Source organism: Cervus elaphus, chromosome 20, assembly GCF_910594005.1.
Source record: "Cervus elaphus chromosome 20, mCerEla1.1, whole genome shotgun sequence".
NCBI lineage: Eukaryota > Metazoa > Chordata > Mammalia > Artiodactyla > Cervidae > Cervus > Cervus elaphus.
Window position 1 is genome coordinate 60,207,134 of NC_057834.1, and position 144,179 is coordinate 60,351,312.

A 144,179-nucleotide genomic window follows, 5' to 3' on the forward strand; every position below is an offset into this window, starting at 1 on the left:
TTTCTAAAATATAAGTTGTATCACATTACATCCTTGTTCACAGCCATCAATATCTTTCCTTTGCTCAGTGTAAGCTCCATGAAGATAGGAATTTATCCATTTTATGTATTAGTATATCCTCAGTTATTAGGTGACTGGCAAATAATGTTTTCAATAAAATTATTGAATGAATAATAAAGATTTCACCCTAAATGTAGCCTGAATTCAATATTTTCTACCATTTGACACCAATGTGCTTCTTTAAACCCATCTTTCTTTACTCTTTTCTGTGACTCCCAAATTTCAGGTTGGCTAATCTATTTCTTACTTCTGCCTTATAAATCTTGTTTTACTTCAAGTTCTAAAGCCTGACTTCCTTTGTTAATCCCATCTGAAAACTGCCGCTCATTTTGCATTCACTGAAGACGCTCACTATGCCTTGCACCTTGCTGTGTGCTTTCCGTAGGTCACCATTTACCTTTCCCGTATACCTTACCTTGCCCTGTGAGGGTGGTATCATTTTCTCCAATTTTATGACTAAGGACCCGGAAGCTTTGAGAAGTGAAGTCACATAGCAGTTAAATTGGAGCGTTGAGATTTGATGCTTGAGTGGTCCAGCTCCAGAGCCTAGACTCCCAAGTTCTCATGGCTTTCACAATCATTGCATTCTCCTCTGAATGCTTGACATGTGAGGTCTGTATTGTTAATTTAGTATTATTCATACTTCCTTGCAGTGTGTTTAATTTTTCATATATATTAACCTTATCTCTCAAGTGAAGAGACTTTATCTTTCACTCATCATTCACAGATACAAATAGAGATAAGAACAATGATATGAAGTAACACAATCACCTGGTGGGACTTCGTTTGGATCAAAACCCACACTTCGGGCCTAGTGAACAAAAAACTGAATAGGTATTGCCTGTTGAGTGCTTTATACTCACATGAGCATTAAATCCACTTAGTAAAATGTATTTTCAGAACTGCAGTAGGTATAAAGTAAGAACACCTCTTTATTTATGTAAATAATTAAAAATAAATGTCAGGCGTATCCCATTCCAACTCATTTAAGTCATTTTAATGATACATGAAATATAAAAGGAGATTTTGTTAAAGGTCTCTTAGGAGAAAAGGGCAACTCCACTAAATAAAGAGGCATGAGCAGGCTGGGGCAAACTTGAAAGGAGACGGCATTTATACAAAATGCAATTTACTTTGACAGTAATTTTCTGAATTTCCCTGGTTGTTATTGAAGATATATGTGTGTTTGAAAAAGAACGCTCCCTTTTTCCTCTCTAGCCAGCTGCTCTGTTTGATCCTGCAGTGAAGTCACCATCCTGTGTTAATGGCTTCACAGTTTGTTCCTGGAGAAAAAAAATTATTATGATGTCACAAATTTGTCATTTTGACTTCACCACAGGGTCAGGTTGGGGGAGAAAATGCATTGTAAAGGATAGCATCTTTCAGGCAGAAACTTCTTTTTTTCCTCCTTGTAACATGAAATAGGTAGTGTTAGGACCAGCACTTAAAATCAAGTAGGTGAAAGGGTCCACGTCTATAAAGGTTCACAGGTATCATGTTAGAAATAATCCATCTGAAATTCTCTTACATTTAATGATGCCAGAATAACTTTTACCTCTACACTTAGGCCAATCTTTTTCTTTATTTTTTCTATATACCGTAAAGATCCCAATTTCAAAATGGAGAGTTTCCTTTCCTGCAATTGCAATTTTTTGCAACCCATTAAACTCTTTGAGGAATCACAATAGTATATCCTCTCTTTGCACAACTATTAAAGAGCTGCATTGTCCCAGGATTTTAAAATTAATGCACATGAACTTCAGTTTAAGATAACAGGGTTGCTATTCTTTTCCTTTCTTAAATCCGTCAAAAACAATGACTAGAAATTTTAAAAAGAAAAAAACTGGTTAAAATGAAATAAAAAAGATGACTGTAATCTCCAACTACTAACTGTTTACACACCCAGCAAATGATGTGAAATCTGGTTCTAAACAGGGCAGCATCTGAGAGCCAATGTGTGCCTTCTTGAACATTGATGGATATCGATTTTTTCCAAAAGTAAAAGTTACACTCCAGAAGGGCATAGCTGATGATTGTTTGATTCAAGATGACAAGATCCAGGGGGTGTAGTGACTGCAGAAAAGCACAGAACCTCCCTGTAGAATTTGTTTAATAGCACAGAACGGCAAGAGGTGGCACCGAAGGAGAAACTAAACAGACGCTCCCTATTGCTATTGACCGCAGCCTAGAGCTCTTTGCAAGAGTGAGTGCCAGAGGTGATGTCGGGAGCGGAGGCAGCTGCTCGGGGAACACTCTCGACATTAAAGGATTTTCTGTGAGTCACGATCACTACTTGCACACGGAGGGGAGTCATGCCCTTAGGAAAAGGGAAATAACTGAATTGATATGAGAGTATCTGAAAGCACACATTTCCATTTAGACTCTGGACTTACCTATCCTATAGCGCCTTCTCCCCAACCCTCCTATACATGAGTGTTCAGCAGGCAGCTAGCCTCATTCAAATTTGAGTAAAACTTAGAAACCAACACATAAACTGTGAGGAAAAAAGGTGGAAATGGATATAAGCAAATGGTAGCAAAGTAAACATCCTTACCTAAAAATACACAGGACAAATTTAAATAAATAACTTCTCCTATTCTCAAAGAAGTGTCACATATATATCTATAACACTATACATAAGTGTTGGTGAAGAACCCGCCTGCCAGTGCAGGAGACATAAGAGACGTGGGTTCAATCCCTGGGTTGTGAAGATCCCCTGGAGGAGGGCATGGCAATCTATTCCAGTATTCTTGCCTGGGGAATCCCATGGTCAGAAGAACCTGGCAGGCTACAGTCCACAGGGTCACAGTGGCCAGCTGCTAGTCCTCAGAAAAGAAATGTAAGAAACAAATATAACACACTGGAAGCAAAGCCATATTGTGAAGCAATTTAAAATATAATAGAAGTAACTTAAAGCACAAAGATATAGTGGGTATAATGGGAAAAAACACACAAAATTAAATGTGAAATAACAAAGATACAAAAATAGTAATGAAGAAGATATAGAGAATGCAGAAGATATCTTACTGATGCATACTTTGTGTTCTTGAAGAAGAGATCAGAAAGGAAAAAAGCATTCTAATATAAGAAAGAGTCCTGAAAAAAGACTTTAATTTACAGCTAAAAAGGGTATTTTGTGTCTTTAGAAAAGATGATACACATTTGGTGAAATTGCTAAATATCAGTATCAAGGAAATAATCATATAAACAACATGGGAGGAAACAGATTAAATATCAGACTATCCTCAAGCTTATTTTAAAGAGAACCAAAGACCAGAAGACAATACATATGTTTTAAAACTTTTGAGAAAAAGATGGTGTGGTCCAAGATTTTATACTCAGTCTAGTTGACCTCTTAGTATGAAAGGCAATTAGCAGACCACTTTATACTCAGAAGAAGTTAGGGAATGCAACAAAGAAAACATTGTTTAAATAAATAAATAAATAAGGCCCCAAACTGCTGCCTGGATCTTGCTGGCCAGAAGATGAATCAAGATGAAACTGAAAAATAGAGAAACATGTCAAAAGAAAGAGAATTTAAGTTCTGAATTGGTTAAGATATAAAATTATGACTAGAGAGGAGCATATAGCTAAAGGGCAGAATTTAAATGCTATCAAGTAGGCAAGGGAGAAAAATAAGAATCATGGAACATATAAAAAAGGAGATAGGAAACTGTCTAACACTAATTTATTCATCTATCGTGAAGGAAAGTCAATAGATTTGTGTAAATTTGAAACTTGTAGTTAAAATACGAATATTACAAATTTTAAAACATTTTTCTATATTCAGATAAGCAAGCTCTTTTAGGAACTAATACCTCTCCATAGAAGAAACAATTAGGTAAATTCTAGCATTTTATTCCCACTTGTTTCTTTTTCTTAAATTCAAATGAAAATAATTTTATATTTGTATTAAAACAGTTCATATGATGTGATTCCATTCTTCCAAAATTATTACTTAAAGCAGTTATAACTATTTATACCTAGCTGGCTAAGAATCTAACCAGATAGGTCTCTTCAGATAACAAGTTCTCCAGCATCTAGCTCTAATTCCATATATCCTTATTTATTATCTTCCATCTATGTAAGAACATTGAGATGCCAGAAATTAATCTTACCTAAAGGTAATGATGATTCTTTTTGGTTGGGAGATTCAGAATAATATTTTATTTTCTATTTAGCCTCTCATCACTACTTGACTTTTTACTTTTATCATAATTTTTGTTTTGAAAAACCCACACTGGATAAAAAAAAGCAGGGGGGTGTGTCATCACAATTTAAAAACATTCAAATTTAAAAAAAAAATTGGCTTGAATAAATAGTTCTTAAGTGTTAGTAATTACAAATGGCGCAATTAAGAATTTCTACATATTTTGGAAGTCTTCGTTCTTTTAAAATCTTATCGCTCATTTGGTTTCAACCTTATTGTTCTGTCTCTTCCTTGGACTGTTTTTACATTTCTTCATTTCTAGGCTCCAGATTCACTTCTAGCTTCTTTTCCTAAATGGAGAATTTCGCTAAGACTGGCTCTGAGTTCTTAGTTTTTCTCTATGCTTTTCTCTTCTCACTAAAGCCTTCCTGGAGCCATGACTCGTCTTGAGATGATGACCTAATTCATTTTTCCAGCTCTGTCTTCTTTCTTGAACCTTGGTGCTCCTCTATAGATGTTTGAAACTTTATAAAGTTTCTGCCATCCTCCCAAATTCAAGTTGGTTAAAACTGACTTGTTATTTCCTTAAAAACTAACAACATACACATATACAGACACACACATTAAAGTAACAAGAACAAGGAAACCTTATTCTTCCTTTCAAAAAGTTGATTTTATTAAGTCTGTTAACTGCCAAATGTTTCAAACCTAGCTGTCTACTTTCTCACCTCCCACTCAGTTCGTATCCAACAATAATTGGCTTTTGTTCCTTCTCCTCCTCCTAAAACTACTTTCATCAAGGCCAACAATGCCCTTCATGTAATTAAATCCAATAGGAGGTTTTTTTCAGGCTTCAACTCCTTTGTCCACAAAGCAGTTTTCAAAGATGTTAACCACTTCCAGCAGGAAACAATCCCTCTCTTAATTCTCTCACACTATATCCTCCACATTCCCCCCACCCCCCAACCATCAGCTTCTTAGTCTCCTGGGCAAGTATATCCTCCTTTGCTTCCCTTCTGAACATTGCAGATTTCCAGGCTTGCTCTAAGTCCTGTAAGCCTCTTACTGTAAATTTTCTTCCTAGTGGTTTTTATCCATATCTATGACTCATCTCTTTGCTAGGGACTTTCACATTTAGATCTGCAGCCTAGACTGTTCCTCTGAGTGTCAGACCTGTACTTCTATGTAATGATTCAATATTCCCAATTGAATGTCTCAAAGGAGCATCAAACTCAACTTGTTCAGAAATGAACTAATAATTTCCCCTTCCCAAGCAGGACCCACACTATTCTTGTTCTTAGGAATACTCTTTTATCATTTGCCTAGTTAAAATCACTTCCTCAGAGAAACTTCCTCAAACCATCCCAACTCATACAGGTCTTCTTGTTGCATGCATGCATAGCTTCCTCCATTTCTTTTATAAGCCTTATCAGAGTTCAAAATTATATATTTATCATTTGACTATAATTAATATATCATTTATTTGATTAACATCAGTCTTCATCTCATAAGTGTGGGTATGCACTTAATGAGTATATGTATAATAAAATACATATTTTCCATCATCATAGACTGTAGCCTTACCATGGTGAAGGGGCTTGCATAATTCAGTGAAGCTATGAGCCATGCCCTGAAGGGCCAGCCAAGATAGATGGGTCATAGTGGGGAGTTTTGACAAAACATGGTCCACTAGAGGCAGAAATGGCAGCCCACTGAAGTGTTCTTTCTTGGAGGACACCATGGACAGTACGAAAAGGCAAAAAGACATGACACTGGGAGATGTGCTCCCCACCCCCCCATCCAGGTTGGAAGGTGTCTAATATGCTACTGGGGAAGATTGGAGGGCAATTACTAATAGCTCCAGAAAGAATGAAGCAGCTGGGCCAAAGCAGGAATGATGCTAGGTTGTGGGTGTGTCTAGTGGTGAAATTAAAGTCTGACACTCTAAAGAACAATACTTCATAGGAACCTGGAATGTTAGGTCCAAGAATCAAGGTAAATTGGGCAGAGTCAAGCAGATGGCAAGACTGAACTTCAACATCTGAGGAATCAGTAAACTACGATGGATGGGAATGGATGGATTTGATTTAGATGACCATGGTATCTACTTCTGTGGGCAAGAGTCCCTAAGAAGAAATGGGGACCCTCTCATAGTCAAAGAGTCTGAAATGCAGTATTTGGGTGCAGTCTCAAAAATGACAAAATGATCTTGGTTTGTTTCCAAGGCAAACCATTCAACATCACAATAATCCAAATCTATGCCCCAAACACTGATGCCAAAGAAGCTCAAATTGACCATTTCTATGAAGACTTACAACACCTTCTAGAACTAACACCAAAAAAAGAAACCCTTTCCATCATAGGGGATTGGAATACAAAACTAGTAAGTCAAGAGATACCCAGAATAACCAGCAAGTTTGACCTTGGAGTGAAAAATGAAATAAGGCAAAGGCTAACAGAGTTTTGTCAAGAGAATACACTAGTCATAGCAAACACCCTTTTCCAACAACCCAAGAGATGATTCTAAACATGGGTATCACCAGATGGTCAGTACCAAAATCAGATTGATTATGTTCTTTGCATTCAAAGATAGAGAAGCTCTATGCAATCGGTAAAAAGAAGACCTGGACCTGGCTGTGGCTCAGATCATGAGCTCCTTATCACAAAACTCAGGCTTAAATTTAAGAAAATAGGGAAAACCACTAGGCCATTCAGGTATGACCTAACTCAAATCCCTTACAATGGGGGTTACGAATAGATTCAAGGGACTAGATCTGGTAGGCAGAATGCCTGACAATCTATGGACAGAAGTTTGTAACATCATATAGGAGGCAGTAAACAAAACCATCTCAAAAAAAAAAAAAAAAAAAAAGGTAATGCAAGAAGGCAAAATGGTTGTCTGAAGAAGCTTTACAAATAGCTGAGCAAAGAAGAGAAGCAAACATTAAGGAAGGATGGGAAAGATATACCCAACTAAATGCAGACTTCCAGAGAATAGCAAGGAGAGATAAGGAGGTCTTCTTAAATGAACAATACAAAGAAATAGAGAGGAACAATAGAATGGGAAAAGCTAGAAATCTTTTAAAGAAAATTGGAGATATCAAGAGAATATTTCAGACAAGGATGGGCATGATAAAGGACAGAAACAGTAAGGACCTAACAGAAGCAGAAGAGATTAAGATGTGGAAAGAGTACACAAAGAACTATGCAAGAAAGTTCTCAATGACCCTGATAACCACGATGGTGTTGTCATTCGCTTAAGGCTAGACATCTTGGAGTGTGAAGTCATATTGGCCTTAGGAAGCATTATTGTGCTTGTGTTTAATCGCTCTGTTGTGTCCAACTCTTTGCGACCCCATGGACTGCAGCTCACTAGACTCTATCTATGGGGATTCTCCAGGCAAGAATACAGAGTGGGTTGCCATGCCCTCCTCCAGAGGATCTTCCCAACTCGGGGATTGAACCTACATCTCCCAAATTGCAGACAAATTCTTTACCTACTGAGCCACCGGGGAAGCATTACTACAAACAAAACTAGTTGGAAGTGATGGAATTCCAGCTGAGCTATTTAAAATTCTAAAAACTGATGCTCTTAGGCTGCTGCACTCAATAGGTCAGCAAATTTGGAAAACTCATAAGTGGCCACAGGACCTGAAAAATGTTAGTCTTCATTCCAATACCAAAGAAGGACAATGCCAAAGAATGTTGAAACTACCATATTACAGTTGCACTCATTTCACATGCTATCAAGGTTATTCTCAAAATCCTTCAAGCTAGGCTTTAGCAGTATGTGAACCGAGAGCTTCAAGGTGTACAGGCTGGGCTTAGAAAAGATAGAGGAACCAGAGGTCAAATTGCCAACATTCATTGGGTCATAGAGGAAGCAAGGGAATTCCATAAAAACATTGACTGCTGTTTCATTGACTACCTTAGAGCCTTTTACTGCGTGGATCATAGCGAACTGTGGAAAATTCTTGAAGAGATGGGAATAGCACACCACCTTACTTGTCTCCTGAGAAACCTGTATGTGGTTCAACAGGCGACAGTTAGAACCACACATAGAAAAACTGACTGATTCAAAATTGGGAAAGGAGTATGACAAGGCTGTATATTGTCACCCTGCTTATTTAACTTCTATCCTGAGTACATAATGCGAAATGCCAGGCTGGATGAATTACAACCTAAATCAAGATTGCTGGGGGAAATATCAACAACCTCAGATATGCAGATAATAATACTGTGATGGCAGAAAATGAAGAGGAACTAAAAAGCCCCTTGATGTGAGTGAAAGAGGAAAGTGGAAAAGCTGGCTTGAAACTTGACATTCGATAAACTAAGATCATAGCATTCTGTCCCATCACTTCTTGGCAAATAGAAAGGGAAAAAGTGGAAACAGTGACAGATTTTATTTTCTTGGACTCCAAAATCACTATGGATGGTGACTTCAGCCATGAAATTAAAAGATGCGTGCTCCTTGGAAGAAAAGCTATGACAAACCTAGACAGCAGAGAGACATTACTTTGCCAACAAAAGCCTGTATAGTCTAAGCTGTGGTTTTCCCAGTAGCTGTGTACAGACGTGAGAGTTGAACCATCATGACAGCTGAGCTGAGGAACTGATACTTTTGAACTGGTGCTGGGGAAGACTCTCGAGAGTCCCGTGAACTGCAGTGAGATCGAACCAGTCAGTCCTAAAGGAAATCAACCCTGAATATTCATTGCAAGGCCTATTGCTGAAACTCCAATACTCTGGCCACCTGATGGGATGAATCAACTCATTGAAAAAGACCCTGATGATGGGAAAGATTGAAAACAAAAACAGAAAGGGGTGACAGAGGAGAAGATGGTTAGATAGTATCACTGACTCAAGGAACATGAATCTGAGCAAACTCTGGGAAATAGTGAAGGAGGGTGTTGCCTCCGGTGCTGTAGTCCCTGGGGTCACAAAGAGTCAGACACAACTAGTGACTGAACAACAACAAAAACAAAAACATACATATTTAAATTACATGTATGTGTATTTTATGTATAGTATAATATACACATGTATTATGCGTATGTGGAGCTTCCTTGATGGCTCAGTGATAAAGATTCCACTGTCAGTGCAGGAGATGTGGATTCTATCTTTGGTCTGGGAAGATCTCCTGGAGAAGGAAATGGCAGCCCACTCCAGTATTCTTGCCTAGAGAATCCCATGGACAGAGGAGCATGGACGGCTATAGTTCTTGGGGTCTCAAAGAGTTGGACAAGACTTACTGACTGAAAAACAACAATATGCATATATGTCCATACATTTAGAATGTTTTTTTCTATAAATACCTATAATTAATAGATATGTGTTGGATATTTCATATCTATCTATTTATCTATCTTCCTCCGAAGCTTGCAAACCTCGTTGAACGACCATGGACTTGCACAGTGTGTGACAAATAGTATACCGTTAAAAATATTTGTTAAAAAATACACTTTTTAAGGTAAATTAAGAAGTGGTAGAGTATTCTCTCTGGTGTTAAGCCTTTCAGTCATGAGGTCTTTATTTATTCCTTCAACCTCCTCTACGGCTATTATAAGACTCTGATGATGGGAAAGGTTGAAGACAAAAGTAGATAGGGGCAGCAGAGGGTAAAATGGTTAGATAGCATCACTGACTCAAGGGACATGAGTGTCTTTGAAATAAAATGCCTATCTTAGACTTTTTCTTCCTGTTTATATTGCTACCATTCTGATCCAGCTCCTAATCATCTTGTATTTAATGTATTGCAAGTCAAAGTTTGGCCCCTGAATAGGAATATTTAATATATTCTTTATAATACTGTGGAAATTAAACATCAAAGAATTATACCTTGTACCTAATATTCTCTCACTCAAAAGTCTTTTAACATTTTAAATTAATTAATAACTAAAAATCCACATTTCCGTGCACCCTGGATCATCCAGGCTACATCCTCATTGTCCTCTTAAAGTGGATAGTACAGTCTAATACCTTTGGTTCCTTTTTCTGGAGGAAACTGCCCCCTCTCTCCCACCAAATCCAGAGTACACATGCACATGCTGCTCCATACTTAATGAAATTCTACCCAAACATCAAAGCCAGTCATACACTACCTCCTGTGAATTCGTCTCCAATTACTCAGCTAAAAATATTCTCTCCCTTATATAACACGTGGTGTCAGTCCCACACAATACAATATATTAACTATGATTTTTAAGCACACATATGTGACTTTTCACAAGCTTGAGTGTATATGTGTGTGTATATGTATTTGTATGTATTGTATTTTGCTAATGAGATTTTAAATCAGTTCAGGGTAAGGACAATGTTGCCTATTTTATTTCCCAGCGCCCACAATCGTAGTAGGCGCTTAGACACTTTTGATTGATTTACCAGTAGAATAACAGCAGTCAAGGAGTTTGGGCAACTGAAAGGCCAGGCTTATGATGGTGTATTTTTATTATCATTATTCCAAATGACTTTCTTATTAGTCATTTCATTAGAGCTCCATGAGAGACTAGCTCAGCATTAATGACAAGAGAACTGAAGAATTTTTCTCTTCCAATTTATGGAAATGAATTTAAAACCCGTGTCTTACGATGTGCTGTGTGCTGGGCTATGCTCAGTCACTTCAGTTGTGTTTGACCCTTTGCAATCCTATGGACCACAGCCTGCCAGGCTCCTGTCTCCATGGGCTTCTCCAGCAAAGAATAATGGAGTAGTTGCCATGCCCTCCTCCAGGGGATCTTCCTGACCCAGGGATCGAACCCAGGTCTCCTGCATTGCAGGCGGATTCTTTAATGCTGAGACACCAGGGAGGCCCATGTCTTATGATACCTGTTAGAAATAATAGTTATTTTGTTTAACATTGAAAGAGGTGAAATTTTTTTACCCACTTAGTAGGAACTTCTAAAATAACTTTCGGCAACAGATGAACATGTAGAGATGTACTCAAAGTTTACAGTGGTGTTCATGATTTTAAGATTCAAAACTCATCTTAAATCTTTAAATGCCCTTTAAATCTGAGTACTGTAGGTGAAAAGGACTGTAGGTAAATAAATAAATCAGAATCTATTTCAATATAAGGAGAATAGGAGAGTAAGAGAGAGAGAGAGAGAGACAGACAGACAGATGGATAGCCGAGAGAGAGAAAGGGAGAGAAGAAATATGGGAGATTTCCCCTGACTTTTAGCAAACTCTTTGGACCAATGTCATAAAATTAAATAGTTCTAATAAAAATGTTTTAAGACTACATGAAAACGAGTCCCTTTGCTCAAATTAAACCAGTTCAAGAAAATTTGGCTCCTTTAAAGTTGACCTCATTAATTTCATGATCTTTGGATGACATATAGCACCCCAACTGTGCAGATTAGTTTGTATCTTTGAAACCCACCAGCATTGGGTATCTCTGAAGATTTGAAAAAAAAAACACAGCATAGAACTCTGAACTTGTGAAATTAAAATGCAGACGTTTGTTCAAACAGCTCTTGTGTATGAACTATAAATAATCATTTGAAAAAAAATTAAAAATTAAAATAGGTGTGACATAGGGCTGTAATTAAGCATTTCTTTGTTAGAGATGGCTGCTCCTAAATGTTGGGGGAGGGGAATGTTCCCTGTTGCTGGTCATGAAAGTGTACACTCTTCTCTTGACATTGACACAAACACAGAATAACAACCATTTTGAATATCAAAATAAGTCAATATCAATCAATACCCCTATATTTCCTATAAGAAAAAATTGGCAGTTTCCACAGTTTGATGGAGAAGTGATAGATGGATATGTGCTGCCCCAACAGGATTAATGCTGCGTTCTGCATCTCCATTTATGAGAGTTCATTCTAGATCTATAGGAGAAATTTCCTGTATTTAAACTCTTATTTGTTTTCAAAGTTATACTGTAATAGACCTTTACATTACTAGAATAGTTACACAAGCAATAGTTTTAATTGAACTATTTTGCATGCAGTTTTAAAACGTGCTAGTCAGAAAGACTGATATAAGAGGCAGATTTATAATCTCTGGGACCAAACTACTTGGGCCCATCAAATTGTTAGACAGATTTTGCCTTTCATTTCTGGAATGGGTTTGGATATTTTTCCTCGCCCTATGTTGGATGTAAAACTAGAAACCAACAGGAAATGTAAACATCATTTATGATTAGAGGTTTAACAAGTTTGGGAAGCCCTCTGATTTATTTTACTGGAGAAGTAATTCCACTCTATTGAGCGCCACATCTCTTATAACCCTAGGAAGTATAATTTGCCTTCCTGAACTTATTCCCCTCTGATGGTTTCTGTGCTCCAAGAACAATTACATAAATGAGCAAATAGGTTTGGTAGGTATGGAATAATAATGTAAGGGTTCCACCTCCAAGCTGTGGCTTTAGATGCTGTGTATACCAGAGTCAGACAATTTTCTGCCAACACTATATTGTTAGAGTCCTGTACTCCCCTCTTAGAAATGCATCCTATGGTAATAATTTCCTGATTCATATGGAAGGTCTAATGTTGAGGCTACCAGATTTTCTTTGAGATAGAAAAACCATCATTTTTTTTGCAGGTGTGTATGATGATAATCTAGTATGATGATCCCATAAAGAATAAGTCCAACTTGTCTTACAGGTGTAGGGAACTATTTAATTTATTCCTTAATTCATAGGTAAATAGGTAACTGGAAACACTTCTCATTAATCAAAAGAAAGAAAGAACTCTAGGTACAAACTTGGCATCATGCTAAAATGTTCTTATATGCTGAGAGGTATTAAATACTTTTTCTCAAGCAAACTGAAAATTGCATTTTCCCTGATTCAGCAAAATGTCATAATTGCCCAATAGAAAGAAAACCATACATTATTTAATCGCAGAATGTTAATTAAGCACTGCATGGGCTCAGATGGCTATATTTTTACATAAAAAGCCACTTATTTGTGATAAAGGTATGATAGTGAAAAGATTGCAAATAGATGGTCATTAGGTTAAGTTAGACAAGTGGATCTTGTTTGTTGTGGCCTTGTGGTCTTAACCCACAGGATTTGCTATTATTGTTAAAAGCCCTTGGATGTCTTTCCTATATAAATCCGTACTTTCAGTTTCTCATGAAAAAAAATGGCAACACTGAACCTCCATTCCAGCATTGAAACAGTGGGTTGGAGCCCCTCCTGTTCTACCTCTCCAGGCCTCTCCAGACCTCATACCCTGTGAAGTCTAGGATTCTCCACTTGTTCCCTTTAAGACCCCTCTGGGCACATGTGTGTGACCTTTGTACTAAAGTTTGTCCTTTTTGTGACCCCCCCCTTATATTTATTATCTATAATAGTGCTTATAAAAGTGTTTATAAATCATGGCAGGCAATTTAGATATTTTTAAAAAATCATCAGTTGTGAATAAAGAATACCTTGCATAAAATACATTAAATGTCAAAGTCAAAGTGTTTTCAGGGTACAGTGGAGTGCCATGCTGTAGAGTGGCATCTTAAGTGGGCATAATGTTTAGAGTCAGCAGGTAAAGCAAAAGTTGAGTACAGGCAAACTTGCCCTTGAAAATATCTTAGGAAAATGCCAAGTTTGAAACTGATATACTGTGTCTCAATAAGTCCAGTACAGCCAATTTTTCTTTCTAGCTTGGGAACAGATAGATTTTTCTTTTTTGGTTGAGCACCAGATGAAGTAATTGCATTGAATTTAGGAAGCGTATTATATGCAATACACATCTTTAAAAACTAGAATACTCAGAGCTGCAGCAAGATGATCACTAAAAGAGATGCGTGGGAAGTGAACTCAGCAGAGGAAAAGACAGAATCCCATTTTCCATCTCATGCTCACTCTGGGGCATATGCTCAGTGAGTAGAATGACAAGTGAACTGTTCATGCTGTTTAATTCTCTATCTCTGTCTCTATTACTCTCTCATCCTTTTTATGAGTGCGTGTGCTTGAATTTGACTACATTTGAGTTTGTGCATTTGGTAGAAATGCACTGACTCAAACTATAGTATCACCTAGCACACTCTTTGATCACTTACTAAATTTTTAGAACATAGGACAAAGAAAGTGAAGAACAGAGATTTTATTTATGCTGATAACAATTCACAGATAGGAAAATGATTAAATCAGTTTGTCCATTTGGTAAGCCTCCTTAGTATATGAGATACTCTGATAAGACCTGTTTGGGATAAAAAGAGGTATAATGTCACTATCTTAAGGTCTCATACATTTTATAGCCTATATATATTTTTTTAATTGGAAATCTGACAAAGAGTGACCAATTGTTTTATTTTGGAGATTGAGTGTGTTTAAAAGAGTATACTAATCTTAGAGGGCGAATGGCCAAGATGGCACAGTTTGAAAACCCTGAGCTCACCTCCTCGCATGGAACACCAAAATTACAACCATTACAGAACAACTACTGATAAGAAAGACCAGAAGAATACAGAAAGACTTCTACAACTAAATGTATAAATAAGGAATCATGAAACAGAACACCTTGGGCCCCTGAACTGGCCACTCCAAGATTTAACCCCACATGTCTGCTGGTCAACATAAGCTTTAAAGCAGCATAAAGCATGCAGCCAGCCAGGTCAGGACCTGGCCTTGCCTGCCAGCAGGTTAGCACTAGGTTTGTGACCTCAGACCCCACACCCACCTACTCAGAACACAGCTCTATACACCAGTAGGGTAGCGCTAGTCCCACAAACCTCTGTGGCCCTGCAGCCAGCCTCCTTGTGGCCTGACCTTGCCTTCCTAAGGCCAGCAGCCTCTGCACAAGGCATTTCTCGGCAACCTCCCTGACTAGGGACCAGTCACACCTACCATACCACCCACAGTAGTCAGCCTGCCACAGAAGGACCCATGCAGCCCGTACTGGGGGCACCCCCAGGAGCATACTATCAGGTGAAAGGAGAGCAGTGCATTGCTGAGTTTCATAGCCGGTCTCCTACAAAAGGCCACTTCTCCAAGGTCAGAAAGCATAACTCATCTACCAAATATATATAAATAAAAACAGCAAATTAGGCAAAATGAGGGAACAGTGGAATATATTCCAAAGGAATAACATAAAACCCCAGAAGAACAACTAAATGAAGTGGAGATAAGGAATTTACCCTATAAAGAATTCAAGATAACGACTGTAAAGAGGTTCAAAGACCTCAGAAGATTGGATAAAGAGATCAAGAAGTTAGACGTTATAAACAAAGAATTAGAAAGTATAAAGAACTAAAAATAGGTGAGGAATACAATAACTGAAATAAGAAATACACTAGTAGGAATTAAAAGTAAATTAGATGATAAGGAGGAACAGATCAGTGAGCTGGAAGATAGAGGAGTGGAAATCGCTGAAAAGAAGAAAGAAAAATATAAATAAAAAATGCAGATAGTATGAGACCTCTGAGAAAACATCAAGTATACTAACATTCTAACATTCATATTAAAGAGGTTCCAGAAGGAGAAGAGAGGGAAGAGCAGAGAAAATATCTGAAGAATTAATTGCTAAAGCATCACTAACCTGAAAGGCAACAGATACCCAGGTCCAGGAAACTTAAAGTCTCAAGCAGTATCAACTCAAAGAGGGTCACATCAACACACATTACAATTAAAATCACAAAAATTAAAGATAAAAAAGAATTTTAAAAGCAGGAAGGGAAAAGTAAATTTACATACAAAGGAACTTTATAAGGTTACCAGCTGACAGTTTAGCTGAAAGTCTGCAGGGATGATATATTAAGAGTGATGGAAGGGAAAGACCTATAACCAAGGGAAAAACCTTTACTCAGCAAGGCTCTTATTCAAATTTGGTGGAGAAACCAAAAGTTTTACAGATAAAAGATAAAAGTACTCAATACTACTAAACCATCTTTACAAAAAATGTTAAAGCAACTTCCCTAAGCAAAAGAGAAAGGGCCTAGAAAGTGTTCTAGTTTCATTCTTTTACAAGTGGTTGACCAGTTTTCCCAGCACCACTTGTTAAAGAGGTTGTCTTTTTTCCATTGTATATCCTTGCCTCCTTTGTCAAAGATAAGGTGTCCATAGGTTCATGGATTTATCTCTGGGCTTTCTATTCTGTTCCATTGATCTATATTTCTGTCTTTGTGCCAGTACCATACTGTCTTGATGACTGTGGCTTTGTAGTAGAGTCTGAAGTCAGGCAGGTTGATTCCTCCAGTTCCATTCTTCTTTCTCAAGATTATTTTGGCTATTCGAGGTTTTTTGTATTTCCATACAAATTGTGAAATTCTTTGGTCTAGTTCTGTGAAAAATACCGTTGGTAGCTTGATAGGGATTGCATTGAATCTATAGACTGCTTTGGGTAGAATAGCCATTTTGACAATATTGATTCTTCCAATCCATGAACACAGTATGTTTCTCCATCTGTTTGTGTCCTCTTTGATTTCTTTCATCAGTGTTTTATAGTTTTCTATGTATAGGTCCTTTGTTTCTTTAGGTAGATATACTCCTAAGTATTTTATTCTTTTTGTTGCAATGGTGAATGGTATTGTTTCCTTAATTTCTCTTTCTGTTTTTTCATTGTTAGTATATAGGAATGCAAGGGATTTCTGTGTGTTAATTTTATATCCTGCAACTTTACTATATTCATTGATTAGCTCTAGTAATTTTCTGGTAGAGTCTTTAGGGTTTTCTATATAGAGGATCATGTCATCTGCAAACAGTGAGAGTTTTACTTCTTCTTTTCCTATCTGGATTCCTTTTACTTCTTTTTCTGCTCTGATTGCTGTGGCCAGAACTTCCAACACTATGTTGAATAGTAGTGGTGAGAGTGGGCACCCTTGTCTTGTTCCTGATTTCAGGGGAAATGCCTTCAATTTTTCACCATTGAGGGTGATGCTTGCTGTGGGTTTGTCATATATAGCTTTTATTATGTTGAGGTATGTTCCTTCTATTCCTGCTTTTTGGAGAGTTTTAATCATAAATGAGTGTTGAATTTTGTCAAAAGCTTTCTCTGCATCTATTGAGATAATCATATGGTTTTTATCTTTCAATTTGTTAATGTGGTGTATTACATTGATTGATTTGCGGATATTAAAGAATCCTTGCATTCCTGGGATAAAGCCCACTTGGTCATGGTGTATGATTTTTTTAATATGTTGTTGGATTCTGTTTGCTAGAATTTTGTTAAGGATTTTTGCATCTATGTTCATCAGTGATATTGGCCTGTAGTTTTCTTTTTTTGTGGCATCTTTGTCTGGTTTTGGAATTAGGGTGATGGTGGCCTCATAGAATGAGTTTGGAAGCTTACCTTCATCTGCAATTTTCTGGAAGAGTTTGAGTAAGATAGGTGTTAGCTCTTCTCTAAATTTTTGGTAGAATTCAGCTGTGAAGCCATCTGGTCCTGGGCTTTTGTTTGCTGGAAGATTTTTGATGACAGTTTCGATTTCCTTGCTTGTGATGGGTCTGTTAAGATCTTCTATTTCTTCCTGGTTCAGTTTTGGAAAGTTATACTTTTCTAAGAATTTGTCCATTTCATCCAAGTTGTCCATACACAAAAATAAACTCAAAATGGATTAAAGATCTAAATGTAAGACCAGAAACTATAAAACTCCTAGAGGAGAACATAGGCAAAACACTCTCCGACATAAATCACAGCAAGATCCTCTATGACCCACCTCCCAGAATATTGGAAATAAAAGCAAAACTAAACAAATGGGACCTAATGAAACTTAAAAGCTTTTGCACTACAAAGGAAACTATAAGCAAGGTGAAAAGACAGCCCTCAGATTGGGAGAAAATAATAGCAAATGAAGAAACAGACAAAGGATTAATCTCAAAAATATACAAGCAACTCCTGCAGCTCAATTCCAGAAAAATAAATGACCCAATCAAAAAATGGGCCAAAGAACTAAACAGACATTTCTCCAAAGAAGACATACAGATGGCTAACAAACACATGAAAAGATGCTCAACATCACTCATTATTAGAGAAATGCAAATCAAAACCACAATGAGGTACCATTACACGCCAGTCAGGATGGCTGCTATCCAAAAGTCTACAAGCAATAAATGCTGGAGAGGCTGCGGAGAAAAGGGAACCCTCTTACACTGTTGGTGGGAATGCAAACTAGTACAGCCGCTATGGAAAACAGTGTGGAGATTTCTTAAAAAACTGGAAATAGAACTGCCATATGACCCAGCAATCCCACTTCTGGGCATACACACTGAGGAAACCAGATCTGAAAGAGACACGTGCACCCCAATGTTCATCGCAGCACTGTTTATAATAGCCAGGACATGGAAGCAACCTAGATGCCCATCAGCAGATGAATGGATAAGGAAGCTGTGGTACATATACACCATGGAATATTACTCAGCCATTAAAAAGAATTCATTTGAACCAGTCCTAATGAGATGGATGAAGCTGGAGCCCATTATACAGAGTGAAGTAAGCCAGAAAGATAAAGAACATTACAGCATACTAACACATATATATGGAATTTAGAAAGGTGATAACGATAACCCTATATGCAAAACAGAAAAAGAGACACAGAAATACAGAACAGACTTTTGAACTTTGTGGGAGAATGTGAGGGTGGGATATTTCAAAAGAACAGCATGTATACTATCTATGGTGAAACAGATCACCAGCCCAGGTGGGATGCATGAGACAAGTGCTCCGGCCTGGTGCACTGGGAAGACCCAGAGGAATCGGGTGGAGAGGGAGGTGGGAGGGGGGATCGGGATTGGGAATACATGTAAATCCATGGCTGATTCATATCAATGTATGACAAAACCCACTGGAAAAAAAAATAATAATAATAAAAAAAAAAAGAGAGAGAAAGGGCCATAGCTAGAAATATAAAATTTTGAAAGGAAAGCTCTTATTGGTAAAAGCAAATGTAAAGGCACTAAATCAAAATGTATAAAGCTAGTAGGCAGGTAAGAAGACAAAAGCAGTAAAATCATCCGTATCTGTAAGTACTTAAGGGATACTTGGAAGGATATAAAATATGATGTCAAAAATAGTAACATGGATGGCAGGTAGTAAAAATGCAGGGTTACTAAAATGAATTTTAAATAAAGAGATCAGGAACTTAAATATATATATGTATATAAAATATATGGTTTGCTCATAATAATCACAAACTGAAGGTCTGTAATGTGATACACACACACACACAAAAGAAGGGAATTCAAACATAACAGTAAAATTAATCAGAACACCAGAAAGATACAAAAAGAAGAAAAAGGGAACTACAAAAACAACCCCAAACAATGAACAAAATGGCAGTCAGTACATGCATAGGATAACTGCTTTAAATGTAAATGGACTGATTGATCCAATAAAAAGAGTGGCTGAACAGATACAAAGCCAAGACCCAAATAGATAATGCATAAAAGAGACTCCAAATCTAAATATTCACACAGACAGAAAGTGAGGGAATGGAAAACGGTATCCCATGCTAATAGAAATGAAAATAAAGCCAGGGTAGCAATATTTCTGTCAGACAAAATAGGACAAAATAGACAAAACAAAGACTGTCACAAGAGGTGAAAAAGAGAATTGCATAATGATCAAGGGATCAATCCAAGAAGGAGAGTTAACATTTATAAATATGTATGTACCCAACATGAGTGCCTAAATGTATAAAATAATTATTAACAGCCATAAAGGGAGAAACCGACAGTGACACGATAATAGTAGAGGACTTGAATACCTCCTTAACATCAGTGGACAGATCATCCAGACAGAAAATCAACAAGGATACCTTGGCCTTAAATGGATAAGATGGACTTAATATGTATATTGTATACATACATGTATATACATATATACTTGGCATCATGTATTTATATATGTTGTTGTTGTTGTACACTTGCTCAGTTATATCCGACTCTTTGCGACCCCCATGGACTGCAGCATGCCAGGCTTCCCTGTCCTTCACCATCTCCCAGAGTTTGCTCAAATTCATGTCCATTGAATTGGTGATGCCATCCAACCATCTCATCTTCTCATCTTCTGTTGCTACCTTTCCCAGCATCAGGGTCGTTTCCAATGAGTCGGCTCTTGGTATCAGGTGGCCGGATGATTGGAGCTTCAGCTGCAGCATCAGTGCTTCCAGTGAATTCAGGGTTGATTTCCTTTAAGACTGACTGGTTTGGTCTCCTTGCAGTCCAAGGGATTCTCAAGAGTCTTCTCCAGCACATGAATCTGAGCAAACACTGGGAGATAATGAAAGACAGAGGAGCCTGGTGGGCTGCAGTTCATGGTGTCACAAACAGTCGGTCTGTGCTTAGTCTCTCAGTCCTGTCTGCCTCTGCGACACCATGGACTGTAGCCCACCAGGCTCCTCTGTCCATGGGGATTTTCCAGGCAAGAATACTGAAGTGGGTAGCCATGCCGTCCTCCAGGGGATCTTCCCAATACAAGGATTGAAGCCAGGTCTCCCACACTGCAGGTGGATTCTTTACTGTCTGAGCCACCAGGGAAGCCCAGAACTCTTCTTAGCAACTGAACAGCAACAACAAATCTACCACAAAGAAGACAAGAAAATATGTTGGGGAAAAGACCACCTCTTCAATAAATAGTGTTGGAAAAACTGGACATATATATGCAAAGGAATCAAGCTGTCTACTCTTTTACATCATGTATAAAATAAATTCAAAATGGATTGAAGACATTTAAATACAATACCCTAAATCATAAACCTTCTAGAAGAAACCTTTCTTTCTTCTAAAAGAAAATCTTCTGAAACATTACTCTTTTGCATCAATCTCAGTAATATTTTTTTAGCTATATCTCCATATCCCAAGCAAAGGAAACAAAAGTGAAAGTAAATAAATGGGACTATATCAAACTAAAATGTTTAAACTATCAACAGAATGAAAATGCTGCCTACCAAATAAGTTAAGATACTTGCAAACAATATATCTGATAAGGGGTTAATATCCAATAAATATAAGGAACTCGTATAACTCATCAATCAAAAATACTGTAAAAGTACTAGAAGATTTGAATAGATAAATCTTTAGAGGAGGAGAGATAAGTGAGGGAGATTAAGATGTATAAACTTCCATTATAAAATAAATGAGTCATGGGTACGACAGGTACAATATGGGGAATATAGTCAATAACTATGTAATACCTTTGTATGCAGACATACCAAAACTCTACTTATGTGGTGATCACTTTGAAATGTATAGAAATATGGAATCACTAGGTTGTATAGCAGGAACCAATATATTTTAGGTCAGCTAATACTTAAATGGCTCAGATGGCAAAGAATCCACCTGCAATGCAGGAGACCTAGATTTGATCCCTGGATCGAGAAGATCCTTTGGAGAATGGCATAGTTATGCCCTCCAGTATTCTTGTTTGGAGAATTCAAGGACAGAGGAACCTGGCAGGCTACAGTTTATGGAGTCACAAAGACTCAGACACAACTTGACGACTGAACAAAAATAACAGAGCACTTACTATACTGCCTGGAACACCTAAATACTTTCCTCACCCTCCAGCGCCTGATCACTCTCATTTTGGCTCATAAAAGCCTCATCTACACTGTTCAGTTGCCTCTCCGCTCTTTCATTTGTCTTGCTGAGCTGATTAACTTTTCAAAAACATGTACCATATCTTCAAATTTAAGTTTGTGGTTTTTTGATAACATTTCATAGTCAAAGATATAATAAGGCATGAGTGATTTTCATAAAGTTATTTATTCAGTTTAAAGGACTGTATTGTACTATGAGTGATACTCTATTGTTTTTCTTTGATGTTAAACTTTCTTTTATTTTTTTTCAGTTTTATTGAGATAAATAATTGCAACAAACATGAGGGTGCAGATATCTCTTCAAGATAGTGATTTCATTTCCTTCAAATATATACCCAGAAGTAGAATTGCTGGATCACAGAGTAGTTCTTTTTTTAATTTTTGGAGTAATCTCCTTAGTGTTTACCATAATAGCTAGACCAATTTGCATTTCTATCAAGAGTGCTCAAAGGTACCCTTTACTCCACCATCCTTGTCATCACTTGTAAACTCTTATCTTTGTGTAATGGCCATCTTAACTGGTGTGAAGAGATTTCTCATTGTAGTTTTGACTAACATTTTTGTGGTGATTAGTGATGTTGATAACTTCATGTATCTGCTGGACATTTGTATATATTCTTTGGAAACTATCTATTTAGGTCGTTTGTCCATTTTAAAATTGACTTGTTTGTTTTTTACCACTGAGTTGTAAGTCCTTATAGATCATAGATCTATAGATCTATGATCTAACTCCTTATCAGACACTTGATTTGCAAACATTTTTCTCATTCAGTAGATTATCTTTTTATTTTGTTGTTCATTTCTTTGGCTGTATTGCCTTTTTAGTTTGCTGTAGTAATACTCTATGGGATTGCAAAAGAGTTGGACATGACATAGCAACTAAAAACAACAACAAAAAAAATGACAAGACAACAAAAGTAATACTTGTTTATTTCTGCTTTTGTTGCTTGCATTCTTGGTGTCATATCTAAAAAGTTATTGTTGAAACCAAGGTCAAGGAACTTTTTGCCTATGTTCTTCTAGGAGTTTTATGATTTCAGGACTTACATTTAAGTCTTTCATACTTTTTTCCTTAATTTTTGCATATGATTTAGGAGAGACTCCAATTCCATTCTTTGAGATAGGATATTCAGTTTTCTCATCACCATTTACTGAAGAGACTGTTTCCTCCTCTGAGAGTCTTAGTGGCTCCCTAGTCAAATATTAGTTGACCATATGTGTGTGGGTTTATTTCTTGGCTCTTGATTACATTTCCATTAGTCTATGCACCTATTTTTATGCCAGTACTATACTACCTCGATTACTATATACTATAATTTTATAGTATAGTTTGAAATCAGGCAGTGTGATGCTTCCAGCTTTGTTCTTTTTTTTTATCAGGATTGCTTTGGCTATTTAGGGTCTTTTGTGGTTCCATACAAATTGTAGGATATTTTTTTCTGTTTCTGTGAAAAATACTATTGGAATTTTGATAGGGATTTTATTGACTATTATAGATAACTTTGGGTATTATAGACATTTTAATAACATTAATTATTTCAACTAATGAATCTGAGATTTCTTTCCATTTATTTGTGTTTTCTTTAATTTCTTGCATCAGTGTCTTATTATAGTTAGTATTTGGGTCTTTAAATGTGCAATTTCCTCAATCTGGAACATTGAATTTTTATTCTAAGATAATTTCTAATTACACTCAGATTCCAGTTTGCATGTTACACTGTTAGGACTGTCTTCTGTTAACTTCGTAGAATAATTATATCTTATTATGTATTGTCTTCATTTTCTGTAACTTTCTTTCATAGCACTTAGAATGTTGGTAATGAACTAATTATTTATGTATTTACATTTTCATCTCCTCCACCAAACTGTGTGCTCCTCAGGGCTACAAGTTTTATCTCCTTCCTTTCACGGGTGCTCTATCATTTTGGGTTGAGTCCTGCTTTTCTCTTATATGGCTTCTGGTCACCACCCTAATTCTTGTTTGTATCATACTGTGCTAGGATGTTTTCACTCACTTTCTCTGTTCTATATAGGACACAGATGCAGAACTTCTTGAGGGAAAGGATCAACTACATCTTTAACTCTATTACCACACCATCTAACTGAGTAATTGGAAAATAGTAAGGCTATTAATTAATAGTAAGGCTATTTATTATCAAGTATAATCAAGTATTAATAAATACTTGACTAATTAATGAATGAACAAATGACTGTTGTAGTGTGTGATTTTTTTATATTTTAGGGGAGAGATTCTGATTTCAGAAATTTCCAATATATAAAGTACTAAATTCAGTATTCTTCTAAATTAAAAAAAATAATAGTCCATTCTTTTTACTCAGATATCATTGAAATTCATTAATGTTATATCTATTTTAAACAAGATTGTCATGAACAATCTATAGACTAGAAGAAAACATAGGAGAAAACATTTGTGATCTTGGATTAAGCAGACATTTCTTAGATATAATATGTGAAGCACAATCCCTAGTAGGAAAAAAAAAAAAAGATTGATAAATTGAATTTCATTGGAATGAAGACTTTTGCCCTATGTGTGACACTGCTAAAAGAATTAAAAGACATAGACTATGAACTGGAAAAAATTTTTGAAATCACATGTGATGAAAGACTTGTATCCAGTTTGCATAAATACTCTCAGAAGGCAGTAATATGAAAACTATAAACCCAATCTTTAAAAAAATGAGCAAAAGATTTACAATGACACTTCATCAAAGAAAATATAGGAATGGCAAATAAGAACATGAAAAGATGCTTAACATTGTTATTAGGAAAATGCAAGTTAAAAACCACACTGTCATGCCACAGCAATTTTGTTAGAAGAGCTAAAACAAACATACAAAATAAAGATTCCAGCTGCTGACAAGGCTGTGGAGCAACTGAAATTCCTATACATTGTTTATAGCAAGTCAAAATGGAACAGCCACTTTTCAAAACAGTTGGCAGTTTTTTGTAAAGTTAAATATACTCTTATCATACAATTCAGTGACGCTGCTGTTAGGTATTTACCCAAGCCAAATGAACTTTTATGTCTACACAAAAATATATATGTTAACATTCATAGTAGGTTCATTAGTAATCACTGAAAACTGGAGTCAATCCAAACTGAGGTACATCCAATCAATGAAATACTACTCAGTGAAAAAGGAATGTACTCCTAGTAAAACAACAACATGGATAGATCTCAGTTGCATTTTTCTGTGTGAAAGATCACAGACTTAATAGACCATATACTACAAAATTCCACTGATGTAACACTCTGGAAAACATTAAACTATAGGGATGGAAAACAGATCAGTAGTTGCCAAGGACAGAGTGTGTGGAAGGGGTTGATTATAAAGGGGCAGGAAGAAATTTGAGATTATTGAACTGTTCCATTTTTCCTCCCTTTTTTTTTAAAAAAAATTATTTTTATTTTTAACACCAAAAACTTTTTTTTAATTGGTTAATAGCTGATTAACATCATTGTGATAGTTTCAGGTGAACAAATGGATACATGTATATGTATGGTTGAATTCCTTTCACTAAACTGTTCCATATTTTGATTATGATCACGGTTACATGACTGTATGTGTTTGTCAAAACTCACAGAGTGGTACACTAAAAGGATGAAGTTTACTTTATTATACTTTATTACAGGAATGGAAAAAAAATGTTAGTGGCAGATTTTTTTCTTTCTGAATTATTAATGCTTTCAAAGTCCATGTCTTATGACCATTTGCCTTCCCTGTTCTGAATATATGCAGTGTTAGCAATGTCAGCATGTATATTCCATGCCTGTTTAAGAAGAAATGTGGGACAAATTATAGATTTAAATAGCCCTAACTGTCGTCTAATAGTAGAAGTCATTAAAAGCTATTTGACTAATAGCAGCTAGAAAAAGAATTTAGATTCATACTAGAGCATTACATTGCTGAGTGGCTAGATTCCAGGTAAAGTGATTGATTGTATTATTGAGGAACACATGTTTTACTGGTCTACCTATAAATTACCCTCAGCTAAAGGGCTACAGTAATAGGTTTTCATTTCAGAGCATTTTCCTCCATTTAAAATTCCATGATCTTTTCAGTCTAATCCTTTGCCCACTTCTATATTATTCATTTGTGGAAATAATTTCCATTTTGTATTATGTGGTAGACAACTGCCATCCAGTGAAGTGAAGTCACTCAGTTGTGTCCAACTCTTTGTGACCCTATAGACTATACAGTCCATGGAACTCTCCAGGCCAGAATACTGGAATGGGTAGCCATTTCCTTCTCCAAGGGATCTTCCCAACCCAGAGACCATCCAGTAGAAGTGCCTAAAATGCTGGTAGTAATCATTTGAATGACTTGTTTCTGAGGGAACAAAAAAGAATGTGGAGGTCTTTCTTTAGCACATTCTCATTTCAGGGGGAAAGGTCAACAATTCAGATAAACCCTATTTCATGTCTCTATCGGGGTCACAAGGAGCCAGCCTTACTCAATTAGTGAAAAACTCTCTCTCCAATTTAGAGTAAGGGGCAAAAATTCTTCCAGAAATGTATGATCTTCAGTGTTTGAGATTAATTTGTTTAAATACATACACATGTTATTTATTAAACTAAAAGATATTTGCCTTCTAAGTGATGACATTTCTTTTTTCATTTCCATTTCCTCCAAGATTTCTACCAATGAGTAACCTTTATTGGGTTGAAGGAAGAAGAGGGTGTTTGAAATGACATTCAGAAACATGCATTCTACCCTGGATTAACAGAGGTGATTCAGTTACCTCCATCAGGCCATTGGCCACAGATGGTGGTTTTTCTGTAACAAACTCTGCTTCCTTCAGTAGTTTCCACAACCCAAGTCCTTGTCTTTTTCGTCATATTATGATAGTCTCCCCTTATCTCTGTACTCCAACACATCCTTATGCATAGATACTTACGTGAAGTCGCTCAGTCGTGTCCGACTCTTTGCGACCCCGTGGACTGTAGCCTACCAGGCTCCTCCATCCATGGGAATCTACAGGCAAGAGTACTGGAGTGGGTTGCCATTTCCTTCTCCAGGGGATCTTCCCGACCCAGGGATAGAATCCAGGTCTCCCGCACTGCGGGCAGACGCTTTAATCTCTGAGCCACCAGGGAAGCCCATAGATACTTAAGCAATTTCCTTTATGCAGATCTTGATTTCTTATCAGAAATCAATATTTTGAAGACTTTTTTTTTTTCTTCATGGATTCCTATCATTTCAAAATCAAAATATTTTGCAATTGTTGAAAGCTCACAGAAATATTCCATGCGTGAGCTGACAGGAAATTGTAATCATATTGTCAAGCAATTGCTCTGACTGTGGCAAAGTGAGAATGTTAGATTACATGTGTCAGCGTTTGAAGATAAGGGCTGCTCAGTGAACAGCGTGCTGAAGGCTTGATAGGAGACGGGGAGTTTATCGCTGTAAACTGCAGCCTATTGTCGACAATAGTGCCACCTCAGCATTCCTCCATTTGCATTAGGAACCCTTTATGATCAATAAAATGTCTCAGTTGAACTATTTGGAAAGCATTCTGAACATTCCCGGAAGAGCCCGCTCTGTCAATTAATTTGTGCTAATCTGCAAGCCAGGGTTAAACAACTAATGGTTTCAAATGGGTGATATCGGTCTATCTTTCTCAGACTGGATCTAATACCATTAATATTTTCATTTCACATGAGCGACTATACAGCAAGAGGATAAATGCTTTTCTGCTAAAATGGATGAAATCCTTTATTTGGTAGCCAGTTTTCTTGGGTATTGAAAGATTTATTGCCAATCTCTCTTGGTTTTTCCCCTGGTCACAGCAAGACCCTTAAGGTTCTTCATCACCTTCCTCTCCTCCCATGGCGACTTGCAGCCTCCACCAAGGATATCCATTATTCAGAGCCTCAATGTGCTGCGGCTACTTCCACGGCCTCATCACTCAGCATCCGCTGTGTCTTCTTCCCCAGAGGCAGGAGAAGGCTGTGGAGTCTGAGGTCAGTATGTGCTGGCTTCATTCTTTTATACAAGTTGGCAGTCAGATATTTTAAGGTGCTATATTTATTATTCAGTTGCAAAACCAGGGCGATTTCTGTGACTGATATTGTGGTATATATACTAGATGTTTACTAAATAAATACATATTTTATGATGTGCATTATTTATTAAGCTAAACATTATTCTACTCAAGTGTATCTTTTGGGCCATTCTTTTTCTTTCTTTCTCTTTACATTCTTTTAGTTTCACTTTGCTTTATGAATCTATTCCTGCTCATTGGGACCAATATTCTGAAGACAGTCTCTTGTAAGACTTGGGCACTTTGGGAGGGTACATTAACTCCTTCTGACATTTTGGCCATCACTATGTAATCGTTTGTTTCAATACCCTAAAGGGGAGCTTAGCTTCCTGAGTTGATGCACTTCCCTGGAGCATTAAACTTTCAGGAAGCCGGTAGGCTCGGGGAGGCAAGTTTTAAAACAAACCCTGCAGAGTTCCTCAGAGTAGTTTTGGGCACTCTATGTTGTTCACATGGACTGAGAGTAATCTCAGCTGCTGAAAGGGAAGCAGACCCAGGAAACACTTAGGGTTTTTGTCTTGTGTGTATTCCCTCCAGTCACCTCTGCTCCATACTTCCCCCACCTTGCTCTACTTAACACTCCTGGAGACTTAAGGCAATGCAGGTAGCTTTGGGGAGCAGATGGTCATCTCATGAAAACCTCTTTTCATGTTAAAAAAAGTGAGGGGCTTAATTTTCTTTTCAGGATAAGATCTAAAATAGGAAACAAACTGGCACATATTATGTGTCCAACACAGGTTTGTGGATTTTCAAATACTTACAGTTTGGAAGAAGGTTACTTCTCACCTTCAGTGATTTGTTATATAAAAAGATGCATTATTTAACAGTTGTTAGATAAGCAGTAGCCTGTGATGTTATTAGAGGACATCAAATGAACTGGAGAGTCAACTTGGTATTTCGTTTTTGTTTTCCTAGTCTCTTTGAAAACATCCAGTACAATAGAGTATCTTGGGATTCCTGCTTTAAAGATGGGCATGAGAAATCTTGCAACTGTTTTATGAGTCCTCAGGTGAATAATAGGCCCACCCTTAATATTTGTGGTTTTTACTTGGAGCCAGAGTATAAATGGAGGCTCTTGCCTGGCATGCTGGGCCCATGCAGAAGTCTATACCTGGGGCCCTGGTGTTGGCTAATCTATGGGGAGTACAGAAAGTCACCAGCAACACCAATTATCTGTTTCCTTGTATTATTCATCTTTATGTGTTTTGTAGTATTTTGTCTCTACCTATCCCATATGTCTGAGATTTTCAAGGCAACACTGGCACAGCTTTTACAATCTTAGTAGTGCTTGGCACAGGGCTGTGGACATAGCAAAAATAATGATACAATAATAATTTTACTGTTTTGTAACTGCATAAAGAGTTAGGTTATATGAAACTCCTTATATCCCAAATCTGTGAGATAAATATTAGATGCAGACGCAAGGAAACTATATTTAAAGAAGACTGATGTATGACTTAGAAAATGCACCCCTACAATTTAAATGCATTGTTTCCAAGAAGCCTTTTGAGCCCTTTTCTTTCTCAAGTAGGCACTTTCATTCCAATCCCAAAGAAAGGCAGTGCCAAAGAATCTTCAAACTACCGCACAATTGCACTCATATCATATGCCAGCAAAGTAATGGTCAAAATTCTGCAAGCCAGGCTTCAACAGTATGTGAACCATGAATTTCTAGATGTTCAAGCTGGATTTAGAAAGGCAGAGGAACCAGAAATCAAATGGCCAACATCTGCTGGATCATCATAAAAGCAACTGAGTTCCAGAAAAACATCTACTTTTGCTTTATTGACTACAACAAAGCCTTTGACTGTATGGACCACAACAAACTGTGGAAAATTCTTAAAAGTGACGGAAAAGCAAGATCACCTGACCTGCCTCCTGAGAAATCTGTATGCAGGTCAAGAAGCAACAGTTAAAACAGGACATAGAGAAACAGACTGGTTCCAAATAGGGAAAGGAGTACATAAAGGCTGTATATATTCACCCTGCTTATTTATTTTATATGCAGAGTACATCAGGCGAAATGTCAGGCTGGATGAAGCACAAGCTGGAATCAAGAGTGCTAGGAGAAATATCAATAACCTCAGATACACAGATGACACCACCCTTATGGCAGAGAGTGAAGAGGAACTAAAGAGCCTCTTGATGAAAGCGAAAGAAGAGAGTGAAAGAGTTGGCTTAAAACTCAGCATTCAGAAAACTAAGATCATGGCATTTGGTCCCATCACTCATGGCAAATAGATGGGGAAACAATGGAAACAGTGAGAGACTTTATTTTTGGGGGGCTCCAAAATCATTGCAGATGGTGACTGCAGCATGAAATTAAAAGAACTTGCTCCTTGGAAGAAAAGCTATGACCAACCTGGAGAGCATATTAAAAAGCAGAGACATTACTTTGCCAACAAAAGTCTGTCTAGTCAAAGCTGTGGTTTTTCCAGTAGTCATGTATGGATGTGAGAGTTGGACCATAAAGAAAGCTGAGCACTGAAGAATTTATGCTTTTGAACTATGGTGTTGGAGAAGACTCTTGAGAGTCCCTTGGACTGCAAGGAGATCCAACCGGTCCATCCTAAAGGAGATCAGTCCTGAATAGTCACTGCAAGTATGATGTTGAAGCTGAAACTCCAATATGTTGGCCACCTGATGTGAAGAACTGACTCATTGGAAAAGACCCTGATGATGGTAAAAATTGAAGGTGGAAGAGAAAGGGATGACAGAGGATGAGATGGTTGGATAGCATCACTGACACGATGGACATGAGTTTGAGTAGGCTCCAGGAATTAGTGATGGACAGGGAAGCCTGGTGTGCTGCAGTCTATGGGGTTGCAGAGAGTCGGACATGACTGAGCAACTGAACTGAACTTGGGTTTAGCAGCCATTAATCTCTGGTCCTTTTATGTTCCCTTGACAATTGTTCATATATCTCTTTTTAGCTGTTCCCACATTCTATTTATATTATTGTTCTTTAAGTGTATATCTTAGCTCGCCTTCTGGAATGTGAGATGTTAAAGCAGAAGGAGTCTCATTCACCTTTGTGGGATCCTATACACTCCAGAAAGACTTAATCCTTGCAGGTGCTCAGTAAATGTGTTTGAATTGAAATCTGGAAAATAGTTAATGCAGCATCTTTTCATTAAATGTACTTTAGTGGAAAGATAAACATCACACAAATAAATCATTGTTTATATTCTGTAGACCCTGAGAGCAGATCCTCAAAAATACAATATTGTGTAGTTGTGGGTTTTTTTTTGTTGTTTAGTTACTAAATCATGTCTGATTCTTTTGTGACCCTATGGACAATAGCCCGCCAGCCTCCTCTGTCCATGGGGTTTCCCAAGCAAGAATACTGGAGTGGGTTGTCATGTCCTCCTCCAGGGGATCTTCCTGACCCAGGGATGTAACCTGTGTCTCCAGTATTGGCAGGCGGATTCTTTACCACTGAGCCACCAGGGAAGTGTAGTTATGAGTGCGTGTGTGTGAAGTCGCTTCATAATACCTTTATTAAAAAGGAATTTTAGATTTGAAAACTGGTTTATTTCATTACACATCAGAAATCTACACCATCTTTGATCAAAACTCTATCCAGATTAACTTGATAAAACAACTGATTAATATAAAAACAATATTTAAAAATTACCAGTTGAAGAGTGATAAAAGTTTCTGTCTTCAAACCATGGTTTAATAAGTACTAGTATGGTGCTCACAATCAGCATAAAAGTATTTATCAGAGCATTTGTTCTTTAGGCAAAGTTACTTATGATTTAAAAAAAGACTGGGATAAGTGATATGCAAATCTTCAAACTGCATGAATTTGCTACTGCAATGAAAGTGAAAGTTGTTCAGTTGTGTCCAACTCTGCAACCCCATGAACTGTACAGTCCATGGAATTCTCTAGGCCAGAATACTGGAGTGGGTAGCTGTTCCCTTCTCCAGGGGATCTTCCCAACCCAGGTCTCCCTCATTCCAGGCGGATTCTTTGCCAGCTGAGCCACTAGAGAAGCCCAAGAATACTGGAGTGCATAGACTATCCCTTCTCCATAGATCTTCCTGACCCAGAATCAGGACCAGAATCTCCTGCATTGCAGGCTGATTCTTTACCAGCTGAACTACCAGGATAGTGTGTGAATAGCTTTCACCTTCAACAATGAATTAAAACATGTTTTGTCCTGTATGAAAGACTTTTTCACATTACGCTAGACAATACCCTTCTAACTTTCCACCCACTCATTATATTTTTAAAAATTTAACAGTGTCTCCTAGGTGATGACTGAATAGTGGTGATCTTTTTTGCCATGTCACCTGTACTGACTGATACATAATCATGTGACAGAGTCTTACAGTTACTGTAGAGGATTTTATGTTAGGAGTGAGGATGTAAATGATGTTTAAAAGAACTTTAATTACTGACATATCATTTGTGTTAAATGATCCCAAGGGGATTTTGAAGTTCTGAGAACAGCATCTCCTTGCATTCTCTTTCCTTTAAACATCACCTTACATTTCTCATGCACTCCTGTACTTTTCCTCTTCCTTTGATTAGATACGTTCACATCTCTACTGAGTGATGAGCTTTCTGAGCATTTATAGCTGATTTTTAACTTGGTCAGAGGATGAAAACATGTTGAAAAATAAAAAACTTGTTGAACTGTTAAACCACAACTTGTCTCTTTTGCTAGAAAGTAGCATCGAGTAGCCATTTCATTATTTTTGCTTTTAAATTGTGCTAATACAACGTAAGCCAGATAACATATAGCAAAAGCTACCTAATTATGAAAATATTTATTATGCTGCTTCTAGTTTTTGAAAAGTCTGGTCAAAGTTTGCTGCCAAATATGATGACTTTAAAGACTGATGAATTTGGGTATCTGTTTTCATTGTAATTCTTAAAGATCCTACCATTTTCTCCTATTCCTTCCAATCTCAAAGCCAGTGATCCATCCTCTGGTTTATCCTCTATGACCTCTTTGAAAGTATTACCTTAATTTGTATTTTTCTTAAAACCAAGATCCTTCTCACCTCAGGACCATTAAATCTACTCTTCCTTTTCAGTCTAGAGTGTTCTGCTTTTATACCTGTTTTCTCCTTTTCTTCCTTCTCCTTTATGCACTTTTTTGGGAGTTGGTATATTATTCTATTCTCAAATTCTTTTTTAAAAAATTTTATTTATTTATTTTTTCCATTTATTTTTATTCATTGGAGGCTAATTACTACAATATTGTAGTGGTTTTTGCCATACATTGACATGAATCAGCCATGGATTTACTGGGAAGACCCAGAGGGATGGGATGGAGAGGGAGGCGGGAGAGGGGATCAGGATGGGGAACACATGTAAATCTATTCTCAAATTCTAACTTAAATGTTATTTCTTGGAAGGCTTGAAGAGAGATATTAACAAATTAAGAGACCAGGGGAAGTTTAATAGTGATAACACAAAAAATTAGTGTTCACTAGGATTTGGGGTGAATGAAAAGCTGTTTGGACCTACGTCGCCCAGTCTCTACTTGGGAGTGCCTTGTGCGCTCATGATCACTTGCTCAATCATGTCCAGCTCTTTGTGATCCCATGGACTGTAGTCTGCTAGGCTCCTCTGTCTAAGGAATTTTACAGGCAAGAATACTGGAGTGGGTTGCCATTTCTTCCTCCAGGGGATCTTCCCAACCCAGGGATCAAACCCTTGTCTCCTGCATCTCCTGCATTGTCAGGTGGATTCTTTATCATTGTGCCACCTTGGAAATCCCTCTTCCCTCCAAAATACAAATGACACTACCTCTCTTCCTGACTTTACACTCCTTAGTGTTTCCAGCAACTGCTTTGATCATATTTATTTTCTCCCATTCCTCTGAGAGAAGCCCAGCCACTCTGGTGTGTACATTTTGATGGAACGGAATAGAGAATCTGTAGAATACATGTTTGCAATGAGGCTTAAATTATTTTTCTTGTTTTCTTTCTCTGAGACAGGCTTGCTTATTCCCCAAGGCCTGGTGGATGTCATCTAATCAATACAATCTCCTATACTTCTTAAAGCTAAATTGTTACAGCCACCTTCTTCCATATTAGTTATTCTAGAGTTCTGATATAAACTGAATGCCTGTGTTCCCACAAAATTCCTAAATTGAAACCCTAATCTCCAGTATGATGCTATTTGGAGGTGGAGCCTTTGGAAAGTAACTTGGTTTAAATAAAATCATGACCTGATGATGGGATTAATGCCTTAAACAAGAAAGAAGAGACATGCAATGACTCTCTGCTTGTACACACCAAGGGAAGGCTATGATACATAACCAGAAAGAGGGCCCTTATCAAGAACCTGAGCATGTATGGCACTCTGACGTCAGATTTCCAACCTTCAGAAAGTGATAAATAAATGTGTGTTGTTTAAGGCCCCTTGTCTGTGGTATTTCATGATAGCATCCAGAACAACCCACAGATTCCTAGAAACCATGTATCATGGGCACAGTAGGATCCAATCAGAGAGTTAAAGAGCTGGTAGTTTGTGCGGTAGAGTTGAAAATAACCCCTGAAGCAGTGATGTACTTTTGGGAAAGACTTGGCGGTGTGGTGCAAGGGTAGAGAAGCAGTGGGTGCTACAGGCTGGTGAGCATGGGCAGGGCTGGGTCCTGAGGCTAATAAGTTAAAGAGAAGATTCCAAAATGGTGCTTGCCAGCACCGGTGTTTTTATGGTAAAAGGAGCTCCCAAAATGCCTGCTGCTAGTGTCCAGATCTCCAGGATGAGCTCCTGTTACCTCCTGCTTCTCTAGGAGACTCTCCAAGATTAGCAGGTGGGTCTGACCTAGGCTCCTCTCCAATTACTGCTTCTTCACTAGTCCACAGTTTGTGAGATTTTCTGTGCTCCCTTTAAGAGTGGAGTCTCATTTCCAACAGCCCTCTGGAATTCCTGAAATAAGCTATTGGCCTTCAAAGTCAAATGTTGTGGGGGCTCGTCTTCCTGGTTAGGGCCCCTGGGCTATAGAACCAGAAGTGAGGCTCAGACCCCTTGCTCCTTGGGGAGAACCCTGTAGTTGTAATTATTCTCCTGTCTGTGGGCCGCCGCTCCAGTGGGTATGGATCTTGACTATACTATGACTCCACTCCTCCTACCTGTCTCGTGGTTCCTCCTTTAATCTTTAGCCATAGAAGATCTTTCCTGGGAGCGTCCCATCTTTTTCATGGATATGCATGTGTGCTAAGTCACTTAAGTTGTGGCCTAATCTGTGTGACCAGTTGGACAGCAGCCTGCCAGACTCCTCTGTCCATGGGATTCTCCAGGCAAGAATATTGGAGTGGATTGCCATGCCCTTCTCCAGGGGATCTTCCTGATCCAGGGATCGAACCTGCATCTCTTGCATCTACTGCACTGGTGGGGGTGGGGGTGGGGTTGGGTTCTTTACCATTAGTGCCACCTGGGAAGCCCTTTTCATAGATAGTTCTGTAGATAGTTGTAATTTTGTTGTGAGAGAAGGTGAGTTCAGGTCTCTGTACTTTGCCTTCTTGGGAATTCCCTCAGGTCCTTTTTCAATTAATTTGATTTTAAAAAGGGACTCTAGAATACATAAATATCAATATATAGCATATTGACATAAGTTTGACTATCAAGAATATTTTAATGTGAAAATTTTCAAATTTTTAATTGAGAAAATAAAATGCTTTATTCTTATTTTGTATAATACATGTTTAATTATTCATATTTTTAGAAAATATGTCTTTAAATTTTATTAAGAATGTAGATGATATAAATTTTTTTTTTGAAAATGCATTTTTTTTTGAGGTTTCATAACCTGCGGTTCCTTTAAGGACTTTCTATTTAGATGATTTTTACATTCATATGTTTTCTCATCCTAATGGACAAACTTCTGATTAAAGTTGGAGAGCTGTCATACTCCCAAGATAAACTTAATAGTGTAAAAATATTAAGCTCTCATTAAACAATATAATGAGAATCTCTTCAAATCTGCATTGGAGAGTCCCTAAAATTCTCTCCTCTTTCACTTTAAGTATCTCTCTCTCTCTCTCTTTTTTTTTTTTTGCTCAGAATATTAGTAAATGAATCAATGGTTGTGAGAAAATTCACTGGTATCTTACCTAAAAAGCATTGTGACTATTTTTTTCAAAAACAGCATTGAGCTTTTAAAGAGTGGTTTACTTATCCATTGCTGCATAATGAATTGTGCCATAACTTCCTGGCTTAAAAAAATAGACATTCATTATCTCACAGTTTCTATAGGTCTTAAATCTAGACATGGCTTAGCTGGGTCCTTTGGGATCAAGGTCAGTCATGAGCTTGATTGAAGTCATGCTTGTGGACCAGGCTTGGTCTCATCTGCAGGCTTGACAAGGAGAAGATTCACTTCTAAATCTACTCCTGTGGTTGTCGGAAGGATTGTCCTCCTTGTGGGCTATTGTAGTTAGACCTTAGCTGCTCACCGGCTCTTGACCAGAAGCCTCCCTCAGTACCTGACCACATGAATTCTCCACATTACAGAGGCTCATCATGGCAGCTGGTGTCCCTAAGAAGGGTGAGAGAGAGTATTAAAGACTGAAGCCGTGGTTTTTCTTTAACTTAGTGTAAGAGTTGACTTCCCATCACTTTTGCTGTAATATATCTCATGAAACAATTCTCTAGCTGCAATCCACACTGAAGGGAGAGTCAGACACAAGAACATGAATTCCAAGAAATACGGTTCATTAAGAGTTGTTTTAGAGTCTGCCTACAACAAACCTGCTTCGCCAACAACTCTCCTCCTTCACTAAGTTGGGAGCAACACTTTCTTTCTTTGGGACAATCAAAAACTTCAGAGCCAACTTTGAACTGTCTTTTTTTCCCCATCAAATGACATTCTAGACTGTGAGGAAGTCTTGTCAGTTCTACTTTAAAAATAAATGCAGACTTTGATCACTTCCCATGCTTTCATCATTATCACCCTGGCCTTAGACCCCATACCTTGAGTCTAGATGACTGAAAGAGCCTCCTAATAGGTGTTTCTGCTTTTGTCCTTACCCACCATAAGTCTATTCTCTACACAACAGCCAGAGAGATCCTTGTAAAACAGAAATCAGCTGCATCATCCTCTTCAAAATCTCCTTTAACTCCAAGTAAAAGCCAAAATTTATGATGCACTGCAAAGCTTTTCATGAGTTGGCTCTTCATTCTTTACTACTCTCTCATGTGCTCCACTCCAACCACACTGACTTCCCTCTATTCCTCTAGCTCAAGGACAGGCTATGGCCAAGGGCCTTTCCTATGGCTTTCTCATCTGCCTGTAAGGCTCTTTCCCTAAATATCTGCTTGGCTAACTTTCTCTGCTACATAAGTTCTCTTTTAAACCTTGATAAGGCCTGCCCTGATCATTCAAATTTTGTATACCAACCTATCTTCCTCACCTCCATCCCTCCAACCTGATTTACTTTCTTTATACCACAGCACATATAATCTCCTATGAATTGAATTAAGTTCTTCCAAAAAAGAGTCATATGATGAAGTTTTAACTCTCATTATGTCAGAATGTGACTTTATTTGAAAATAAGGCCACTGTAGATATAATTAGTTAAGATGAGGTCAAATTGAAATAGAGTGGGCCCCTAGTCAAATATGACTGGTGTCCTTATAAACAGAGGGTTAGGACACAGACACACCCAGAGAAAGAAAGCCATGTGAAGATGAAGGCAAAGATCATGGTAATGTGTCTTCAAGCCAAGGAATGCCAAAGATTGCCTGCAAACCTCCAGAAGCTAGACGAGAAGCTTGAAATAGATTCTTTCTCACTAGCCCTCAGAGGGTCTGGCCTACACCTTGATCTTAGTCTTCTAGCCTTCAGAACTGACAGATGATTGTTTTTTAAGTACCTTGTTGTGGGATGCCTAGCAAATTGATATATCATCTCTTAATACATTAGCAACTTAATTTTTATTATTTGTATATTAATAGTTTACTGTGTGCCACACAAGATGCAGGTTTGATCCCTGGGTCAGGAAGATTCCTTGGAGGAAGAAATGGCAACCCCCTCAAGTATTCTTGCCTGGAAAATTCCTTGGACAGAGGAGCCTGGTGGGCTAAAGTCCATTGGAACACAAAGAGTTGGACACAACTGAGCCACTGAGTGACTGAGCATACACACACTGTGTTGTCTTATTGAAATGTAATCTTCTTAAGGGCAGGGGTCTTTGCACATTTTGGTCACTGGCAGAGATCCATGCCTGGTATATAGTAGGGTCTAGACAAATAATTATTGAATTAATGACCAAGAAACAACTTTTCTCTATGAAATTATTTATGCTATATTAGGTTATGCTCAAAGGACTCCATGAAAACATTAATACATAAAGAGTTTATAGCTCAAGTGAAAATCAAATCTTGAAAACATCAAGTGAAAAATATTTTGCTAATAATACTTAGTAGATATTATAATATTAATCATAATGAAGAATCAGTAGCATACAGTAGAACATTTGGCTGTATCATCATTTTGAAATACTTGATATGAAAAAGTTGTATTGGATTTGAAATCCAAATAGATTATCACAAGATTTTTCAAAATTACTTTGGTGAATGAAAGGAAAAAAAAAGAGTTGTTAGATTTCACATTGTTGTTGAGTGACTAAGTCATGTATGACTCTTTTGCTACCCCAAGACAGAGGAACCTGCCAGACTCCTCTGTCCATGGGATTTCCCAGGCAAGAATACTGGAGTGGGTTGCAATTTCCTTCTCCCAGGGATCTTCCTGACCCTGCAATTGAACCCCAGTCTTCCGCATTGGCAGGAATATTTTTTTTTGCTGAGCCAACAGAGAAGCCCTAGGTTTTGTGCCATACTAAAGAAAAAATATGCTCCAAATTCTGGCAATGATGAGAATTCCATTCACCAGTCAGAAGACTATTAATAATCTTAATAATATTTGCTACCTTTGCTTGTGTGAACAAAGTTGCTCATTAATGGTTGAGTATAAAAATTGAAGAGGTTATCTGTTTTGGTTACTTATTTCTACACAGCAAAGAGCCCAAAGACTTTGTGGCTTAAAGCGATAAGTTATTATTGCTTACAGTTCTGTAGGCTGTCTAAACATTATACAATTTGGCTTTGGATCTCTCATATGATGGCACTGGTTTTCAGCTGGGTCTATAGTCATTTGAAGTTTGACTAAGATGAGCAGGGTATCCCAGATAGTTGGCAATTGATGCTGGCTGTTAGCTGATAACTCCACTGACATTGTCAACCTGAGTGCCTACACTTGGTCTCTCCATGAAGCTTAGGCTTCTTCATGGCAGCTTGATTCTGAGATGGTCATCCCCAAAATAAGGGCTTCAAGATCGCCAGATGGAAGCACCAAAACTTCTTAAAAGATTTAGTTTCAAAAGATCAAGAATGTTACTCTCGCTGCATTTAATTGGTTAAAAAAATTACTAGGAAAATTCTGAGCTCAAGAGAAGGAGAGCTAGATTCTGCTTCTCTATGTGGGAGGTAACATGCATACAAAGTGAGGAAAGGAATCCATGGAGGTCATCTTGGAGATTTTCTTCCCATGTGAAGTTTTGATGGAAAATCTAATGTAGACATTTTAAAAAAAAGAGTTAAATATGCCCATTAAAGCAAATTTAAGTTAATAGTTAATAATAAATATTTCACTTAAAAATAGGTATACTTCATGGATAGGCTTAATGAGTGTCTTTCTCATAAGATAGACTCAATAAGGGTTGGCTGTTAGTGAATGTTGATTTTTTAGTATTGCACTTGGTTAAAGTTGTCGAAATAACAGTGATAACCTCTAACATTTATATGGCAATTAATGAATGCCAGGTACCACTCCAATGCTTTGCAAATATTATCCTATACTAACCTCACAATTACACTATGAGATAGGTATTATTGCTAGTTTCATGATAAAACTGAGACATAGAAAGTTTAAGCAACGTGCCCAAGGTCACACAGTAAGTAGATGACTGAACTAGTATATAACCAAGGGTCCTTGGTTTCAGAGCCTGAGCTCTTAACCAGTGTACTATATTATGTAGATTATACTTTTAGTGGTGGGGGGGGAAGTAACAATGGTAGATCAAATCACAGGTTGTTCGATTTCATGCTTACTTGTACTATAATGTACTTGGTCAATAACATTGTGTTTCCATTTAAGTGATTAATACCTAGAACCCAGGTCTTAATTTTTAACACCATTCTTGAATAAAGGGTATCAAGGCCTCTTGGAGAAATGGTTAAATCTATGGCTGGGGTAGGAAATACACAAGAGAAGCCTGGAACATCTTGTAATGCCAGAAATTCAGAAAGTGTTCAAAAACAAACAAAAAAGTAGGATTAGGTATTTCAAAAGGACAGAAGAGCCAACATGAAAGAGCTCTCAGTAGCCAAATTGGGGCCAAACTACACAACAACAACAAGAAGTAGTCTAACTCAATGTGTAAAATAACTATTCATTAATTCATCCTGATGGAAATAAACAATGAAGAGACAAATCATTCTTAGAAAAAATTCCAAATAATATATATAACTAATTTTCCTTTAGGAGGTACAGCTTAATTTCTTATATCTTTAGGGTGGGCTGGGTGTAGTGAATAATTAATTACATGGTGGGTCAGATGGTAAAAAAATCTGCCTACTGTGTAGGAGACCCAGGTTCGATCCCTGGATCAGGAAGATCCACTGGAGAAGAGAATGGCAACCCACTCCAGTATTCTTGCCTGGAGAATTCCATGGACAGAGGAGCCTGGAAGGCTACAAGTTCATGGGTGGAAAAGAGTTGGAACATGACTGAGCGACTAACACTTTCACTTTTCAAAGAGAAGAGTATGTGGAGTGAAAAATAGTAACTTTGCAGTGAAAAACCTGACAGACACCACCTTAATCAAGAGATCAAGGTTAACGTCACCAGTGATAAGTTATATTGACATCATGCACTCCCTGACTGAATGTGATGAGAAGGGCTTTAAATATGGGAAAATATTAAAAATCCAAATTGAGGGCAAAGCTATGGTTTTTCCAGTAGACATGTATGGATATGAGAGTAGGATTATAAAGAAAGCTGAGCGCTGAAGAATTGATGCTTTTGAACTGTGGTGTTGGAGAAGACTCTTGAGAGTCCCTTGGACTGCAAGGAGATCCAACCAGTCTTATCCTAAAGGAAATCAGTCCTGAATATTCATTGGAAGGACTGATGCTGAAGCTGAAACTCCAATACGTTGGCCACCTGATGTGAAGAACTGACTCACTAGAAAAGACCCTGATGCTGGGAAAGATTGGGGGTAGGAGGAGAAGGGGACGACAGAGGATGAGATGGTTGGATGGCATCACCAACTCAATGGACATGAGTTTGCATAAACTCTGGGAGTTGGTGATGGACAGGAAAGCCTGGCATGCTTCAGTCCATGGGGTTGCAAGAGTCAGACATGACTGAGCGACTGAACTGAACTGAACTATGGAATACGGAACCCGTGGTCTTCAAAGTATCCAGACCAGGAAAAACAAGGAAGACAGAGAAACTGTCACAAATCAGAGGAGACCAAGGAGACATGACGGATAAATATGACGTGGTGGATTTTGTCATAGAGTGGAAAAGAATGCTCATGAAAAAACTGGTAAAATCTGAAGAAAATAAGTGGTTTAGTGAATAATTTTTGAGCAAACTCTGGGAGATAGTGAAGGACCAGGAAGCCTGGCATACTGAAGTCCATGGAGTCACAAAGCACTGGACATGACTTTGCGACTGAACAACAACAAAGTTATAATTTCTTAATTTTAAAAAATAGACCATAGTTACATAAGATGTTAACTAAAGGAAGCTGGATGAAGGGTTTATAAGAACTCTCTGTACTATTTTTGGATATATTCTATAAATGCAGTGTTGTTCCTCCCAAATTAATAAAATTAAGTGCAGCATAGCATATCTGTTTATACAACATATGCCCTAATAAAAATACATGCACAAACACAAACAAAAAGGAAAACAGGTGAGAAGGAAGGAAATATTAATATATCATCAGCTGATTGTTTCTCGATTTTAAGGTTTTGGATTAATTTTTTCTCCCTTTAATATTTGTCTATATTTTTACTTGCTGTTAATGAGCATATTTTACTTTCATAATTAAAAATGTGAAAAAAGGAAAGGCAATGTATAAATACAGCTTATGAACAGCATTTTTTAGAGTTCTCAGAATGTTAATTGATGCAAATGAGAACATTAACTAATTTTTTCAAGTAGTTTAGAACAAGTACAGTGGGACCTAGGACACTAGTTGGGTGAAGCATCTGGAGGATGTAGAATAGCTTTCTGTTTTCTGTTGCTTCATCACTTTTGGGAAAGTAAGTGTCAGTGCTATTGATGCTTTCTTCCCATTTCTACTATGGAAAGAATTAACTTTGCAAATTGGGTTTGTCTGAACCTCACTTTCCTTAGTTGGCACTAAATTAAGAATACCAAATACAGGGTAAAATTGGAATGAAATATGTAACTACTTTGCAAAGAATTATGCAAATGTTAGAGATTATTATTAGTAGTAGTATTAATACAGGGGTAATAATAGTGGCAGTGGTTGCAATTTGCTACTATTATTGTTCAGTATTCTTCAGTGTCCTCTTCATAGATCATAGCCTTGGCATGCAAAGCGGTTTATGTAACTTGATGAAGCTAGGAGCCATGCCTTGCAGGCCCACCCAAGACGGACAGGTCATAGTGAAGAGTTCTAACAAAATGTGGCCCACTGGAGGAGAAAATGACAACCTACTCCAGTATTCTTACCTGGAGAACACCATTTTGTTGTTGCTGTTATTTAGTCACTAAGTTATATCTTACTCTTTGCCACCCCAAGGATTGTAGCCTGCCAGGCTCCTATGTCTATGGGATTTTCCAGGCAAGAATACTGGAGTGGGTTGCCATTTCTTTCTCCAGGGGATCTTTCTGACCCAGGGATCAAACCCGCATCTCTTGCATTGGTAGGCAAATTCTTTACCACTCAGTCAACAGGGAAGCCTGGAGAACAACCATGGACAATAGGAAGAAGCAAAAAGATACGACAAGGGAAGTTGAGTTCCCCAGGTCAGAAGATGTCTAATATGCTACTGAGAAGCAGTGGGAGGCAATTATTAATAGCTCCAGAAAGAATGGAGCAGCTGGACCAAAGCAGAAATAATGCAGAGTGTAAATATTTCTGGTAGTGAAAGTAAAGTCTGATGTTATAAAGAACAATATTGCATGGGGACCTGGAAAGTTAAGTCCTTGAATCAAGGTGTATTGGATGTGGTCAAGCAAGAGATGGCAAGATTGACTATAAAAATCTTAGGAATCTCTGAACTAAAATGGATGGGAATGGGAGAATTTAACTCAGATGACCATTATATCTACTGCTGTGGGCAAGAAGAGTAGAGATGGAGATGGAGTAGCCCTCATAGTCAACAAAAGTGTCCGGAATGCAGTACTTGGCTGCAATCTCAAAATGGATGGAGAAATGTCAGTTCATTTCAAAGGCAAACCGTTCAACATCACAGTAATCCAAGTCTATGCCCCAACCACTGATGCTGAAGAGGTTGAAATCGACCATTTCTATGAAGACCTATAACACTTTCTAAACTAACACTACCCACCCCCCCCCAAAGATGTCCTTTTCATCACAGGGGATTGGAATGTGAAAGTAGGAAGTCAAGAGATGCCCAGAATAACAGGCAAGTTTGGCCTTGGACTCCAAAGTCAAGCTAAAGGCTAACAGAATTTTGTCAAGAGAACACGCTGGTCATCACAAACATCCTTTTCCAACAACCCAAGAGATGACTCTACATATGGACATAACCAGATAGTCAATACTGAAATCATTTTTAATATGTTCTTTGCAGCCAAAGATGGAGAAACTCTGTACAGTGAGCAAAAACAAGCTGATGGTGGCTCATAAGGAGAGCTCATTGCAAAATTCAGGCTTAAATTGAAGAAAGTATGGAAAACCACTAGGCCATTCGGATATAACCTAAATCAAATCCCTTGTGATTATACAGTGGAGATGACAAATAGATTCATGGGATTAGATCTGGTAGATAGAGTGCCTGAAGAACTATGTACAGAGCTTCATAACATTGTATAAGGAGGCAGTGACCAAAACCATCCCAAACAAAAAGTAATGCAAGAAGGAAAGTAGTTGTCTGAAGAAGCTTTAAAAATAGCTGGGGAAAGAAGAGAAGTGAAAGGTAAGGGAGAAAAGGAAAGATATACCCAGCTGAATGCGTTGTTCCAGAGAGTAGCAAGGAGAGATAAGAAGGCTGTCTTAAATGATCAAAGAAATAGAGGAAAACAATAGAATGGGAAAGATTAGAAACCTCTTAAAGGAAATGGGCGATATCAAGGGAACATTTCGTGCAAGAATGGGCACAATGAACAGAAAATGTAAGGACATAACAGAAGTGGAAGAGATTAAGAGACTGTGGCAAGAAAATATGGGAAATCTATACAAGAAAGATCTTAAAGACTTACAAACCACAGTGATGTGCTCATGCACCAAAAGCTGGACATACCAGAATGTGAAGTCAAGGTGCCTTGGGAAGCATTACTACGAACAAAGCTAGTGGAGGTAACGGAATTCCAGCTGAACTATCTAAAATCCTAAGAGAAGATGCTGTTAAAGTGGTGCACTCAGTATGTCAGAAAATTTGGAAAAATCAACAGTGGCCAGAGGAGTGGAAAAGGCTAGTTTTCATTCCAATCCCAAAGGAAGACAATGCCAAAGAATGTTCAAACTATCAAATAATTGTGCTCATTTCATATGCTAGTAAGATTATGCTCAAAGTCCTTCAAACTAGGCTTCAGCAGTCTGTGAACAAAGAAATTGCAGATGCATAAGCTGGATTTAGAAAAGGCAGAGGAATCAAGATCCAGTTGCCAACATTTGTTGGACCATGGAGAAAGCAAGGGAGTTAAAAAAAAAAAACAAAAAAAAAACACATCTACTTCTGCTTCATTGACCATGTTAAAGTCTTTGACTGTGTGTATCATAACAAACTGTGGAAAAGTCTTGAAGAGATGGGAATACCAGACAATCTTACCTGTCTCCTTAGAGACCTGTATGCAGGTCAAGAAGCAACAGTTAGAAACGGACATAGAATAACTAACTTGTTTCAAATTGGAAAAAAAGTATGAAATGGCTGTATATTATCACCCCACTTATTTATATGCAGAGTCAGTTCAGTTCAGCTGCTCAGTCGTGTCCAACTCTTTGTGACCCTGTGGACTGCAGTACGCCAGCCTTACCTGTCCAACACCAACCTCCCGGAGCTTGCTCAAACTCATGTCCATAGAGTCGGTGACGCCATCCAACCATCTCATCCTCTGTCATGACCTTCTCCTCCTGCCCTCCATCTTTCCCAACATCAGGGTCTTTTCCAATGAGTCAGATATTCACATCAGGTGGAAAAAGTATTGGTTTCTTAAGAAATCTCCACACTGTTTTAAAAAAACTGGAAATAGAACTGCCATATGACCCAGCAATCCCACTTCTGGGCATACACACTGAGGAAACCAGATCTGAAAGAGACACGTACACCCCAATGTGCATCGCAGCACTGTTTATAATAGCCAGGACATGGAAGCAACCTAGATGCCCATCAGCAGACGAATGGATAAGGAAGCTGTGGTACATATACACCATGGAATATTACTCAGCCGTTAAAAAGAATTCATTTGAATCAGTTCTAATGAGATGGATGAAACTGGAGCCCATTATACAGAGTGAAGTAAGCCAGAAAGATAAAGAACATTACAGCATACTAACACATATATATGGAATTTAGAAAGATGGTAACGATAACCCTATATGCAAAACAGAAAAAGACACAGAAGTACAGAACAGACTTTTGAACTCTGTGGGAGAAGGTGAGGGTGGGATGTTTCGAAAGAACAGCATGTATATTATCTATGGTGAAACAGATCACCGGCCCAGGTGGGATGCATGAGACAAGTGCTCGGGCCTGGTGCACTGGGAAGATCCAGAGGAATCGGGTGGAGAGGGAGGTGGGAGGGGGGATCGGGATGGGGAATGCGTGTAATTCTATGGCTGATTCATATCAATGTATGACAAAACCCACTGAAATGTTGTGAAATAGTTAGCCTCCAACTAATAAAATAAAATAAAATAAAATACTGGAAACAAAACAAAACAAACAAAAAAAAGTATTGGTTTCAGCTTCAGCATTAGTCCTTTCAATAAATATTCAGGACTGATTTCCTTTAGGATTGACAGATTGTATCTCCTTGCATTCCAAGGGACTCAAAAGAGTCTTCACCAACACCACAGTTCAAAAGCACCAATTCTTTGGCACTCAGTTTTCTTTATAGTCTGAATCCTACATCCGTACATGACTACTGGAAAAACCATAGATTTGCCTAGACGGATGTTTGTTGACAAAGTAATGTCTCTGCTTTTTAATACACTGTCTAGGTTGGTCATAGCTTTTCTTCCAAGGAGCAAGCATTTTTTAATTACATGACTGCAGTCACCATCTGCAGTGATTATGGAGCCCCCCCAAAATAAAGTCTCTCACTGTTTCCATTGTTTCCCCATCTATTTGCCATAAGTGACGGGAGCAGACGCCATGATCTTAGTTTTCTGAATGTTGAATTTTAAGCCAACTTTTTCACTCTCCTCTTTTCACTTTCATCAAGAGGCTCTTTAGTTCTTTACTTTCTGCCATAAGAGTGGTGACATCTGAATATCTGAGGTTAGTGATTATTTCTCCTGGTAATCTTGATTCCAGCTTGTGCTTCATCCAGCCTGAAATTTCACATGATGTACTCTGCATACAAAATAAATAAGCAGGCTGAATATATACAGCCTTGATGTACTCCTTTCCCGATTTGAAATCAGTCTGTTTTCCTATGTCCAGTTCTAACTGTTGCTTCTTGACCTGCATACAGATTTCTCAGAAGGCAGGTCAGGTGGCATTGTATTCCTATCTCTTGAAGAATTTTCCACATTTTGTTGTGATCCACGCAGTCAAAGGCTTTGGCGTAGTCAATAAAGCAGAAGTAGCTGTTTTTCTGGAACTCTCTTGCTTTTTTGATGATCCAATGGATGTTGGCAATTTGATCTCTGGTTCCTCTGCCTTTTCTAAATCCAGCTTGAATATCTGGAAGTTCATGGTTCATGTACTGTTGAAGCCTGACTTGGAGAATTTTGAACATTACTTAGCTAGTGTGTGAGATGAATGCAATTGTGTGGTAGTTTGAACATTCTTTGACATTTCCTTTCTTTGGGATTGGAATGAAAACTGACATTTTCCAGTCCTGTGGCCACAGCTGAGTTTTCCAAATTTGCTGGCATATTGAGTGCAGCACTTTCACAGCATCATCTTTTAGGATTTGAAATAGCTCAATTGGAATTCCATCACCTCCACTAGCTTGGTTAGTGATGCTTCCTAAGGCCCACTTGATTGGCATTCTAGGATGTCTGGCTCTAGGTTAGTGATCACACCATTCTGGTTATTTGGGTAAAGAAGATCTTTTTTGTACAGCTCTTCTATGTATTCTTACCATCTCTTCTTAATATCTTCTGCTTCTGTTAGGTTTATACCATTTCTGTCCTTTATTGTGCCCAATTTGCATGATGTTCCCTTGGTATCTCTAATTTTCTTGAAGAGATCTCTAGTCTTTCCCATTCTATTGTTTTCCTCTACTTCTTTGCACTGATCACTGAGGAAGGCTTTTTTATCTCTTTGTATTCTTTGGACTGCTGCATTCAGATGGGTATATCTTTCTTTTTCTCCTTTGTATCTCACTTCTTTTCTCAGCTATTTGTAAGGCCTCCTCAGACAACAATTTTGACTTTTTGCATTTCTTTTTCTTGGGGATGGTCTTGATCACTGCCTCCTGTACAATGTCATGAACCTCCATCCATAGTTCATCAGGCACTCTGTCTATCAGATATAATTCCTTGAATCTATTTGTCACTTCCACTGGATAATTGTAAGGGGTTTGATTTAGGTCATACCTGAATGGTCTAGTGGTTTTCCCTACTTTATTCAATTTCAGTCTGAATTTGGCAATAAGGAGTTCATGATCTGAGCCACAGTCAACTCCCAGTCTTGTGTTTGCTGACAGTATAGAGCTTCTCCATCTTTGGCTGCAAAGAATATAATCAATCTGATTTCAGTATTGACCATCTGGTGATGTCCATGTGTAGAGTCTTCTCTTGTGTTGTTGGAAGAGGGCGTTTGCTATGAGCAGTGCGTTCTCTTTGCCAAACTCTATTAGTCTTTGCCTTGGTTCATCTTGTACTCCAAGACCAAATTTGCTTGTTACTCCAGGTATCTCTTGACTTCCTACTTTTGCATTCCAGTTCCCTATAATGAAAAGGACCCCTTTTTTGGGGTGTTAGTTCTAGAAGGTCTTGTAGGTCTTCATAGAACTGTTGAACTTCAGCTTCTTCAGCATTACTCATTGGGGCATAGACTTGGATTACTATGGTATTGAATGGTTTGCTTTGAAAATGAATAGAGACCATTCTGTCATTTTTGAGATTGTACCTATGAACTGCATTTCAGACTCTTGTTGACTATGAGTACTACTCCATTTCTTCTAAGGGATTCTTGCCCACAGTAGTAGATGTAATGGTCATCTGAGTTAAATTTGCCCATTCCAGTCCATATTAGTTCACTGATTCCTAAAATGTTGATGTTCACTCTTGCCATCTCCTGTTTGACCACTTCCAGTTTACCATGATTCATGGGCCTAACATTCCAGGTTCCTATGCAATATTGTTCTTTACAGCATTGAACTTTACTTCTATCACCAGTCACATCCACAACTGGGTGTTTTGTTTTTTTTTTTTTTTTGCTTTGGCTCCATGTCTTCATTCTTTCTGGAGTTATTTCTCCACTCTTGTCCAGTAGCATATTGGGCACGTACTGACCTGGGGAGTTCATCTTTCAATGTCCTCTCTTTTTGCCTTTCATGCTGTTCATGGGGTTCTCAAGGATACACTGGGGAGTAGCCCCTGCCAGAGTCCCTCAATTGCAACCACTGCTGCTTGCCTTAACCAGAGGTCTTCTGGAATCTGAGACTGAGCTGTGTGAGCTTTCTGCTGAATTTGTTTTTGTTGTCCCCATTTCCAGCATGCTGGGCTTCTCGTCACTTCCTCTGTGCTGGGTTTCCATTGCTTTCAGCTTTCACAGTGTGAGTTTTCTGCTGTGCTTTGCCTCTGCCTCATGGGGGCCAAGCCAGGGTTGCTTCAGCCAGGTTATATCCAGGTCATGGCACAGCAAAGATTTGAAATGGTGGACCAGTGTTACAGCTCGATTACAGCTCAGAGTTTCATTCAAAAAACAAAGGACAGTATACCCTCGAGGTGTGAGGGTGGACCAATCCCCAAAGGAGAGTATGCAGAGTACATCATGCAAAATGCTGGGCTGGATGAATCACCAGTTGGAATCAAGATTGCCAGAAGAAATATCACTCTAATGACAGAAAATGAAGAGGAACTCTCGATGAGAGTGGAAGAGAATGAAAAAGCTGTCTTGAAACTCAGCATTCAAAAACTAAGATCATGGCAACCGATCACATCACTTCTGGGCGAATAGAGGTGGAAAAAAAGTGGAAACAGTGACAGGTTTTATTTTCTTGGGCTCCAAAATCACTGTGGACAGTGATTGCAGCAATGAAATTAAAAGATGCTTGCTCCTTGGAATAAAAGCTGTGACCAATCCAGATAGCATATTTAAATGCAGAGGTATCACTTTGCTGACAAAGATCCATATAGTCAATGATACGGTTTTTCCAGTATTCATTGTGAGAGATGGAACATAAAGAAGACTGAGCATGCAAAGGAATTGCTGCTTTTGAATTGTTGCTGGAGAATACTCTGAGAGTCCGTTGGACTGTTAGGAGATCAAACCAGTCAATCCTAAAGGAAATCAACCCTGCATATTCACTGGAGGAACTGATCTTGAAGCTGAAGTCCCAATATTTGGCCACTTGATGTGAAGAGCTGATTCACCAGAATAGATACTGATCCTGGGAAAGATTGAGGGCAGGAGAAGAAGAGGGCAGCAGAGGATGAGATGGTAAGATAGCATCACTGAATCAATGGACATAAATTTGAACTAACTCCAGGAGATAGTGAAGGACATGGGAGCCTGGCATGCTGTAGTCCAAGGGGTCTCAAAGAGTCTGTCATGACTTAGTTTCTGAACAACAACAATGAATTGTTCAGTGTAATGTATTATCCTCTGTTGGACCCTGGAATTGAAAATAGTCATGAGTAGAACTATCAAGTGCCCACATTGCAAACCATGATTCCTCCATAAATTTATTTCATTTATTTTACTTTGACTGGTGTCAGTTCTTGAAGTAAGGTACAGGGTTCAAGCAATGCTGGAAAACACCGTTTAATTGTCTTACATTCTGTAGGGTGACTTTGCTGTCTACCCTAATAAGAACGGGCCAGTCTTTCTTTTGTGCTTTCACTGTCTTACGGTTCTGCCTATCTCAGCACACAGTTCACTTCCAGATGTTTATTTGCTTATCTCTTTCTTTCACTAGGGCTCTTTTAGGACAGGCCTTGTCTTATCCACCCCTGTATGCTCTATAGCTCTCAGAATGTTTCTTTTCCCCCTCAGCATGTATTAAGTATTCAAAACATTTACTATATTGAATTATTAGTGTGTTATTCAGATGCATTTAGAATTATGTTTTAAGGCCCTTGGAAAACAACCAGAAATTTAGGTGGTAACATCATATTCCAAGAAGAGTGATAATACATTTCAGATGAGCTATTTGATGGGTGATATACCTCTTGTTTATATTATGAAACATAAATGCAAAGTATTTTTTAATGTGCAATGGAGTACCGGTGAAAATACAGAATGGAATCTGCTGCTTTTTGTAAAAATAGCAAGCAGTTGATCAAGTCACATTCTGTGCTGTCAACTGTAAGGGACTGTGACTTGCTAAGAAAGTGTTGGGGATGGGCTCAAGTAGTGATTATTTTTGTTTTTACTATTTGTCAGACATTCTGTGAGGAGTTCCTTGGTGGATCAATGGTAAAGAGTCTGCCTGCTAATGCAGGAGATGCAGGTTCGATTCCAAGGTCAGGAAGATCCCTAGAAAAGGCAATGGCTACTCACTCCAATATTCTTGCCTAAAAAATCCCATGGACAGAGGAGCCTGGTGGGCTACAGTCCATGGGGTCACAAAAAGTTGAACACGATTTAGTGACTTAAACAACAACAGCAAGAAGACAGCCTAAAGCCTTTTGTTTCATGTTTGAATTTCCACACACTTGAGTGAGGCAAGTATCCTCCTATGTTTTACATAACAAAATAGGTAAAGACATTTCATAACTTGTTCAAGTTCACACAGAGTTAAGATCAATCTGACTTCTTCATCCTAAACAAAGATGTTTTTGCATAATATCAGTTCTTATAGGCCATGTGTATTTCTCTCCCTGGGCTCTATAACAAAATATCATAGATTGGGTGGTTTAAACAGCAGACATTAAATATTTTTCTTACAGTTCTGGAGGTTGGGAAGTCCAAGATCAAGGTGCTGGTAAGTTTGGTTCTTGGTGAGGGCTCTCTTCCTGGCTTACCAATGGTTGCTTTCTCTCTGTGTTCTCATGTGGTAGAGAAACATAAAGTTCTCTGGAGTCTCTTCACATGTGTGTGCTCAGTCATGTCCCACTCTTTGCAACCCATGGACTGTAACCCACCAGCCTCCTCTGTCCATCATATTATCCTGGCAAGAATATTGAAGTAGGTTGCCATTTCCTTCTCCAGGGGATCTTCCTGACCCAGTGATCAAGCTCATGCCTCCTGCATTGGCAGGCAGATTCTTCACCACTGAGCCACCTGGGAAGCCAGAGTTTCTTCTTAAAAGGGCACCTAATCCTATCATGAGTGTCCCAACCTCATGATCTCATCTAACTCTAATTACCTACAAAAGAACACATCTCCATATACCATCAAATTGACGGTTAGGGCTTCAATTTATGAATTTTAGGGATACAAACATTCAGTCTACTACACTGTGATAATGGATTTAGGGTATTATCATTTTGCTTTGAGATGTTTAGACTGAATTTTTATGCAGGTATCACTACTTTAAAGGATTTATCGTTTAAAAGGGCATCTTCTGTTTTGTAGTCTAAGACAGAACTAATTTAATCAGGAAAAAAGTCCATAACGTGATAAAACATGAGGGCTTTTGTGAACTGAGTTAAAATCAAAGGAAAGCAAAGTTTATTAAGTCAGGCTTAAATTTTTAAAAAGTTCTCCTAAAACTAGGGGTTATTACCAACCTGTAGCTGGTTTCATTAGTCAATTTGTATTCATCCTTGGTGATTGTCTTTCTGTCTCTTAGGAGTTCCAGGCACTACTCTACCTGTGAATGCACTCCTTTAATGAAAATTTGTTGATTGTGGTGCTTAACAAGTACAAGCACTGACCACTTTCATGTATTTTCTGTGACTAAATAATTAATTCCCATTGGTAGATCCCTTTGTGTCCCTGTACGAGATGCAGAATAAAGAAAAATAAAAGAGCTAACATGACTGCTTTAACCCTTGACTAGAGACTCCTCACTGGAATACTGTTTTCTTCCTTATGCATAGAGCTTTTTTTGCATAAAACTGTGGGCCGGAAATTGAATTCTGAGTGCGGGGTTACTGTAAAGACATATACTACAGAGGCTTAGAGAGAAAGAGAGATGGAGAGAGAGAGAGAATGAAAAAGGAATGACAGAAAAACCCTTCCTTCTGACTTTTTGTATACAATAACGGAAGGAGAGGCTATACAAAATTCTGTTGCCTGAGCTACTGTACTCTTTGCAAATTTACTTCCATGTCTCAAGATTAAAGTGACAAACATATTGGAAGAAAGAATTTCAGATATGTTTTTATTCCTTCTCTAACGCCCCACAACTGAAAATTTTGTTTACAGATCTTAAATGTGGGATTACTTTTTTTTTTTTTTTGCTTCCTTTAAGAAGAAATCTTGTCTCTCAAATTAAATTTACTGGCCTTTAGTTATTAGAGTTCCATAGGATCAGGTAAAAATGACTCAAACTCAGAATTAGTTTGGAACAAGTTGATGCAGATTTTATTCGTTTTTTAAACAATCAAGTCAGTCTGCTGTGTTCACTACTTGGGAAGCAGTTTTACTGAAGCATCGTTTAGGGAAAGAACATTGCCAAATCTTTTATAAAATGACTCTTGTCTTAATTAAATCTTACAGCCCAAATTTTCACTCCCTAGCCACATAAACAAGACAATTCTGTAATCATTATAGTCTAGTTAAAAATAACCAAATCAAACCCCCGATTGCCATTTACACATTTTAAATGGAAGGGTTCCAGAAATAACAGAAAATAACAAGGTTATTTGATTGAGAATCAGCACATTATGAAAGATAAGACACTTGAATAACTGGTTCTAAGTCAAACCATATTTGAGCCGGATGAAGTGGTTCCCACACTGGACTTTAAGTGACATACATGTTACAATCTGGTTCCAAATATTTGTCCAAATGTTATATTTACCTCAAGCAACTTAACCATGGGTGGAAAATAAAAAAAAATAAAAGAATGAAATTACTTGCTAATTTATTGGCCAAAATACAAGCCCTCACACACTGTGGTTCTATCATATAGCTTAATTTTGGGGGTTGTTTGCACTGGGTTTCATGTCAGGGCTCTTGATTATTCTTTCTTTCTTTTTTTTTCCTTCTTCTTTTCTTTCTCTCTTTTAGTACTCTTAGATGTCTTGGTCCAACTCTCCATCAAGGAAGAGTAGTTCTGCCTCACTTTCCTTTGAATTATTGGTCCTGGAATTTAGTTGGTTATTCTGCTTTAGAATATTTGCATTGCTACTGAGCAGTGGTTTGGAATGTGCTCCACATAGTGGGTTTTATGGAATAGATGGAGTTAACCAAAAGGGACTCTAATACTTTTAAATTAATATAAAAATAGAACTTCTTATTAAAACAGCAAAACTTTAACCAGGATTACAAAGCACTATCTTTAAAAGAATTTACAAAGAGATGAAGCTTTCAAAGAAAACAAACATCTAGCTGCAATTAGACTCCTTTTTCATTATCTGTAATTGTTACCTACTTATTCTAAACCCAATTTTATTAGACTCTGATGAGAATGTTTCTTTAAAACGCACCAATTTTTCCTAATTCAAGGGGTAAAGGAAACCCTTCTGGATCATGGAAATATGCACAGAAATTAGAAGTAGTTTCCCTCAACTTGCTTAATTTTGTTTCCTGAGATAAGAATTCTGTAACTTACTTTCCTCTTTCATTAGGCCTCCATGTGCTTCCCCCATACTTTCAATCAGCCATTTAGCTATAGCTTTCTTCAAAAATAAAGAAGGAAGAAATTTTAGTCATTGCTACATGAAGTTTTCTGGTTGTCACCTTCCAGGTTTTGTTAAATGGTTTTAAATGATATCTCTACTTTACCGCTCTTTTCTCAATGCCAAATTTATGGCAAACCTACAAAGCAAAAAGCTTGCAAGAAAAAAAGAAAATTGCGTTTGGATTTTTTGAGGGAAAAGTTCATATTGTTTTAAGTTCTGAAATTTATTAACTATAAACATCCAAAATATTATAGAAAACATCATAAGGTATAAATTAAATGCTAATATCAATATAGCTTTTCTCAGTAATTTAGAGATAACTCTATTATTGGGTTACGGATCTACCAGTTGTCTAAGCCCTTTAAACCCAGTTTATACCACAAATACCATCGCTTCACAGCAAAAGCCAAGGAAATGTATTGGAAAGAGAGACTGTTGTCACTGTGGTTAAGGATCAATGAAGAGCAAAGTAAGGAACAGTCTTATGAAATGTCAAGTTCCTTCCCTGGGTAGTTAGTTAGGCTGAGATCTTGAATTCCTAATTATATTCCTTACAAAAATAAACTCAGGGATTTGGAGCTGTTTATAAACCCTTTCTCTCTCTTTCCTCTCACATCCACTAACAAAAGTAGTGGAGTGGATAATGTAGATTTCCTCTTCAAAAGCTGTCACATCCTTCTCCCCCTTTCCTGGCTAACAGAAGCCCAATTTCTAACAGCATGAAGATGTCCCTGACTTAATCTCAGGAGAGTCAGATAGGACATTGGGATAGAGATAAGAAGAAGGCTGGTGAGGTGTATCCCTCAGAAGACAGAGGCAATACTTTGCTTTTTCTACCCTTGACAATAATACGGGGGTCCAAGATACTCGAAGCTCCCATAGCCTTCTTGAAACTAAACTAGGAATGCCGAAAATGACTGAAATTTCAATCTAGGGTCTTGGGACTGTATTTCTGGAACCAAATCTGGAAGTGATTCCCTCAAGGCACATTGTTATGGAAAAAATAATCCATGATTAATAGGGGTAAAGTATATAAAGCAATATAATTTTTTTTCAATATAAGGTATGACCCAGTCCACTTTTAGTCAAATAATGATAGTATTTTTAAAATAAAACTGCTAGTCCTAATCATAAAAAAATTAAAATGCATATAAAAATCTGAATTATTCCACTACCCAAAAATGATTATTAAAAATTGGTGAGTATTATGCATATATTATTGAAGTAGGAAATGGCAGCCCACTCCAGTACTCTTGCCTGGAAAATTCCATGAACAGAGGAGCCTGGTGGGCTACAGTCTGTGGGGTCACAAAGAGTCAGACATGGGTGAGCACACACACACATATATACATTATATACATATATATCAACATCTACATATTAATATTTAATAAAGTTCCATTTAATTTTCTTACAAATTTTTGCTAACAAAATGAAATTAAACTTGAAACTGAAGGAATCAAAAAGTTTTTAGAGTATGCTTGCACCTAAAAATACATTGGTATTCTTAATGGTTTTCTCAGGTTAGAAAAAAATACCCATTTTTCTGTACATATGTGTCTCTTTTTCCAGAGGGATTGGGTAGAGAGGGAGGTGGGAGGGGGGATCGGGATGGGGAATACATGTAAATCCATGGCTGATTCATGTTAATGTATGACAAAAACCACTACAATATTGTAAAGTAATTAGCCTCCAATTAATAAAAATAAATGAAAAAAAAGAATAAAGTGATAATAATCAAGAAAAAAATACCCATTATTAAGCTCAAGAGTTTGAAGTCTCTCTTTTATTGAAAATTGAATTTAGTGTCAACAGTGGTGTCTGGCATCCACATGCAGCAACAGAGATGCTCTAAGTGGGCTGTTCTTGGGCTTACCCTTGTTTGTGGGCACAGTTTTCAGATTTCAGTGATCCTTGCCCATTTTTTTCTGTGAATACACATCCTTTATTTCACTTCGTGCAATTTTTTGGTAACTTTTTCACTTTTTTTTTTTTTTCAGAAGGTAAACATTTTTTAAAACACCCCTCTTTTTGGAGCCTTTCCCGTCATCCCATTCCTCTAGGTCATCACAGGGCACCAAACTGAGATTCCTGTGCCACGCTTCTGCCTCCCGCTAGTATCACTTTTACACGTGGTGGTGTGTATCTGTCAATGCTACTCTCTCTTTGCACAGTATAGGTAGCATTTTGTTCTGTCCAATATGTTGCAAATATTTTTCCTAATCTTTTTTTTTTACTTTGGTTAGGGTATACTTTTCTATATAGACATGTTTAATTTCTGGTTGGTGAAATACATCTATCTTATTTCTTAGATGTTCTGGATTTTCCATTTTAGTTAAGAAAGTTTCCCCACCCAAAGTTCTATCTACATGTCTATTTTTCCCTATGTACTTTGTTTTATATTTAAGCTCTTAATCCATCTGGAATTTATTTTTTTATCTCTCCAGTGTGAAGTACCAGTTCAACTTATTTTCTGCCAGATGGATAGCCAATTGTGCCAACATCATTCATTAAATAAACTCTATTTCTGCTGATTAACTTAAAATCACCTATCAAATAGTAGATCCCTACATATGCTATATTTCTAGGCTATTTTATTTCATTGATTTATTTTTTCTTCCTTTGATGATGCTATTGGATTACAGAGAATTTATAATAATTTTTAATATCAGGTAGGATAAGTCCTCTTTCATTACACTGTTTCTTTACCATTTTCTATAATTCTGTCACATGAACTCTAAGATAATTGTATTCATTCCCTACCCCCTTTAAAAAAACTTTGACTAAGAATTAAAATCAGTCTGATATTGGAAGAAACTCACACCTTAATGACATAAAGTTTTCCATTCAAGATGATATCTTTTCATTTTTGTACTTGGTTCTGTGCCTCTTAATAAAAAGGCTTTGTATGGTGTTCTTCACATAAATCTTGAGTTTTTAAAATTGATGCCTTAGTATTTAATAGTTTTTGTTACTAATGTGAATGAAGTACTTTGTCCCATTATAGTTTAAAGCAGTTTTACTAGTATAGAAACATTATTGATTTTTGTTTTATATCTTGTAACAGTAGCTCTGTCATTGGAGTATTTTATGTTTTTGCTTTTTGTTTGTTTGTTTTTGAAGGGCTTGGAGTAGAAATTAGGATTGGGATTAAATGAATTTGTAGGGAAATAAAAAGTTAGTAGAATACTGCAGCAAGTTAACTGGATATTTTTAGAAAAGAAAAATTTCCAAGTCCTTTACCTCCTATTTAAAATTTTAATATAAAGTACTGGGCTTGATGTCACATCACAGTTTCTTCCATAGTGATATGAAGTTACTTCAGGACATAGCATGGAAAAATTAAAAGGGAGCTCTGTCTCTTTTTTGATCTTGAGAGCATTATAAGTAGAGATAACTGAAATAATATGAGAGTGAAGTTGGAGAGATATTGGATGAAATCTTTGGGTCTACAAGGTCTTGTTTTTCAGTTTTGAAATCCTATATGGGGGAGAACACTTGCCTATTCCCCATTGGTAAGTTGAAGAGATCACTATGCAGAACAAGCCCATGCCAACATGGAATCATGGTCAACCATAGAAAGAATCTGTTCTGTACCTGAGGACCTCTGTTGGGTCTCTTTGTGGACACAGATTTGAGCACCAGTAAAAATGTCGTATGCCATAGGGGAAACCAGGTATCATATAGCAGAGTCTTTGGTGGTGCAGGGTTGGGGAGGCAAGGCGTACCTGAATCAGGTGCCACACAAGGTATCATGGAGACTCAGAGTGGTCTTCAACGTTACTGTTGTTGTTTACTAGGTAAGTTTCATTCAACTCTTGGCCACCCCATGGAGTATAGCCCACCAGGCTCCTCTATCCATGGGATTTTCCAGGCAAGAATACTACAGTGAGTTGCCATTTCCTACTCCATCAGGATCACTGATTGTCCAGCAAAGTCTTTGTCAGCTTGCTGATCACACTGAGAAATTATAGGTCACAATTTCATTAGCCAAAGAGAAGAGCCCAAGAGGTATAAGGATAAAGCCAGCTAAACACTAGCGGACTCTATGTCAGTTCAGTTCTGTTCAGTTCAGTGGCTCAGTTGTGTCTGACTCTTTGCAACCCATGGACTGCAGCATGCCAGGCTTACCTGTCCACCACCAACTCCCAGAGCTTGCTCAAACTCATGTCTATTGAGTCGGTGATGCCATCCAACCATCTCTTCTCCTGTTGTCTCCTCCTGCCTTTTATCTTTCCCAGCATCGGTTTTTTTTTTTTTTTTCCCCCAGTGAATCAGTTCTTCACATTAGGTGGCCAAAATATTGGAGCTTTAGCTTCAGCATCAGTCCTTTCAATGAATATTCAGGACTGATTTCCTTCTATGTGGTACATACCAAAAGTCTAGCACAAGGTCAAGTATCCAAGTAACAATTTAAACAGAAGCATAGGAAAGAAGGAAAGAAACAAAGAATGGGCCACATTCAAAAAGAATGTATAAATTATTAAGTGTAAAAAGATTCAAACAAAATTAGGTTTTTAAAAAATTATTGCTACTGTTAAAGAGGCAGCTTCCCTGGTGGCTCTGTGGTAAAGAATCCACTTGCCAGTCAGGAGATGTGGGTTAGATCTCTGGGTCAAGAAGATCCCCTGGAGAAGAAAATGGCCACCTACTCTAATATTCTCATCTGGGAAAGCCCATGGACAGAGGAAAAGTGTTGCAAAAGAGTCAGACATGACTTCGACTAAACAATAACAACTGGTAAAAAAAAAATCACTGGACACTCATCTCAAATATCAAGAAAGACTTTATTTAAGATTTCCTAAATAGTAACAGAGCTCAAAGGAGTCTGTCAAGGAGCGATCCTATGTCACTACTCATCAGCTGGGGGCTTTTAGGAGATTTCAGAAAAAATGTAAAGAACAGATAACAATATTGATAATTAACATTTATTGAAGTTTACTTTGTGTAAAAGAATAGTATAAAACTTCCCCAGATTAATTCTCAGGTGACCCTCTATGTAACAGACACTTCTTACCCTCATTTTACAGGGGAAGAACATAAGCTCACTAGGGTTAAGTATGTTTGCAACATGACATAGCCTGAAAATTGCTGTGCTGGGTTATGAACCCCAGGACCCTTGTTCCACAGACTACGCTCTTACTCATCATTCTCTGTGCAATATTACTGATTCTAGTAACTAGTATAACAATTGTCATCAATGCAGTGTTATTTATGATAAAGTAGATGTCTTTTGCAAGTAACGAAGAATTTTCGAAACTGACTGAATCATCCAGGTTCCATCAGGACAGTGAAGCCAATCTAAATGTGTGCAAGGGTTTTCGTATAGAGAATTGGAGTCTTAATCAACCATTGCAATGTTCACACCAAGGACAAGGAAGCTATCTTAGATTGTCTCTGCTTGTAAGCACTCATGCTTGTGGTTTTAGGAGCTCACCAGGAAATGACCCAATCCCCAGAGCTCCTGCTAGAACTAACATAAAAAAAAAAAAGTCCTCTTTTCATCATAGGGGATTGGAATGCAAAATTAGGAAGTCAAGAGATACCTGGAGTAACAGGCAATTTGGCCTTGGAGTACAAAATGGAGCAGGACAAAGGCTAACAGAGTTTTACCAAAAAAACACACTGGTCATAGTAAATACCTTCTTCCAACAACACAAGAGAGGACTCTACACATGGAACTCACCAGATAGTCAATACCATAATCAGATTGACTCTATTCTCCCAAAGAGGGAGAAGCTCTACATAGTCAGTAGAAACTAGATCAGGAGTTGACTGTGGCTCAGATCATGAGCTCCTTATTACAAAATTCAGATTTAATTGAAGAAAGTAGGGAAAATGACTAGGCCATTCAGATCTGACCTGCATCAAATTCCTTATGATTATACAGTAGAAGTGACAGATAGATTCAAGGGATTCGATCTGATAGAATGCCTGAAGAATTATGGATGGAAGTTCATAACATTGTACAGGCGGCAGTGACAAAAACCATCCCAAAGAAAAATAAATGCAAAAAGGCAAAATGGTTGGTTGTCTGACAATGTCTTACAAATAACAGAAAAGAAGAGAAGCAAATGCAAAGGAGAAAGAAAAAAATATACCCAACTGAATGCAGAGTTCAAAAGAATAGCCAGAGAGATAAGAAAGCCTTCTTAAACGAACAGTACAAAGAAACAGAGGAAAACAATAGAATGGGAAAAACTAGAGATCTCTTCAAGAAAATTAGAGATGCCAAGGGAAGATTTCAAGCAAAGATGGGCACAATAAAGGACAGAAAACACAAGGGCCTAACAGAAGCAGAACAGATTAAGAAGAGGTGGCAAAAAATACACAGAACTGCACCAAAAAGGTCTCAATGACCCAGATAACCATTGTGTTGTGGTCACTCACCTAGAGCCAGACATCCTGCAGTGTGAAGTCAAGTGGGCCTTAGGAAGTATTAGTATTAATAGAGCTGACGGAGTTGATGGAATTCCAGCTGAGGTGTTTCAAGTCCTAAAAGATGATGCTGTCAAAGTGCTGCACACAATATGTCAGCAAATTTAGAAAACTCAGCAGTGGTCACAGGACTGGAAAGTGTCAGTTTTCATTCCAATCCCAAAGAAAGGCAATGCCAAGGAATGTTCAGACTGCTGTACCACTGCGCTGATTTCACACACTAGCAAAGTAATGCTAGAAATCCTTCAAGCTAGGCTTCAACACTATGTGAACTGAGAGCTTCCAGATGTACAAGTTGGATTTAGAAAATGCAGAGGAACCAGAGATCAAATTGCCAGCATCTGTTGGATCATAGAAAAAGCAAGGAAATTCCAGAAAAACATCTATGTCTGCTTCCTTAACTATGCTAAAGCCTCTGATTGTGTGGATCACAACAAACTCTGGAAAGTTTTTAAAGAGATGGGAATACCAGATCACCTGAGCTGCCTCCTGAGAGAAACCTGTATGCAGGTCAAGAAGCAACAGTTAAAACTGGACATGAAACAACAGACTGATTCAAAATTGGGAAAGGAGTACATCAAGGCTGTATATTGTCACCCTGCTTATTTACCTTCTATGTAGAGTACATCATGTGAAATGCTGGGTTGGATGAAGGACAAGCTGGAATCAAGATTGCCGGGAGAAATATCAACAACCTCAGATGTGCAGATGATACCACTCCAATGGCAGAAAGCAAAGAGGAACTAAAGAGCCTCTTGATGATGGTGAAAGAGGAGAGTGAAGAAGCTAGCTTAAAACTCAGCACTCAAAAAATGAAGACCATGGCATCCAGCCCCATCACTTCATGGCAAATGGATGGGGAAAAATGAGAACATTGGCAGATTTTACTTTCTTGGGCTCCAAAATCACTACTGATGGTGACTGCAGCATGAAATTAAAAGTAGCTTGCTTCTTGGAAGAAAAACTATGACAAACTTAGCATATTAAAAGCAGAGACATCACTTTGCTGACAAAGGTCTGTATAGTCAAAGCTGTGGTTTTTCCAGTAGCCATGTACAGTTGTTAGATTTGGACCATAAAGAAGGTTGAGTACCAAAAAATTAATGCTTCCAAATTAGGGTGCTAGAGAAGACTCTTGAGAGTCCCTTAGATAGCAAGGAGATCAAGCCAGTCAATCTTAAAGGAAATCGACCCTGAATATTCATCAGAAGGACTGATGCTAAAGCTGAAGCTCCAGTATTTTGTCCACCTGATGCAAAGATCCAACTCATTGGAAAAGACCCAGATGCTGGGAAAGATTGAGGACAAGAGGAGAAGTGGGTGAGAGAGGATGAGATGGATGGATGGTATCATCGACTCAGTGGACATTCATTTGAGCAAACTCTGGGAGATAGTGAAGGGCCGGGAAGCCTGGCGTGCTGCAGTCTATGGGATCGCAGAGTTGGACAGGACTTAGCAACGCAACAACAAACAAGAGCTCCCACTAAATCTCAGTCTGTAGCACTGCTGTGTATGATTCTTAAGACCCCATGAAATCTGTTCTAAGCTTCATGACAGCTTTTTGCTCAAACATATGGCTGCAACTTCTGCTAAGAAATGATGATCTACTTTTCTTTAACATTTCAATTTTTGCATGAAGGATCTCCATCTGTAAGGAATGGGGATGTTGGAAACTGTAGGAGAAGGAGATGCTGCATCTATCAGGGAAGAGGGTGTTGGGAAACAGTTTTCAGTGTATCCTCTGCAATGTAGAAGGCATTTTGAAAGAAGTTGGTGGTAAAGCTGATTTGCCAACATACAGGTATGCTGATCCAAAGGAATTTTTTTACTGTTCTAAAGCAGAATTAAATGTTATATTATACTGTGCTAAAAAGTTAAATAGTTTTATAAGCTTAATAATAACAAATAGTAATTCTTACCCCATCACATCACAACCCATGATCCATAGATTCCTTAACAAAAGTTTATGCTGCTGATCTTAATAGATATCTCTTCAGTCATGATGTGGATGAAATTACATTGGTTGTCTTTCAGAACTCAGGTTTGATTAGAATTCACAGTTGGGAACAACAGAGATTTCTCAGAGATCTTGTGTTCCTCATAACTGTTTTGGTAAAATTCCAACTATTTCATTTCTTTTTAAATTTTTCAACATTGAGAAAAACTATCTTGTATGATTCTTTCTCTCCCTTACCTCTCTGTTTCATCTGGTTCTTTTGTTAATTCTTCTTGGACCAATTCAAATAGCTCTTAACCACTGTAGCTAGTTACCTTCTTTTTTGCTCCTATTCTGTCTTTTTGGCACTTACCACATTGTTTATGACACCACCTTTATGACAGAAAGTGAGGAAGAACTAAAGAGTCTCTTGATGAAAGTGAAAGAGGACAGTGAAAATGTTGGCTTAAAACTCAACATTCAGAAAACTAAGATCATCTGGTCCCATCACTTCATGGCAAATAGATGGGGAAACAGTAGCTGACTTTATTTTGGGGGGCTCCAAAATCACTGAAGATGGTGACTGCAGCCATGAAATTAAAAGATGCTTGCTCCTTGGAAGAAAAGCTGTAACCAACCTAGACAGCATATTAAAAAGCAGAGACATTACTTTCTCAACAAAGGTCCATCTAGTCAAAGCTATGGTTTTTCTAGTAGTCATGTATGGATGTGAGATTTGGACAATAAAGAAAGCTGAGCACTGAAGAATTGATGTTTTTGAACTGTGGTGTTGGAGAAGACTCTTGAGAGTCCCTTGGACTGCAAGGAGATCCAACCAGTCCATCCTAAAGGAAATCAGTCCTGAATATTCATTGGAAGGACTGATGCTGAAGCTGAAACTCCAATGCTTTGGCCACCTGATGTGAAGAACTGACTCATTGGAAACGTTCCTGATGCTGGGAAAGATTGAAGGCAGGAGGACAAGGGGATGACAGAGGATGAGATGATTGGATGGCATCACCGACTCAGTGGACATGGGTTTGAGCAAGCTCTGGGAGTTGGTGGTGCTGCTGCCACTGCTGCTAAGTCGCTTCAGTCGTGTCTGACTCTGTGTGACCCCACAGACAGCAGCCCACCAGGCTCTTCTGTCCCTGGGATTCTCCAGGCGAGAATGCTGGAGCGGGTTGCCATTTCCCTCTCCAATGTATGCATGCATGCTAAGTCTCTTCAGTCATGTCCGACTCTGTGCGACCCTATGGACAGCAGCCCACAAGGCTCCTCCATCCACAGGATTCTCTAGGCAGGAATACTGGAGTGGGTTGCCATTTCCTTCTCCAGGGAGTTGGTGAGGGATAGGGAAACCTGGCATGCTGCAGTCCATGGGGTTGCAAAGAGTTGAACATGACTGAGTGACTGAACTGAATTGAACATTGTTTATATTACAACTATCTATGTGTTTGTCTCCTTTTGTAATTTGTGAGTGGATGGAGGGCAGAAGCTGAATTATACTCACCTTTATGTGTCCAGTGCTAGCACATGGCTGGATATGGGATTGATGCTCAAAAATATTTTTGTGAGTTTGTGCTGTGGAGTAAGCAGAAATTTTAAAATCTCTGTGATATGTCCAAACTGTATCACAAGACACAAAAAAGCTAGATTACTTTTTTCTTCTCATCAAAGAGATAGATTTCCTATCTTTTCATTTAACATGAAAATGATTTTTTTTTTAACATTTTGAACTTTTGGATGCTGTTTCTCTTTTTTTTTTTTTCCAGTGGGTTTTGTCATACATTGATATGAATCAGCCATAGATTTACACGTATTCCCCATCCCGATCCCCCCTCCCACCTCCCTCTCCACCCGATTCCTCTGGGTCTTCCCAGTGCACCAGGCCCGAGCACTTGTCTCATGCATCCCACCTGGGCTGGTGATTTGTTTCACCATAGATAATATACATGCTGTTCTTTCAAAACATCCCACCCTCACCTTCTCCCACAGAGTTCAAAAGTCTGTTCTGTATTTCTGTGTCTCTTTTTCTGTTTTGCATATAGGGTTATCGTTACCATCTTTCTAAATTCCATATATATGTGTTAGTATGCTGTAATGTTCTTTATCTTTCTGGCTTACTTCACTCTGTATAAGGGGCTCCAGTTTCATCCATCTCATTAGGACTGATTCAAATGAATTCTTTTTAATGGCTGAGTAATATTCCATGGTGTATATGTACCACAGCTTCCTTATCCATTCATCTGCTGATGGGCATCTAGGTTGCTTCCATGTCCTGGCTATTATAAACAGTGCTGCGATGAACCTTGGGGTGCACGTGTCTCTTTCAGATCTGGTTTCCTCAGTGTGTATGCCCAGAAGTGGTATTGCTGGGTCATATGGCAATTCTATTTCCAGTTTTTTAAGAAATCTCCACACTGTTTTCCATAGCGGCTGTACTAGTTTGCATTCCCACCAACAGTGTAAGAGGGTTCCCTTTTCTCCACACCCTCTCCAGCATTTATTGCTTGTAGACTTTTGGATAGCAGCCATCCTGACTGGCGTATAATGGTACCTCATTGTGGTTTTGATTTGCATTTCTCTAATAATGAGTGATGTTGAGCATCTTTTCATGTGTTTGTTAGCCATCTGTATGTCTTCTTTGGAGAAATGTCTGTTTAGTTCTTTGGCCCATTTTTTGATTGGGTCATTTATTTTTCTGGAATTGAGCTGCAGGAGTTGCTTGTATATTTTTAAGATTAATGGATGCTGTTTCTTTTTTTGTTTGTTTTTCATTTGTTTTTGGTTATATTATGACTAACTGGGGCTTCCCTGGTGGCTCAGTTGGTAAAGAGTCTGCCTGCGGTGTGGGAGACCTGGGCTCAATCTCTGGCTTGGGAAGATCCCCTGGAAAAGGAAATGGTGTCCCACTCCAGGATTCTTGCATGGGAAATCCCATGGACAGAGGAACCTTGTGGGCTACAGCCCGTGGGGTCGCAAGAGTCAGACACGACTTAGCGACTAAACCACCACCACTGTGTCTAACTGGGAAGAAAAGAAGGGAGAATTAGAAAAGAATTAAGAAGGAGACAGAAAAGGTGATTAGAATACCAGGAGGTAGAGATGAGAGGAAAGAGCAAGTTTTGTGTTCATCCCAGAGAGGTTTTTAGTTTTATGCTCAATTGAGCTATTGAATTATGTCAGTATACAAGCCTGAAGTCTAGGGGAGCAATATATTACTAGCAAATAAGAAATAACTGTACCTCTCAGTTGTAAAGACCATTTATAAAAATATTTTACATCATTGGGAGCTTTCAACTTGAACCTGAATGACCATATATCAGTAATATTTTGGAAGCTTTGGTCTAGATCAATAATTTCCAAACTCGTTAGGAGTATTTCTTAGTGGTCCTGGGGAACCATGGAGAAGGGGGTGCAGTCAAGATTTTCATCTTCCTGTTTAATTAGAAGAATACTACTTTTATTAATTTTGTACATTAAGGTTCTAAGAAAAGAAGTGGAAAAATGCTTTCACTGATTTAACAACATTTGGAAACTGCTAGTCTATATTTCATTGCTTCTCAAACTTGGCTATATGTCAGAATCCTGTGGGGAAGCTTCTTAAAAGTACTAATTTCTGGGTATTTTCCCATACCTACTAAATCAGAATCTATGGGGCTGAGTTGTAATATCTTTATTTTTACCAAGATCCCCAGGCAAGTTTTATTCAGCTGGCCTTTGAAACTAATGACCTCTAAGTTTCTTTTTAAATTTTAAGACTCTATAATTCTTTTTAAGTTCAGTTAGAGTTGTAACTAGAAAAATATCACAACCACAGAGAGATTCCACTTCTATACTTATGAATCAGGAGGAATGGGTCAAAGAATAAAATAATTAAATAGGTATCTAACACCAACAATAGCTTAAACTTGGTTTATGAGATACAAAAAAGTGATTGGTGAAAACAAAATATTTATTATTCACTTGAGTAAATATAGAAAGGCATAAACAATAACTAATCCTTATATGTGCTATATTTAGAATAATGAAAAGGGAAAATAGAACCTAAATAAGGAAGAGGGAAAGAAACTTTTTCAGGAATCTTAGAGGCCCAATACATTGTTAAGAGTTTTAGATATATAATCTTATTTATGCCTCATAACAAATCTATTATGTAAATAATATTATTATTCTCATTTTAGAGATAGGAAAACTGAGATTTAGAAAGTGTAAGTAATTTACCTAAAGCTACACTGATGTTAATATTAGAATTTATATTTTCTTTTTAAAAAATTTTTGTTTTGTATTGGGGTATAGCCGATTAACAATGATATGATAGTTTCAGTGAACAGGGAAAGGACCAGTCATATATGTACCTGTATCCATTCTCCTCCAAGCTTCCCTCCCAACCAGGCTGCCACATAACATTGAGCAGCGTTCCATGTGCTAGTCAGTAGGCCCTTATTGGTTATCCATTTTAAATATAGCAGTGTGTATATGTCCATCCCAAACTCCCTAACTATCCCTTCCCACATCCTTCTCCCTGGCAACCATAAGCTCATTGCCAAAGTATGTGAGTCTGTTTCTGTTTTTTAAGTTCATTTGTATGACTTCCTTTTAGATTCCACATATAAGGGATGTCATATGATTTGGAATATTACTCAGTCATTAAAAAGAATGAAATAATGCCATTTGCAGCAACATGGGTGAATCTTGAGAGTGTATACTAAGTGAAGTAAGTCAGAGAAGGGGATATATTGTAGAATTTATATTTTATATCTTCAAAGTCAATGTTCTTCCAGATATGCTGCCCTGACCTAGGGTAAGAAATTAAGAGTTGAAACATTTTAGTTGATTAATTTTAGGGGATGTGATGAATGTTGGGGACTCACACAGAATCTATTCTCTTTCTCTTTTGCTCACACATTACACACACACACACACACCCTCCCTACTCTTACAGACATGAAACCCAGGTGCAAGAAAATGAAGCAAAAAGATTAGCAAAACTAACAGCATTGATATCTCTTTCATTTCAGCACCACAGATACCAAGAGACTCAGAATTTCATTTGGAAGAAAAAGCAAGGGATTGGAGTCAGACTCTCAGTTTGTGTACCACTTGTGAGTTTCCTTACCTCTGACATAGGTTAATAATACCCCTCTCACAAAACATTATGAGAATTAAATGAGGCTTTGTGCAGCAATAGGGCATCCTTCATGACAAGGGATTCTAGCTCTTTTAGAGAGAAATAGTTATATTGCACTATCTCCTATTGGGAGGAAATGTATAATCAAGGCAAATATGAGAGGCAGCAGAATATGTATGTAATATGCATGTCAAAGTTTGAATGAGGCAAGTATGAATGTATTCCATCATTCATTAATTCATTCATGTCACAAGTACTCACTGAACCCTTTCTTCATTCAGTCATATTCTGGGCTGTAGGGAACATAGAGAAGGTCCCTGGTCTTATGAAACTTACATTCTACCTGAAGAGAGAGAAATAAGTACAAGTAAAATCCAAATTAAGATAATTTAAGATGCACAAGAACCATAAAATATAAGCTGGAAATGTAATCAAGACTGTCTGGGGTACTGAGAATATATATAAAGGAGGGTGTCCAGAGAAGGCTTTTCTGAGGAAGTTATCATTTATACTGAGAACTAAAGAATATAAAAGAAGGTCATGTAATGGTGTAAGGGAAAACATTCCAGGCAGAGATGTCAGAAGTGTAAAATCCCCTTGCCCCTCCATTTCAGTCCCTCCTCTCTGGTGTAGCCCCTATCCTACCTCTGGCTCTTTGGAGGTACACAGCTCTGATTACCTGGTCCCAGAATCCTGGTCCTGGCCCTCTTGTCCATGCATTGCATCTTGGGCACCAGAAAGTCACTGGCCACTTACATCAGTGGGTATGATGTTCTTATTAGCGTTCTATTCTATTCTTCCTGTGCTCAAAAATGTAGATTTCCTGTTTGAACTCCATTGTCAGTGTTTTAGTTAGGTAACACATCTACAGATTTTGAGGAATGTTCTTTTTATATCTGGGGGGGCATGGTACCTGAAAACTTATGTTGTGAGTATATTTTCACATCTACTTGTAGTATTCTTTCAAGAATGGAGAATGGATATGCAAGGCTGGATAGAAAAAAGGACTTTAACGTTAGGGTAATTCATTTGATTCTAAGGGCCTTGGGAGTCCTGGGGCCCCATAGGAGTATGTGACAGTGACCTGCTAATTGTGAAAACCACTGTTGGTTTCTGATTTTCACTTTACATTGTCAGGGATAGAATTTCCTGGAGGGGCAGATATTCTGAGTTTTGGTTCAATGGCAGTTTTGTCGATAGTCAGCTGTTTATTGATGATATGCTGCAGGGTGGTCTGAAAGCCTGTTTTCATAAATATTCATCAATATCTTGGGTGAAGGAAGAGCAAATTAACTTCCTGTGTTAGCAGAAGATACTAAATGTGATGTGGAGAATGGCATTAGAGAACCAAATTGCACTTCAAAGAACCATGAGAGGGTCATTCCATAGAGAGAATAAACGATGATCCAATGTTTATATTTATTCTCTTATGTCCACCTTAGGGTATAGAGTATCCAGTAGAAGTAGCAGTAGACTAAATATCATAGTAGACTGTTACACATGTGTGTGTGTGTATATATATATATATACTTGATATTAAAATGATACATTTCCTGTTATGTATTTTTATCACAATAGAAAACAAAAAGATTAGAAACAATGAATACCTCGCTCTTCAATGAAGTAAGTATTCTTTTATATTATACATATAATTCTATATTAATACATTTTTATATTATGTATATATGAAAGTGGTATATATTTAATATAATTTTATAGTAATATATCTTGTATTTATATATATATCTATATATATCTGGTTGAAAGTTAGTTCAACATGGGAAAAACAAAAACAAAAATAGGCCTTTTACCTGCCTGCTTCCAGTTTCCCTCAGATGAACTTCCTCTCTAGAAAACTGAGAGCTAGTGAATGGAAGCATAGAGCAGTGTATCTCTCAATTTGATAGATTTGGCGGCCAGAAGAGGGAGAAGGAAGATGCCAGAAAGAAGATAAGAGCAATATGACAAGGCTTCATTGCCAGTGTCTGCAGTCTAGAAAACTGCCTCATTTTTAAATATGCATTTGTATAAATAACACCTTCAAAGGAGCTATTAATGGTTTCAGGGGGCTAGGGGTTTTCAGGTACATCTGTGAATTTCAGACATCTGTGGTTCCACGAAACATAGAGCTAAAGTGAAGCTCAATTTCACCATGTGATAAACTCTCATAATCATGTTTCATTTCTTTAGTAAAGTTTTCTTTGCTTTAAGAGGCTTATTGCATACTTTCCTTTAACTCTAAGCTCCTTACTGTCATATTGGAAGTGGGGCCATATAAATAATTAGGAAATTAATGTCTGTATTATCCCCTTGTCTCTTGAGAATAGACCATAGGGAACTAAGACATAGGGATGAAATCAGTGTTTAGGCTACCTAACAGTACATGTTATATATTTTGATATTGTTAATGAGATTGTTAGTGAGGTAGCTCTACCTCCATATTCAGTCACCATTTATTCATTCACTGGTGATTATTAAATACTTAATAATATACAGACATTGTGCTAAATCCTGGAAAATTAGCAGTGAGCAGATAAAACCCTTTCTTCTTAGAGTTCATAACTGAGTGAGGGAGACAGAAAATTAAACAGGCATCGCAAATAGAAAAATAAATGCTTGGATGGAGAAGTATGTTTTTCTCTAGTCAGGGTCAGAGGTGATATTAAAGAGAGCTCTCAGAAAAAAGATGTCCAATTTGGCCCTTGAAAGATGGGAGGAAGTGAGCAGGAGAAAAGGAAGGGATGTAAGAACATGCAGTGATTAGAGTAAGTGGAAGGTGATGTGTATGTGGAAGAGAGCATGGGTGTTTGTATACACTGCTGGGACTATTTCTGGGGCTTCAAATGCAACAGTTAATTAAGAATCTTAGATTCAGTGAGGGCAACACTGCCTGGGGAAATAGTATATGTGTTTTGTTTTGTAGTTTTGGTAGCTTTTGGTAGCTTTTCTCTGGGAGCCTGCCACGCTCCCCTGTCCATGGGATTTCCCAGGCAAGAACATCGGAGTGGGTTGCCATTTCTTTTTCCAGGGGATCTTCCCGACCTAGGGATTGAAACTGTATCTCCTGCATTGCAGGCAAATTCTTTACCACTGAGCCACCAGGACAGCTCCAGAAAACAGTATCTATTTCATTGAAGTGTGAGGCATGCACACTTTCTTATTGTTTTCTTTTTTATTGTGATGAATTGTGTCATTTTAACCATTTTAAAATGTAGAGTTCAGTAATACAATACACATTCACATTGTTGGGCAACCCCTACCACTATCCATTGCTAGAATTTTTTTCATCTTTCAAAATAGAAACTTTCTACACATTAAGCACTAACTCTTTAGTTTCCCACCCCCAAACCTTGGCAACCATTCTTCAACTTTCTACCTCTATGAGTCTGACTCCTCCAGTACCTCACATAAGTAGAACCAACAATGTCTGTCCCTATGTGACTGGTTTCACATAGCATATGTCTTCAAGTTTCATTCATGTCATAGCTATGTGAGAATTTTCTTCCTTTATAAGATTGTCTCCAACTTTAAGTTAGTGTTCTATGGTTGTATACTTTGCAATGAAAATGCAGAAACTTTTATCCTTTGGATAGAGTATTCATTGGTAGTAATTTTCTGTTTCTCAGAGGAGATCTGAAGGCTGACCTTTCAGACACAGGGATAACAGTCTTTTCCTCATGGGTCAGATTTCCTGGTGCCCTGGAGTCTTCTATTTAAAAAGGGGTTGATTCTGGATCACTTCCTTCCTTCTGTTATCTTCTTTTATGAAATATGAATTGCATGTATTATAGATCTTCTTTTTCTATAATAAGTCATTGCCTTTTTTGGCCACAATTGGAGGCAAGTTATTCCATCTTCTCCCCCCTTTCTTTTTCATCTGTTTTTCCTTTGTGTTCTATTTTTTACTTCCAAAACAACACACCTCATTTTTTTGGTGCTCATTAATAAGACTGATTATTTGCTTGACATGAGTTACTTTCCTATTATCTAGATAGGCCCAGAAGTATTAATGTATACTTTTGTTTTCTTAGTTTTCAGAGAGTGGTCCATGATGAGAAGTAGGTACATGAGATTGTATATGCTCGTGTATTAAATTATGTGATATTGAAAACATTAAGGTGATATAGCAACTAATGAATTATTACCATCAATGAATACAATATTATTCACAAATAAATTTTATAATAAGGGAAAAGTTAGCATTCTAAATGCTTTACATATATGAACATATTTAAGCATAACAGCAACTCTAAATTTTTTATATTCTGTCCTAAAAATCCAGGTTTAGATCTGCTAAGGTTTTCTTTTCTTACCCATGGGTCAAAATTTACAGTTGACAATTCCTCGTCAATGGCACACCCTGAAGATAAGTCTGAGCTAACAAGACACAAGTTCAGGGAGAACATGAGATGGAGAATAATAAAGATACGCAAAGTGGAAGCAGTTGATATATGTTTATATTCTGTGCACTCTCTGAGCTGAGAGGTATATATTCTGAATTGCCCAGGAGCCAGCATGAAGCCTAAGATCCTGTGAAAGACCCTTAATCATGATATTTGAAGGACCTCTGGAAAAAGCAAGAAAACTTTGCTCAGCAAATGTGATCACTTTTTAAGTAATAAGGGTTCTTACCCTCATAATTGGGCTTTCCAGGTGACTCAGTGGTAAAAAATCCACCTGTCAGTGCAGGAGATATGGGTTCAATCCCTTGGTTGGGAAGATCCCTGAAAAAGGAAATGGCAACCCACTCCAGTATGCTTCCTGGAAAATCCCATGGACAGAGGAGCCTGATGGGCTACAGTTAATAGGGTTGCAAAAGAGTCGGACATGATTTAGGGTCTAAACAACAGCAATCATCATAATTGCTCTAATTGCTGATATTTCCTAGTATAGTTATAGTGATAACCCACTCATTAGGAGACTGTTTGTTAGGCACTCTTCTTAGAGCTTTCAGCAGAGACGTTACTATATACTCATTAAACCCCTTTTCTTTCTTCCTAGAAAACCACTCTCCTTTATTTTCCAAGTTTTTCTGTTCAGTGTAGCAGGTTACTAGCTCTAACCAATGGGATGTGAGAAGAAGAGATGAGTGATAGCTCTAGAACCTGGTGACTAAGAGATTGTGGGTTTTGCGTCTTTTGCTGGCTATTATTTCTGGACCAAATACACAGGATTCAGTGGAAGAATCTGAGGTCCTAGTGGATGATATTCCTCTAAGATAGAAGGGCATGAAGATAGGCAATGTGATTTTCCATATAGCTATTATGTAGATAAGGAAAATGAGACTAAATGTTTAAATAACTTGCCCAAGGTCACATAGCTAGTAAGTGTTGGTGCCAAGTTTCTCATCAAGCAGGCTTGTTCTAGAGTCTGTGTTCTTTACACTGGACTCTCCCCTTTGGCTCTGAGTAGCATGTAACGCATTTAATTCTTACAGCAATTCCATGAGTTATTGTCTCCCTTACTTGGGGGAAGAAATTGAATTCACAGAAGGATAAGTATTTCTAAGTTCCAGAATTACCATTTGAGTTCAAGTTTGTAAGATTCCAGAACTCTTTTTAATATGCTATATTCTTTGCAACATGGCTGACAATGTAGATAAAAAGGTGTATGCAATTCTGGAGAGCAGAGGAAGGCACAAGAGTGGAAGATACAGGGAAGCCAATTTTGGTTTAGTGATGAAAGATTTTTCTTTTAACGATTTGGTCTGTCCAACAGTGGAATGAGGCTGACTCGTGAGGCAGTGATTCCCCGCCACAGGATTGCAACACAGGCTAGCTGAGTCTTTAAGACAAAAGTTTTCAAGATGATTAATGCACATGCTATGTATACTGTGCCTGCAGGCTCAGTCGCGTCCCACTCTTTGCGACCCCATGAGCCTGCCAGGCTCCTCTGTCCATGGAATTTTCCAGGCAAGAATACTGGAGTGGGTTGCCATATCCTTCTCCAGAGGATCTTCCCAACTCAGGGATTTAACTCATATCTCTTGTGTCTCCTACATTATCAGGTGGATTCTTTACCACTGTGCCACCTGCTATGTATTGGGTTGGCCAAAATGTTCATTTGGGTTTTGCCATGATATTATATAGAAAAACCAGAACTAATTTTTGGCCAACACAGTATTTTACTTGTGATATCTAAAATGTCTTCAAATTCTGAAGTTCTGTGATTAGGGCGTTTTAGAAGGTCAGGACTTCCCTGTAGCTCAAAGGGTAAAGAATCTGCCTGTGACGCAGAAGACCAGGATTCGATCCCTGGGTCAGGAAGATCCTCTGGAGAAGGGAGTGGCAATCTACTCCAGTATTCTTGCCTGGAAAATTCTATGGACAGAGAAACCTGGCAGGCTACAGTTTGTGGGGTCTCAAAGAGTTGGACACAGCTGAGCAATTAACACACACAGACAGAAGGTCAGAACTTGATATTCTAGAGTGGCAAAGGGTTGTGCTGCAGAGGCCCATGAAAGTGACAGTCTATGGAATCTGGAAAAGGCAATGGCAACCCCACTCCAGTACTCTTGCCTGGAAAATCCCATGTACTGAGAAGCCTGGTAGCCTACAGTCCATGGGGTCACAAAGAGTCGGACACGACCGAGTGACTTCACTTTCACTTTCATGGAATCTGAATGTGATAGGTTAGATTGATTTAATCATTAATAGTTCATAAACTCCATTATCTACTTTATATTGTTAGAATTAGGTGCCAGCCCCAGGTGGAGACTTGATCACTGCTGTTAGACCTCTGTTCTAATGAGCAGGCTTTAAAATCTGGCTGTGAACTTAGGATGTTGCTAAAGGCATGGGAAACAATCTCAAAGGGAAGTGACAGAAGAAGAACAGATGTATATATTTTATGGCCAAATAGGCCATTTCCTTGCCCCTGCCTCTGTCTGGAGACTTGAAGTCCTGAGACACATCCACTCTGTTTCAAGGAGGCTGCCTGACCCTGACCAGCCGCTTCATCATTTAATGTATTCATTATGTCTGAGGTCAGCTTTAATTTTTCAGGTCTTCATCTCAGTGCCTGGGGATAAGTGCATAAAAAGCCTATCATCAAAACATTATGCCCTCAACTCCACAAGTCTTTTGGTATCCTCTTCAGGATTTCAAGAACATAGACAAAATGCAAGTCACATTTTACATCCAATGTGGAATAATTTTTTTCCCCTCTTCTTTACAGTATGTGCCAAATTTGATTCCTGTGACAATTCATATTGTACAAAGTGAAAGGAAGCTTTCAGCCTGTTCTTTTTTTCTTCCTTCCATATGGCTGATTGATTCATCTCATACTACAAACTCTTTTTCTTACAAAAATGTGATCTCTGGTGCTTTAAATGAATATATCATAGCTTAAATGGTGCAGCATGGCATAGTGTTTCCATTTCAAAGCACAAGCTACAGAGTTGGAGAGAACTGGGAATGAAATACAGCCCTGACTACTTATTAGCGATGAAACACTGAGCAAGTCACTTAACTTCTCTGGGCCTCCATTCCCTCAACTAACTGCAAAATCAGGGTGCATCTGAAGTTGCAAATTCCTTCTCTTATCTAACAGACTTTATGTCCTTTGATTATTTTATTCATCATTTTTTAAATCTGGCAACCAAATCCATTGTTCTACTCCTGTGTGCCAGTCACGGTATTTGGCACCAGGGAGACAGTAGTGAGTAAGACAGCATGATCATTGCTATTGTGGAGCTGACAGTATGCTAGGAAATACAGTTAAATAGCCTGTTACCCACTTATTTGCTCAATTACAATTGTGAATAGTGCCAGAAGGAGAAAAATGGGGGCTTAAAAAAGTGATCAGTAAAAAAAAAAAGTGATCAGTAGGAATGTAAGGGAGAAAATTGCTCCTCTATTTTCTTTGGAGAAGACTCTTAACAGTCCCTTGAACAACAAGGAGATCAAACCAGTCAATCTAAAGGAAATCAACCATGAATATTCATTGGAAGGAGTGATGCAGAAGCTGAAGATCCAATACTTAGGCTACCTGATGAGCCTAAGTATTGAGCCGACTCATTGGAAAGAATCCTGATGCTGGGAAAGATTAAAGATCAGAGGAGAAGGGGATGGCAGATGATGAGATGGTTGGATGGTGTCACCGACTCAATGGACGTGAGTCTGAGCAAATTCCAGGTGACAGTGAAGGATGGGGAAGCCTGGCTTGCTACAGTCCATGGGGTGGCAAAGAGTTGGGCACGACTTTGGGACTGAACAACAATCCTCTTTGAGTCTCTGGCTCTGTCTAAGAATTAAACTAACATGAAATGGATTAACAGGAGAAAAGCATGCAAATTTATTAACTTTTAGGTATCTATGAAAGTGGAAGTTGTTGAGTTGTGTCCGACTCTTTGTGACCCCATACAGTCCATGGAATTCTCCAGGTCAGAATACTGTAAAGTGGGTAGCCTTTCCTTTCTCCAGGGTATCTTCCCAACCCAGGGATCAAACCCAGGTCTATCACATTGCAGGCAGATTCTTTACCAGCTGAGCCACAAGGGAAGCCCAAGAATACTGGAGTAGCCTATCCCTTCTCCAGCGGTTCTTCCTGACCTGGAAATCGAACCGGAGTCTCCTGCATTGCAGGCAGATTCTTTACCAACTGAGCTATAAGGGAAGCCCTATGAGAGCCTTCAAAAGAGAATGAAGACCCACAGAAGTGACCAGAGCAGGAAGCTTTTATATTTTTTAGACAAAGAAACATTCGTGAAGAATTTAAGACAAAGGGATTTGAGCTAGCAGGAGTAAATGGTGAAGGAATAACTAGGAACATAAGGGTGAGTTTAACAAGGTTTTGTTTGAATAGATTTCTCAGCCCCAAATTCCCTGTGATAAGATGTTTTCCTTCTTCCTGGTATAGGGATGGTGCCTTTCAATGGGGGTTTTATTTCTTGCTTTTAGGAAGAAAAAAGAGGGTCAGAATGTTCTTGTTGCACTTACTATTTCTTAAGTGTCTTTGATTCAGAATAAAGAAATAATGCTTATTATGGGGGACCAGAGAAGTCTGATCTGAGAAAATATTATTTAAACTAACTTCATTCATTCATTCATGTATTTATTACTTACTCAACAAGTATTTACTAACATTGATAGGTTTTAGGAATATTTTGAAGGAAAAAAAGATAGACAAAACTCTTACAAAGAGCTTAAAAATCTAATGATTTTTTTCCCCCAACTTTATTCCCAGTGCAAAATATGCTATTGGAGGCTGAGGAGAATTTGTTATAAGACAATAAAACAGAGGAGGCACTTTGAGGTGAAAGTACTGGCACTCATTTTATGGGAGAGAAGAAAAACAGGAAAGAAATTTAAAGTAAAGCTTTGGCTGAAAGAAATATGGAGAACAAGAATTTATGTGTAAAACTTGGTAATTTGTCTAGGGAACTTAGTTTGATGCCAAAATGAATTCTGATGAGAATATTACTGAGAGCCGTTACTCAGCTCTCTGATTTGGTTGGGTGCTTATTCCTTATTGTAGAATAAATGGTGACATTGTTCATTAGCTTGTGACTCAATGACAAGCACAGAAAGCTACAAAGTCTGTGAATTTTGCTGTCAAATTCAGATAAGACTCTAATACCTATTAGAAAAATCAGGACGATTTTTCCTCACTGTGGGTGTTCTATTTCTTCTTAATATGGAGGAAAATTCAACTTACACACTTACAACAAAATTCATGTTGTAAGTGTGTAGGTTGTATGTTGTTAACATGTAAACGTGACTATGGAATCCATATTTAGAGATGCAATAATCATCAGCCTGCTTACCCCATCAAGTGGGTGTCACATACAGGAAGTTCTACTTGTCAACAGGATTGCCAATTTTGTTTCTCAGGCACTCACTCCTCTCTGCATCATCACCTTTTCTAAGTCACAATCACCTTTAACCTGGAATAATTACAACACTCTCCCAAGTGGTCAAAATTCCACTCATTTTGGCACCCCCCAACCCCTTCACGGGCTTCCCTTGTGACTCAGCTAGTAAAGAATCCGCCTGCAATGCGGGAGACCTTTGCACTTTGACTTTCACCCCCTTCACACTGCAGTCAGAATGACCATTTCAAAAATGCAGATCTGATCAGGCCACTTTCTGCTTATTACCTTCATGATTATGACAAAATTTCTCTATGGCCTTGTCTGGCTAGTCTGGTCCTTTCTACCTCTCTAGCCTCATCACAAATGAGGCTGTTCCTAACTTTTGTTACTATAAACACTACGACTTGCTTTCAGGCTTCTTCCCACCATAAGCCTTTGCACACGGTTATTTCCTCTTACCCAGCCTTTTGGTTAAGATCAAGTACAGTAGGGGGGCTTCCCAGGTGGCACAGTGGTAAAGAATCTGCCTGCCAATGCAGGAGACACAAGGGAAGCAGGTTCCATTCTTGGATTGGGTAGATCCACTGGAATAGGAAATGGCAACCCTCTTGAGTATTCTTGCCTGGGAAATCCCATGGATAGAGGAGCCTGGTGGGCTCTAGTCCATGAGGTTGCAAAAAGTCAGACACAACTGAGCACATTTCTTCTTTCTAGAAAGATCAGGGGCCATTCATGAGCAGTCATTTCAACCCCTTGTCCTGGTGAGTCATCTGCCTGGCAAAACACCAAACCTAGCTCAATCTGTTTTCTTGATGCAAGGAAAAAAAAAAGCATAGACTGAGTTGGAAGAGTTTCCAGCACTGTTAAGGACCCTAAAATCAATTTTCCATAAGAATTATTTGCAACCTTCATGATTATTTTCAAGCTGCTTTCCCATGACTGTTATTATACAAACTTAATTCTTACCCTACCAAGAAAACGAAAGTTACCAGTATGAAGTTTTCAACATTCTCTACCAACTTCCTGTCATGATATCACCTTCACAAATTGATTTTCCAACCTTCCTTCACTGGCTTCCTCCATTCAGTTGTCTGAGGATAGTCCTGGCTATTTTACATCATTCTCCTCCCATCTCCTCAGAGACATTACTTTGCCTATTAGCATATTTTCTTTATCATCCTCCCTAATCAGCATCATTCAATGCTTTCCATTTCTTCCTCCCACTTCTTGAAATCTTCTCTTTTCCTATTTGTTCTTAATTTAGTCTTCTGGTTCCCCTCCCATCTGTCTAGCTCCTTCTTCTGTGCCTTCTCCCTTTCTCCAGTCCCTTGAATATGTATGCTGTGCTTTGCGCAGTTGCTCAGTCGTGTAGCCCGCCAAACTCCTCTGTCCATGGACTTCTCCAGGCAAGAATACTGGAGTGGGTTGCCATGCCCTCCTCCAAGGGATCTTCCCAACCCAGGTCTCCTGCATTGCGGGTGGATTCTTTACTGTCTGAGCCAGCAGGGAAGCCCAAGAATACTGGAGAGGGTTGTTCATCCCTTCTCCAGGGGATCTTCCTGACCCAGGAATTGAATCAGGATCTGCAGCCTTGAAGGTGGATTCTTTACCAGCTGAGCTGCCAGGACAGCCCTTAAATACGTATGAAGTGAAGTGAAGTGGCTCAGTCGTGTCCGACTCTTTCCTGACCCCGTGGACTGCAGCCTCCCAGGCTCCTCCGTCCATGGGATTTTCCATTTCCTTCTGCAGTTATGTATACTCTCCAACAAATAGATGGTAAACTATTTTACTTCTTTATATGCAGCTTCTCCTTTAAAAGTCTCATTACCTTATATACTAAAAATTGATTTTACTTTTATGTTCTTTTTTGGTTAAAGGATGAATACACCCAAAATGTAATATTGGAGAAGGAAATGGCAACCCCCTCCAGTATAAACTGTAGTGTAGCTGATATATTATGCTTGAAAACAAAATATCTCATCATTATTTTTTCCAGTTTTATTAAGGTATAATTGACATATGGCACTGTATAAATTTAGGGTGTCCAGCATAATGATTTGGCTTATATACATCATGAAATGATGATCAGAGCAAGTTTAGTGACCATCCATCATCTCGTATCATTAGAAAATTAAGGAAATAAAAATATATTCTTCTTAGTGATGAGAACTCTTCAGATTTATTCTCTTATCAACTTGCATATATAATATACACCAGTGTTAGTTGTATTTATCACTTTTTATGTTACAACCCTAGGACTTATTTATCTTATAACTGGAAGTTTGTACCTCTGGATCACCTTCATCCAAGTCCCTTCACCTCTGATAACCACAAATCCAAGCTCTTCTTATATGCTTGCTTATTTGTTAAGCATAACTGACCTACTGCTATGTTTGTTCCTGGTACCCAACATAGTGATTCAATACTTCTGTACATTTTAAAGTTGACACCATTATAAGTCTAGTTATAACATATCACCATACAAAGACATTACATAATTATTGACTATATTCCCCACACTGTACATTTCATACCTGTGACTCATTTATCTCATAACTGGAAGTTTATATCTCTTCATCTCCCTCACCTATTTCTCACCTACTCCCCGTCTCCTTCCCTGATAACTGTTTCTTCTCCTAATCTATGGCTCTGTTTCTATTCCGTTTTTTAGATTTCACATATAAGTGAAATCATGCAATACTTGTCTTTTTCTGTCTGATTTATTTCACTTAGCATAATACCTTTTAGGTCTACCCATGTTTTCACAAAAGGCAAAATTCTATTTTTTATGATTAATATTCCAGTGTGTATATATACCACATCTTCTTTATCCATTTATCTATTGATGGACACTTAGGTTGCTTCCATGTTTTGGCTATTGTAGGAAAAAGCAAGTTGCAGTGAAAAAAGGCGTGCACATGTTTTTTCTAATTAGTGTATTTATTTTCTTTGGATAAATTCCCAGGAGTAGAATTGCTGGATCATATAGTAGCTGCATTTTTAATTTGGGGAGAGGGAAATGCCATACTCTTTTCTATAGTGTCTATACCAATTTACATTCCCACCAACAATACATACAGTTCTGCTTTCTTCATATCCTCTCTACCACTTGTTATTTGTTATCTTCTTGATAATAGACATTTTTAATAATGTCTTTTTGTCATTCTGAAGTGTGTGAAGTGTTATCTCATTGTGGTTTTTATTTGCATTTCCTTGATGACTAATGATGATGAACATCTATCTTTTCATGTGCCTGTTGTCTTCTTTGGAAAAACATCTATACAAGTCCTTTGCCCATTTTTTAAGTCAGATTGTTTCTTTGATATTGAATTGTATAGGTTCTTTGTTTACTTTGGATATTAACCCCTTTTCAAGTGTATATCTTCTTCAGTTTATTAGGCAGCCTTTTGTTTTGTTTCCTTTGCTGTGCAAAAGCTTTTTAGTTTGGTGTAGTCCCATTTGTTTATTTTCGCTTTTGTTAATTTTATGTGTCAACATGGCTAGTCCATGGTGCTCAACTGTTCGATCAAACACCAGGTGAAATGTTGCTGTGAAGGTATTTTTTAGATGTGAATATTTAAATCGGCAGACCTTGAGTAAAGTTCATTCCCCTCTGTGATTGTGAGAGCCTCGTCCAGTTGGAGGCTTTCAGAGAACTATCTGAAGTCCCCAGAAAATGAAGGAATTCTGTATTGACTGCCTTCAACTCAAGTTGCAACACTCACTCCTGCCAGAATTTCCAGCCTGCTGGCCTACCCTGCAGACTTTAAGCTTGCCAGTCTCACAATCATGTGGACTAGTTCCTTAAAATACATCTCACGTTGCTCTGCACTGTCCTCATCATCTGTTAACACACCTCATAAACAACTCATAAAATCTCTTCCTTCCTGCCTAACTAAAAATCAAAAATCATGATGTAAATAGATTATTAAGTAATTGTTGCACAGAATGCCAAATGTGATAGGCTGAATAGTAGCCTCCCAAAAGAATGGATTCTCTTCTAGAGCCTCCAAAAGGAACCAGCCTCATTAACAGCTTGATTTTAGCCCTGCAAGAGTCATTTCATACTTCTGATCTCCAAAATTCTAACAGAATAAATTTCTGTTGTTTCAAGCCACTACATCTCTAGTAATTTGCTGCAGTAGCAATAAAAAAGACTAATACATGAAACATTCCTGAAATTCAGCCCTGACTGTAGCCTGTGCTCAACCTAGATTTCTATTACACAAAAATAAGTGAATAAAATATAGTGTGATAGACTCCCACTTCTAACCAACTGGTGTCTGACTTGCTTTCATGCCATAAATAACTGTAAAAATGGACCAAATATATTAAACAACTGTTTTTAGGCATTAGACAGTTGACATTTCAGCAACGTGTCCCTCAGATAAAGAAAATAAATTGAATAAGCCCTATGTTTGTCCCAGTTTTCTTCTTGTAGGCACTTTTCTGGATCATGGAGAGGGAGGAGAATCTAAACGAAGTATAGTGGTCTCACTGAGTTGAGGAGACTAACTTAGCTGAAATCTAGGATCTAAATAGAAAAAGAGTCCTAGAAATATGTGGACAGATTTATTTGTGCTTTTGGATGAAAACTAAGCTGCACATGTACAAAGGAAAGCTACCACTGAGTTATAAGCTGAGCAATTCCCAAAGCTCAAATATTACTGTGAGACATCGGAGCTCCAATCAGACAAAGTGAAGACATGTCATTGAACATACAGGACTTAGCAGAGACTGCAGAATGATAGCAGGGCTAAAGTAGTGTTAAAAGAAAAATCTTCTTTAGACTTACTGTAACAAAATTTATAAACAGTTCTCTAAGTAATTAAGCCAACCCACAGATTACTTGGTTGCCTGATAGAACAAGGCCCAAAATTCTTTACAGAAAATCTTTAAAACAACATACAATATAAAGTTCACTTTGTCCAAATTCACTTAAAAATCACAAGAAGCAGGATAATGTGGCCTATTACAAACTGAAAAAAAATAGTTCATAGAAATAGACCCAGAAATGACAGAGTTAATAGGATTATCAATGACTTATAATGGTCAATAGACTTAAAATTTTTATGTTAAGTGTTCTGGGATTTATGGAAAAATATAAACATAATGATACTACAAGTGGAAAATACTTTTAAAAAGACTAAAGGATTCTTTAGTCCATTTTGGAGTGGAAAATGGACTATATAAAATGAAAATATCAATGAGTGGTATTAACAACAGATTGAAAACTGCAGAAGAAAAGTTTAATGATCTTGGATATATATTAATAAAAACTATGCAAGCAAAAATACATAGAGAAAAAAAACCAAAAAGGAAATGAAATATCTTAATGATATATGTGGAGGAGGAAATGGCCACCCACTTCAGTATTCTTGCCTAGAGAACCCCGTGGTCAGAAGAGCCTGCTGGGCCACTGTCCATAGGGTTGCACAGAATCAGACATGACTGAAGAGACTTAGCAGCAGCAGCAGCAATGGTATATGAGATAGTATCAAGTCGTACATGAGGAAAAAACTTTTGAAACTAAAAAAGATATAGACAGTTTGACAATCATATTTGTAAATTTCCACAATTCTCTCTCAGTAACTGATAGAACAGATACACATGTTAACAGGTATCAACCTACTTGATCTAATAACTCAAAGTATACATAGGTCAAGTGGAAATTACATGAGGATTTAGAAAATATTTTTTACTTAATGACATTGAAAAAACAGCATATCAAAATTTGGGTGATGTGACAAAAGCATTATATAAAGGGAAATTTATAGCTTTAAAATTTCTTATTTTAGTAAAAAAGAAAATATGTCTAAAAGGAATTATCCATTTCCTTCATAAATGCTACCAAAAGAAAAACAAATTAAACTTAAAGTAAGATGAAGTAGAAGCAATATAAATAAGTGAAATAAAAATAATAAAAAAGTGGAAGGTAATAAGTAAGTAGGAGACAATAGGAATGGAAAACAATGAAAGAAAAACGGGAAAAAAGTAGAGAAAATATAAGGGTTTTTCTTTGACAACATCTAAAATCGGAAACAATCAAGTTAACTGAACAGGGAAAAAAGAGAATGGTATAAATTACCAATGTCAGTGGTGAAAAAGACTACAGATTCTATAGAAATTACAAGAATAACAAAGAAATATCATGACATGATATAATAGTCAATAAATATGGCATTTAAGTTATAATAAGTTCCTTGAAAGACACATTTTACAGATATTGGTTCAAGAAGAAATAAAGTTTGAATAGCCATATATCTAAGAAATATTTTTATAATTAAAAACTTTCCCATGAATTAAAATTTGCAAGTTCAGGATAATTTCACTTGCAAATTCTATACAAACTTTCAGGAAAGAAATAATATCCATCATTTACAAAATACAAAACAAGCACTTCTAAACTCACTTTACAGTATTCAGTTCAGTTCAGTTCAGTTCAGTCACTCAGTCGTGTCTGACTCTTTGCGACCCCATGGACCACAGCACACCAGGCCTCCCTGTCCATCACCAACTCCCAGAGTTTACCCAAACTCATGTCCATTGAGTCAGTGATGCCATCCAACCATCTCATCCTCTGTCGTCCCCTTCTCCTCCTGCCCTCAATCTTTCCCAGCATCATGGTCTTTTCAAATGAGTCAGCTCTTCACATCAGGTGGCCAAAGTATTGGAGTTTCAGCTTCAACATTGGTTCTTCCAATGAACACCCAGGACTGATCTCCTTTAGGATGGACTGGTTGGATCTCCTTGCAGTCCAAGGGACTCTCAAGAGTCTTCTCCAACACCACAGTTCAAAAGCATCAATTCTTCAGTGCTCAGCTTTCTTTATAGTCCAACTTTCACATCCATACATGACTACTGGAAAAACCAAAGCCTTGACTAGACGGGCCTTTGTTGGCAAAGTAATGTCTCTGGTTTTTAATATGCTGTCTAGGTTAGTCATAACTTTCCTTCCAAGGAGTAAGTGTCTTTTAATTTCATTGCTGCAGTCACCATCTGCAGTGATTTTGGACCCCCTAAAAATAAAGTCAGCCACAGTTTCCACTGTTTCCTCCAGTATTAATGTTACAAAATTATAGCATTCCAGAATACAAAACTACAGATGAATACTCTTATATACTCCTATGTGAACATACATGATAAAATCCTTTACAAAACATTAGAAAAGTCATATCCAACAATATATCATAACTAATATATCTTGAACACGGGAAATTTATCTCTAGAGTATAAAATTGATTTTTAATTTGAAGACCAATGGATTTTTACCATATTAGTAAAATAAGGGAGAAACATTTAATATTCTCAACAGAGGCAGAAAGTGAGCTTGGCAATGCAATACCAAATCATGATGAAAGCTCTCAAGATAGTAGAAATGGATAAGAACTTCAAGTTAAAAAAGAGCATCTACTCAGTCCTTCATCTAATACCACATTTAATGGTTATAAGTTTAGGAAAAAAGATAAAGATCTCCATCCTCAACATTTGTCTTCAGGAATTTACTGGAGGTTCCAGTCAGTATAATAAGGCAAGTAGAAGAGATAAAACACATATAAACTGGAAAGAAAGAAGTACATTTGTATTGATTTGCAGATGAAATACTTGTATATGCACATAATCTTAAAGAATCTAAAAAAAAAGCTGCTGGAAACTAAAAAATGAATTTAGCAAGATCAGAAAATACAAAATCACTGTAGAAATATCAATTGTATTTCTCCATACTAGCAATGAATAACTAAGAACTGAAATTACTACTTCTAAACTCACTTTACAGTATTCAGTTCAGATCAGTTCAGTTCAGTCACTCAGTCATGTCTGACTCTTTGTGACCCCATGGACCACAGCCACCGGGCCTCCCTGTCCCTGTATAAATGTGTCAATGTTAAGTTGACAGCAAAAACATGTACTATATCTAGGATTGAATTTACTTAAATATATGTAAGAGCTGTGGGCTTCCCAGGCAGTGCTAGAGGTAAAGAACCCACCTGCCAATGCAGGAGAAAAAAGACAATACTGGTTTGATCCCAGGGTTGGGAAGATCCCCTGGAGGAGGAAATGGCAACCCACTCCAGTATTCTTGTCTGGGAAATCCCATGGACAGAGGAGCCCTGCAGGCTATGCAGTTCATGGGGTCACAAAGAGTCGGGCATTACTGAAGCAACTGAGCAGGCATGGATAGATTTAGATAGAGAAGAGTTTCTGATAGACAATTATGAGTCTGGCACATGTAGCCAGCTAGGGGTTCAGTAGACTTGGGGTACAGAATGTAAGGCATGGATTCTGAAAGGTGAAACTAGAAAAGATCAGATCATGAAAAGACTCTTAACAGGAACTTAAGAGTAAGCATCTCCTTAAATACTGTATCCCCGGCACTTTTATCCATGCCCTGCCTGTAAGAAATGCTATGGAGTTTTGAATTTTCCTTAAGAATCCTTTATTTTTTCATTGTGTACAGATAGGTTGAAAACTAGATACCCTGCCCTTGGGGCAGAGAGACAGATTTGAATGGCTTCCTACTTGAATCTTCCAAGGTCCCCTTCCCTGTCCCCTTTCCAGATAAGATAGATGTAGCAGTGGGGTTGACCAGTGCCATATAATGCACACATTTTAAGGAGAATAGCAGAGCGCTCATTGAATCAGAAACAGAGAAAGATATTTGCACACAAAGTGATAAACCCAGCCCAGGCTCTGTTCATTATTTCTTGATAAAAAGTATTCCAGACCAAGGCCCATTCTTAGACAGCTGAATGGGAGTCAAGACTGCACATATGAGACTACCTTTCCCCATAGAAGAATACAAGCCTCAAAGCCATTTTGAAGGCGATAGAGGCTACTTCACTCAGTTTGTGAGTCATATTCTTTTTTTGTTTATGTGTTAATACTTATCTATTTGGCTGGGCCAGGTCTCAGTTGTAGCATGCGGATATTTAGTTGTAGCATACAAAATCTTAGTTGCGGCATGTGGGATCTAGTTCCCTGACCATGGATCAAACTCGGGCCTCCTGGGTAGGGATTGCAGAGTCTTAGCCACTGGACCACCAATGAGGTCCCTGTGACTCATATTCTGTTAGGAGTTTGACTTTGACTCTGAAGGCCTAAAAGGGACAGACTAAGATGGACTCAGTTGAGGAAGCTAAATGCTGGTCACTGGCTGGTTAGTGCTTATTCCCATTTGTAGACATGATCACATCTGAGTTCTTTTCTGTATCAATTCACTTAGCTCCCAGAACAGAAAGGATGACAGGAGCTCTGTTAATATTATGGAAATGTGTTCCAAATTTGGCATTAGTGGATGAAGTACAGCAGCCCTGGAAGAAAGGCATTTTGAAGATAATCCTCTTATTATGTACAGGCATACTTTATTTTATTGTACTTTATTTAGTGTTTCCTAGATATTGAATTTTTTACAAATTGAAGGTTTGTGGCAACTCTGAGTCAATCAATTCTATTGGTGTCATTTTGTCAATAGCATTTGCTTACTTTGTGTCTTGTGTCACTTTTGGCCATCCTTGTGATCTTTCAAACTTTTGCATTATTATTATATTTGCTATAGTGATCTGTGATTAATGATCTTTAACTCTTTGAAACCTCAGATAATAGTGAGCATTCTTCAGTGTTATATTTTAAATTAATGTATGTATATATATTTTTTAAAAAACAACGTTATTGCATACCTAGTGGACTACAATATAGGGTGAAAACTTTTATATGCCCTGGGAATCCAAAAACTTCATGTGACTTGTTTTATTGTGATATTTGCTTTATTGCTGTGGTCTGGAGTTGAACCCACAGAATTTTCTATGTAATATTCCCGGAATCTTTAGTTATTTCTCATCATGTTGATTATCATTCAATTACCCTTATTAGGCAATGCACTTCTTAGAATTTTTGTGCCTTTAATAATTAACTAAAGAGTGCCTGATTCTTAGGGGAACACTGTGTTACTGATGTGGACTATCTTGTGCAAAGCAGAGTAGGACCAGTTCTACCCCTGATCTGGACCTCCTGGAGACCCCTAAGTTTGTGTTAGTTTAGGTTATTTTTTCCCTAACATTCAAAACAAACTTTATTCTGCATAGTAACTCTGTGGAATAAGATATATTTGAGAGAAGGGAAAAAAATGAACTGATACCATCTGTAATGGTAACCTGGAAGACTCAAATTAAATGATCAATTGTAAAACACCTTTTGGATTACTTACTTTTAAAAAGCCTATTGATTGGGGAGTCTCCAAAAATATATTTGATTTTTCATGTTTAGTGACTAAGTTAAATAAAAACAAACAGAAGCCAAACATGTAAGACAGCACAGAAATGTAGTTACATACTCCACTATTAAACACTATCATGGGGTTTGCATTGAGCTGAAAAAAAAGTGAACATTTCTTTCTCTGGCTTATTTTTTAGTTAAAAAAAATAAAAGCCTGTCTTTTTGATACAAATTAAGAAAATTTCTTAGGTTAAGAAGTCTGGCACTTTGACTTATTTCTTCTGCTGAATTTCAGTAGTACATAAAAGTTATATTTCTAACTCAAAGATACATTTGCTTTTTTTCTAGAAAATTACTTAGTAATAAAAGAAAAGTTATTTCTTTTGGGAATAGTGCCCCTGAAATTAATGTGTTCTTTTACTCTAGTCTAAAAATATCAGACATCCATTCATGAAAAGCAATGATGAGTATACCCTTAGTAGATCATATAATATCCTGTGTTTTTGATACTTTACTTCTTCTAAAACTAAGCTTCCAGCAACAGTTTTCATTTCTGAATTTCCTCTGAAGGATATCTCTATCAGTTCTATCAGATGCCATATTTCTAGGGCTAGTTTGTCTTGACAGAGAACCCCATTGAGGTCAGAAAGTGAGGTCAGTCACACATGGAAAGTCAAACAGTATAATGGTCAGGAAATGCCTAAACAATAGAAGATGTTTCACTGGATTTGGTCAAGAAGAAATTTACCTTTAGTTTCAACCAGAAGTCAGAGGCTAGCACACCTCCAATTTCCCAGTAACAGACAGATTAGTCATTCTCTAGCTACACATCGAGATAGCTTGCTGTCATTTTAGAAAAACATAATCTGCTTGATTGCCAGTCAAATTCTAAGGAATAGTTTAAAATGTTAATCTTTAATGTATCATAGAGCACTGGAGGTTTTGCTCTGGTAGATATGGATGGCAGTTGCAACTTCAGCAGATTGAGAGCTAAGCGATATAGGAATATGCATGAACCAATTGAATGAGCAAACAGATCAAGAACTTTCTGAATTTCTTAAAGCAGCATCTTAACTACAGTGTATGGGAATGACAGTAACAGTAGGGAAGGCAGCATCCTTGATCCTTGAAGGCAGCCTCCCAGATTCCAAGCTTTACCCAGAGTTTTATGTCTTAAAAGTACATGGAATGGAATTTAGAAAGATGGTAATGATAACCCTATATGCAAAACAGAAAAAGAGACACAGAAATACAGAACAGACTTTTGAACTCTGTGGGAGAAGGTGAGGGTGGGATGTTTCGAAAGAACAGCATGTATATTATCTATGGTGAAACAGATCACCAGCCCAGGTGGGATGCATGAGACAAGTGCTCGGGCCTGGTGCACTGGGAAGACCCAGAGGAATCGGGTGGAGAGGGAGGTGGGAGGGGGGATCGGGATGGGGAATACGTGTAAATCTATGGCTGATTTGTATCAATGTATGACAAAACCCACTGAAATGTGAAGTAATTAGCCTCCAACTAATAAAAAAAATTAAAAAAAAAAAAAAAGAGTACTGGAGTGGGTTGCCATGCCCTCCTCCAGAGGATCTTCCCAACCCAGGAACAGAACCCACATCTCCAGCACCTTCTGCATTGGCAGGCGGGTTCTTTACCACTAGTGCCATATGGGAAGCCCTTTAAGGGGGCTGCCAACTATATATCTGGAAAGTTCTAATCAAGAACCAATTAATTTTAGGTACAAATATATTTAATATTCTATTTTTCTGTACATCCATATGGTTAGAAAGCCTTGAAAGCTGAATGTCCTGGGGGCACTTAGGATACTAAAGATCAACTAGTAAATAAAAACAAATAAAGGGGAAAAAAAAAAAAGTACATGGATACTGGCAGGCTGTTAGTCATTGTTCTCTTGTCATAATGCCAGGATCTTTGCCCAGTTTCGAGAGCAATCAGACATAAAGGCCTGCCAGGACACCCTATTTACAACTGCAAATTCATTTTTAGACTAAGTGAAGGTATTGATGCGACAGGCACTGCAATGTGAGAGGGCTTGGATGAGGCCCCAGATCACACTAGAATTCCTCGATACGTTTAAGATTGGAGTCAGATCCTCCTTGGTGAGCTCCATGAAGCCATTGCTTTGGACTTGAATGACTATGTCCAACCTCTTAGTCTCCACTCACCTGGGCATGAGATCCGAGATTTTCTTTATTCTACATTTCTGCTGCACATCCTTAGCTTCATCTTTCATCTGTTGTGCATATTTTAGGAGATTCTCCTCCATAGCAAGTTTTCTTTCCCGAAAGGTGTTTCCTTTAATGGTTTAATTCAAGTGCCACTTAACCTCTTTCAGAGATTTGGCAGAAGCTCATTTGTACTTATTCCATGTCATCATTTGCTTATCTAGCTCTCTAATATAATTTTGTAACCCATCTTTGATTCTTTTAGTCTTTATAAGGCCTTTCCCTAATGCTAAGACCTCTTGGAAGATTTCAGAATATTGCTTTTCGGAGAGATTCTAGCTTCATCAGAAGGCACTTATTTTCTGACCAGAAAGCCCTTTTCTTATTTCTGATTTGTTGGAGCTGTGTCTCCATCTAATTTTTTTCAATTTCTGGGACTTTGTAGTTCCTCTGTATATTCTTTGCCCATTACTTCTGTGTCATACTGAATATTTTCAATAGCAAGTCTCTTCCTCTATAGAGTTAAAAATGTTCTTTCCCTGTTAAAACAGGGGAAGAGCATCACTCTTCTTGTAGCCTGATGTACAGGTGCTGGAGGTGAGGAGAGGGTGATATCTGGGCACCTCATCCCTGCCTTAGCTCGCTAAGGGGTCATTTCACATTGGCTATTTTACAGCTTGTTGTGAGCTGAAATTCATGAGGGTTTCCTTTATGAATTGCAGTTTAGCGCATTATTTTGATCTGTATTTGGGTACTTTATTAAAAAGTCTGAATGGAAGATTTGAAAATGTCATTTACTAGATTATACTTTGATTTTAGAGATGATTTGAACTAATGATTTTGTAACTCAATGCATGAGCTGTCCATTTCCCAAACTTTGTATCATTCACAGATTCTATGAACTTCATTTTGTGTATTCTTCTAAGAATATTCATTTCATGTCATCCATATACTAAATATTATTTCATACAGAGCATGGAGGCCCATTAGGATAAAATTCTTCCTTTTGAGTTGGTCACAGGCTGGTGGACAAACGGACTAACACCCGAAGAATTACACTGCAATGTAATGTGATTGATAACGATGATACAATTTGGCATGGTTTTAGAACTTGCCAAATTAGGGATGATGTCTGTCTCTGGAGAAGATTTCACTCAGATTATTTGTAAAAACAAAACCAAAAACTGATTGTTTCAGTCCACCAAAAGAAAGAAGCCAAATAAAACATTAATGTACTATGCATTATTTTTCTATTTAAGACAATGTTAAGCAACTTCAGATATCAGCCATTGATTTTTTCAGACCCTGCCAGAGGGAAGATTTTCTTTATATGTCTGAGCAGTTCCAGCTTCTTCACTGGCAGAATTCACTTGGAGGTAGAGAGGTGATACAGAAGTGTTTGTTCACAACCTCAGCCAAGCTCTGTTGCATGATGGGAGGACTTCTGAATAAGGGCAAAGATGTTCTGATCTTGTCTCTTTTGGGAGATAAATAATAGACCATGATGATAACTCATCATATCTTCATAACAGTATTTAAATGAACTTTAGCCAGGAGTTCTTTCTTTGTTTCTTAAATAACAAAAAATATACTTTCTGAACAAAGGGAGTTTTTCTCAGAATTTTGCAAATATTATCTACAATATGTGAAATTTATTTTGTGGCCACACACAGGTTGATGTACTTTTCAAAAATAATTTATAACAGTCACATTTTATGGAGTTAATTTTTTTCTTGAAAGAGGAAATACCATTAATTGTATAGCGAATGATTAAATATTCTCATATCCTTCAAAAAGTATTTTACTAAGGGTCTTCCAGATTACATGTTTGAAATTCTACAAAAGTGTAGATGAGATAGTGACATGCTTCCTAATTTTTCACCCAAGTTCTGAACTTTAAATAATGAATTGATCAGACTTATGAAGAGAAAGAAAATGTGTCATAATATCAGAAAATGTCTTTTGGTTTAACATAATTAATAAACAGGGGTAGAAAACTTGTAGCATTATGGACCTATGATTTGAATTAATTTTGGAGGTTGGGTTAGCAATGATTGCTCAGTGTCTTTAGCCTGAGTGACTATTTTCTGTTTCCTATCTCTCTCCCCGTCTCTCCCCCACTCTCTCTCTCCCACTCTCTCTCTCTCTTTTTCCATGAGATGCATTCATGGTGGTTTGGAATATTCAAGTGTGGGAGTGGTATTGATAATTTTCATAATTTTCAATCTGTTTGGCAATCCATGTTTTGAAAAGTCACACTTTCAAAACAATTTTTTTCAAGATATATTGACTCATCAATTGAGTGTTTCCTTTCCATTAGTACTCTTTTATCCTACCAGTTGCTATTAGTTAAGCTCCAGTTCAATTTTTAACTTTCTATTAATATGACATCTATATAATATCTTCTTTATGCAAACTCATAAACACATGTTGCTTCAATACCATTTATACATATGATATTATATGATATCTGTTTTATAACTTACTATACTTACTTACAGTCGTATATATACCAGTTATTCTTTTGACTTTTTGTGTGTTTTGTTACTCTCTTGCTTATTTAATTACAAAAATAAATATTTGAGTATCTATGATATGCCTCGCATGATTCCAAGCTCTGGGAGCACAGCAGTGAACAAAACAGGTATGTACAGTATGCTTTCTATTGGGATAGAAAATAAAGATGAACAAAATAGAAAGTGATATCTCAGGAAAAGAAAAAAAGACAGAGAATAAGAAGGCGTGAGTTAAGGGTTAGTGATTTTTGATAGAGTGACCAAAGAGGACCTCATCAAGAAGATGATAGTTGAGTAAATAAATAATGCTGGTAAGGGAGAGAGCCATATGGATATCTGGTGGAAGAGCATTCTGAGTTTATGGGAGCAACATATACGAGGACCCTGAGTTAAGAGTGCTCTTGGTGTGTTTGAAAGCAACCAGGTGGTAAGTGTGGCTGGAAGTGAAAGGGAAAGAGAACGGGGAAACTGATTCTGTATGGATTGCAGTTCAGTTGAGTCGCTCAGTCGTGTCTGACTCTTTGCGACCCCATGAATTGCAGCACGCCAGGCCTCCCTGTCCATCACCAACTCCCGGAGTTTACTCAAACTCATGTCCATCAAGTCGGTGATGCCATCCAGCCATCTCATCCCCTGTCCTCCCCTTTTCCTCCTGCCCCCAATCCTTCCCAGCATCAGGGTCTTTCCCAATAAGTCAACTCTTCCCATGAGGTAGCCAAAGTATTGGAGTTTCAGCTTCAGCATCAGTCCCTCCAATGAACACCCAGGACTGATCTAATTCAGGATGTACTGGTTGGATCTCTTTGCAGTCCAAGGGACTCTCAAGAGTCTTCTCCAACACCACAATTCAAAAGCATCAATTTTTCGGCGCTCAGCTTTCTTCATAGTCCAACTCTCACATCCATAAATGACCACTGGAAAAACCATAGCCTTGACCAGACGGACCTTTGTTGGCAAAGTAATGTCTCTGCTTTTTAATATGCTGTCGAGGTTGGTGATAACGTTCCTTCCAAGGAGTAAGCGTCTTTTAATTTCATGGCTGCCATCACCATCTGCAGTGATTTTACAGGTCAGGGGCGGCGACGGAGAGCGCCAGGCTGTGACGGAGCAGAAGCCGCGGAGAGGAGCTACCCCACATCCAAGGAGCGGCGGCTGCGCGGGCGCAGGAGGGCTGAGACGAGCTACTCCACGTTCAAGGTCAGGAGGGGCAGCCGTGAGAAGACAGCCCTCGTCCAAGGTAAGGAGCAGCGGCTGCGCTTTGCTGGAGCAGCCGTGAAGAGATACCCCACGTCTAAGGTAAGAGAAACCCAAGTAAGATGGTAGGTGTTGCAAGAGGGCATCAAAGGGCAGACAGACTGAAACCATAATCACAGAAAACTAGCCAATCTGATCACACGGACCACAGTCTTGTCTAACTCAGTGAAACTAAGCCATGCCGTGTGGGGCCACCCAAGACGGATGGGTCATGGTGGAGAGGGCTGACAGAATGTGGTCCACTGGAGAAGGGAATGGCAAACACTTCAGTATTCTTTCCTTGAGAACCCCATGAACAGTATGAAAAGGCAAAATGACAGGATACTGAAAGAGGAACTCCCCAGGTCGGTAGGTGCCCATTATGCTACTGGAGATCATTGGAGAAATAATTCCAGAAAGAATGAAGGGATGCAGCCAAAGCAAAAACAATACCCAGTTGTGGATGTATAGATTTATAAGTCCTCAAAGACTTAGGCTTTTACTCTTATAGAAATGAAAAGACACTGGGGGACTTAGGATCAACATGACTGGATTTGCATTTTAATATGATACTATTTCCACCTGTTGAAAATAGAATATATGGGGCAAAAGTGGAAACAGGGAAACAAGTCGAAAACTATTCCAATCATCCAAGTGGTGAAGGAGGGGAGAAGTGGTTTAATTCTAGAGAGTTCTATATTATACTTCATCATTACTTTCTCTCTACTCCAGCCCTGAAGGATCCTTGGTTTTTTTTTAATGGAGAAGGGTATTTAGAAATCAAGATCTCTAAAAACTCCCTACAAACAAAAGTCCGAGACCAGATGGCCTCACAGTTGAGGCTACCAAACATACAAAGAAGAATTTATCAATCCTTCTCAAACTCCTCCAAAAGACTGAAAATGAGGGAAAACTCCCAAAGACATTTTATGAAGCAACCATCACCCTGATAACAAAACCAGACAAAGATACCACCAAAAAAAAAAAAAAAAAAAAAGGGAAAATAATAAGCCACTATCTTTGATGAATATAGATACAGGATTTTTCAATAAAGTGTTTACAAACCAAAGCCAGTGACACATAAAAAAAGATCATACACTCTAACCAAGTGGGATTAATCTCAAATCATGAGGATGGATCAACAAATACAAATCAATCAATGTGATACATCACATCAACAAAAGAAAAGACAAACTGATGCAGAGAATGCATTTGAGAAAATTCAACATCCATTCATGATAAAAACTCTTACCAAAGAGTTTATATAGCAGGAACCTATATAGTTCCTGCCATATATATATAACTATAACTGTAATTATATAACTATATATAACTATAACTATAAACTATATATATAATGATAACTATATAACTGCATATAACCATAACTATAAACTATATATATATAAACTATATATATATAGTTCCTGCATTATATATATATAAACTATATATATATAACTATATATATAAACTATATATAGTTTATATAACAGGATATAGCAGGAACTTATCTCAACTTAATAAAATCTATTTATTACAAATCCAAAGCCAATACCAAACTCAGTGGTGAAAGGTTGAAAGCCTTCTTTCTAAAATCTGCAACAAGACAAGGATTCTCACTCTTGCCATTGCTATTCAACATAGTGTTGGAAGTTCTAATCACAGCAATAAAACAACAAATAAATAAAAAGTATTTAAATTGGAAATGAAGGGGTGAAATTGTCCTTATATGCAGAGGACATGATACTATATATATAGAAAGTTGGACCTAAAGACTTCACACAAAAAATTTCTAGAACTGATCAATGAATTCAGCAATGTAGCAAGGTACAAGGTTGACATACAGAAATTGGTTACATTTCTTTATACTAACAATGAAATATCAGAAAGTGAATGTAAAGAAGAACAACACCTTTAAAAATTACACCAAAAAGTACTTAGGAATAAACCTGGTCAAGGAGGTGAAAGACTTCTATGCTGAGAACTATAAAACATTAATAAAGTAAATTAAAGATGATTCAGAGAAATAGAAAGATATCCCATGTTCTTGGATTATAAGAATTAATATTAAAATTGACATGCTACTCACAGTGATCTACGGATTTAACATAATCCATATCAAATTACCCATGATATTTTTTTCACAGAACTAGAACAAATAATTCTAAAATTTATATGGAACCATAAAAGACCCAGAATTGAGCTGGAGGCATACCCCTCCCTGACATTAGACAGTACCACAATGCTACAGTAATCAAATCAGTATGATATTGGCATAAAAACAGACATACAGATCAATGGAGCAGAATAGAGAGCCCAGAAAAAAACCACTCACCTACAGTTGGTTTATCTTTGACAGAGGAGGCAAGAATATAAAATGGGAAAAAGTAGTACAGGAAAAGTTGGACAGCTGTATGTAAATCAATGAAGTTAGAACACATCCTCACATGATGCACTAAAATAAACTCAAAATGGCTTAAAGACTTAAACCTAAGACATGCAACATAAAACTCCTAGAAGAGACCATATGCAAAACATTCTTTGACATAAATCTTACCAATGTATTCTTAGGTCAGACTCCCAAGGCAACAGAAAAGAACAATAAAACAGACCAAGATCTTGACCCTATGCTCATTGATCCTGGGCCATTTCAGTGGACAGAAAATAATTATTACTTTTTAAAATATCATGCCTTGCTACTAAGATTTCCAATTCCAATCACAAGATTCTTTCTTGCCTCCCCACATTCCCAATTTGTATTTTTCTTCTCCCACATTGAGGGTTTGGATCCCCCAAATTTCAATATATTTATTACTGGCTCATTCTCAAAATATACACAGGATAAGTTGAAAATTTCTATACCTGTACTACTGCAAAAACAAAACTACTAAATCAAGTTGAGGATTTATTCACATTGTCTTTAGACTGGGGATATATAATCAAAATATTGTGTACAAATGTTATTTGGATTAGTTTCATCTTCCCCTATGTGGTTATATAATCCATTTGTTATGCTGTTTAATTTGTTTCTATTTGCATTCAATTTTACTTTGTTCTAGTTAATTTTGATTTAATTTTTTTAATCTGTAAAGTATTACATTTCTTCCAGTCAAACCTATACAAAGAGCTTTTCTCAGAGAGATGCTGCTTTCTACTATCTGATTCCCATAACAAATTAGCCTATTATATTAGTGTTTAGTTCATCATTCCTACATATCTTTTTGCAAAAATAAACAGAAAATGTATATGTTTCCCTTACTTTTTCCTATCTAACAGAGAGTAAATTATACTTATATCTTTGTACACTGCTTTTTTACTTAACGATAAATATGGAAACCATTCCTCATTCATTCATAGCGATCTTCCATTTTCTAGTGTAGAGCTGTGAGTACTCTGTTGGGTGGATGCTCCATAGTTCATTCAATTAATTTCTAGGTATGGACCTTTAGCTTTTTTCTAGTATTTTGCAGTAACAAAAGATGTTGCAATAAAGAAAACTCATGCATATGCATTTTCTTATTTTTTGAGCTATATTTTCAGAATAAATTCCTAGAAGTAGGATTGTTGGACCAAAAGGTAATGCAAATATAGTTTTGTAAAATATTGCCAAAATAGCCTCTAGAGTTGTCTTTTTTGCTTTCCCACAAGCAAGATATGAAAGTGCCTGTTGTCCCACAGCTGCTCCCACTCTGGCAGTCAGTATGTTGCTAAATTTTGAATTTTTGTAAATTTGACAGTATCTCAGGATTGTATTAATTTATGCTTTTATTATACAAGGAAAGCTAAATTTTTGACTTGGGCAATTAGGAGAATAGAAATTTCTATTAACTGCATCGTGGAATATTGCTTTTTTATTTAAAAAAAGGTTTTTTAGTCACTGTCAGAGTTTCAGTTTTGGACATATTAATTTTCAGTCATCTATTGGACAGTCAAGTGAATTTGTTGAGAGTTGATACATAAGTCTATAGTATAGGGGAATGGTCTGTGCTAGAGATATAATTTTCTGATATAAAATATGTGATATTTACATGCTTGAGACTTGAGATCACCAAAGAAAGTGTTATTTAGAAAAGATGTATAAAAATTAAGCCCAAAGGCTCTCTAATCTAGAGAAGTTGGGGAACTGAGGAAGGAAGAACCAGATAAAAGACTAGGAAAGAATGTTCAGACGGGCAGACAAACATCAAAAGGGAAATTTGATGTCCTGGAAGCCACATGGAGAAAGTGTTTTAAGGTGGAGAGACATGTTACAAACAGGTTAAATTATTTGAAAACTGACCATGGGATTTAGCAATATTGAGGTCTTTATAGGAGCAACTTTTTGAGTGTTGGAGTGAAAACTTGATTGCTTTGGGTTCAAGAAAGAATAGGCAGGGGAAGAAAGGTATTAAAGACTGGTAGTATAGACTACTCTTTCAAAAATTTTTACTGTATGAGGAAGTAAAGAAATGGGCAGCAAATTAAGTGTCTCGAGAATAGACACCATGTCTTTATATTGTTTACTATCTTCATAGCACTTATTACTCTGAATAGTTTTGTGACAAAAATATAGACTTTGAAGTGAAATGCTTTCCAGTAGGAATATTCCTTATGCCTTCCCAGAGAGTCTTGTCTGAAATGATTTTTTTTCAGCCAGAAGTCCTTTATTCTTAATATTGAGAAACATGCAAACTCAAGTAATTCCAATCAGAATATGAAGCTTGGATATGTTGTATACTTGTAAGTTTGACATGAATTCCTTAATGTTGGATTGCTCTTCCTTGACATCCTTTGTTGTCAATTACAGTCTCAACAGAATATGTATGTTTTTAACTTATTCTGTAAAATTCTTTATAACTTTTTGAGAGTCAGTGCATCATACTTGAAAAGAAACTCTGAACATAAGGTGAAGGGCATTCAATTTCCTTGAATAAAATATACATAGATGTATTGTCACATAGTCTCTCAACCAAATGTCTAGGCTTTTCTTCTTCGATTCATTTACACATTACCATTATCAAACTTATTTTAAATGTTGATGGAAAATTCTATCCCTAATAGAAATCTGTTAGGTTTTTCCATTCAGATTTTAGTATTGAACAGAGCACTGTTTTTTGCAGTTGCCATAAATGACCATAACACCCAAAAGATTATCATCTATAGTGAGTATTTGTCACTTGGAGATCTCACCAAAGGTACACACAGGAGGATGGGAATGATCTGGTACAATTTCCTTTGTAGAAGTCATCAAATATCTTTAAACAAGATCTTTATTTAGAGCACTGAAGAATTGATGTTTTCATATCATGGTGCTGGAGAAGACTCTTGAGAATTCCTTGGACAGCAAGGTGATCAAACCTATCAATCCTAAAGGACAACAACCCTGAATGTTCATTGGAAGGACTGATGCTGAAGCTGAAGCTCCAATATTTTTGCCACCTGATGCAAAGAGATGACTCATTGGAAAAGACCCTGATGCTGGCAAAGGTTGAGGGCAGGAGGAAAGGGGGCAACAGAGGATGAGATGGTTGGATGGTGTCACTGACTCAATGGACATGAGTTTGAACAAACTCCGGGAGATGGTGAAGGACAGGAAAGTCTGGCATGCTGCAGTCCATGGGGTCACAAAGAGTCAGACACTACTTAGCAACTGAACAACAACAACAAGGAATCCTCTATAGGGGAGCAAAATTTGTCACTCCAATAACTTGTCTCTTTTGGCATGTGGATTGTTTGAAGCTGAAAACAATCAAGGCCCAAAAGACTGTGACCTCCCGACAACTGTCTAAAAATATGTGGATAGAGGACCTGTTCCAGAAGGGAGCTATCACCATAGATAATTAATAGTATGAACTAGATGTGTTAGACAAAGAGGAACTCAGCAAAACCTGTTTGTTAAAATTCCTCTCTGTGTCCCATGGTCTCGGCATGGTCCAGCAAACATTTGTTTACCAGACATTTGCCTTTTTCATCTCCATGTTAATTTCCTTCCCCCACCTTTGAAGTCCAAAACCATTATCCCAACATCCTCTTTTGTCTTTAGCTGAAGATGATGTTTAAGTTGAGGGTTTTGGCCATTTTGCCAAGTTATTCAATTTTCTTGGGTCTCGCCCATGTGAAATTATTATTAAATTTTTGTTTGATCTTATGTTAATCTATTTCATATCAATTGAATTCTTAGACCAGCCAAAGGAACCTAGAAAGGTAAAGAAAGATTCCTTTCTCCCTGACACCTCTTATTACTAATAAATTGCCTTTTGACTGAGGGCATCAAGGTACTTTACTAAGTAAGTGGAAAAAGAAAAGTAGTTCAAATTTTAGTGGAATCATATCTCAAACAGCAAAACAAAGGCCCAAAATTAGAAAAAAAATTACATTTGAAAACAAGCATTGAGTTGATCAATTACACAAATTTGTAAGAAATTTTCTTATGTGATATCTCCTTTGAAAGTAAGTACTGTATTTAATTTACTTTTATTCAGTTCAGTTCAGTTCAGTTGCTCAGTCGTGTCTGACTCTTTGCTACCCCATGGACTGCAGCGTGCCAGGCCTCCCTGTCCATCACCAGCTCCCAGAGTTTACCCAAACTCATGTCCATTGAGTCCCTGATGCCATCCAACCATCTCATCCTCCTGCCCTTCTCCTGCCCTCAATCTTTCCCAGCATCAGGGTCTTTTCAAATGAGTCAGCTCTTCTCACCAGGTGGCCAGAGTCTTGGAGTTCCAGCTTCAACAACAGTCCTTCCAATGAACACCCAGGATGCATACCCTTTAGAATAGACTGGTTGGATCTCCTTGCAGTCCAAGGGACTCTCAAGAGTCTTCTCCAACACCACAGTTCAAAAGCATCAGTTCTTCAGTGCTCAGCTTTCTTTATAGTCCAACTCTCACATCCACACATGACTACTGGAAAAACCAAAGCCTTGATTAGACGGACTTTGTTGGCAAAGTAATGTCTTGCCAGGACCAGCCGGCAAAGAGAACAAGTCCCGACCGCAACAGCACGGAAGCCTGAGAAAAAAGCCGGTAGTAAAGAATGGGGTGAGGGAACTGAATGCTCTTTAGGCAAGTCAGTGATTTTATTGAGTAAAACAGCTACCTTTATACTAGTACAAGCAGAAAACATAGTTCATAAAAATGCCATCTGGTTTTTGTCACATCAATACAATTCTTTGTCTTAAGTGATTGCAAAAGCTTACATCTTGTTTTTGGCATTCCAAGATAAACTACTAAGTGAAGGTCACTACTATGTTTTTCTCAAGGAAGAACAAAGGAGACCCGGCAAATGTTTTACTACTTTATCATGGGGTGGCGGGACAGGGAATGGCCTCTTTCAAGGCTTTCCCAGGGCCTTTTTGGGCCTTGAGCAGGCCAGCTCCCCGCAATGTCTCTGCTTTTTAATATGCTATCTAGGTTGGCCATAAATTTCCATAGTAAGCATCTTTTAATTTCATGGCTGCAGTCACCATCTTCAGTGATTTTGGAGCCCCCCAAAATAAAGTCTGCCACTGTGTCCACTGTTTCCCCATCTATTTGCCATGTAGTGATGGGACCAGATGCCATGATTGTAGTTTTCTGAATGTTGAGCTTTAAGCCAACTTTTTCTCTCTCCTCTTTTACTTTCATCAAGAGACTCTTTAGTTCTTCTTTGCTTTCTGTCATAAGGGTGGTATCTGCATATCTGAGGTTATTGATATTTCTCCCGGCAATCTTGATTCCAGCTTGTGCTTCATCCAGCCCAGTGTTTCTCATGATGTACTCTGCATATAAGTTAAATAAGCAGGGTGACAATATACAGCCTTGACATACTCCTTTTCCTATTTGGAACCAGTCTGTTGTTCCATATCCAGTTCTAACTGCTGCTTCCTGACCTGCATACAGGTTTCTCAAGAAGCAGGTAAACTGCTCTGGTATTCCCATCTCTTTCAGAATTTTCTACAGTTTGTTGTGATCCACACAGTCAGACTTTGGCACAGTCAGTAAAGCAGAAGTAGATATTTTTCTGGAATTCTCCTGATTTTTCTATGATCCAGTGGATATTGGCACTTTAATCTCTGGTTCCTCTACCTTTTCTAAATCTAGCTTGAACATTTGGAAGTTCACGGTTCACGTAATGTTGAAGCCTGGCTTGGACAATTTTGAGCATTACTTTGCTAGCATGTGAGATGAGTTCAATTGTGCAGTAGTTTGAACAATCTTTGGCATTGCTTTTCTTTGGGGTTGGAATGAAAACTGACCTTTTCCAGTCCTGTGGCCACTGCTGAGTTTTCCAAATTTTCTGGCATATTGAGTGCAGCAGTTTCACAGCATCATCTTTTAGGATTTGAAATAGCTCAACTGGAATTCTATTACCTCTACTAGCTTTGTTCGTAGTGATGCTTCCTAAGGCCCACTTTACTTTGCATTCCAGGATGTCTGGCTCTAGGTGAGTGAGCACACCATCATGGTTACATCTTTATCATATTTGGCTATATTGCATCTGTTTAGTGAATGGAGGATTTTCCACTTTTCTATTTAGAGTTCAAATATCCAGGGTAGAATCAGCAGAAAAGTTAAAATACACCTATCTTTTTTGGGAAGTTTTTATTTTTTTTTTGTTTATTTATTCAACACACTATTAAACAAGCCACACACATGAAAAGCACTAACAATTTAAAACAATCCAGTTACTATTAAATGTTTACTCTGTGCAAAGTGGGCTTCCCAAGTGTCACAGGGATAAAAATCCAGCTGCTAATGCAGGAGATGCAAGTGACATGGGTTCAATCCCTAGCCTGGAGTAGGAAATGGCAACCCACTCTAGTATTCTTACCTAGAAAATTCAATAGACAGAAAAGCCTGGTAGGCTACAGTCTATGAGGCTAAAAAGAGGTGGACACAGCTGAGCAACTGAGCACACATGCACTCACTTTGGAAAGTGCTTTACTAAGTACTTTTATCTTTAAGATTCTTCTAAAGTATTTGCATTCATTTATTTAACCCTCACAACAACCCTATAAAGTAGTTTCTGGTATTATTTCTTTTGTAAAGATGTACAACTGAGATCCATGAAGCTTAACAAACTTGTTCAAGATCAACTAGATGCTGTGCATAAGATCTAAAACTTGAACTCAGTACTTGATTTCCACAGTCCATGTTCTCAACCATGGGTTCAGAGAGAGAGAGATAAGTTAGATTCTTGCTTTGGAGACAGTTGTGGATTCGAAAATTAAGAGAATCCTGGTGATAATATGGGTAGAAATTCTCTGTTGGTAAAGGCAAGAGAAAGAAGTGGCCTCTTCATGAACTGATCCACATAGATTAGTTTCTGCACATTGAATACTTCTTTATGGAATTATGACTATGTGACAGGTACCTGGTGGGCACTAGAGAAATGGCATTAGATAGGCTGCCTGTAGGCAAGCTGCGTTAAGTCACGTGTCCTGTCTGTGATCACTGGACATTGTGCTATCCTGAACTAAGTTGCTTCAGTCATGTCCAGCTCTTTGCGACACTATGGATTGTAACCTGCCAGGCTCCTCTGCCCATGAGATTCTCCAGGCAAGAGTACTGGAGTGGGTTTCTGTTCCCTCCTCCAGGGGATCTTCCTGACCCAAGGATCAAACCCCTGTCTCTTATGTCTCCTGCACTGGCAAGCAGGTTCTTTACCACTAGCCCACCTGGGAAGCCCTCACTGGGCCTTAGTGGAGCTCATTTCCAGATACTTTTGTCCTCTAGAGACTCCTTATTTGGCCTTATTCACCACAATGTTTGGTTTATGAAGGCACGCCAAGACTGGCTTAACTTCTCCCTAGTTTGACTAAATTTTAGGCAGGTTTCTTCCTGTCTCTAGACCCTTGATCTCCCTTTTCTTAGAGAATTTACTTTAGAAAACTTGAGATTGTAAATTCTTTCAATACTCCTTTGAAATTTAAACCTTACACAACCCCAAAATGTCTTTCTCAAGGATTGTGAGCCATCCATTTGAAATGTAATTCTTTTATCAAGAAGGAAAGGCCCCTAAATCCCAATATCTGTGGGAGAGTAGGAAACCAACTTTGATAAGCACCAACTAGCAAACACAGGTGATCAAAATCACCTTTACCGATCTCCTTCTAATGTCCTCAAGTACTTTTCTCTTAGCTCACCTCAGTGCTTAAAAGCCCTCCAACACTTAGTTTCAGCAGAGTTGAGTTCAGTCACTCATCCCCATGTAGTTGTCTAGAGTGAAGCCTTCCTTGCCTGTTTAACCCATTGGTGCAATTTTTCTTTCATGCATGTGCTATGGACCTGGTAGAACCAGAAAAAGGAGGACGTAACAGCAGTGATAAAGACACTCAGGAAAGAGTTCTCATCGTAAGTGTAACTTGAGCCAGAAGTCATGGAATCCTGAACAAACCTCTTCTAGAAAAGTGAATTTCTATTCCTGAAATAATATTAATTAAAACCATAGAATACTAGAGCTAAGATGGACTCCTGATATCTGTAAGTCTAATCTCTTTTGTTTATCAATGAGAAAACAGGTCAACCTCCCCATACGGTCAAAGTTCGTATTGTAAAACTGTCTTCTGACACCTAGTTCAGACCATTTGGGATAGACCTGTGTTTTATATCTGTTGCAGACTCGTTCAAGAATCTTCAGGCTCTTAGTCACAAAAGCACATCTTATATAACTAAGATAGTATTTCTATTCTGCTAAAGAGTTTGATAACAATCAAGGAGCAGGGACTATGTAAATTGTCACAATCTGTCTCATACCAATAAAAATAATTGAGCTAATGTCTTGGATCTAATATGAAGTCCTATATCATATACAGCCTCCTTAATTGAATTAAGACCTACCAGTCAATGCCCTATATGGTCTTAATTGTAAAACATACACTTTTGCTTCAAGCTGTTAGGAAAATTAAAATGCATTATTTTTACATTTTACAGCATTTTCAACTAGTTTGTTGTCATGAGATGAATATTGTAATCTATCAGTTTTTTTTTAATTCATGATGCTATTTAAATAAATATCAGGGTTTTTTAATGTGCTATTCAAATTCTCATTATCATGCAGCAAAGCCTTTCCAAATTGCCCGAGGTTAGTGCTTTTGTTAGAACTCAGGAGAGTAGAAAACACAGCTAGAGTCATGAGAAAGTTAACTGACCTATATTTGAAAAAAATATATAATTAAAAAAATTAACATCAAGGTCACATCAGCATCATCAGATTTGACTCACTAAAGATTAAAGCTCATAATGATTAATTCATAGCAATATACTATATGTCGCTGTGTGGTCATCTGCATTTAGCACCTGGCTCAAAAAAGTTCACTTGAGGAATGTTCTGGGTCAAAGAAAATGTCTAGAATTGTCTGGTTTTAAAGTAGATTAAAAAGAGCACATTGATGCTCATAAGTTATCTCTTGTTTATGATGTAAAAAAGTAAAAAATGAAATGGCTATACCATAAAACTAAGCATAAGCTCTGCTTATGCTCAGAGCTCTGCTCTGCTCCTGAGTTGAAAGGTTTATGACTCATTTAAAAGTGCCTATTGTTGATGACGAGAGCTTAGTGGGAAGGACATTTTGATTATCAGTTTCAAAGTGTCAGTTCATCCACTTAGTGTTGTAAGTAGAAAGAAAATTCCATGTTCTGTTCTGTGTGCATAACAAATGGTTAAGTACTTATTCTCTCATTTGGACTAATAACTCTTTGCATTTGGAAATATAAAAGATCAAAACATTTAATTTGTTAAGGAGCTGAAGCACATGGTAATTGGCCAGTCATGTTTGACCTTGCACTTGAGTGAGAGCGTGTCTATATACAAGTTGCTAGCAACACTGAAATCCTTCCCTCCTGCTTTCGTTGAATCATATCCATAGTCCTGATGCAAGTTCACAAATTCCTAATCTGCAATTCATAAATCTCAAAGTTTATTCATCTGTTAAAGGTTTTTGGAAAGCCTCTGACTTCAACAGATGTGAGACAATTTCTATTCTAATTTACCACATTTTAGTGTGAATATTAATTTCACTGCAGAAGGACTACTGTGTGCAACTATAAGTTTTACCTGTGTGTGGACATGATGTATAATATGGTACAAGCACTGTATTTTCTTCCTAAAACCCAAACATTTCTGATTTCTAAAACCCAACTAGTCTCTAGAGTTTCTTTTAGGGAATTACAAACTTCCATCAGTTTTTATCTATCACATACTTGAGCAGCTCTGACTCACGTTTGTGCACTCTCTTCTGCAGTGTGTGGTATGTGGTATGTGTGGTATGTGGTATGTGGTATGTGGTATGTGTGGTATGTGGTATGTGGTTGGGGTGGTTGCCCATCCGGGCATTACATTTTCCAGGCCCTCTTGCCCCAGATGTATCACATGATGTATCACATGACTTGCCCCAGATGTATCACATGACTAAGTATCCTCAGGAGAACAGGAACATAAGTGAAAAGTGTCATTTGGGGGCCAAGAATTTCCTACAAAGCAAGTGAATGAAGTTGGTTCACTTGTAGTGATGTTGATGGGCCTAGAGCCTGTTGTACAGAGTGAAGTAAGTCAGAAAGAGGATAACAAATATATTAAAGTGTTTATGTGAAATCTAGAAAAATGGTACCAATGAACCTATTTTCAGGGCAGGGATAGAGACACAGATGTATAGACGAACATGTGAACATGGGTGGGGGTGGGACAAATTGGGAGATGGAATTGATGTATATATACACTACCGTGTGTAAAATAGATGCTAGTGGGAATATGCTATGTAACACAGGGAGCTTAGCTCAGTGCTCTGTGATGACCTAGATGGTTGGAATGCTTGGGAAGTGTGAGGAAGGCTCAAGAGAGAGGGGATATATGTGTGTATGTGTGTGCATATATATATATACATATATATGTATATATATACACGATCCATTTAATTGAGAAACTAATATAATGTTGTAAAGCAACTATACCTCAATAAATTAAAAAAAGCTGGTGGGGCATTTGTTTCTTTCTCCTTCTGCTGATGGAAAGCAGAGGACTCCAAGGAAAAGGCAGAGCAGAAAGGTGGAAGACACCTGGGTCCATGAGTCACTAGAGGGAGAAACCTGCTCACTGGCCAGAAACATGCATGTTGTGTTGTTAAATGGTTTGTTGTTCAGTCTCTCAGTCCTGTCTGACTCTTTGTGACACCATTGACAGTAGCACTCCAGGTTTCCGTGTCCTTCACTACCTCCAGGTGTTTGTTCAAACTCACATCCGTTGAGTTGGTGATGCCACCCAACCATCTCATTTTCTGTTGCCCCCTTCTCCTCCTGCCCTTAATCTTTCCCAGCATGAGGGTCTTTTCCAATGAGTTGGCTCTTCACATTAGGTGGCCAAAAGATTGGAGCTTCAGCATCAGTCCTTGCAATGAATATTCAGGGTTGATTTCCTTTAGGATGGACTGGTTTGATCTCCTTGCTGTCCAAGGGACTCTCAAGAGTCTTCTCCAGCACTACAGCTCAAAAACATCAATTCTTTGGCCTTCAGCCTTCTTTATGGCCAACTCTTACATCCATGCATGACTACTGGAAAAACCATAGCTTTGACTAGAATGAACTTTGTTGGCAAAGTCATATCTCTGCTTTTTAATATGCTGTCTAGGTTTGTCATAACTTTTCTTCCAAGAAGCAAGGGTCTTTTAATTTCATGGCTGCAGTCATCATTCACAGTGATTTTGGAGCCCCCAAAATAAAGTCTGTTGCTATTTTCATTATTTCACCATCCACTATGAAGTGATGAGACTGGATGCCTTGATCTTTGATTTCTGAATGTTGAGTTTTAAGCCAGCCTTTTAACTCTCCTCTTTCACCTTCATCAAATAGATAATAAATAAATTTACTTGGTGAAAAATCCTGAATTTTTAGAGTTTGTTATAGCAGCATACATAAATATATATTCTATTAGTATCTTGTGATTATGTGTTATCTTCTAAGTATTAATTACTACTTTTGAGTAGATTACACATTTTCTGAGGGAAATTACTCTATGTTATGCATGTCCCACAACTTCATGGCAAATAGATGGGGAAACAGTGAAAACAGTGAGAGACTTTATTTTTCTGAGCTCCAAAATCACTCCAGATGGTGGCTGCGGTCATGAAATTAAAACACACTTCCTTCTCGGAAGAGAAGCTATGACAGCCTAGACAGCATATTAAAAAGCAGAGACATTACTTTGCCGACAAAGGTCCATCTAGTCAAAGTCATGGTTTTTCCAGTAATGATGCATGAATGTGAGAGTTGGGCTATGAAGAAATCTGAGCACCAAAGAATTGATGCTTTTGAACTGTGGTGTTGGAGAAGACTCTTGAGAGTCCCTTGGACTGCAAGGAGATCCAACCAGTCTATCCTAAAGGAAATCAGTCCTGAATATTCATTGGAAGGACTGACGCTGAAGCTGAAACTCCAATACTTTGGCCACCGGATGTGAAGAACTGACTCATTGGAAAAGACCCTGATGCTGGGAAAGATTGAAGTCAGGAGGAGAAGGGGATGACAGAGGATGAGATGATTGGATGGCATCACCGAAGTGATGGACAGGAGTTTGACTAGGCTCTGGGAGTTGGTGATGGACAGGGAAGCGTGGGGTGCTACAGTCCATGGGGTCACAAAGAGTCGGACATGACTGAGTAACTGAACTGAACGATGCCTGTATTTAGTCAGTTGTACCAGTAAAGAGTTATAAAAGAGAAGCTGCTTTGTATATTTGAAAGAATTATCTGAACTTTGGAAACTGAAATATTGCATTGAAATTTAGGTGTCATTTACCAGTTGTGCAACTTTGAGCATTCCATAATCTTTTTGATCCTTGGTCTTAATGATACAGTGACAGGGGTTTTATGAGAATTACAGCATATGGACTAGAAAGATCTAGTACGTAAAAGATTGCTTTTCAGAAAGTTATGTTCAAAAAGTTATAAATTCTTTATCCAGCAATGGTCTAAAATGCTTTTTGAAAACTAAAACAGTAAGCATTAGAAGTATACAATTATTTACAACTTATTTTATGTCTTATAAAAGTATAACTTTTATTATACTTTTATTTTATCTCATTAAAACAACTTTAGGATGTTGCTATGATTATTGTTATTTAATCACTAAATCCTTGTCCAACTCTTTTGTGACCCCATGGACTGCAGCCCGCCAGGCTCCTCTGTCCATGGAATTCTCCAGGCAAAAATACTGGCATGAGTAGCCATTCCCTTCTCCAGGGCATCTTCTGGACCCAGGGATTGAAGCTGGGTCTCCTGCACTGCTGGCAGATTCTTTGTTGTCTGAGCCATCAGGGAGCCCATTGCTTTCTCTAGTGGTATTGATTAGTGTTATTACTTTTGCAATTAAAAACAAAGAGGCTCAGAAGTTCTCAAAACCCATACATAAGAATATCAGAGGTGGAAGCTAAGTCTTCTGACAAAATACCTGATTCTTCTCCTAACACAACAGAATCTTAAAATAAATAAGTTTTCTTTTTTCTCTTCTATTCTTGGGCAGTTATTTGCAGAAACTACTTCTATATTGCTGCTTTGCCTGTTTAAGCTCAAGGATGCTGCATAGACTGAGTATAAATCTTAAGCACATATTTATGTATGTATCTAGGCGTGAATTTGCTTGGTCAGCCATAGAAAATCTATCACTCACTTCTCTGGTTTATTAGAGCAGGTCTATGATACTGTGAAGACATTATAGTACGTATAACATCTTTAAGTGCTTACCTTATACCTCCTACTCTTGTCAATGTTTTTCATACATTCATTCATTTTATATTCACAACAACCCTGTGAACTAGTTGATGTAATTATCCTTGTTTTACCTGTGACAGAACTGAGGCCCAGTGTAATGAAGTAACTTTTTCAAGGTCACATGACTGTAAGTGGCAGAGCCAGAATTCCAACTTAGCCTGTCTCCAGAGCCTGCACATTTAAATGCCATGACACCAAGTCTTACACCATGTGTCAATATATGCCTCAGTGATAATAATTTTTTTTACTATTGAATACATAAAATAGAATTTACAACTTTAATGCCATAATGGAGTGTCTAGGGTACAATTGTTTGACTTTTGATTTTGAACCTTGCAGTTTGACCATTCATGCTTGCGTGCTCAGTTGTTTCAGTCACGTCCAACCCTTTGTGACCCTATGGACTACTGTAGCCCACTGGGCTTCTCTGGGATTCTCCAGGGAAGAATACTGGAGTGGGTTGCATTCCCTCCTGCCGGAGATCTTCCCGACCCAGGGATTGAACCTGTGTCTCTGGGATTGAACCTGTGCCTCCTGCATTGCAGGTGGAATCGTTACTGCTGAGGCACCAGGGAAGCCCAGTTTGACCGTATTTTTATATATACTGTATAAAACTAGTCTGTGTCTCAATGAGTTTTGGAGACTGACCTCTCATCTTAAGTCCTAACAGAAGGAAAGATACTTAAATGGGGAGTGGTAGAGGAATGCAAGTGGGGAGAAGCGAGTATTTAGAAGTAAAAGAGAGGACAAAGAAAAGAGACCCAGTATGGAGAGTTACTGAGAGACTCCAGATGTCACAAGAGTCAGCAGAAGGAATGGATGACATGTGGTGTAAACAAAACTGGAGAGAGAGGATTCCCACATAAAACACTGGGTGGATGGGATCTGGGGAGCTCAGCAAGAAGAGACAAGGAAGAATACTGAGTGCATTAGTTATCCTGCAGAAGAACCGTTGCTTCCTCACTACCTTGAGTGTGATTTACTTCCACTCAGTTGTCTTGGCTATCATTTTCCCATAAAGATACCCTCACAGGAGGGTCTTTATGAAAAACTCACCCAGTCACTCCTAGTATAATGCTAATAAGTTTCTGCTCTGGAAATTTTCAGGATTCTTTTAAATATTCAATCACCATAATAATTTTAGCAAGTTCATTTCTCATATTTTTAAAAGTGACTATCATTTATTTAACATTTTGTCTTTTTTACACATTATTTGTGAGGTATTATAGTAGATTAATTAAAGGGCAAACTCTGGGAGCCAGACAGATATGGATTATAATCTTTGCTCATTCACTTCCTAGCTTTATGACCTTGAGCATGTTACATAACCTCTCTAAATCTTAGTTACATCATTTGTAAGCTGGGGAATAATAAAAATACCTACTTCATAAAACTGTAGTGATAGTTTAATGAAATAATGTTTGTAAATCACTCAGTGCAGTGCCTGGCCCATAATTAGTGTTCAATAAATATAGACTCTTATTAAACTGATGGTGCACTTTGTGAAGTTGATTTACTTTTCTGAAGTGAGCAATGTCACTCTCTTGCTGGCAGGAATAAGCTCACCAATATTTTCTCACAGTGCCTTTGTTGCTGTGGCCTAAAAGTACAGTGACTGGGAGTGGGGATGAGGGGAAGTTGACTGAATTGGCCAAGAGTCCTGTATGAGACACTAAATGGGTCCAGATCTGGGAAGCTCCCCCTGGTTGACACTGAAGGAATACCCCCTTACTGAAACATGCTCCCTGAAAAAGAACAAAACACAAAATAGGTTGAACCAAGAGCAATTTAGTGATAGATGTGAGCCTGTGGTTACAAGTCAATTTACTAAAGAGACTTACTCACTCCAGGAAGCAAAGACTGCATGCTTGCTGCATGCTAAGTCAGTTCAGACATGTTTGACTTTTTTCAACCCTATGGACTGTGGCCCGCCAGGTTCTTCTGTCCATGGGATTCTCCAGGCAAGAGTATGGGAATGGGTTGCTGTGCCCTCCTCCAGGGGATCTTCCCCACCCAGGGATCGAACCCGCATCTTTTAAGTATATCCTGTGTTAGCAGGTGGGTTCTTTACCACTAGCACCACCTGGGAAGCAAATACCACATGTATAGGTTCACACTTATAGTACCAGGAACTCTATTTAATGCACTGTGGTGACCTGAATAGGAAGTCCAAAAGAGAGGAGATATATGTATATGTATGGCTGATTCATTTTGCTGTGCAGTGGAAACTAACACAACATTGTAAATCAACTATACTCCAATAAAAATTTAATAAAAGAAAAAGAGAAACGGCTGTCAGAACATCCCAAAGCCTGCGTTGCAAAGAAGAAGTAATAAGAATGAGAATCTTTACCTCAAGCCGTGAATGAACTGAGTATGGTTTCAGAAGGAAATCATTTGAAGGGAAAATCCCTTTAGATTTTCTTTTTTCCTTCCTTTAATTGTTAAATAACTGAGTCCTTAAACAGAGAATTATGTCCCCATTTTCACTTTTGTAAATATGAGACCACGAAGTGGCTGTTTGTTAAATATTTACACCCTTGGACTCATGTGAGCTATTACGATCACTTCAAGCCCACAGGCCTCCATCAATTTTATGAACGTCATTAATCTTGTCTCTTAAACATCTTGGCCTTCAGTTTTTGCTCTCTCCTCCACCTTGCTTGTCCTTGATAAAGAGCAAGGCGTGTTCAACCTCAAGGATGGAGATGAATCTCTTCCCTTCTTACGATCAACACAAACTAGCTGTGTATACACTTTTTGGGTCAGTTTTCCTCTAAATTTTCATCACTACATTTACCAAAGTGTTTGGAATTGAGGTATTTTCTCTTCCTTTTATACAAATACTTTACCTTTTAAAAAAATTTAAAGCGATATCTCAGGATGTCCTTGGACACCAAGGGATGAGCTTAAAGAGTGCTGAAAGAAAAGGTGTGGCTGTGGGTTAGGAGTCCATTGTTGTTGTTCAGTCACCAAGTTGTGTCCAACTCTTTGCAACCCCATGGACTGCAACACACCAGGCTTCCCTGTCCCTCACCATCTCCCTCAGTTTGCCCAAGTTCATGTTCATTGAATCAGTGATGCCATCCAACCATCTCATCCTCTGTCGCCCTCTTCTCCTTCTGCCTTCAATCTTTCCCAGCATCAGGGTCTTTTCTAATGAGTCAGTTCTTCTCTTCAGGTGGCCAAAGGATTGGGGCTTCAGCTTCAGCATCAGTCCTTCCAATGAATATTCAGGGTTGATTTCCTTTAGGATTGACTGGTTTGATCTCCTTGTTGTCCAAGGGACTCTCACGAGTTTTCTCCAGCACCACAGTTTAAAAGCATCAGTTGTTTGTAAGAACAATAAGTTTGAATAGTGAAGGTTGGGGATGTGACCTATAAGCACGTGGGGGCTGCGGGTGGGTATTAAATAATTGCTGACAGGTTTATAGCCTTTAAACCTGAATGACAAAAAGCATGAATTTGGGGAGTCACAATTTTTGGTTAATCTAGAAGTTGTGCTTTCTGTCATTCTTGCATTTATCATCCTTTGTTTATCCATTTAACCATTTATTAAGTTCCCACTGTGTGCAGAGTTCTAAGGGTAAAACAATGAATAATGTAGATGCTGTACTTCATAGTACTTTATATTTTGGCTGGGAGCGCAGACATGCAAATTATGCTATAAAACTAGGTAATATATATAAACAGATATAAACAAAGAGCCAATGTAAACCTAGAAAAAGGAGCAATTAATTCTCAGTAGGAACTCTATAGCTTTACTTTAAGAGAAGGGAAAAGGGAAAAGGACACTGAAATGATGAAATATGTTCAACTGCCCTACTGTGGCCCCTGGCTAGTGGAAGCCTAGGAGTCACCCCTGGACCAACAGGGTGATCACCCATGTCATTTTGCCTGAGTCTGGCTTTGGTTTTCACTTTTTGTACATGTGCAGTCGTCCATCCAGCCCCCATTCATGTCCAAAGTGGATGACTATTTCCCTGCTGCTATCTTGCCTCTTAGTACCAGATACCCCTCTCTCTCTTGCTCCCCAGCTCACAACAAAGACAGGAATTCTGGGCATGATCCTCTACCCAGAATCCCAAGGTGAGAACTACCAGAGGACTGAAGAGGAGTAGTTGGAAATAGGTCTGGGTTGAGGAGATGGGCTTGAAGTGAGAAAAGGGCTGAGGGGATGGGCAACAGATGTCTTATTTACTTTGCCCTCAGGTTTCCTACTATGTGTTGCAAAGAACATTTATATAACATATTAATAGTTAGTCCATGAATAAACAAGAGTTTTCTGGTCATTTATGCATAGTAAATGCTATATTAAGCAAGGATACATAGGTTTCTTTACTTTGGATTTCTTTTAGCCTTGAAGGTGCTCAACTACCATGTAATTTCTGCACATGCTATATACAATGTTCTCAGTACCCAGACTTAGCTATCTAATCTTGGAGCCCTTTTTTTTTTTTATGGAGCATCTTGCAGAGTAGGCACTCATTTCAGGAAGCCTCACTTTTAGAACCTGAGCTCCACATGCTGTTGCCTTTGGACAAGATGGAGATTTATTTACTAATTCATTGGCCATCCTTTTAATGAGACTTCCCAGGTGGTGCTAGTGGTAAAAAATTCACCTGCTGATGCAGGAGACACAAGAGATGCAGATTCATTCCCTGGGTCAGGAAGATCCCCTGGAGAAGGGCGTGGCAACCCACTCCAGTATTCTTGCCTGGAGAATCCCACGGACAGAGGAGCATGGTGGGCTATCATCCACAGGGTCACAAAGAGTCAGATACTACTGAAGTGACTTAGCAAGCACATACCCTTTAGTGACGTCAGAGGATTTTCCACTCAGCTTCTATGTGCTTTTGGTTGTTGTTGCTTTACTCATTTGTTTTTCTGAATGGTCACTGAGTCAAAAATTATTTGCATAAGGAATTCTAGACCTCTCACTTTCTACTTACGGAAATGGAAGCACAGATATATGAAGTAAATTGTTGGTTGTTCAATTGCTAAGTTGTGTCTGACTCTTTGTGACCCCATGGACTGCAACAAACCAGAACTTCTCTGTCCTTCACTATCTCCCAGAGTTTGCTCAAACTGCTGTCCATTGAGTCTGTGATACCATCTAACCATGAGGTAAATAGCCCCACTTAAAAAAAAAAACACAACAAAGAAACAACTAGACTTTTTGTCATCTTAAGTTTCCCACTGGCTCTTGACCCATGGTCAACATAGGGCAGCAGGAACCTTCTCAAGCAGGGAGTCCAGACATCTGAATCTTTATACCTTACCACTCACGTATCTTCATGAAAGCCCTAGATGTTTGGTTTTTCTCCTATATAATAAATTGTAGGATCAGTGGTGATACCTGATTTAGTTCCAAATTTTGTATATCAGTATTACAAGTTTTCTTTTGTTTCTAGTATATAGAAAATTCTGAAACAACAAGGATTAATCAATTTGACTTAGAGTAAATGTTATGCCATGGGTTTCCCAGGTGGCTCAGAGGTAAAAAAAAAAAAATCCTTCTGCCAGTGCAGGGGACTTGGGTTCAATCCCTGAATCAAGAAATTCCCCTGGAGAAGGGAATGGCAACCCACTCCAGCATTCTTGCCTGGAGAATCCCATGTTCAGAGGAGCCTGGCAGGCTACAGTCCATGGGGTTGCAAAGAGTTGGCCACGACTGAGTGACTAAGCATAACAACAAATGATATGCTAGGAGCGGAGATGGGATCTTGCAAGTTATACTTCCAATCAGGGTCTTAGCCCACTAGCCCCTTTGGGTAGTTCTCTGCCTTCATTTTTATGTTTTTTTTTTTAAGTTTTTTTGAGATATAAAATAACTTATAAAAAATTAAGCCTGATGCCTCCTGTCAGCATCTCTCTTGTACATGGGTCTCAAATTTCACTGGGAATTGTAGGCTAACACTTCATAACATCTCAGTGACCCCCAGATCTAAGAAATTCAGGTCAGAATATAATGAAAGTAGATGTGATGCTCACAAGAGGGTGGAGAGGAAAGACTCAATCTATTTAATGAGTAGTCCTCTTACTCCAAATCCCTCTCCCACTAAAATTCAAGTCCCAACCTTTCTCTAATATTAATGAATTACTTTCAAAATTTACACGGATAAATAAATCACTCAGAGAATCATGAAACACTGAAAACAGAAAAGTGGCAGTCACAAAACCAAGCTTTGCAACTGCTTTGATTTATTTTGTCTTTGTGCCTGAGGGACAACTCAGGTAATTTTCCTGTATGAGGATAATTATCCCAGGCTGGCCATCTTGGGAAAGGACCCCCTGGAGCTTCTGGCTGACCTTGGCACTTTTATCTTTTAGTGCATGTCAGCTTACTGCCGGAGAGAAATCCTATATTACAAAGAACTACGCTCTTCTTCCCCCACACTTGCTTGGGGTCACTTGGCTTGTTTCATTCTCCATAGTTTTCTCCTCATAGAAGAATTAAAAGCAGGTAGGAAAAGTAAAGAACCCCAAAAATAGTGCACTCAGTTAACCTTCAAATTCTAATGCCGTGTCTTGGTAATAGCCAAGAACTAAGTCTGCCTGGATCTAAGTGATGGCAGCTTTTAAACCCCCAAATGGTCATGTGTCTGATGCTTGAGGTGTAAGTGGCTAATAAAAAGTCAACTTGAATTAGTGAGAAGCAACTTCCTAATAGAACTGACATGCAATCAAGCGGATCCGTAGAGGGGATATGAAAATGATCTTCTCTTACAGCCGAAGGGGCATTTCAAAGCTAGCTAAATGCTTTAGAGGAATTTCACAATGTTGCATCTCCCAAACACAATTTAATGCTTTTTGTAATTGGTTGGGGATGTGCCAGAGAGTTTTAAATTGCCTCATTTTCTTCTTTAACTTTTGATTTTGTTCTACTCACTCTTTCTTTGTAGCTCTATATTGCATTAAGAAAAAGATGGGACCAGGAGCATACCTGCTGTTCAGTGACCTGTTCATTTCATATAAGGGTAATAGTGAGTTTAGGTCATTTCATTCAGCTCAGGGCTTAAACAAAAACTCCCTAGGTTTGAATCCCAGTTCTTTCACTTACCAGCTGTGTGACTTTGAACAAGTTACTTTACATAGCTGTGCCTTAGTTTTATCACCTAGAAAATAAGAATAATGATAGTATATTACTTATAAGGTGGCTATGAGAATTAAATGGTATAAAGTCTGACATATGTGATATATATATATGCATTAGTATTTTTTCTAGTCTCTGAATAACTTTTATTTTATGCACATACCCTAATATATTCAATCATTCTGCATTTGATTGTCACTGAGTTGTTTCTTACCATTTTTTTTTATAGACAATATTTTCTGTGCATGTTGGGGCTCCTAGCTGTTAAGATCCTTCTTCACTTTTTCTCATCATTTTCTCCTAATATCATTCAACTGTATTCCTTCCTTTTTCATGTCCCCATTTCATTTCATTTCACACTTTCTATCTCTGATTAAATTAGGGCATGACTTTTCTACCTGAGTATAGAGATAGAACTCAGTTCACATATGTGTTCTTTTGAAAGATCCATTGTCTAGAGGCTTTGAGTGTGGTCATCCATGCATTTAACTATTGCCCAGTGAACTCTCTACATTCTTTTACTCTGGGCTTGAATACATAGGTCATAAAGAGAGCACAAGTGGACATTTTCTTAGCAGTTTATTTTTACCATCAAATAATTTCATTCTTCATCTATTACATTTCTAGCTGACATTTCACTCTGCTTCTGACTTATACTACTTGACTCCTGCAACTCTTTCTTGACCACTTCTCTCTCTCATGTGCTCCGGGAATAGGTTAAGTGAGATATATAAGAGACAATCCTTGCCCTCAGAGGACTTAACAGTTAACTTGGGAGGAAAGACAGCAAATTGGGCCCGACTCATCACAAGTCTGACAGGGAAACTGAAAGTGAACAAAAGAAGTAAGCTGGTAATCACTATGATGAAAGAGTAGAAAGGGAAGCAGGAAGTCAGCACTACTTAATTACTCCTTGTCTCTGGGTGAGTGCAGCAAAGGACTTCAGGCTGAAGGTATATCTAGGAAATATCACCATCTATCAAAGAGGAAATTTGAGCTTGGCATTCATTTAGAAGAAAGGACTAGGAAAAAATCATGATAATAATAATAATAAATCAATGTATTGAAAATCATTTAAAATTCAAACATGCTAAGTTCCTATCACTTAAAAAAAAAAAGGAAATGTTTACTCCAATGTCCAGGTACTTTAAAAAGTCACTGTCATGCTTAAAATAAAAAACGAAAGTATATTTTAAAGTCACCTTTCTCGAATTATTTTTCAAGTAAAAATGACTTCAGTGATTTGGTCAGTAATAATTTTAAGTATTTTCCCCCAAGGGACAGCAAATGTTATACCTAGAAAGAATTATTGGATTAAAACATAAGTGGAAAACTAGGAAAAATAGAAACTCTAGATAAAGTTGTACAAATGTGGATTTCAATCTCTAACTCAAACTATTTGCCCTTAAGCAAGTTGTTAGACCTCTCTAAACCTCAGATTCTTCATCAGAAAATGGAAGTTGTGAAGATTAAACATAGAGAATGCAAAAGAACTCATCATAATGCTTGGTACTTGATAGTGTTGATATTCGCTAAAATAATTTGTTAAAATGCTAGTTTTCCACCATCATATGCACCAAGTATTTTGAAAGAAAATGAAAGTCGCTCAGTCGTGTCCAACTCTGTGACCCCATGGACTACACAATCCATGGAATTCTCCAGGCCAGAATACTGGAGTGGGTAGCCTTTCCCTTCTCCAGGGGATCTTCCCAACCCAGGGATCAAACCCAGGTCTCCAGCATTGCAAATGGATTCTTTACCAGCTGAGCCACAAGGGAAGCCCAATAGCTGTAAATGGACCTATAAACCAAAATTGCATGTTTTTGTAGCAGAAACGGTCAGTTGCTCCTTCTTCCTAGGTAACAATATCTTAGTTTTGTACCCAGGCTCCTCCTAAGAAAGGGGGTCATGCTTAACCAAAGGAAATTATGACGATTCCTTTTCCACTCCCATCCTGCCTTGCCCCTGGAGTCACCTGGTGAATCAATTCTGACCTTGATGCTTAAAGAAAAATATATTTTGGGGTGGGGTGGGGAGGGGAGTTAAGGAATATCAGAAAAGTAGGTGAAAATGTACAAAATGCATCCCTTTTCTGCCTTGAATAGCGCAGCTTGTCTTGTGACCATAAGGTAACAATCAGGATGAAAATGTTAGGGGAATCGCTAACTAAAACCACCCACTCTAGTCAGGCACCACAGTAACCATTTGCATGAGTTATCTTAGGAGAGGAGATCCTGGTAAGGAACACAGAACTAACAAGTGACTACCAGGAAAGGTCAAAAGGAAAGAGGAGCTGTCAGTCCATGTGTCTTACCAACCTCCCAGAATCCTTCTTGCTAGAAGCCATCTTGGTTGAGTGCTGCGAGCGACAACAAGAAAAACCCTTAGTCAGGATGATTGGCCAGAGGCAACCTGGAAACCAAACCCATTACCGTAAAACCTGAGACTGTGGGCGTGCGGCAGGGCAGTCTGGGTTCCCTTATCCTGCTGCGCTTCGCCCAGATGCCCCTTCCCAATAAAGTCTCCTGCTTTGTCAGCACGTGTGTCTCCTCAGGCAATTCATTTCCAAGCATTAGACAAGAGCCCACTCCTGGGCCCTGAAAAGGGTCCCCCTTCCTGCAACAGAAAGGCTGAGGGAATTTCAGAGCCCTGGGTCCTGAAGTTTTCAGCCACCAAACTGATATTGCTTGCCTCCAGATTTCTTTCATCCAAGAAAAATTATTTGTTTAAGCCTCTGAAAAGTTGAATTTTCTATAACTTTCTTTGAAATAATTTCTGTTAGATAAAACATTTGGTCTTATTTTTTAATTTGGTTTTATTATTTAATTTCTATACCACAAATTTTTGTTAACTAGAAAAATTTATTCCCTCGATAGGCTTTGATTCAATACCTAATTATCTATCCATCTGGTCACTCAAACATCTCTCTATCATCTATTTATTTTGAAAACTGAGAAATTTCTATTGATTTAACTTGCCATGTTTGTGGACTGTAACTATTGAATCATTTTTTTCTGAGAAGTCTTACCGGATATCTCTGAAGAAATAAAACCCTCTGATATTTGTGCCATTTGCTTTTCCACATGGAGTTAAATTTTTTTTTTTTAAACTAAATTTTAAGCTGTAGGAAAGCAGAGGACATTTCAGATTTGCTCACATTTGTGTATTCAGTTCTCACTCAGGGATTAAATAGCCAAATAGACATGTAACACATATTTACTGAATCCCTAATGTGAACCCAGCATCAGCACATCAGAGAAAAATCAAGGATTTTCTCCTTAGTACCCTTTCCCTCACTTTTGTTATGTATTCTTTTCCTGCCTTGTGAAATATATTATAATATAGTAAAGGCCTGCATGCTTTCCCAAGATCTTCCTCTTCAAGTTACTCTAAGGGATTGGTCAATCAACATTCTTTTTCTCCCAATGTCCAGTGCTCAGCCGACTGTTTCAGAGAAAGGCATTTTGTTCTTTTTTTAGTGTTAATTTATGATTACTCTGGATGACTTATGTCTGTAAATAGAAACAATAATAATAATAATAATCAACACCACTTACTAGATATCATTGTAAGCATTTAAAATATATAACTCATTTAGTAACCAAAATAACCCTATGCACTGGGCTATAATTGCTACAATTACTATTATAATTGCTATAATTACCCTCAGGTTACAGATTAGAAAATTGAGGCTCAAGGTTAAACCTAGGTCACATAGCTAGATATGCTGGATCTGGGTTTAAGCTACATTCTATAGTGTGTGTGCATGCATGCTAAGTCACTTCAATTGTGTCGGACTCTCTGCAACACTTTGGACTGTCGCCTGACAGGTTCCTCTGTCTGTGGGATTCTCCAGGCAAGAATACTGCAGTGAATTGCCATTTCCTCTTCCAGGGGGTGTTCCCGACCCAGGGATCGAACCATTGTCTTTTATGTCTCCTGCTTTGGCAAGAAAGTTCTTTACCACTAGTGCCACCTGGCAAGCCCACCATTACACTAATGATTCTCAAAGTGAGATCCCCAGACTACTGGCATCCACATCACCAGAGAACTTGTAAGTGATGCAAATTATTGGATACCCTCCCAGACCAACTAATTTGAAAAATCTGGATGTGGGAGCCCAGCAATCTGTGTTTTAACCAGGCTCTCTAAATTGTTTTGTTTGGCACAGTAAAGTTTGAAATCAATGCATTACACTCTGCTGTCTTACAAAGGGTGATCAAAACTAGCAAAAAGTTATGAAAGTTAACTCAGGAAAGTAATAAACTCCCCAAACTGCAAGGAAATGAAAGTTGGGATTACTTTTAGGTAGGGACTGACTGTCTGCCTTCCAGTTTCCTTTAATTATAGGAGATGAATGAATGAATGCTTATATCTGTAAGGGTAATCTTTCTTGGGTGTGTTGGACATTGTGGGCATTAAATCAACAAGGTAGGGGATGTTCAAGTAGGTATAAAAGACATATTTGAAAATAAAGAAAGACTAGAAGACGTGACCAAATCCTTAAATTGCAGGCTGGCTTTTTCCCAATGCAATTTATAAATCTGGGCCTGCTCTCCCTATCGTTACCTGGATGGAATATGGAAATGTAAGGTAATTGCATTATTAAATTAAGAAAAGCATAATAAGGTAACTGAGCTGTGCCAAAAATATATAATGCATTCATTAGTTCAATGTACCTGGGATTTGAATTTTTTGCTCATTTGTATTATTTGTGCCATGCCTAACCACTTCTTTTAGCTCAGATAATCAAGTCTTGAATGTATGTGTGTGTGCAGTTGGGACTAATTGGTGTAATTAATGTATGTGTAATGGCTTTAGCTGGCTAATGTCTGAAGGGAGCAGAAAAAAATAAGCAAATTCATGAAGTAGATTTTAGATTAGCATCTATACCCAAGATAATTTTTTTTTCAGCAAGAAATTCTGCCTTCATTATGGCCTTTAGTTAATAAAGATGTGGTTGGATTTCACAAGTGAACTTGCTTCACCCTAAGGAGTCTAGTTTAGCAAAGACATTTTACATAAACTATTAGCAGCCCAAAGCAGAGGCTTTTTGTTAAATGATACTCTGGTAATATAAAGTAAACTAGAAATATAACTACAAAGTGAATTTATCAATTCCTTTTTCTTCCTATGTGAAAATATTGAATTAACTTTCTTCATTTCATTTTGTTTTTATATTCTGCCTGATTTCAGAAAAGATTTGAGGCTATTAATAAAAGTAAGTGCTGAATAATAAGAATAAATTATAAAGAAATCAGGGAGGAAGGAAAATGAGGGCTGCTTTAAAAATGATACATTTACACTTGTACCAAATAAACTTAAATATATTACAGTAATGTTCAAGTCCAAGAATCACATATGGATCCTCTAAGCAATGCTCCCATCATGTCTTGAAGATCCTAATAGTTCAGCATAGGAGTGAGGTGCTAGTGGAAACAGAACGTTTAAAATCTTCATTTTCTCCTCAATTCTTCTAGCATCACTATGAATATGATTGATCTTCCTGCGTAGCTCAGTAGTAAAAAATCTGCCTGCAGTGCAGTAGCCTCAGGGGACGCGGGTTAGATCCCTGGGTCAGGAAGATCTCCTGGAGGAGAGCATGACAACCCACTCGAGTATTCTTGCCTGGAGAATCCCATGGACAGAGGAGCCTGGCAGGCTGTGTACTGTCCATATTGTCACAAAAAGTTAGACATGACTGAAGTGACTTAGCACACATGCACACATGAATAGATCAAGAAATTATCTTTCTAATTGAGCTAACTGGGAAAGCAAAAGGCACATCTGTTTGGATATTGCAAAGAAACGGTATTAGAAACTATCTGAGAACCAACATTTTTTCCCACTTTAATTATCAACTTTGAATTTTATTTACCAGACTCTTCAAATCTGCAAGAGCATGAGTTAATATTGTATTTCTATGTAGGCCAATCTAAGATCTTATGACCTAGTGTTCTTGCTGGCACATGTTAACCTTTCTTTCTTTACATAAAACCATCAAATTTATCTAAACATCAATCACCCTCAATAAGATCCTGAAGAAAACAATCACAGAGTAGAGGCTATAAGAACAATTAATATGCAGAATTAAACCTATCAGAAGGGTATAGAAAAGAACACTCAGTCATTCTACTGGATTTCATTTGCTGAGAGAAACAGCCTTCACACCTGAGTCACAGCCACAGCCAGGCTTACTCTCAATTAAACCCATGCTTGTCTGAAGCAATGAGGGCTGGAGGGGTGAGCAGGGCACATGCTAATGACACTTCCTGCAGAACAAGGGCATTTGGCAGAAAGTGTTGCAAGGAGGAATCAAATAATCTGTATTTAAAATTCCTTCTTAAGCAAGCATTTTACATCAGATATGCTACAGAAAACCAGCCACAAAAATCAGAAACTGTTATAGGTGGCCATCTGAATGCAAGCTATAGTAAGATTATTGTGAAATATACATTAAAAAAAATTAAAAGAGGAAAATTCAATGTGGCTTAAAGTTTGCTGTAAATGTGTCTTGACCTAGCAATTCTCAGGTTAGTGTTTTACATGCTTATGTTTATAAATGACATTGTTTAAAGGGCCATCCAACTTTTAGCCTGTAGTATTATATACAGTGTCATGAGGCCGGAACATTTAACAACAACATATCTCTATAGCCATTAAGGGAAAAAAAGTACTTGACACTTACTGATGTTTTGAAATGCTCTCCAAGAACCAAGATTGTACTTGCTGAGTCCCGGATAACTTCTGATACATGACAGCTTTTACATAAATAGAATTTTAGTCCTTGCCAAATTGGTAATGACAGAATGATCTCTGTTCGTTTCCAAAGCAAACCATTCAATATCACAGTAATCGAAGTCTATGCCCTGACCAGGAACACTGAAGAAGCTGAAGTTGAATGGTTCTATGAAGACGTACAAGACCTTTTAGAACTAACACCCAAAAAAGATGTCCTTTTCATGTCCTTTCATGATAGGGGACTGGAATGCAAAAGTAGGAAGTCAAGAAACACCTGGAGTAATAGGCAAATTTGGCCTTGGGGTACAGAATGAAGCAAGGCAAAGGCTAATAGAGATTTGCCAAGAGAATGCACTGGTCATAGCAAACACCCGCTTCCAACAACACAAGAGAAGACTCTGCACATGGAAACCATCAAATGGCCAACACTGAAATCAGATTGATTATATTCTTTGCAGCCAAAGATGGAGAAGTTCTATACAGTCAGCAAAAACAAGACCGGGAGCTGACTGTGGCTCAGATCATGAACTCCTTATTGCTAAATTCCAACTGAAATTGAAGAAAGTGGAGAAAACCACTAGACCATTCAGGTATGACCTAAATGAAATCCCTTATGACTATACAGTGGAAATGAGAAATAGATTTAAGGGACTAGATCTGACAGAGTGCCTGATGAACTTTGGACGGAGGTTTGTGACATTGTACAGGAGACAGGGATCAAGACCATCCCAAAGAAAGAGAAATGCGAAAAGGCAAAATGGCTGTCTGAGGAGGCCTTACAAATAGCTGTGAAAAGACTGGAACTGAAAAGCAAAGGAGAAAAGGAAAGATATAAGCATCTGAATGCAGAGTTCCAAAGAATAGCAAGGAGAGATAAGAAAGCCTTCCTCAGTGGTCAGTGCAAAGAAGTAGAGGAAAACAATAGAATGGGAAAGACTAGAGATCTCTTCAAGAAAATCAGAGATACCAAGGGAACATTTCATGCAAAGATGGGCTCAGTAAAGGACAGAAATGGTATGGACCTAACAGAAGCAGAAGATATTAAGAAGAGGTGGCAAGAATACACAGAAGACGGGATGGGGAATACATGTAACTCCATGGCTGATTCATGTCAATGTATGACAAAACCCACTGCAATGTTGCAAAGTAATTAGCCTCCAACTAATAAAAATAATTGAAAAAAAAAAAAAAAGAATACACAGAAGAACTGTATGAAAAAGATCTTCAAAAAGACCCAGATAACCACAGTGGTGTGATCACTCACCTAGAGTCAGACATCCTGGAATGTGAAGTCAAGTGGGCCTTAGGAACAATCACTATGAACAAAGCTAGTGGAGGTGATGGAATTCCAGTTAAGCTATTTCAAATCCTACAAGATGATGCTGTGAAAGTGCTGCACTCAATATGTCAGCAAATTTGGAAAACTCAGCAGTGGCCACAGGACTGGAAAATGTCAGTTTTCATTCCAATCTCAAAGAGAGGCAATGCCAAAGAATGCTCAAAGTACTGCACAATTGCACTCATCTCACATGCTAGTAAAATAATGCTCAAAATTCTCCAGTCCAGGCTTCAGCAATATGTGAACCGTGTTCTTCCAGATGTTCAAGCTGGTTTTAGAAAAGGCAGAGGAACCAGAGATCAAATTGCCAACATCCACTGGATCATCAAAAAAGCAAGAGAGTTCCAGAAAAACATCTATTTCTTCTTTATTGACTATGCCAAAGCCTTTGACTGTGTGGATCACAATAAACTGTGGAAAATTCTGAAAGAGATGGGAATATCAGACCACCTGCCTCTTGAGAAAGCTGTATGTAGGTCAGGAAGCAACAGTTAGAACTGGACATGGAACAACAGACTGGTTCCAAATAGGAAAAGGAGTACGTCAAGGCTGTATATTGTCACCCTGCTTATTTAACTTATATGCAGAGTACATCATGAGAAACGCTGGGCTGGAGGAAGCACAAGCTGGAATCACGATTGCCAGGAGAAATATCAATAACCTCAGATATGCAGATTACACCACCCTTATGGCAGAATATGAAGAAGAACTTAAGAGCCTCCTGATGAAAGTGAAAGAGGAGAGTGAAAAAGTTGGCTTAAAGCTCCAACATTCAGAAAACTAAGATCTTGGTGTCCTGTCCCATCAATTCATGGCAAATAGATAGGGAAACAGTGGAAACAGTGGCTGACTTTTATTTTGGGGGGCTCCAAAATCACTGAAGATGGTGACTGCAGCCATGAAATTAAAAGATGCTTGCTTCTTGGAAGGAAAGTTATGACCAACCTAGATAGCATATTTAAAAGCAGAGACATTACTTTGTCAACAAGGGTCCATCTAGTGAAGACTATGGTTTTTCCAGTAGTCATGTATGGATGTGAGAGTTGGACTATAAAGAAAGCTGAGCACCGAAGAACTGATGCTTTTGAACTGTGGTGTTGGAGAAGACTCTTGAGAGTCCCTTGGACTGCAAGGAGATCCAACCAGTCCATCCTAAAGGAGATCAGTCCTGGGTGTTCATTGGAAGGACTGATGCTGAAGCTGAAACTCCAATACTTTGGCCACCTGATGTGAAGAGCTGACTCATTTGAAAAGACACTGATACTGGGAAAGATTGAGGGCAGGAAGAGAAGGGGATGACAGAAGATGAGATGGTTGGATGGCCTCGTCAACTCAATGGACATGAGTTTGGGTGAACTCCGGGAGTTGGTGAGGGACAGGGAGTCCTGGCGTGCTGCAGTTCATGGGGTGGCAAAGAGTTGGACACGACTGAGTGAATGAACTGAACTGAATAATATTTTATTAATAGCTTTTATTTTTAAATTTAAGCATCATTGCTTTCTGTGAAATATTTATTATTGTTAGTGGCGCAAATTTGTTTTGGACAAATGCATTATTCAGTAAATGTGTACTGAGTACATACTATATGGCAGGTGTTGGTTTATGCACTAGAGAGATGGAAATACTATAACAAACAGTCTCTGTGGTCTAGTGGAGGAGATACATGAATAAACCCCGTATGGCAAATGCTGAGACACAGCATGCAAAGGATGCCATGGGAGCACACAGAGCATGAAGAGGGAGGAGGAACTCCTCCAACATTTCCTAGGTGAGTATAAGGACATAGCAACTATATCTTAAAGGAGGACGAAGGAGTCTGGAGTGTGAAGTAAGGAAGAGAGAGCAGACATGGTAGAGAGAAACTTTCAGGCAATGATAAAATTTTGTGCCAGGAAGACCTTGTAAGCCTGCATAGTATGTTTCAAGAACTCTTGGTTTTCTGTTACGAAACATAAAGTGTTTGTGTGTGTGATGTGTACATTAAGGTGGTGGAGGTATTTGGTAGAAACAGCGCTGAAAGACTAGAGTTAGTTTTTGGATGACAAAAACACAAGCAAACCCATAGGCTACGTGAAAGAACTCGAGCTTGGTCTGTGGGTAACAAGAGCCTGCTGAAAATGTATAAGCAGGGGGATAATGTGTGATCATACTGGCAGTTTCGAAACCTGAGGGTAAGTGGATGAAAGGGACAGGTGAGTTTAAGAATCCTTTTGACCTTGCTCTTGTTCTTGGTATAACAATAGCATTGCTTTCTAAAGGAAAGGAAAAATGTGAATGACAGTTTTCAAATCTTCACGTTTTACTGAGGTTTATAGAATTAATTGAGTCTCTAAGAAACTTTAGGGCTTCTCTAATGGACCAGTGGTAAAGAATCCACTTGCCAATGCAGCAGAACCTGGCTCAATCCCTGGGTAGGGAAGATCCCTACAGAAGGAAATAGCAACCCACTCCAGTATTCTTACCTGGGAAATCCCATGTGCAGAGGAGCCTGACAGGCTACAGTCCATGGGATCACAAAAGAGTTGGACACAATTTAGTGACCAGAAAAAAAAAAAAAACAAAGAAAATTTAAAACTGTAGCTTTTTTTTTAAAAAAAAATCAGACTATCTTATCACTAAGTCAACATGTTATAAACTTTTTGTCTTTTATGCTATCATTTATTTATTTGTCTATCTGCTTGTTTATCTTTAATTAAACCTTCATCTGATTTCCCTACCAGATTGTAAGAAACATGAAAGAAGTTCTGTGTCTATCTTATTTCTCATCCTGGCAAATCAGCATAGCATCTGACATTTACAGAAGAATAACAAATACTACTTAAGGTGATTGGAACTGACTTGAAGTTTGGATCCCTAAATTTATATTGAGATGTATTCTCAGGTCACCTTCAAAAAAAGCAGAATTAAGCCTTATATTGTTTTGTCCTATGTGGTTCATACAAGTTATACTCACAGTGGTTGAAAGGCTTTTTACCTAGATATCTTTAAAAAAAAAAAAAATCTAGTAACAAACACTAGTATGGGTAAGCAATTATTCACCTCCTTGGAAGTAAGACGTATTGACCTCTCCAGTTTTACTGAGGTTCTTCAAAGGGTATATGGTTCCTAGTCCCCATGCTGGGAGACAAAAGTGTCACTGATTTATATGCTAAGCAGTGTTCCATCAGGCAATGGGATATTTTAGGGCAACAAGCCAGGGGTGAGAGAGCCAAGGAAAACTTGGAGACACAAATTAAGGGTAGAGAATAAATATACTGATTACAGGATGTTCCCAGAAGTTGGTGGTCAAACAACCAGGGAATATTGCATTAGAAATGAAAATTAGGTAATTAGTCATTTTTTTTCTGTCTCTCCCTACAAACCCACTCTCACTATGTACACTTCACTGATAAGCTGTAATTTCCCCTAATGTATTTGCTTAAGTCCTTCTTCACCTCCAATGAATACCATCAAAACTGTATGAGATGAGCCTCCTCCAGCCAAGTTCTCTCACTTCTGATCAAGAGGCTGTGAAATGTGAAGCATCTACAATGTGTCAAGTATTGCTCCATTCAGAAAGAGACACAACATCCTGTCTTCCAAGAGTTCCTATTTTTGTTGGGGAAATAGACAATTATATCAGTCATGAAAATGAAAACGTTAGTTGTTCAGTCGTGTCCGACTTTTTGTGACCGCAATGGATTCTAGCCCACCAAGCTCATCCGTTCATGGAATCTTCCAGGCAAGAATACTGGAGTGGGTAACCGTGCCCTTCTCCAGGGGACCTTCCCGATCCAGGGATCGGACCCGGGGATCAAATCCAGGTCTCCTGAATTGCAGGCAGATTCTTTACTGTCTGAGCCACCGGGGAAGCCATACAGTATCAAATGAAGTGTGGTACATGTTTTTATAAGATGATGGAATAAAGGGCAACATCTGCACTTCATGTGTTGTTTAGTCGCTAATGAAATGTGCACTTCATGTGGTGTTTAGTCGCTAAGTAGTGTCTGACTCTTTGCAACCCCACGGACTGTAGCCCCTCCAAGCTCCTCTGTCCATGGGATTTCCCAGACAAGAATACTAGAGTGGGTTGCTATTTCCTTCTCCAGGGAATCTTCCTTCCTTAGGGATCGAACCCTCAGCTCCTGCATTGTCACGATTTCTTTACTGCTAAGCCACCAGGGAAGCACTTCATTTGAAGGTTATACAAAAGCAAAAGTGAGTATGAGTGGGAATTAGCCAGGATGAAGATGGAAGGGGAGATGCTTGACCCAGAGCATTTAGTGGGTTTGAAATGCAAAGAGAGGAGACTTCCCTGGTAGTCCAGTGGTTAAGAATTTTCCTTCCACAGCTGGGGGTTCAATCCCTGGTTGGGGAGCTAATATTCCATATGCTTCATGGCCAAAAAACCAAAACATAAAATAGAAGCAATATTGACAAATTAAATAAAGACTTTAGAGACAGTCCATAATAACAACAACAACAAAATCTTACCAAAGAAAGAACTACAAAGATAAACAGATAGCATGGCAACTCATAGAACAAGTTGAGAAATCAGGTACAACAGGTATTAAACTCCTACCCTATTCCCTCTCTTTTTAGTATCTCACAAAACTTTATTTCTCCTTTTCTGTTTTTTTTTTTAAATTAATTTTTATTGTAGTGGGTTTTGTCATACATTGACATGAATCAGCCATGGATTTACATGTATTCCCCATCCCGATCCCCCCCTCCCACCTCCCGCTCTACTCGATCCCTCTGGGTCTTCCCAGTGCACCAGGCCGGAGCACTTGTCTTATGCATCCAACCTGAGCTGGTGATCTGTTTCACCATAGATAATATACATGTTTCGATGCTGTTCTCTTGAAACATCCCACCCTCACCTTCTCCCACAGAGTCCAAAAGTCTGTTCTGTACATCTGTGTCTCTTTTTCTGTTTTGCATATAGGATTATCATTACCATCTTCCTAAATTCCATATATGTGTGTTAGTATGCTGTAATGTTCTTTATCTTTCTGGCTTACTTCACTCTGTATAATGAGCTCCAGTTTCATCCATCTCATTAGAACTGATTCAAATGAATTCTTTTTAATGGCTGAGTAATATTCCGTGGTGTATATGTACCACAGCTTCCTTATCCATTCGTCTGCTGATGGGCATCTAGGTTGCTTCCATGTCCTGGCTATTATAAACAGTGCTGCGATGCACATTGGGGTGCACGTGTCTCTTTCAGATCTGGTTTCCTCGGTGTGTATGCCCAGAAGTGGTATTGCTGGGTCACAGATTTTCAATCAATTTGTTTCTAACCATTTTGTTTTTGACAGAGTTACCTGCATCTGGTGTTCTCCTGCCACTCTGATCTTTGGTTACACCTCACTTTCCCTGACATCCCCCTACCTGTAGGATTTAACTGCAGAATCTGCCTTTGGTCTTCTCATGTTCTTGCTCTGCCCCACCTCTGTGGGCTCTCTCTTCAATTCTGTGATTCCAGGGAGCAGAGGGTGTCAAATCACAAGTCTCTATCACTAGATCTGAGCATTTCCAAGCACAGCATATAAGCTGCCTCCTGGGTACATCCAACAAGGTGCACTATATGCACTTGAACTCTAAAAGAAATTTATTTTAACCCCCTGTCCAAAATAAAATCTTCCCTCCTTCCTGTAATCTTACTTCATATTAGTAACATAATTATTTAAATAGCCTCTAATCTAGAAACCTCTGGGCTATTCTCAAATCCTCTCTGTCTCACTACCACCACATCACTCACTAAAATATTTTCTAGATAATCCAGCCTAGTTTTTCTGTTACTAATAAATTAGACTTGGTCTTATTCCTACTTGTATTTCTGTAATAACTTTCTAAAATGAACTCCCACCCACCAGGGATTATTCTAACTGCTTCTAGAATGATCTATCTCACCTGCAAAATAACAATGCCAAGACTGACAACAATGAACTTGGTCTCGTTTCTCAGGCAACATTAAGTAAAACTGTCTCACCAAGCGTTTCTTTACAGTGTTCTTTCAGGCCCTGATTACAGCAAAGAAAATCAGAATATTTGATGGTTGTATGACTTTATGCTTCTGTGACAGTTGATAATCATCTTTTTTTAAGAGAAAGGATGAAGATGAAAATATCTCAGGGGTAACACCTTCACAGGTAAAAATATGTTGCCAAAGTTTAGAAAGATTATTTTGTTTTCTAATTATTTTAGGACTCTCCAAACCAGACTTATCTTCCATTTCTGGGCTAAGCTCTCCTTTTTTACTTTTAGTTTCAGTGAGGTAGACATAGAAAAGAGATACACACCAGTCAAGATTTTTGAAGATGTTTGTTTGTTTTTACTCCTCACCCATTTTTCTTTTCCTCTGTCCAAGACAATGCTCAACTGCATGGCTCTGCTACCTGCAGTGCTTTAGTTTTCTGGTCAAAAGTGGGATGACTTTAACCATCAGCAGGGCCTCTGAACTAGAGAGGGGTGGGTGCTTGGTCCCCAGCCCTGCTGCAGGGACATGATCGGACAATCCCTGCAAGGAGCCTCTGTGAAGCCCCTGGAGGCAGAAGTCACAAGCCTGCATGACCTCCCACCACACTTCTCTGGTTTCAGTTTAGCAGAGTTGTGGCATCCCTGTAGTGGTTTCTCTGGGAGCAAGTTGCTCTCCATTCACTGATACAAATATTTAAAAAAAAAAACATCATGCATGATCTTGCATCAGGAAAGCCTCTTATAGGAGCTTTTCCCAAATAGTACATGGTTTCTTTCCTTGCGGTAATATATATACAATTTGTCTCTTATGCAAGACGGCATAAATTTTGGTGTAACGTTCTTTATAGTCATTGTTTAATTCCATTCCTGCCCCCCACCCCCCACCCTCTGCTAAAGAAAGAAAACAGTTTCTATTTGCATAAATAATCAGGAATTATTTACCAAGATTCAGGCTTGATATCAATATCTTTTATTTTATAGAGTGATATATATGTTCCATTTTTCAACCAGGATTTAAATCTTCTTTGTGAGATAAAGTTATTAATTTAATGTAATGAACATATTTGGGCTTCCCTGGTGGCTCAGTGGTAAAGAATTGGCCTGCCAATGCAGGAAACTCAGATTTGATTCCTGGGTTGGAAAGATCCCAAATGGCAACCCACTGCAGTGTTCTTGCCTAGGACATCCTATGGACGGAGGAGCCTGGAAGGCTATAGTCCATGGTGCGGCAAAAGAGTTGTACATGACTTAGCAACTAAACAACAACAACAAACTTATTTAAAGAAAAATGTTAAATAAGTAATACCATGAGTGATACATTGATTTAGCAAAAATTTTCAAGATGGTAGATGAAAAAATCTAAAATATAGAAAACACTGACTTAGAGGAGAAAGTATAGCTTTTGTTAGCTTTGGCATCTTTAACTTTTAATCTCAGTTCCAGATAGAACATAAGCAATCATCAAGTTTTATTTATTAGTTATTATTCTGCAGTTTCTCTACTAGATACTTTGTTTTCTGTGCTATTTGTTTTCCTAGTTCCTACAGAAAAAGAGTACACACTTGGCTTCAACTTATTTTTCAATTCTTATGCTCTAACAAAGAATCCAGTTTAGGCATAGATTTGCTATTTTTTGAGTATGTCCTGTGTCTGTCCACACTGACACATTATTTGCTAGGACTTGCCAGGTGTGCTGATGACCCATCATCAACACAGCATCACTACATCACTTCCTATTTAATGAAGAAGTGAAACCAGGAAATACCTTTCTCAGACATGTCACCTCAATATCAACATTATAAAAACAATGGCTATTTTATTATACTCCTGAATTTTATGAGTCAGGAATTTGGACAAAGCACTGAAAGTATTACTTATCTCAACACAATTATTAGAGCCCTGTATGGGAAGATTTAAACGTCTGAACAATCTGGAAATTTTCTTACTCAAATGTCTGGTGTCAGCTGGGACACATTCCATATGTCTTAAGTTTTCTTATGGCATGCCTGTTGGGTTCTGAGAGAGAACAACCCAAAAGTTAGAGTCAAGAGACAACATTCCAAGAGAACTGGGAGGAAGTTTGTGGCCTTTTATGACTTACCTTCAGAAGTTACATGATGTCACCTTTACTGTGCTCTTTTATTTAAGCAAAACTATAAGTCAAATCTGTCTAGATACAAGATGCAGAGGCAATGACCACATATCTTGATGAGGGATCAAAGATTTTTGAGCCATATTTTAAAGTTGCTACACACATATGTCAAAGGCCAGAGAAAGTCTATGGTTTTTAAAAGAAGAATAATAGATTGTCTATTTCCTTAAGATGCTTTCTTTGGTTGTTTGTTATCATGCAACAGCATTTTAAAAGAGTTCAGCTCTTACTGACACTGGCAAATTTTAGACTTAAACTAAGTGAACGGCAATTATGCAGAATAATACCCTCTTGGACACAGTGAATTCAAATTTGAAGAATTAATAGCAGCTCCTTCAGATTCAGAGTCAACTATGGGTGGTGTAATCAGAAAGAGGGAGGCCATCTTCCCACTGTTTGCCTGGAGAGAGGAGCCTCTGCTAGTCGAGGGGTAATGTCTATGTCAGATCTTATCCTTTATTGTCTTGATGGTGTTATTGGACTCTAACTCCAGCCTGCTAGTCTTTACAATCTAGACTTTTGAGTGGTTCAATGCACTAACATATTGTAATAATTTTTTCCCTTTTCTGTAGTTCTTGTAAACTTTTCTTACTGCATGGATCTCATTGTATATTGCATTCTTATTTTTTACATTAGCATTTATTTCTTATTAGCACTTTAGGAGAATTTTGTACTTTTAATAATCACTTACAGTGTCTTGTGACTATAATTTTCATCACATTAATTGAGTTGGATTTTCTCTGTGTATAATAAGAATTTTAAATGTTCACTGTTTCATGGAAATATTCAGTTCAGTTCAGTTGCTCAGTCATGTCTGACTCTTTGCAACCCCATGAACTGTAGCACGCCAGGCTTCCCTGTCCATCACCAACTCCCGGAGTCCACCCAAACCCATGTTCATTGAGTCAATGATGCCATCCAACCATCTCATCCTCTGTCGTCCCCTTCTCCCCTTGCCCTCAATCTTTCCCAGCATCAGGGTCTTTTCCAATGAGTCAGCTCTTCACATCAGGTGGCCAAAGTATTGGAGTTTCAGCTTCAACATCAGTCCTTCCAATGAACACCCAGGACTAATCTCCTTTAGGATGGACTGGTTGGATCACCTTGCAGTCCAAGGGACTCTCAAGAGTCTTGTCCAACACCACAGTTCAAAAGCATCAATTCTTCAGTGCTCAGCTTTCTTTATAGCTCAACTCTCACATCCATACATGACTACTGGAAAAACCATAGTCTTGACTAGAAGGACCTTTGTTGACAAAGTAATGTCTCTGCCTTTTAATATGCTGTCTAGGTTGGTCATAACCTTCCTTCCGAGGAGTAAGTGTCTTTTAATTTAATGGTTGCAGTCACCATCTGCAGTGACTCTGGAGCCCAGAAAAATAAAGTCAGTCACTGTTTCCACTGTTTCCTCATCTATCTGCCATGAAGGGATGGGACTGGATGCCATGATCTTAGTTTTCTGAATGTTGAGCTTTAAGCCAACTTTTTCACTCTCCTCTTTCACTTTCATCAGGAGGCTCTTTAGTTCTTCACTTTCTGCCATAAGGGTGGTGTAATCTGCATATCTGAGGTTATTGATATTTATCCTGGCAATCTTGATTCCAGCTTGTGCTTCCTCCAGCCCAGCGTTTCTCATGATGTACTCTGCATATAAGTTAAATAAGCAGGGTGACAATATACAGCCTTGACATACTCCTTTTCCTATTTGGAACCAGTCTGTTGTTCCATGTCCAGTTCTAACTGTTGCTTCCTGACCTGTATACAGGTTTCTCAAGAGGCAGGTCAGGTGATCTGGTATTCCCATCTCTTGAAGAATTTTCCACAGTTTATTGTGATCCACACAGTCAAAGGCTTTGGCATAGTCAATAAAACAGAAATAGATGTTTTTCTGGAACTCTTGCTTTTTCGATGATCCAGCAGATGTTGGCAATTTGATCTCTGGTTCCTCTGCCTTTTCTAAAACAAGCTTGAACTGGTTTCATGGGAATGGCTTCACACCAAATGGTTTATAGAATATTGATCAGTATTAAACTCTTCAGTTACAGTTAGTCTCAGAGAAATGATACAGTTTCTTGCAAATTCATTTCTTCAACAAGACATATTAAGCCCTTGTACTTCACTGTGCTGTCCACAGAGATGAACCACAAGCTTGGCAAACATGAATTCCATCCTCCAGGAACATATGATATAGAGGGAGATACAAGTAAGAAACCTGCATTACCTTATAATGCTGAATTGGTAAAGTTCAGGGTGCAATGGGAACAACTAGTTGGCAGCTAGTCTGACCACAGAGAAGAAGAAACATGCCTAGGGGTAAATGTCATGTACACTAAGCCACATATGATAGGAGCCGTCGATGTGAAGTGTGGACTCAGATAGGACAAAGTCCAGAAAGAATAACTTTTATCATGAGTGACATGGAGCTGGGAGAGTTCAGGAAACTATTGAATTCAGTAAGAAAGAGGGCAATGGAAATGAGACAGCAAGGGGAGGAATAAGGTTTGAGGGAAATGGTGTAGATTTCTAAGGTTTGCTAGTCTTTTATTTTGAGGGAAATGAAGAATCTTTGATGAACTTTAAGCAGTGAACTGTCAGAATCAAAATTATGCTTAGGAACATGAAACAAATAATGATAAATGAGCCTGGAGAATCACCACAATGAGTTGGCGCTGGAAGCAGTGAGGTTAGAAGAGAACAACCATGGGAATGTAGAATGAAGAGAGGCGAGTTCCCCTAAGAGAATCCAGGAGAACTGCAACCTTTAAGAACTCTTTGCAATAAAGTTTAAACTGACAAGTACCCCTCAAAGTAGAAGAAAGTTGAGGAGTGTGAAGGGTTGGGAAAAACTGAGGAAAGATAATATTTTAACTACATGGATTTAGTTAATAGTGTCAGATGTTACTAAAAATAATGAACTAGAACAAGTTTAATGGCTTCCCTAGTGGCTCAGATGGTAAAAAATCCCCCTGCAATGCAGGAGACCCAGGTTCAATCCCTGGATCTGAAAGATCCCCTGGAGAAGGGCATGGCAACCCACTCCAGTATTCCTGCTGGAGAATTCCATGGACAGAGGAGCTTGGCGGGTGATGGTCGATGGGATCACAAAGAATCAGATGTGACTAAGTGACTTTTCACTTCACTCATAGAACAAGTTTAAGTAATGTAAGTATTTCAAAGTGACTACTGGATGGGAAGGAACCACTAGCAGTGAGGTTAAGAAAAGAACAAAAAGAAAATGCACTGAATTCCAGTTCCTTAGAAGGAAGGAAAGCACTGTACCCAAGTGGAATGGGAGGGGAAATAGCATCCCTTAGCAGGAGGAGATTGTTTTCTCTGGGAGAGGAGAAGATGTGGGTACAAATAGCAAATTGGAATATAGAACAAAGTGGGAGAAGAATAAATCCTCGCTCTGTTCTGTTTTTTTAAAATACTATTATGATGGTTACTTTTGTATAAAGTTTGGTGTGTGTAATAAGTGACTTATGGTGCTTTCTAATTTAAATATTCAATGAAAAAACTTGTTAATAGACTAGAAAAAATTGTTAGAATAGGTGAGAGTAAAAGTCTAAGAACAGTGGTGGTGTTGCTGTTTAGTTGTCAAGTCGTGTCAGACTCTTTGCAACCCCACAGACTGTCACCCACCAGGTTTCTCTGTCTGGGATTTCCCAGGTAAGAATACTGGAATTGGTTGCCATTTCCTTCTCCAGCATTTCCTTCAGAAGAGTAGAAGAGTTTAAATTACTTAATTGGTCTTTAGATGAGGTTAACAATGCCATAATGAAGTTAATACAAAGACAAAATGAAATGAAACCAGCCCTACACTCATCATAAGAGAAAAACATGTAAATAAGACCATAATTCTGGGTGAACTAGTAAATGATGAAAAGATTTAGTTCAACATTAACAAAAAAAGGTAAGGTTATATTTTAGAATATTGAGAGTAGTCAGTTTCTTCTTATCAAATATATATCATTCATCTCCTACCTGCCAGTAACAGCCCAATAAGGAAGGGTAAAATATTAGGAAATAGAGAATGTGAGAATTTATTATGTAGCTCCCACTGAAACCGTGACTATGTAATAGCATTTTCACCACATCCTTGTCTAGGTAATATAAATTGTTAGAGCTGGTTTAAATGATGGGATGTTTTATTTATTAAGCCATAAACCAAAAGAAATTGTGCTACAAGAACAGAAAGATACACACACACATATGCACACACAAAATAACCTAGACTGCCTTAAAGATAGTCAAGTAAACACATGGCCGCATACAGGCAATTTGACTTACATAAAATAAAGGTAAGAGAGCCTCTGTTTATCCTTTATATATGTATCTAGATATATATAGATGTAGATAGAAGACAGTGTGCATGGACTTTATAGTGTAAATTTGTATAATCAAAGTTTCTCTTGTAAAACCAGCCTTTTGTAAATATTTTATTTGATCTATCTATATATATAACTATTGTATAAAAGAGAGGCCAATGTGAAATATACTGTAAAGATATTGTAAAGTATCAGAGAGTAAATTGGCTTGTTCTGTAATCCTGGTAAAGTGCACACAGGAGAGATGATATGGAAGTGTTTAGAAAGGTGAATGATAATGGGAGGGTCTTGGCAGTTTGCTCTGGAAAGCAGTGATTCCAAATTCATCTAAATGAATCATTCATCTAAATGATGAAAAGGTTCATCTAAATAGTGATTACAGAATCATCTAAAGGGAAGATTCAGATACTCTCTAGCATAAAAAATAAAAGTAAGTAATCAAAAGTTGAATTTTTTTCCCTGGCAAGGTAGGTAGTTTCACTGAGTCCTTCCTGGAATAATTATAAATCTTTAACTAGATAAACTTGAATCATGATATTCAACTGAAGAAAATTAAAAGTATAATCTTGGCAACCAGTAATGAGAAGGTATAATGCAGGAGTTTAGCTAGTTTTAGAAATCGGATCAAAACTCAGGATCCGAATGAAAAAAACAAAAAACAAACAACAAACAACAATCACCTTAAAATTAGAACTTGATACATGTATAAGTATAAATATGCATTTTATACATATACAAACACTTCTAGAAAAGTTGATCATGTCTTTTAATTCTTTAGAGATATTGTATATATACTAGTGCACTTAAAATATAATTTTTATCTTTGATTTATAAATCCTCCCCACAAAATTCATTCAAGTGAAATAAACCAAATAATGCAGGCAATCTTGGAATTTTATTTAGCAAATAACACAAATCAGTAATGGATCTTGTCAAGTTTTATGGTGTAACTTTCCTAACAATTTCTCCTACACTTAAAACTTCTCAAGAACAGAAGTTTTCTTCAACATTAGCCTGGCTGTGCTACCAGTGGTCTTTTGCACAGGAAGAGAGAATAAGTAAGAGGAAGATTGTTAGGAGTGCCAACCTTATAATCAAATGTGAACTTGAAAACTCAGAAATAAGCCTTTTTCTTGGGAAATACTAACCACTCTACTTGACTGGGCTAACATCTGGAAAGAAGACTTCAGATAACAAGCTAGACTAGAGGAGGATCTGCTCAGCTCATGTCAAGGTGGTAGGTGATGCCATTGGGAGCTTCCGCTTAGCTGAATGCATGTTCTTTGCTTTATAAACCAGGTCAGGTATATTGTTTCAATTTAAAATTAGAAGGAGCACTGAAGACACAGAAATTTTCTGGGAGAAGGCTGAGAAATATATAGCAAGTAGGCATATTCCTGATGAATTTCGCAGTACCTTTGGAGGTGGTGCCTCGACGTCCATTAACAATAGCCACACAATGATACACAGACTTGGATGTTTTAAAATCTACTGTCATACCAATCTTAATGTTGCTTGCTGTTTTGAGAATGTAAAATTGTTGTGGTCTGGGAGACATAAGTACTGTTATATGTATTGATGCTCTGTTTTAGCAGGTGTTAAACACTGAATAATGTAATATGAGATGTACAATACATTGAAGAACATTGCATGCTCCTTTTTCACCTTTCCAGTCTACAGTGTGCAATGGTTTATTCCTAATTATTTGAATGCAAGCCTTGGTTAGTCAAAATTCTTTCTTCTAAGTTTCTTTTATGCTAAATTTACCATGTACTTTCCATTTAAATAATTTTTCTTCTATCTGAGCCTGAAAATATGAATATTTTTCTTATGTGTGAGAAGTTATTACCCTGTAGACTAATTAGGTTGGCCATCTTTAGCTTTCCAAAATGAATTTAGAAAAAAAGAGAACCCATAATGACAAATGCAAATTTGGAAAGGGTTCAACTTAAAGTGAAAGGTCTTATGGAAATGGACATCATTAAAGGGAAGCATTGCTTAGAAATAGATTCTCATGTAAGTCTTTCTTTGTGGTAGTGGTACTTGTACACATTCTATAATAACATCTCTTTCTCTTTTCCTGTAACATTCATTATGTTTTTAAAAAAAGTATTCCCTAGTCTCTAAACTCATTTGTTAAGAATAACACATTAATTTTCCAGTCTTGTATTAACTCTTAACGATTCCATTGCTCAACAGCCGAAGGTTTGTTAGGTTTGAGAAGTTTTGGGAGTTTGTGGTCCTTTCTTAATGTTTTTATGGTAATATATGTAGCATTCCATGTAACATGAATATGCTGAAGATGGCAAATTTGTTTTAAAAATTAGAGTGGAGGTACAAAATTGAGAAAACTGGTAGAATAATTTTTTAAATAAAAGTATGAGCTACTATGGGCTTCCCAGATGGTGCAGTGGTAAAGAATCCACCTGGCAAATGCAGGAGATGCAAGAGACGTGGGCTCGATCCCTGGGTCAGGAAGACCTCCTGTAGGAGGAAATGACAACCCTCTCCAGTATTCTTGCTTGGAAAATCCCATGAACGGAGGTTACAGTCCATGGGGTCACAAAGAGTCGGGCGTGACTGAGCACACACACACACGAGGTCAATAAACATGGAGCGCACAAGCATACGAGGATCAATGAAATAGTAATAGTGATAATAATACTATTTACTTGAACGTTTGTCAACAGAATTTGTTAAGCATTTTTTAAAGAAATATATGGGAATGTAAGTCAGGATGATTTCTTTGATCTGAAATTGAGCAAAGATGCTCTAACATCTTGCCTCAGTGTTGATAACAGCAGGGCTGACTACATGCTGGATAAAACTATTTTACTATTTTCCCACAGACGGCTTTCAGCAGGGCATTATCAAAGCTAACTCAACACTGTGTGGTCAAGCTTTAAACACATCATTGCAACATGACAAAATTCTTTCATAAATGTCAAATGTATCATAGTTTAACCACTTATCAAGTGGCCTTCTGTTGTATATTGCAACACTAATCATACCAAACAGAGGGAAGAATTCATCACTAGACCTGTCCTTTATTTGTCAATTGAAATACTTGGCTTGATTTAATTAGTCTCAGTTGCTTTTGATGGAAGGCTAGGGAGGTTGAGAGAAGTTGCCTGGTGCATTATTAATTCTCTACATCTTTATTGTAGTGCCAACACTTATTCATCCCATTTTGAATTCTCCATATCCCCTTTCTGGCAGTGACAGCTGTTATGGCCACTTTCTTTTTCTTTCTTGACGAAAAGGGCAGCCCACGGCTGCTGTTGTTTTCTAAGGCTGAGTAAAGGATCCATTTGTAGAGGCAGTCTAACTGCTGAGAAAGTCTCTCTCTCCTTTGTCATCACATGTCTCTCATTCAGAAAGTCATCACATTCTGCTTGCTCAAGGACCTGAGACTTTAAGATTGTTCTTTGACTTGACAACCTAAAATCCCTTTCTGCCTTCCTGGGTGACAGCAATGACCCATTTCTGAAGCCAAGACATCAACGACTGCCTGACTAATTCAATCACAGATTGTCACATTTGGGCAACAGTGTTTTCCTCCCAGAATTTTGGAGATGTGAGTGCCTACTTATGTTCTGCTTTATTGCATCCCCACGGATATTCATGACGTGTTTGTCTGTACAGATTTAAACAGCCTTTAAAAGATTGCTTTCAGGTAGCCAAGATGGATCAAGATACTACATGACACTTTCACACTTAGAATAATAATTTTTCTTCTGACTCCAATAAAAATCAGCGATTTTCTTATATACATGGAGTTTTTATGCTTCTCACATTTTTCCTCTATTGACTTCCAGCTCCAGACTTCTCTTTTATTGAGGCACCCTCCCCATCAATTGCAAACTGTCAACTAAGTTTATGAAATATTGTATCCCTTCCATCACTGAGTCCCATTCAATTATGTACATCATACAGAAACATGAGAACTGGAAAGAATAATCATGGAAAAATAATAGATGAGGAGGTTTTTTTTGTTTTTTTTTTTTTGGCTTGCATCAAGAAATAATCCAAATGAGCTAGATTAAAATGACTGCTGCTGAGACATATCTTTTCAAAAATAATCTATGCTATTGGGTGAATATAATTCACACTTTGGGAAGAGCTGAACTTAAATACTTTGTCAAAATGCATGATTCAAAGTTTTGTAGTGCTTTCTTGAAATATATTCTGTCATTACTGTCAAATATTCTGAAGCAGAACTCGAGTTTATTTATATAATTCCTTACACCATAAGCTATGACGGAAGCAAATATTTTGAATCCTCATATGAACCAAGAGTCATAAGGGTTAAATAACTTGCTCATGGACACATACAACCTATGAAGGGCAGAAATAAAATTTTTATCCAGATTTTTTACTAAGAATAATACGTTTTTTTACCACCATACTTCAGCTTCTTTGTTCTGATTTTAGGGCCATATTTCTTATGATATTTCTTTAAATGATTATGAAAAAAATGAGTACCAAGTACCAAAATCAGTACCACAAGCCTATTGTGGTCCCAGGCTTATAATGGTTTTACATAACTTTTTCCCCAACAGTGTAAAGTTTGATTCCTCAACTTTAATATTTCCACACAAAATATTTTGGAAAAACAAATAAGGTAAGCACAATAGTAAGAACTTTGACTTCTATGCCAGTAAAGGAAAAACTGTGAGGTCGGAGATGTTCAGTTGGTAGAACAGAAGACAAAGAAGATACGGGTATTTGTTATAGAATATCCAAGGAGATATAATGTATAAGAAAGAGTTGTGTTTTGTTTCTCTTAAAGGAAAAAACAGAATTACTGTATAGAAGCTGTAGAAAGTAGATCTGAGTTCATCAAGCAGGAACACTCAGAGGGATTTTATTGCTTACTTTTGCTTTTGTGGCAAGTAACTTAGCCATATTTGAGTTCAACAGAGTGAGTAATTAAAATACTTCTTTAAGGAGTGGCAAACAATCATATGTCTATGAGAGATTCTAAGCATATTCACTGTAGAATCTTCAAGTGTGTATTATATTCATTGTATTTTATTACTAATGTTATTAGATTTTGAATGTCCTTCACATGTTTTGAAACTCTGGATTTTGGACTCCAGTGTTTTTTTTGTTTGTTTTTCTCTGTCTCAGAACCAGCCCATTTCGCTGCTTCCCCACAGTGGCATTAGGGTATCTCAGATTCCCGCGTTGAGGTTGAGCCATTGTTCCACCTGGCTTAACCCTTGGTTGTGTTAGTCTCTCAGCCGTGTCTGACTCTTTGCAACCCCATGGGATATAGCCCACCAGGCTTCTCTGTCCAGGGAATTCTCCAGACAAGAATACTGAAGTGGCTATCCCTCCTCCAGGGGATCTTCCCAACCCAGGGATCGAAGCTGGGTCTCCGCATTGCAGGCAGATTCTTAACCATCTGCGCTACCAGTGTTGGTCACTCAGTCATGTCCGACTCTTTGAGATCCCATGGACTGTATCCTGCCAGGCTCCTCTGTCCATGGGATTCTCCAGGCAAGAATACTGAAGTGGTTTGCCATTCCCTTCTCCAGGGGATCTTCCCAACCCAGGGATCAAACCCACATCTCTTGTGTCTCCTGCATTGGCAGGCTGGTTCTTAACCAGTAGTGAGCTACCAGGGAAGTCCTTAAATCTTGGTTAGGTAGATGAGTTTGGGCCACATTTCAAAGTATCAGAAAGTACTTAGTAATGAGTTTTTAATTTTTTTTGCCAAAAATGCTCCTACTTTTTCCTTCACCAGCAATGTATGAGAATGTGTGACACAAACTCCACAAAGTCCATTTTTTCTACTTTTGTTTAAATTAAAAGATTAGAAAACATACAAAAAATTAAATAAATACTTTTCTTCTGTTTATGGCCTGCTCACATCATCAGTCCATGCAAGGAATCTCTCTTATTTTATTTTCCTCTCAGTTCATTAACTGGACTACCTTTCTTCTCTTTTCCCATGGGCATCCTTTCCAATGGACTTACCTTACCATTTATCTTTTATCTTTTTGAGGCCTTGGATGTGCATTGGGTTGGCAAAAAATTCATTAGGGATTTTCCATAAGATGTTATGGAAAAATCCAAATGAAATTTTTGGTCAACTCAATATTTATCCATTACAGTGTTGTTTTTGTGTGCATAAATTTTAAAAATATTTTGATTTTTTTTATATTTTATAAATATTGATATTTTTGTTATATAATCAGTTTACTTTATTAAACCTTCAATGTTATGTATTTATTAACTTTTTTTTAAATTGTGATAAAAGTTGCATAATATAAAGCATACTATTTTAACCATATTTAACTATACAGTTGGGTGACACTATACATTGACATTGTTGTACAGCTCTCACCATCATCCATCTCTCGAATTTTTCACCTCCCTAAACGGAGAGTCTGTCCCCATTAAACACTAACTGCCCATTCCTCCTCCCCATTCCCCCACCCCTGGACCCTTGCATCTATGAATATACTTTCTGACTCTATTTTTCAAATGCTCAAGTTATAGTGTAAACTTCTAATTCATTACAGCTATAAGATATTGCATAATAGAGTATGCAATCATTACCAGCAAAACATGGAAAATAAATATATTCTATTATCTGGGGTATATATTCCTGGGAGTTGAATTAATGACTCATTTTATACACTGTATTTATTGTAGTTTTCAGATTTATAGGAGGGATTGTTGTTATTTGTTCAGTTGCTACGAGGTGTCTAGGAGGGGTATTCCAGAATATTTCCATCAGCAATATGCAAACCTTTCTACCTTCCCTCTAACACTTGGATGTATTTTGGGGGGAAGGGGCCCAACTTTGTGTGCATGCTCAATCGTGGCCAACTCTTTACAGCCCCATGGGCTGTAGACCACCAGGCTCTGCTGTCCATGAAATTTTCCTGGCAAGATACTGAAGTGGGTTGTCATTTCCTACTTGAGAGGATCTTCCTGACCCAGAGATCAAACCCATATTTTTTTGCATCTTCTGCATTGGCAGGTGGGTTCTTTACTACTGTGCCACCCAGGAAGCCCAGGCCAATTTTAGTGGATAAAAATTTAAATTCATGTTTATTTTAATTTGCCTTTTTTTCTGAAAAGCTTGAAATTGGCCAATTCCTGTTCCTTCTCTGTACTTATCTTGGATTTTAATTTTTTTTTTCTAGAATTCCACTTATATTCCAGTATTAATATGTTTTTAGTTTTCGGTTTTACAATTTTAGTCCCTAGGATATCACTCATTGTTTACATTACCTATACTGTCTTTCAACACAAAGTTTCATT

General features: G+C 38.0%; 1 long non-coding RNA gene across 1 annotated transcript; it reads right to left on the bottom strand.

The window, feature by feature from the left end:
- Positions 1-1,094: 1,094 nt before the first annotated feature.
- Positions 1,095-116,398, bottom strand: LOC122678245. The gene is made up of 5 exons (XR_006336049.1): positions 116,342-116,398; positions 63,976-64,046; positions 36,182-36,264; positions 30,791-30,863; positions 1,095-1,343 (listed from the first exon to the last, which is right to left on the bottom strand). It is a non-coding gene; the product is annotated as an uncharacterized LOC122678245 (long non-coding RNA).
- Positions 116,399-144,179: the final 27,781 nt, after the last annotated feature.